This window comes from Stomoxys calcitrans, chromosome 2, assembly GCF_963082655.1.
Source record: "Stomoxys calcitrans chromosome 2, idStoCalc2.1, whole genome shotgun sequence".
NCBI lineage: Eukaryota > Metazoa > Arthropoda > Insecta > Diptera > Muscidae > Stomoxys > Stomoxys calcitrans.
The window spans coordinates 81,298,147-81,442,325 of record NC_081553.1 but is presented as its reverse complement, the minus strand read 5'-3'; the positions used below and the strand labels follow the sequence as shown (position 1 = coordinate 81,442,325).

General features: G+C 37.1%; 1 protein-coding gene across 2 annotated transcripts; it reads left to right on the top strand.

Annotated features, from left to right (window-relative positions):
• The first annotated feature begins 22,989 nt into the window (after window positions 1–22,989).
• On the top strand, window positions 22,990–115,859 carry LOC106089557 (protein obstructor-E). 2 transcript variants are annotated; one of them, XM_013255403.2, is made up of 6 exons: window positions 23,014–23,032; window positions 23,127–23,198; window positions 64,302–64,511; window positions 67,218–67,406; window positions 67,482–67,692; window positions 68,070–68,407. In XM_013255403.2, the coding sequence occupies exons 2-6, from the start codon at window positions 23,156–23,158 to the stop codon at window positions 68,185–68,187; spliced, it is 771 nt and encodes a 256-aa protein (XP_013110857.1). In that variant the 5' UTR covers window positions 23,014–23,032; window positions 23,127–23,155; the 3' UTR covers window positions 68,188–68,407. The 2 variants fall into 2 exon arrangements, with proteins under 2 accessions (XP_059218687.1, XP_013110857.1); XM_059362704.1 differs by lacking the exon at window positions 68,070–68,407 and adding an exon at window positions 114,959–115,859 and having other exon boundaries at window positions 22,990–23,198.
• Window positions 115,860–144,179: the final 28,320 nt, after the last annotated feature.

Here is a 144,179-nt window from a genome sequence, read left to right as displayed (position 1 = left end):
AAATTCGGCGAAACACAGTAAAATTCTATTGAATTCACATACGTTATCGTAAACGTTTTAATATCAAACAACAGAATCTAACCACTAATGGTTAAGATTTGAAGTTTGATTGAGTGATCATTAATAACACAACGAAGCTTAAGAAGTGAATGCGAAGAAATTTTATATTCAAAGGAAGAAGTATAACTAGCTGTGGCTTCCATATTCTGAATATCTTGTTTCAAAGAAACAAAAATGGTTTACTTTTTTTTAACAAAAATAATACAATAATAGTTTCGAATTTCGAAACCAAATTTTCAATTTTAAATAAAATTTTCTTTCTTTTTGCTGCCTAGTTCCGCATGTTTGTTGACGACTTGTGTCCACCTGTCACGCTTGTTGGTGTTACATATATATTGCAAGAATATAGCATTTCAGCGAAATCAAAAAAGACTTGCGCCGCAGTTTAATCGGTAAATCGGTTTATATAAAAACTTTATCAGGTTCTGGACCGATTTGGAAAAAAAACCTAGCGTGAATGTTAATGGTCATAAGAGAAGTCAGTGTGCAAACTTATTGCCAAATCAAATAATAATTGCGACCTGCAGCAACTCAAGAAATCAACTAGGAGATCGAGTTTATATGGAAGCTTTATCTAAACATTGACTTAATTTTCCTATTTTAAGCAATTTCCGGCTCTTGAATACCTATGAACATGAAACTAGACAAAGTTACCTTTCAATCGATAGTTCAGGCGAACAGAATTGGGTTCCGAGAAATACGAAGTATTTTTAATTTGGAAATATCTGCTTAATTTCAGTTGAAAATGTCCTCCAATTTTCCTGTGGACTTTTCTACTCTCAATTACCTATTATTTAAACCCCAATAAAAGTCCTGTTTAAGAGTGTGGTGGATTCCCAGAGACTTGGTCCCAAAAGTGGAAGCCAGTTTCGTGCTCTACTCCATTTTTCATTCACTTAGTCTCACAATCAGATTCGCTTTCTACTCTCAAATACCTTTAATTTGATACACATATTGTAGTGATTGGTCTATAAGTCCGTTTAGCGGGTTTGGGGGTGGACGGCCCTCCTAGGCACCCCACTTCAGGTTCTGATAGCAAATTTTTGCTTTTAGGTTAATGTAAGTGTGCCAACAAAATTTCGCTCAAATCGCCCTATAAATCTCCGAGATCTAGTGTTTTAGAAATATATTGTTAAGGCTCGTCTTAGAGTGGGAATGTTTAAAAAATAAAACAGCAAAAACCCGCAACGAAGTCATAACGAAGATAAATGCTGTATGATAAATTTTGACCTCTCTTTCTGATCATGTTGGCATCTCAAAATAAGCGCCATTTACTGGCTGTTTTCAATTGGATCAACTAAATCCATTTGAAAACAGCCAGTAGATGGCGCGAATTTAAATGTTAGTGCGTGGTACTACTTGTTTGGAGTGACTTAACGCCTATAACATTGATCATCATGTGGTAGTTGTCTATAATTTAAATACACATAATTAAATCACACAGTGTAATGTTTGCTCATTATGATTGACTGACTGTTTTGGGGTGAGGTGGTCCGCTAGATGTATGAGCAGAATAAAAATATTAGATTCGCAGTCCACAACCTTATACCTTTAATTTAACCCCATACTCCATCTGCCACTTGAGTATTTACAATATTTGAATGACGCACTCTACTCAAAAATTTCTATCTTATATAGCCTATACCTCCTTTCTGACCATATCGTTAATCTACTCCCGAATACCTTTCATTCGAGTCCCATATTGTCATTATCGTCCAATATGGCTATTTGAAGGGGTTTTGGGGTCGAGGCAGCCCCCTAGGTACTTGCACCCAAATTTTAATAACAAATTTGTATTCTATTCCCGTATACCTTTCATTTGAGTCTTATATTGCCCCGATCGGTGCACATTTATTTTTGGTTGATACTTTTGGGGTAAGGGGGAGAGTCCGCCCCCTAAATAGCCTTTTGCTCCTTCCGGACCACTCTGTCGAAATCACTATAGCGGTCGAACGCGTAAAGCTACCCACTTTAAATTTTGTACGGATACTTAATATTGAAGTATGTTGTTGGGGATTGCACATGGGCCATATCGGTTCAGATTTGGATGTAGCTCCCATAAACCGATCTCCCGATTTGACTTCTTAAGCACTTACAAGCCCTAATTTTTGTCCGATTTGGCTGAAATTGAGCATATACTGTTTTGCTACGACTTCCAACAACTGTGGCAAGTACGGATCAAATCGGTCTATAACCTGATGTGGCTGTTATATAAATCGATCTCCCGATTTGACTTCCTGAGCCCCTGGAAGCCACATTTTTTATTCGATTTGGCTAAAACTTTGCAGAGTGTGGTCTGTTATGACCTCCACCAAGTATGCATAGTACGGTTCAGATCGGTCAATAACCTTATATAGCTCCCATATTAATTTCCCGATTTGACTTCATGAACCTCTGAAAGCAGTAATTTTTGCCAACATAAATCTGTGCCAACATAATATAGCTCTCATATTAACCGATCTCCCGATTTGACTCTTTGAGCCCCCGGAAACCACAAATTTTGTCCGATCACCCGATTTGACTCTGGATGCCGTGATTTTTGTCCGATGTAGCTAAAGTCTTGCAGTTAGTGTTTTGTTATGAATTCCAATTGCTGTCCCTAGTACGGTCAAAATCGGTCTATAATCTGATATAGCTTCCATATAAACCGATCTACCGATTTGACTCTTTGGGCCCCCGGAAGCCAAAATTTTTGTCCGATTTAGCTTAAATTTTGCAGAGAGTGTTCTGTTATGAATTCCAACAACTTTGCGATGTATGGTCCAAATCGGTCTATAACCTGATATAGCTCCCATATAACCGATCTACCGATTTGACTTCTTGAGCACCTGCAAGCCGTAAATTTTGTCCGATTTAGCCATAATTTTGCAGTAAGTGTTTTGTTATGAATCTCAATTGATGTCCCTAGTATGGTTCAAATCGGTCTATAACCTGCTTTAGCTCCCACATAAACCAATCTCGCGATTTGACTTCTTGAGCCCCTGGAAGCCACAATTTTTGTCCGATTTGGGTAAAATTTTGCAGAGTATTCTGTTATGAATTCCAACAACTTTGCGACGTGCGGTCCAAATCCTCCTATAACCTGATATAGCTCCTATATAAACAGATCTGCCGATTTGACTTCTTAAGCACCTGGAAGCCGATATTTTTGTCCAATTTAGCTAAAATTTTGCAGTTAGTATTTTGTTATGAATTCCAATAACTGTGCCATGAACGGTCCAAATCGGTACCTAACCCCGGTTCCCTTTAACTAAATTTAGTTTGTATACATTTTTAGCAGAATCCATGGTGCTGGGTTCCCAAGATTTGGCCCGGCCGAACTTAGCACACTTTTTCTCGTCTTTCTTCATAAATCCAAAAATATCTCAATTGTTGTGTGAAGCTTGCCAAACAAAAAACCCTGATGTGTCGCTGGCCCTAAAAGGGTTAATGCGTGTTTTAATACAAAAGTTATATATTGACTATGTTATGCTACATAGTCGAAACATTTTATGTGCTAACTAGGTATAATTTGAATATTAGAATTTCCATAACAAAGTTTTTAGGCTTAATTCAATTTACATATGTATATATACCACAGTATATGACACGATTATTTGTTTAGAATGTGTGAATTTATGTTTAGACATCAATTAGGAATTTAATGCGGTTTTGTTTTTATTCGCAAAAATAAATTAACTTGTTTTCTTGCAAATGAATTCGATACGTAATAATATTTGAATGTAAAGAAATAATACAATATTTAGTATTATCTTATACCTTGCATCCTAGTTGTATATATAGAGAAATGTTTTGTCAAAAGAATTATTGCTTAACTGCTTCCTAATAAGCTGTCAGCGAGCCCCGTGCCAGGCTACCAAATCTGCAAAGCCAAGCAAAAACCGGCAAATAAGCAAAATATGCTTTTTTTCATTTTCAAGAACAGGTCTGTTTTAGAAGTTTTCTAATAAAAAAAAACCACATCGTGCAGAATGTGGTCATTTCTTGAATTCACACTTTTGTGCTCATGATTAACTCTCTGAGTTCATTAATTCCACTTTTTTTACCATTTCTCGAAATCTGGTCAAACGCATGCAGCGTTTTTAAATCTGGAAAGCAACAACAACAACAAAAAGTAGTAGACCTAGTCTAGGTACCCAGCACACATTCAATGTGAATATTGAAAGCGAAAGCCCCACCGACAAGGTAGGTGGGTTTTTTTTCCATCATTTGTGTGAGTGTGTGCGTTTTTGAATTGTTTATTTAAAAAACGACGAAAACATATGCGAAAAAAGAAGTGTCATATGTGTTATAATATAGCTATGATCGCGTTGAAAAGAGCGCGAAAAAATACACTTTAGCTAACAAAAGCTGGACATGGTCCAGACAAACTCCACACTCGAAATGGTTGCTCGAGAAACTGAAAGTCATTATGACAATATAAGCAAAACTGACTACAATACATGGTGAAAAATCACGTCGCCAAATGTATCTAACCTTCTATCGCAGAAAGTTTAGGGACCACCGAGAATAAATTTACGTTTTAGAAGCTCAATATCTAGATTGCTTTATTCATTCTTCTTCTTTATTCAATACTAAGCGATTTTGAGCGACGAACGGATATACGTGACTTAAAACGGCATGGGGATCAAGACGCCTAGGCATATTTTTCATCTAAAGGTAAGAGAACTATATTTCGAGGTGTTTCGAACCTATTAACTAGAATTTTTATACCCTCCACCATAGGATGGGGGTATACCAATTTTGTCATTCTGTTTGTAACTACTCGAAATATTCGTCAGAGACCCCATAAAATATAAGTCCGTCCGCCTGTCCGTCCGTCCGTCCGTCTGTCTGACGAAAGCGCGCTAACTTTCGAAGGAGTAAAGCTAGCCGCTTAAAATTTTGCTTAAATACTTCTTATTAGTGTAGGTCGGTTGAGATTGTAAATGGGCCATATTGGTCCATGTTTTGATATAGCTGCCACATAAACCGATCTTGGATCTTGACTTCTTGAGCCTCTAGAAGGCGCAATCCTTATCCGATTAGGATGAAATTTTGCACGACGTGTTTTGTTATGATATCCAACAACTATTGGTCGGTCCATAACCTGATATAGCTGCCATATAAACCGATCTTGGGTCTTGACTTCCTGAGCCTCTAGAGGGCGCAATTCTTATCCAATTGGAATGAAATTTTGCACGACGTGTTTTGCTGTGACTTCCAACAATTGTGCTAAATTAGGTTCAAATCGGCCAATAACCTGCTATAGCTGCCATATAAACCGATCTTGGGTGTTGACTTCTTTGGCCTCTAGAAGGCGCAATTCTTATCCTATTGGAATTCAATTTTGTACAACGTGTTTTGTTATGATATCCAACAACTGTGCCAAGTATGGTTCAAATCGGTCCATAACTTGATATATCTGCCATATAAACCGATCTTGGGCCTTGACTTCTTTAGCCTCTAGAAGGCGCAATTCTCATCCGATTGGAACGAAATTTTGCACGACAGGTTTTGCTGTGACTTCCAACAACCGTGTCAAGTATGGTTTAAATCGGTCCATAATCTGATATAGCTGCCATATAAACCGATCTATGGTCTTGACTTCTTGAGCCTCTAGAAGGCGCAATTCTTATCCGATTGGAATGAAATTTCGCACGACGTGTTTCGTTATTACTTCCAACAACTGCTTAGTATGGTTCAAATCGGTTTATAACCTGATATAGCTGCCATATAAACCGATCCTGGATCTTGACTCTTGAGCCTCTAGGGGTCGCAATTCTTATCCGATTGGAATGAAATTTTGCTCGACGTGTTTTGTTATGATACAACTGTACCGAGTATGGTTCAAATCGGTCCATAACCAGATATAGCCGTCATTTAAATCGATCTAGGGTCTTGACTTCTTGAGCGTCTAGAGGTCACAATTAGTATCTAATTTTCCTGAAATTTTGTACGACGGATCCTCTCATGACCATCAACATACGCGTTTATTATGATCTGAATCGGTCTATAGCCTGATACAGATCCCATATAAATCGATCTCCCTATTTTAATTCTTGAGCCACCAAAGGGCGCAATTCTTATTCAAATTAGCTGACATTTTACACAGGTCTCCAACATATAATTTAATTGTGGTCCCAACAGGACCATATCTTGATATCGCTCTAATAGCAGAGTAAATCTTTTCTTTTTATCCTTTTTTTTGGCTAAGAAGTGATGCCGGGAAAAGATCTCTACAAATGCGATCCATGGTGAAGGGTATATAAAACTCAGCTTGGTCGAACTTAGCACGCTTTTACTTGTTTTTGTTTTTTAATTTAAAAGAGAAAAGTGATTTTAAGTCACATAACTTGTATGAAAAACAAAATTTCCTCCGCGAAAAGTAATTTTAAGAAATTCTTATTTAAGTATACAAAATAGTTTTTCATTGTGTACTTACAAGCATATACTCACTTAGACATGGTCATACAGCCGCCACATTCTGGACATATGCATCAGTGCCACACAAAAAGGCCAAATAAACTGAAAAATTCCTTTCCCCCTTTTTGCGATCCCCTTCTGAAATAGGTTGACTTTTCAAACTGATTGGGGCTAAAGGGGTGGACAGAAATAAAATATGTATCCATGCAATATTATGTATGTTTTTACAAAACGAGAGCAAAAATGGGCGGGAGAAAAAACTTAATTTACCATCACCTTTTAAAAGACCACTGAGCTACTACTATGAAGTGCAAACAAGACCGCAAGATGGAAATGATAGTACGAACGAAGTATCTGGGGCTTACAGACGCCAATGTGTTATTTACTACCACCTACCTACGCTACCATTGCACTCTATGTTGTCAGGTATGACAATAAAACATACTTCTCGCCCAAACAACTGCCAAGCAATTGGACATTATGACACAGTGAAATGGAATTTATAAAAAAAAATAAAAGAAGATATAAAAAGTAATAACGTGTCGTGCTTCCCATCGTGACGGACCAACTTTCAGAATTTTTATTAAAGAATCTTCCAAGGAGAGATGATTTGGCCTAGAGGTATCCCCTTCCACAAAGCTGCAAAATTTCAGCCAAATCGGATAAGAATTTCGCCCTCTAGTGGCTCAAGTCAAGATTCAAGATTGATTTATATGGCACCTATATAAAAACATGGACCGATATGGCTCATTTACAATCTGAATCAGCCTGCACTAATAGGAAATATTTGTGCAAAATTTCAAGCGCCTAGCTTTATTTCTTCCAATGTTAGGTTAGGTTGAAACGAGGGTAGGGATTAATTAAACCGGCTTGTTGTGCCCTCTAAATACTAAAAAGTTACCTAGATAGAAAAAGAAAAATCTAAGTTAGGAATTCCGTTATTTTCCATGCCACGCCCCTAAGTATTGGTATTGTATCCCCACCTAAGTGCCCGTATCTGTTAGCCGTGAAAGCCCGGCAATGACTTAAGAAATGCTCCAACGTCTCATCATCTTCCTCGTATACCCTACACATGCTATCACTTGCCGCACCGATTTTATATAGGTGAGCTCGTAGTCCTATGCCGTGTTGCCACTCAAGAAAATTAATTTCTACCAAATTAAAGAAAAAACCTCCCAAATGTGAACAAAACCTACCAAAGACAAAAAATGGGTATGTGTTTTTACATCAACCAACGAAGAGTTGGCGGTTTTGCCATTCCATTTGCTACACATCAAATTATAAATTGTCTACCCTTTAAAATATACATCCTAGATCGTCGTATTCATAGACGATCTAGACAAATTTTGAGGTTTCCATCTAAATGAGACCAGTAATTGAATAACAATTAAATGATTAAATGATTAATGTTCACTACCTTGAACACTTTCCCATTCCATAACCAATTCTCAATTCATCCAAAGTACCATTATTTTTAATTTTTGTCGAAGTTTAAGATTTCCATAGGAAATTAGGAGCTAAATAACCAACAGTTCTCATTTTTTCGGTGACTACTGTCAAATATATAGAAATTGGTGAGAATCAACCTACTCACAGCTTCTGCAAAAGTCGTTGCTGGCAACTTTCAGTCTGTCAGCATGTGTTCCGATCAGACAGTGACCTGTCATGAGGGACACAATGACTGAGACGTCTATTCTAGCCAATGACAGCAAAGTGGTAGACCTCTTCAAGTCTAGATTAGGCTACATAGTTTTGGAATGCTCACAGCCCCCTCATTGTGAACATCTATCATTCGTTGTCCCTCTGGACTGGTCCTAAAAACTTAGCTTACATGTCGCTAGAGGCATACCCGCAGATTCGAGTATCACTGGAGTGTGCAAGTTTGTTCATAGTCTCGCAAGCTCGTCTGCTTTACAATTCCCTGGGATATCTCTGTGACCCGGCCCCCAGAACAGGTGAATTTTGAACTGTTTAACTATCTCGTTGGTAGATCTGCGACAGTCGAGGGCGGTTTTTGTATTCAGGAATGCGTTCTCCAGGGATTTAATGGCTGCTTGGATGTCTGAGAAGATATTACTGCAAATCGTCGTAATGACATTATATCATAGCCATTCCACCACTTCCTTAATTGCAAGGATCTCCGCGTGATACACACTGCAGTGATCGGATAACCTTTTCGATATGACCAGTCTTTAGAGTACACCGCAAAGCCCACCTGGTCGTGGGTCGTACGGAACCATCCGTATAGAAAGTCTATGTAACTTTTGTTACCAGGGATATCGAAGTTCCATTCGGTTCTATCAGGAATAGTGGTACAATACTTTTTATTGAAAAGACAGACAGACATAGCTTATTAAATTAAAAATATATTTTCTTTTTTCATCGCAGTTTTACATAATGCACATATAATTATTGTCGGGGGTGTCTTTATATAGCACCATTTATACCGATCTCCCGATAAGAAATCATGAGTTCAAAAAAGATTTATTTTTGCCCCAATTTCGACCGTTTGAATTTGGAAAAAGCGATCTTCCGATTTAGGGGTTTGAGCCCAAAACTACAATGAGTTGCATGGACTTCTTAACATTTAAGTTTATACAAGATCTGACCACATTTGTATGCAGATACCATAAGGTCATGTTTTTCTATTGAAGGCATTAAATGTACAAAAGCCGCATTTCTTCTCTTAAAATTTACAGCCGTTATCAAAACTTTTTCCTAAAATTTGAAGCAGTGAAACCCCTCAGACCATTATTTGGCCGCTCGACATCCAAGTGTTTATTCTGCACCCTTAACGGAAACACAGAAGTGAACTAATTTTGTGTTATCCCCGGTAATTTTTTCAGTAATATCTTGATATTCATGTGATGTAGAAACCTTCCAAATATTGAGGTCAGCCTACCAATCTACCAAAAACGGCAGCACTGGTCCTATATGTTCCGTTATGATACTGAAAGCTATACTGACCTCTTCTCACTAGCCTCATCTTCTCACGATCTGGATTTTCGTCATCCTACCGACCGTTTCGCTGTTCCACAGGGTTGCTTGCTTCGTCGCCCACGCCTTTAACTCGGTCTACGTCGACCCGAAATACTTTGGGTTAACCTAGTTTAATACCGGCAGTTATCTGGCCTTCACTTCCAAGTCGTCTGCTTTCTCATTCCCAGTTACTCCGCACGGTCCAGATGTCTCAATATGAGGATTTTTGCATACCATAGTCTTCCCAATCTTGAAAAAGACAGCCTTGCTCCCGTTGTGCTTCATGTATTTAGGCTTAGCAAAACTTGGTACGGAGAATTGATCAATGCCAACCACAAGGAGAGTTCCTTTCTCCTTCTCCTCCCTGTGGAAGACCTCCCATTTCACCGGACCAAACCTTGGTTTTGCTTTGCCAGGAATCCCAACATGCGTTCCGCTACAAATTTACTGCCCCATTTCTTGATGAAGACCTTCGCCTTTGTGAGCTGGGGGATGACCATCTTTCTCACCAGGTCGAACTTTGCGCCCTCCCAGGGAAAGTGGATACCTCTGACGAGCTGTTTGAAGATACATTCCGGCATACAATACATTCCGCAGACACAAAATGCAGCTTAAAAATGTCCCCTTTATACTCGCAGTTCATCATTTGTATGAGTGGACCCTCTACAGAGTTCCACAAATGTACGAAAATCCGCTCGTTAACCAGATCCTCCACTTGGGACCGATGACATGGTGCAATTCTACCGGATGTACTGCCGATATTGATCACTTACCCCTGCCGTCATTCCGCTGCCCACATCTCTCGATTGGGGTGCGATGACTCTTTCATTGACACTATCGCTGTCTGAATCCGAGTCGGAAACACCACCTTTACTTAAACGCTGGGGACGAAATGTGCATCCCATGGTTTATCCCTCTCTTTCTCATTTATTTGTCTGACGACTAGTTGTACATTTCTCTCGATTACAGGTGCCAAGGCACCCACACCTATAGGAGGAGAGGACAGTAGTAGTACTAAGGTCTGAGGCCACCACCGCAGCTGTGGAGTCCATTTTTAGCCTACACCCAAAAGGCTTAAAAATTGTTCGTAATAGTTACTACCTATTCCGAGATACGGATATTTTTCTTTGAGGAGCGTAATGAAAATACGTCCGCTCCACTCAACGGCTACTTATACTTCTTCCAATGTTAGAGTGCTTTCCACAGACAGACGGATGGATGGATAGATGGAGGCACATAGCTAGATCGATTTAAAATTTCGGGACGACCGAGAATATATATACTTTATGGTCTAAACCCAATATTTCGATGTGTCATAAACGGAATGAAGAAAGAAACCGGAAAGAAAATACTCGAATAAAACTCATGACTTTATATAAGCGGTGTTGCTATTTCGAGTTCAATAGAAATAAGGATAAGATATTTATCAATGACGGTGGGTATACAAAGTTTTGCTGGGTCATTTTTTTTCTAACATTAATTATGGATGCAATATATTGTCTTCAACTAAAACATGAAGTGCTACTGAACTTTTCCAAATTCTGCTAATGCAAATTTCTTTTCTTCCTTAACCAGGTGTGCCCATTGTGCAAAGTCTACGTCAACAAGATTGGGTAGAGTGTTTATACAATTTCTGTTGAGCTACTTTAAACACTATGAAATGGAATAAAAACAAAAATTAAGAGTAAGAAACAAAAAAAAACAGAACTGGCCAACATCAATTTCAGTTTGTAGACAAACAATCTGCTATGACTACTGCTATGGGCAGCCGCAGCAACAGCATAGTAGTTGATGCATTTATTATAACACATTAAGAGCATAAAGGCAACAAAAAACGTAAAACGTCAACAGCAGCATAGCATCAGCAGCAGCAAACTTCAATATCAGAGCAGGCTAAAATCACCAATAGTTCCCATTAAAATCAGACTAAATTAAATTGGAATTCAATACTCTTCCTGCATTCCGAAACCTTGAATCATTATTTTATGTCTTTTTTTTCTACTGTTGTAGTTGTTTTTGTCGTTTGGTCTTCGTTAACACAGGCTCTACGTAATTTGATCACTATGCATATGCAGCTCTTTTTGTCAACCTTTCGATTATTTTTCAATTTAAGCTTCATGTTGCAATAATTGTATACAAGAACTGCATGCATGCACACATGCGGTCTGAAGGACATTTGGGGTGACAGGACTAGGTGAAAGGTTGAAATGATTTTGTCTTTTTTTTTTGCCAGCCATGCAAAACAAGGACTTGTTTTAATGGATGCATAATCAGGAAATATTAATAAAATTTCAAGAGTATTATAAATTTTGTATACACACGTCACACAAATTGTTGGTGATTTATTTGTGGGGAGTGGAAGATTTATTTTCTCTTGTCTCTCAGTGACTACTACTATTTCTACTGGCTGACCTTTGCAATAAATCGAAAAAATTTCAATGAAATGTGATAGAGACAACAAAAGAGGCTTGGTAAGTTGTCAGAGGAGACTATTAGTATTAAAAGGAATTTTTAACTGGAAAACGTAGGAATGACGTCTGCAGCAAAAAATATATTTTATGCTGTAGTGAATGAGTATATATGAAATAGAAGCTGGAAGAAACTTAAGTATAACTTTTGTGAGTAGATTATTACCTTATTAATGAATCTGTTGTTCTAGTATGAGAGTTAGACCTGAAAAAAAAATATGTGTGAAAGGCATTAGAATTGAAGATTTCTTAAAAGAAAAAAAGAAAACGGTATTATAAAAAAATAAATTATAGAATAATTACTTACGTATAAAAATGCAAAAAAAAATCGACAACAGAGACAATAGAGAATAACAAACACTGCTTTTAAGGTACATTTTTTTTTTTAAGTTGAAATGTCAACAAAATTTTCGAAAAACTTGAAATTATGACAAAATCCCCTATAGAAATAAAATTTTGACCAAAATGTGCTAACGAAATTAAATTTTAACTAAATTCCCAATAAAAATAAAATTTGTAAGAAATTTTCTATGTAATGAAATTTTACAAATTTTCTAGAGAAATGCAAATTTTGACAAAAAAAAAATGAAATTTTGACCAAATTTTCTTAAATTTTGAGAAAATTTCTTATAGAAATGAAATTTTAAGAAAATCTTATATATAACAAGTAAGAGCGTGCTAAGTTCGGCCGGGTCGAATCTTATATACCCACCACCATGGATCGCATCTGTCGAGTTCTTTGCGCAGTTTCTCTTTTTAGGCAAACAAAGAATAATGAATATGGACGGAGGAGGAGGAGGAGGAGCTTTATCAAGATCGGTTTATATGGAGGCTGTGTCAAGCTATCGACCGATTTAGACCATATTGCACACGTATGTTGAAGGCCATGGGAGAAGCCGTCCGATTTTCTTGAAATTTTCACCGATGGTGCATAAATATCTCATGGTGGAAATATGATATTACACTTTTTGATATCTGAAGGGGGTTGGACCCTCCCCCTTTCCCTAATTGTAAGAAATGACAGATCTCGGAGATGTGTGGTGCGATTTAAGCGAAATTTTGTGTGCTCTCATATATTACCCTAAAAAAAAATTTGGTATTCAAATTTAGGATGGGGTACCTAGGGGGCCTCCCCACCCTTAAACCTACCAAACATATATTTAGACCAATCATGACAATATGGGACTCAAATGAAAGGTATTAAGGATAAGAAAACGTATCTTATATCCAATTGTCGGACCAAGTATTAGAGGGACCACCCCAACCCCCAAAACACCCCTAAATCGGACATATTTACCCACCACGGCAATATGGGACTCAAATGAAAGGTATTTACGAATAGAATTCGAACCTGCGGACAGGACTTATTTACTGACCACGGGAATATGGGGCTTAAATAAAAGGTAATTAAGTGTAGAATACGAATCTGATACCCAAATATAGGACAAAGTATTTGGGGGCCGCCTCTCCCCAAAAGCATCAAAAAAATAGGACAAATTTACGACCATAGCATGAAGGGTATTTGGGAGTAAACCACGAATCAGTTTTCAATATTCGGGAAAAGTGTCTATGGGGCCACCCCACTCCCATAACACCACCCAATAGGAAGTATTTGCTGACTATTGCAATATGAGGCTCGAATAAGAGGGTTTTTAGAGAAAAACACGAATCCGATATATTTTTTTTAAAGGCCAACTCACTGAGTGGCCGCCCTTCCCCCAAAACACCCCCCAAGCCGGTCATGTGTGCCGACTATAGAAATATGGGGCTCAAATTAAAGGTATTTAGAAGTAGACCACGTATCCGATATCATTATTAGAGACCAAATTTCTAGGGGACGTTCCACCACCATAACAACCCCCAAATAGGACGTATTTGCTCATTAAAACAATTTAGGTCTTAAAGAGAGTGGAACTAAATATTTATAGTTTTTAGGGCTAATACCTCAAACCGGATATATTTTCAATAAGGAGTTTAAATGGGATTAGAAAACGAATTTGATATCCAATGTTGAGGACAATAGCAATATGGGGTTCAAACAAATTATATAAAGATATATGAGAATAGAGCACGTTGATGATATATTTTCCGGGCTTAGTGTTTGGGAGACAGCCCCAGTCCCCAAAACACCCCTAAACCGGGCATATTTACCGACCCTGTCAATGTGGAGCTTAAATGAAAGGTAATGGGGGGTAGAGCAAGAATTAATACCCACTTTCGGGATCAAATTCCCGGGGGTCCACCCCTATCCAAAAATACCCCACAAACGGCTATTTTTTACTGACCATAGCAATATGGGGCCCAAATAAAGGTATTTGGGAGTAGAATACGAATTCGATATACAAACGAGGACCATGTATTAAGGGCATTAGCCCTTCCCCTAAACACCACCCAAGGGTAAAAATTTTTCGACCATGCCTAAATGTGGCTCAAATGAAAGGTATTTGAGATTAGAAAACGAATTTGATAACTAATTTTGGGGCCACGTGTTTGGGGGACGCCTCATCGTACAAACTCCCCTTAAACCAATGGCAATAGGGGGTTTAAATAAATGGTATTTGAGAGAAGAGCACGATGCAGATATTTTTCAGGACCGACTGTCTGGGGGACCACCTCAGCCCCGAAAACAACCCTAAATCAGACATCATGAGAATATCGGGCTGAAACAAATTATTTCAAGAATGAAGTATTTGCATTTTAATTTGCATATTATGGGCATGAAATGGCAGATCGGTCTATATGGCAAATGCAAATTTGCCCATGAACATTCCATTAACGAACAGTGGCAAACTTCTCACATATCAATGAGTGGAGTCCAATTCAAGTTAAAGCTTAATGATAAGTGGCTTCCTTTTTATAGCCGAGTTCGAACGGCGTGCCGCACTGCAACATCTCTTTGGGCATAGTACCTCAGAAATGTCGCCAGCATTAAGGAGGGGATAACCACCGCTGAAAATTATTTTGTAATGTTCTTGCCAGGACTCGAATCCAGGCGTTCAGCGTTGTAGGTGGACATGCTAGCCTCTCCGCTACGGTGGCCTCGCGGTCAATATAGCAGCCATATATAAATACAGTCTTATCTGAACCATAATCGACTTAAGACGCTAAATCGGCAGGTCGGTCTATGTGGCAGCTATACTCAAATATAGTTCGAAAAGGCCCAAATATAGTCTGAATTGGATATTTCGATGTGATGCAAACGGAATGACTATTCGTTCGATGTGAGAATCACAATTTTTGTACATTTAACCAGATTTATTTTTCTTTGATGATATGAGGATGTGGCTGTACCAGGCCCATCAGTTTGGAGTCAAATTCGTTGGTTTGAGCTTAATATAACAATTTTTTAAAATTTATATACAATATAACCACAACTTGTAACAGTGAGTATATCAATCACAACATTGATTGATGTAATAGCGTAATGTCTAAATGTTGTATTAGTCATAACCATGCATTCTGTCATTAGTTTTTGCTTTGTATTCCTACAGCATGATCACATCAGCCATATGCTTATTAAATATGGTTCAACATCCAAATAGCCAGTGCACATTATGAACGCTAATTTGTAACAAGGTAAATGTCAATATAGTCGGTCTATGGATTCGAAGATCAAAATTTCATAGACATGCAATCCTTTTTAAAAAGCCTCTAGAAAAAGAGTCTCTTTAAAATCCGCCACTGATATCAAGCATTCAATGCCATTGCTGATAGTTTGATTTAATACCAGCAAATCAGCACCAACTTCACCATCGCCATCCATTCAGCATATGCGCCAAAGTGGTAGCAGTGAATGTGGGGCCTGTTTTTAGGTCGATCAATACCAGTTGGGACGGTATTCCACTATTCGGCCGTTCGACTGACTGTTCCATTCAAGCACTGCGAGTGTGTGTGATTATGTGCAGCACCGCACGACATCAATGGGTGTTGGCGCTTGATCTTTCCCAAAGGTTACTACCACCAAACGAATTGATTGCAATACGTTTGAGGTCTTTCTTTCGTTCAATCGCTGATTCTGTGCATTAAAATGTAATGCGTCCGTCCATTTGTGGGGCCATTTAATATTTATGCAAAGCATTGGAGCGTCCAGCAGCAGCAGCAGCAGAGAAGACGCTGTCTGATGTTGTCGCCGTATGAACAGTCAACAGCCAGAGCCACTATGTCAAATCATTTATCTTGGCTTCAACTTTTATCGTGTTGACCATCACTTTGAATTGATGTTTTCGTCCATCGCGATGTGATGTGTTTTAGTTGAAGCTTTTCTTCACCTCTATCTGGTGTGAATTGAACAGTCTGCCCCAAAGCTTCCCTGTTTCCTCGTTTGAGTGGTAGTGGTGCGACAGCGACGACAGTAGTTGCCTCAGCTGGAGTTGCATTCAGCCGTTGAAGTGTCATTAATTTTAGTAAGCGACCAACCATTTGCCATTGCGATTTGCAATGTTTTTCTTTTTCAATGTCCGTCTGTCGTTGGTATGTTTGCCATTGTTGTGCAATTATGAAAGATTATGGCGTAGTGGTGATTGGCTTGACTGATTGTTATACATATATCGATTGTCGTCTATCGATGAGGATTATTTTGCAGACTATTTTTTTATAGTCTTTGTCTGCACTGCTCTGCATGGTGTATGCCGTCATGTCGCATTTCTATTTTGTTTGTTTTTTTTTTGTGATTTCACATTGATTTACTATAAATCTTGACCTCGGATTGAAATGTGTTGCTAAAAGGCGAATTAAATGTGATTACATGGTGTCGACATTGCTTGCTTGTTTTTGCAAATTGTTCATTCATATGACTATAGGGTCGTCGCTCTACATAGTGTATGGAGTCATAAATTGCACAGCAGAAGGTCAAAGAAGATAATTCTTACAAAACAAAATGAATGCAAACCGTGTTTTGTAGAATTAATTAAAAGAAAATCAACGATTGATAACGTATTCCATGAGATTCAAAATTAGATTACGATATATTGGGTTGCCCAAAAAGTAATTGCGGATTTTTTAAAAGAAAGTAAATGCATTTTTAATAAAACTTAGAATGAACTTTAATCAAATATACTTTTTTACACTTTTTTTCTAAAGCAAGCTAAAAGTAACAGCTGATTACTGACAGAAGAAAGAATGCAATTACAGAGTCACAAGCTGTGAAAAAATTTGTCAACGCCGACTATATGAAAAATCCGCAATTACTTTTTGGGCAACCCAATAATAAAAATATATAAGGAGAAAATAAAGTACAGTAAAAACACACTAACCTAGCGATGATGACACACGCAAACGAAAAAGGACCTCGATGTGCGTATCTGCACCTGGAATGTCCAGACTCTTTATAGAGAAGGTGCAGTATACGCACTGGCGGATGTAAAGGGTGATTTTTTTGTGGTTAGGATTTTCATGCATTAGTATTTGACAGATCACGTGGGATTTCAGACATGGTGTCAAAGAGAAAGATGCTCAGTATGCTTTGACATTTCATCATGAATAGACTTACTAACGAACGGCAGAAGCCGTTCAAGAACTGCCCATGCATCCCGAAAAATGCACTGTTTGGTGTGGTTTGTACGCTGGTGGAATCATTGGACCGTATTTTTTCAAAGATGCTGTTGGACGCAACGTTACGGTGAATGAACACATTTCGAACCGAACACTGATTTTGGTAATAAAATTCAATGATTTGCAAGCGTTGCTCGTTAGTAAGTCTATTCATGATGAAATGTCAAAGCATACTGAGCATCTTTCTCTTTGACACCATGTCTGAAATCCCACGTGATCTGTCAAATACTAATGCATGAAAATCCTAACCTCAAAAAAATCACCCTTTATTGGAGAAGCACAAGGCAGATATTAACGCCTTACACAAAGTGCGATGGACCGGTGGACAGAACAGTGATGAACTATATTATAGCTGCCATGACACAAGACATGCATTTGGCTGTGGATTTGTGGTTAGTCGGAGACTGAAACACCTTGTCTCAATCTTTACTCTGGTGGAAAGTGAAAATCGGGAGATATATATATATGAAAGCTATTTCTAAAACTAAACAAACTTCTATGCAATTCGTCAGTCATCAGAAGAGTTATAAGAGAAATCTTCGTGCCAAATTATGTAAAGATCTGTAAACAAATTTCTTAATTGTTGAGTATTATTCAAAATCTAACTAAAATATATATGGTAGCTATATCTAACTCTGAACCGATCACTATTAAATTCAATAACAATACCGGGAGTCATAAGGGAATTATTTGTTCCAATTTTTTTGTGAATCGGTTAACAAATGACCGAATTATCGTCCAAATCGGACGAACATATATATGGGAGCTAAATCTAACACTGAACCGATTTCTATGAAATTCACCAATAATGTCAAAACTTATAAGAGAACTCCTTGTACAAGATTTCGTGAGAATCGGTTTACAAATGACGCTACAGTCGCAATTTTGGTCCAAATCGGACAAACATATATATGGGAGCTATATCCAAATCTTCCAAATTCAATAGGCTTCGTCTCTGGGCGCAAGAAAATTCGTGTGCCAAATTTTAAGATGATCGGTTGAAAATTGCGATATGTACTTTGTACACAAATTAACATAGACAGACGGACAGACAGGCGGACAAACAAACGGACATATCTAAATCGAATCAGAAAGTGATTCTGAATCGATTTATCTCTCTTCCCTCTGGGTGTTACAAACAAATGCACTAAGTTATAATACCCTGTACCACAGTAGGGGTGTAGGGTATAAATATTTACAAACCCACATGGATGTCACCCGATCAAAACACGAGGAACCAAATTGATCATGGTGTGGTAGATGGAAGGCATTCATCCAGCGTGTAAGATATACGATCGATCCATAGAGCGAATATAGATTCCATAACATAGGACCATAAGTTAATTGAATGTTGAAGACCATAGTAGTAGTCGTTGGGCAATATTTCAGTCCATTCGGATAAGAATTGTGCTTTGTAGGGACTCAAGAAGCATAAACGGGAGATCGGTTTATATTGGAGCTGTATCAGGTTGTAGATCGATTAAGACCATATGGGATATGTATGTTAAAGGTCAGGGTAAAAGCCGTTGTAAAAAACTTCAGCAAAATCGGCCTCTGGAGGCTCAGGAAGGCAAGATCCCAGATCGATTTATATGGCAGCTATATCAGGTTATGTAACGATTTAAACCATACTAAACATAGCTATTGGAAGTAATAACAAACAACTTCATGCACAATTTCAACCAAATCGGATAAGAATTGCACCCTCTAGTGGCTCAAGAAGTCAAGATCCAAGATCGGTTTATATGGTAGATAAATCAGGTTATGGACAGATTTGACCCGTACTTGGCACTGTTGTTGGAAGTCATAACAAACAACTTCATGCAACATTTCAGCCAAATCGGATGAGAATTGGCACTGTTGTTGGAAGTCATAACAAACAACTTCATGCAACATTTCAGCCTCATTTCTTATTGGCTCAAGAAGTCAAGATCCAAGATCGGTATATATGGCATCATTATCAGGTTATCGCCCGATTTGAACCATACTAAACACAGTGGTTGGAAGTCATAACAAAAAACTTCGTGCAAAATTTCAGCCAAATTGGGCAAAAATTGCGGCTAGTAAGGTAAGGAAGTCAAAATGGGAGATCGATTTATATGGGAGCTATATCAGGGTATCGACCGATTTGGACCGTAATTGACACAGTCGTGGGAAGTCATAACAGAACACTACATGGAAAATTTCAGCAAAATCGGATGGAAACTATGGCTTCCAGGGGTTCAAGAAGTCAAATCGAAAGATCGATTTATAATGACTCATATCCAAATCTGAACCGATATGGTCCGTTTGCACTCCCCAATAACCTACATTAATATTAAGTATCTGCGCAAAATTTCGAGCTGCTAGCTTCACGCGTTCGACCGCTATCGTGATTTCGACAGACGGGCGGACATATCTAAATCGACTCAGGATGTCGAGAGGATCAAGAATATTTATACTTTATGGGGTCCTAGATCAATATCTCGAGGCGTTACACAGGGAATGACTAGATTAGTACATCCCCATCCCATGGTAGTGGCTATAAAAAATTCAAGAGACCAAAGAGATAAATAAAAGAAACAATTAATTTTTTCGTGTAACAAATCATCTTTAAAGGTAAACGAAAACTGTTTGGCTTAAAAAATATTTAAAGATTTTGCATATAAGAGCTGTTTTTTACCACATACGTGGTTCTTAACAGAAAATGACGTTTAATATAAAAAGTTGCAAATTCACGACTAACGTTCATCACTGGAGTGAAATGGTGCACACTTAAATAACTATAAAGAAACGCTTTATTTGTATACCCACCACCGAAGGATGGGGGTATATTCATTTTGTAATTCCGCTTGCACCACATCGAAATGTCCGTTTCTGACCCTATTCTTGATCGTCGTAAAAATCTAAGACGATCTAGCCATGTCCGTCCATCCGTCTTACTATCGAAATCACGCTACACTGTTCAAAAATTAAGATATTCGGCTGAAACTTTGCACAGGTTCTTTCTATGTCCATAGGCAGATTAAGTTCGAAGATGACCTATATCGGACTATATCTTTATAAAGCCCTCATATAGACCGATCTGCCGATTTAGGGTCTTAGGACCATAAAGGCCACATTTGTTATCCGATTTTGCTGAAAAATTTGAGACAGTGATTTGGGTTGGGCCCTTCGATATCCTTCTTCAACCAGTGGATGGTCAAGATTGGTTCAGATTGGGATATAGCTGCCATATGGACCGATCTATCGATTTAAGGTTTTGGACCCATAAAAGACGCATTTATTGTCCGATTTCACCAAAATTTAGGATAGTGAGGTGCGTTAGGTTCTTCACATTCTTCTTTAATTTGGCTCTGATCGGTTCAGATTTGGATATATCTGCCATATAGACCAATCCCTCGATTTAAGGATTTGGGCCCACAAAATCCGATTTCGCTGAAATTTGACAAATTGACTTATGTTAGGCTCTTCGACATCCGCGTCGTATTTGGTTTAGAACGGTCTATGTTTGGATACAGCTACCAAAAAGACCAATATTTTTTTCTAAGAAATTGAACAACGACTTGTACTTGCCGAATTTGGTCCAAATCGGCCCATATTTTAATATAGCTGCTACGGGGGCATAAATTATGCACTTTCTGCATATTGCAAAACTACTGCTGTAATAGCAGAACTACTGCTACAATAGCAGCAGAATTAACTACTAATGTTCAGCAGACAATGCTTGCTATTTTCAGCAAACTTTTTTCTCTGAGTGTATTATTTTTTTTTATTTTCTATGAAAAATCAATTTTTAACAAAATATTTTATGCTAACATAATTTGACTGAAATTTTCGTCGTAACTGAAATTTCAGTAAATTTGTGCATGCATTTTTAATTATTTCCTTTTTGTATAATATTTAAAAGTATTTATTACAATGTTATTAAAAATTTAAATGCATATGCAAGGGCCATAGAAAATCTACAACAAATATTCATTAAAAATTTTTTGTTTTGGCCATTTGTTTTAGCCGAACACAATGTAACACACAAACAAATTAATATTGATATGCATACACCTATAACTAAGAGCAATTATTTTGTAATACAATAAAAATGCACAAAATAACATTCATGAAAACTTTTTTTTTCTCAATTTAGAAACTTCCCAAAAAAAAATGAAAACCCAAACTGCATTTTTTGGCAATATTGCCCATGTAGCAAAATATTTACAAACTATTGGATTTGTTTTTGTTTTTTTGTTTTGGGCAATTTTGCTGCAGGCCCAATAAAATATAGATCAATCCATAAATCTATTGTCATCACAATGAAGGTAGTTGCCGAAATAAAATAAAAATCAAATGCCAAAAATTAATGAAAAAATCAATTTCGAAGGAACAACAACGACCAAATTTTTAAGACACTGACAGACGGTTATAGTTTTGGGGTTGTAAATACCGCTAATACCAGCCAAAGACACCAGTTTTAAAGTTTATAGAACAACAACAACGATAATAAGAGCTAAGCTTGGCACTCAATATTCCAAATGCTTAATAAATGGCAGTAAAAGCAATTCTCGGTGTGACGGCCTGTGAAGGAAGGTGGGTATGTGTGTTGTCGTTTGCTCTAAACACGCCGACACAAACGTCTTAAACGTCAGCTGGCTATGAAGTGAGTGTTGGCGACGACTGAGACAGCAGCGACGACGACGGCAACGTTGCAGCCGACGTCAACAGCGCATTTTATGACGCATGCGCTAGTTGCATACAAAACTGTCTGCTTGGTTAGACAAGAAATCACCAGAAGCTTTAATAGAAAATGAAGAAAACATGGCACTGCAAAGAAAAGCCAAAGAGCTGCTGACTGGCAAACTTCATGCACTCAGTCAGTGGCAACAAAATTAACTGTCTGTTTAAGACAAGTTAACATTATTAGCAGAAGAAAAAAAAACACGCTACCACCACTACTCTGACAATTGGTTTTTAATCACTTTTGCTGTGAGTGAGTAAATGAATGAGTCTTTTTTTCTGCATACCAAGTCTAGCCAATTTTTGAGTAGTTACTGGTTGAAATCGTTGAGTAAACCGGGTCCACTAGATGAGTTTTAGTTGAAATGTTTGAAAAATAGAGAGAAATTTGGTCAAACAAAAGGAGTTTGTTTTGTTTTGGTTATAAACCAAAGCGCTCAAAAACATTTCTCTTTTTCTTGAGTTTAATTTTTGTAATTGCTGGGAGATTTTCTTTTTACCATGGTGCTCTTTTAGGCCAGGGGATATTGTCATTGGTTTTTTTTCTTACAAATTTTTGGCCTTTGCATTTCCTTTTTTTTTCTTCTCATTTTTCTTTTGACTATTTTTTGCTGCCTCCGCTGCCTAGGCGCAGCGGCAATAATATATTTGTTGTTTTTGTTTTTTAAAAACACCAACAACTGTGCCATCATAGCCACGGTACTCGATTCACAACGAAAAATAATCACAATTCTGCGCAAGCGACATTTTTTCCCCCATCCCAGCTCATGTACGCGTGCGCACATTCGCAGCGGTATAAAAAGCGAATGTAAGACCGCCAACCACACACAGTCGGTTCAAGTATTTCGTCGTTGTCTCAGGTAATTCCAGACAATCAACAATCTCAGCGTCTGTTCACCTCACGAGGAGTTAAAACAAAAATTTTTTTTTGGATTTTATTTTCTATCGCAACAGAAGAACACAAAAATTTTTAAACACACAAAATGAAGAAGTTTATGATTGTATTTGTTGCACTCTTTGGAGCCGGTATGTATTTTGAAGAAACAAAAAAAAAGTTATGAATAAAAAAATGAAAAAACCTAAGAAAAATGCCAACAACATTGAAGAAGTGTCAAAACTAAACACCAGAAAAATATCAAGGATTATAAATGCCAATAAGTTACAAACAGCCAAAGTGTTGGAAACATTGAAAAAGACAAATTAGTGGGACTTGTAAAGAAAAAAATGCCCCAAAAAAGTTAAAAGCCTTAACTTAGTGCATATATTGTGAAAAACAAAACCAAGGTGCATTTGAAAAATTTAATGAAGCTTGTGATAAAAAAAATCTTTGCTCCAAAAAACTACTAAAAAACTTGTATAAATGTGGATTGTTTAGTGGACTTAGTTAAAAATGAAAGGGAAATCCAGCACAGTCTTGGATAATGCCTCCAATTATTTATCACAGCTTACAACGATATGTTGACTTTATAATTCCAAAAAATATTTTGAACTCCAGAAACAAGAATCCTTTAAAAATAAAAGCAAATATTTAACTACTGAATACCTTATCTACAATTGTATGGATTTATGTGCACAGTAAGAAAGCCTGTGGTCACTGGATATCCTTTGAAATGTTTTTTAAATAAGAACAAATTTTTGGATAATTTTTTTTTTTAAGATGTATATTCTTTCTTTGTTAGCTGATCTTTCAAATGCTATAAAATAAATTAGAGAAAATATATTTAAAAAAAAAAAATTTGTTATGTGTGTTTCAAAATCTCATTTTTGAAAAATATATTTTAAAAACGTCAATTAAAAATTTAAGAAAAAAGTTTTTTTTTAATGTTTCAAAAAAATTAGCTTTACTTGAAATATATATTTAAAAAAAAGATTTTTATAAAAAATTTATTTTTTGGAAAATGTTTTTTTTTTGTGAAATATTTTTTTTTACAAATGTGTTCTTAAGAAAGATATATTTTTATAAAAAAATTGTTTTTAGAAGAAAATATTTATATATTCTTAAAAATTTTTAAATAATTTTAATTAAATAATTTTTGCAAGAAATATATTAAAAAAAAAAATATTAACAGAAAAAATATGTTTATAGACAAAAAACAATATTTCAAAAAAATAAGTTTTAAGAAAAATTTTTTTTTCAAAAAGAAAATGTTTTTGGAAAAAAATTTTTTTGTTTTTTAAAAAATAACGACAAAAAAATGTTTTAAAAAAAAAAAATTAAAAAAAAATATTAGTAAAAATATATTTTTCTTCTTCATTCTCCGATGAGCGTACATAAGGTGTGTTTTATTCACCCACTAAGGGGATTTTCCCTCTTTGTTTGCAAGGAGAAAAATGCTATTCCCGATTTGCTAAGCGGCTTATCTTATTGTCGCTAACTTTCGCCGTATATTATCGGGTTATCATTCAATTTGAATGACAAAACTTCATTAAACATTCTGGAATGGCAAATTGCTTAGAATTTTAATAAAATTACATTTATTAACTCCGAAATATTAAAATGACTAAATTTGTTTGTTTAGTTGATATTTGATTATTTGAATGTGCATCAGTGCTGCCAACTTTAATGCACAAAGCATTTAGCGGGAAGGGCGATATCTTTATCCATAAGCTAGCGAATCGGCTAGACTGGTAAATAAAACAACCCAATTATTGCCCATGTATGGAAATCCTCAACCGTAAGAGCACCAACTCAATCTCACACATTAAAACTTCTTCTTATTCCTAAAAGAAGATCAGTTAGAAGAAGAAGTTCGGCGCTATGGTTCTTGCAACTCTGTTACATGGAAACTTTCGATTTCCGTTTATTTTGTTTAGACCTCAAATTGGGAATTACCAGTGATAGGCATATTACCCTGCAAAAAATTTTGAGTGCCAAACAATCTTTCGCGAATCTTCTAGATGAAAGTTACGTTCGCGGACGAGCTCGTCCGCGGACGATTCTAAGACTAAGAGACTAAGAGACGATTCTCCAGTCTAAGAGAAGATTCCCCAGTCGTGAAGAGTTCTGTTCTCAAGACAAATCTTCTGTAAGATAGTTTTGCGAATCTTCCTCAAGAGTTACTAAAGATTAGGTCAGAAGAGTCTTAGAGAATTTTAGAATCGCTCCAGAATCGTTTGGACGTTGTAAGAGAATCGTCGCGAAGAGTTACTAAAACTTCCGAACACACAATGGATTGTCCAATGATAACCCAGAAGAGTGCTTCACTACTCATACGGAGGATTATAACGCTATGAGTTGTAAGAGAATCGTGACGAAAAATTGTTAAAACTTCCGCACACGGAATTGATTGGCCAATGACATCGTAGAAGTGTGTTTCGCGACTCACCTGGAAGAACAATTGCGTAAAAATCTTCCAGAAGATTGTTTTTTTCATTGCGGGGACAAATGTTTGTAGGGTAAGAGCTTGTCAGATTGATAAAACAGCCTTGTATTCTTGGCAGCCATTTTCGCTACATGCCACTTTGTAGCCGTTATTTTGGTCGAGAACAGTATAAACCATGTGGGCAGAAGGTTAACAGCTCGATAGTTTATTCTTGTAACACAGAGATCTACCTTACTCCATAAGTATACATATTCCCTTGTAAAACTGGACACGTGGGATTTTATCCTTTTTGGTGCCAGTTTGCAGCTTACCGCTCTAGCTTAACTAACCAATCACAAATTGATTAAAAGCAACTGTTCCCGAAAACCACCTTTTCGTGTTCCTAGGACATTTCTCAGCTGAGTTAAGTTTTAGGCGAACATGAAACCTACGATTTCTTACGCATATAATATTTTAAATTTCTTACCTCTAAAACAGACTATAGAACACATTCTGTGTTCTATAGAAGTTAGAAGGAGTTCCACTTTAGGTTCTCATTTCTTTGAGAACGTGCCTGATTTAGCGAATATGAACAGTTTTTGGGATATTTAAAGCGATCTGGGTGGTTCAACTGTAGGAACTAGAAGGCATCTTCCTTCTTCTGTTCCTGTGGTATCACAATAGACAAAAACATCTAAGTGAGTCTGATGGCAAACTGCCACTTAAACCTAACCTAGCCTAAATAATAAGCTCTTTGAAATTAAATGTAGCTATTTTGTCTTTTTTTTTTGTTTTTTATGTTATTCTATAAAACAAAATTGACATACCAATTTTGTAGAGCATAACCTTTTGTTACTCTCTCTCTCTCTGTTCCTCTCTCTCACTTCTTTCTTTGCTACCTGACTACTTTGATTTTTTTATCCTGGAACTTGTTTGTTTCCTATTCATTTTTCATCTCTCCTCCCTATACTCAATTTTCTCTTTACTCTCATTCTTTCTTCTCTCACTTTTTCACTTCTCCTTGTTACACTCTACCTCTCCTTCATCACTATATCTGTTAACCAATACCCTCTATCTTTTCATCTCTGCCTCATTTCATTCAATCTATTGTATTTTTTTCATACAACACTCTTTTCTCTCTATCATTTATCATTAACTCGATTTCAATCCTTCAACATTCTCCTTTCTCTCTCTCTCTCTATTTCTATGCTCTAACTTCTTTTCTGTCTTTCTATATCTCTGTTCTATATATCTACCATTTTCGCTCTCAATTTCTTCCTATGTACCATTGCGCGCTCATTTATCGTTTCTCCTATTATATTCCTCTCTTTCCTGAACCTTTCTAATGTATCTGTCAAATGTTCATACATACACATACTTTTTATTTATTGCCTACCCCACTATCTCTTTCTCTCTCTATCTCTCTCCTTCTCTATAACTTCACCGATTAACTTCAGTTAAGACAAAATTTCTTACCATTAAGTTAAAAACTCCTTGTCCAAAGAATGTTTTTTCTTAAAATATAGGAATATTCGATATATTTAAATTTTGTACATAGATTTTTAAATTTCTGACAAAAATGTTTCTATGGCTTGAAGCTGCATAGTTTGGCGAATTTTTCTGTTTTTTTTTTAACTAGACCTAAATAATGCCTTCAAAATCTTTAAGGTTTGCTTTCTGCCATGCATTTCTTTTTCGAATATCTTTACCTACTTGATTTTAAATCAACACTTTTTTTTGCAGCATTTGACTTTAAATGTTTTTCCCACTTCAAAATTAAGGCAAATATCTATAACCAGCTTTATTAATTGGTTCAAACCTCCTCCATATAATGAAGAGGGACACCATTATTATTGTAATAATAATGGCATACCACATTTGGTTTCAAACAAAAACTGGATTTGTCATTTAACACAAAATTAGAGCTTAGGTGGAAGTTGTTGGTTATTAGTGGTTTGGTTATCGAATGATCGATTACAAAAGCCTAGTCTCTCCTCCTATATACTCCAACACATTAGTGTATGTAACCTAGTTTATTTCTTTTATATAAAACTAAAAATTAAATAAATCCATTGTGTGTGAGAGAGTTTATTGATGACTATGATAATAAATACCAAAGAAAATTAAAGTTAAAGAAAAACCACAAAAATTAACCGCTAATTAAATATATTGTAATGCCAGTACTGGGTATAAGAAGAGATAAAAATAGTATAGCTGCCAGGGGGAGATGATGTATAGCAACTGTATAGCAATGGTGGAATTTGTTTTTTGTCATAATTTCTTGAAGTCACTTAAAGAAGGAAGAAAATAAGGAAAGTGGGGTATTAAACTATCTCATTATGTAATATTGGGAAACTGAAGGCTGTAGGCTAAACAGGCAATGGGTGTAAGAAAATGAAATCAAAATAATGCTTGATAACAATCATTTACTTCATTAAAAACCCAAGCTGATTGGAGACTTGTTGAAAGAATGGATAATTAGCAATTGCAAATTTGTCCATGAACATGCCATTAAGGAACACCGAGGATACTTTTCTCATATCAATGAATGCTGTCCAATTTTAGATTTTGGTTGGTGATAAACCACTTAGTAAAGACGTTTTTTGTGGCTGCAGACTTCACAAACGGCGCAAAAACTATTGCACATTTTTTTATACCCTAAACCATAGGATGGGAGAATACTAATTTCATCATTCAGTTTGTAACACCCCGAAATATGCGTCTGAGACCACATAAAGAATATATATTCTTGATCGTCATGTCATTGTAAGTCGATCTAGCCATGTCCGTCCGTCTGTCCATCCGTCCGCCCGTCTGTCTGTCGAAAGCACGCTAACTTTCCAAGGAGTAAAGTAAGCCGCTTGAATTTTTGCACAAATACTTTCTATTAGTGTAGGTCGGTTGGGATTATAAATGGGCCAAATCGGTACATGTTTGATATAGCTGCCATATAAACCGATCTGTGATCTTGACTTCTTGAGCCTCTAGAGGGCGCAATTCTCGTCCGAAATTTTGCACGTGATGTTTTGGTATCACTTCCAACAACTGCGCTAAATATTGTTCAAATCGGTCCATATTTTAATATAGCTGTCATATAAACCCATCTTGGGTCTTGACTTTTTGAGCCTCTAGAGGCCGCAATTTTCGTCTGATTTTACTGAAATTTTGCCCGTAGTGTTTTGGTATCACTTCCAACAACTGTTTTAAGTATGATTCAAATCGGTTCATAATCTGGTACAGCTGTCATATAAACCGATCTTGGATCTCGACTTCTTGAGCCACTAAAGGGCGCAATTCTCGTCCGATTTCTCGAAATTTTGCATGAGGTGTTTTGTTATGACTTCCAATAACTGTGCTAAGTATGGCGTAAATCGGTATAGAACCTAATATAGCTGCCATATAAACTGATCTGGGATCTTGACTTCTTTATCCTCTAGAGGGCCCAATTCTCATCTGATTTGGCAGAAATTTTGTACAACGGCTTCTCTCATGACCTTCAACATACGTGTCTTATATGGTCTGAAACAATCATTGGCTTGATACAGCTCCCATATAAACCTATCTCCCGATTTTGCTTCTTGAGCCCCTACAAGACGCAATTCTTATCCGAGTGAACTGAAATATTACACAATGACTTCTACAATGTTCAGCATTCATTTATGGTCCGAATCGGACTATAACTTGATATAGCTCTAAAAGCATAACAGTTCTTATTCAATATTCTTTGTTTGCCTAAAAAGAGATACCGCGCATAGAACTCGACAAATGTGATCCATGGTGGAGGGTATATAAGATTCGGCCCGGCCGAGCATAGCACGCTCTTACTTGTTTGTGTTGTTGTCAGGATTTTAACAAAGGCTTTCGGCGTCGTAAGAGCACTTACTAACCTATGAGCCACAATGGCCTTTAAATATGGACATTGCCTTAATGAGTGACCAAACATGGCAGTTATTTGTCACAGAAGTGGTGTAGAATATAGAATAAAAAATTTTAAGATAAATTGGCATTAAATGATTTAAGCTCCTTTTTTGAAAAAAGAAACCTAAATTGGAGATGCTTCAAACATTACTACCATAAACTTTATAGCAAGTCTATAAAAATAAAGGCAATGTTAATGGCCCCTCAAACTTCAGGTAATCCTAAAGTTTTTCAAAAAACGTAAAAACCTCTCAAATGCAGCTCATTTACTGCCTTGCAATTTATTTTAGCTTCTTTTAAATAGAAGACTCAAAAAAAAGGTAAATAAACCACCAAAAGCTGACGTTTGAAGTTGATGAAGCTGCATGCACTGCCAACCAAAGTAGTTGTAACAGCAGCAGCACTAACTTGCAACATTGCAAAATATCAACATTTTCAGATAAACTTTTTAAGGCGTGTAATGTAGAAATTACGAATTCGTATAACATTAGTTACGCTTTAACTTTTTTCTTATTTTTTCTTTGGTTTTGCTGTGTTTTTTGGTTTAGTTGGTTTTTTTTTTGTTGGCCCCGTATCTACTTAACATGCAAAATGCACTGGTTTCAGCTTGATTTCAACTCAAGCAGCAACTGTTTCTCCTTAACTCTGCACAAGCGTCATTTTGGTTTTCCTGAAAACCAAACCAAAACAAAAAAAAAAAAAACAAAGTTGTTTGTTTGGGGATCGATGTCGATGCATACGAACTGAAATCCCTCCACCAAAAAAAAATAGAAATCAAATCCCAAACCCCTTTGATTGAAGTTTGTTTGATTTGCCTCTCTCTCCTCTCTCTCTGTTCTTCTCTTGCATTTTTTTTTTGCTCGAGTGTAAGAAAACCCCATAGGAGAAAAACAAAAATTGAAAAACATGATTGTATAGATTTCTTGCCATGAGACATGTTTTGCCTTCACTTTACTTGGATTACTGCAATGATGTTTGGTTTTGGCAATCGATTTGTTGTGTCGATTGTTGTTGTTACTGTTAATAATATAATACAATAAATTACACAAGTTGGGATTTTGTTGTTGTTACAATTATTGTTTTGTTTTGTCATGGTAAAAGGGCTTTTGGGGTTTCAAAATGATTTGTTTATATGGGAAATAGAAGGCAACATTTACTAGAAATTGTCTATGAAATTGAACTAAGAATGTAAAAAATTATTTAAATCTTAAAATAGGAAAGAGAAAAATGGAAAAAGCTACTTTTAATCTACAAAAATGTTATTCTTTCCTTAAAGAATTTTAAACTAACTTAAAAGAGGCTCAAATTTCAAATAAGGAAAATTTTCCTTTGGCGAAGGATTTTGAACTTAAAATAAAGACATTTTTTTGTGAAATTTTTTTCTTAGATGTTTAAATATTTAAACCTAAATGAAAATAGGAGAAAAATTTAAAAAAAATCCTAATTTTTTAGTCTTAAAAAATGTTGTCATTTTTTAAAAGAATTTTAAACTAAATTTAAAGATGCTCATATTTCAAATAAGGAATGTCTTTTTTGGCGAATGATTTTTAACTTAACATTAAGAAGATTTTTAGTGAAATATTTTTCGTAGAGATAAATAAGTGAAAACGTAATAAATTCGGCTGGACCGAATCTTGGGAGCCTATCGCCATGGATCTGTATAAAATTAACATAAATTAGTTTAGTTAAAGACCACATGAGTACTTTCTGTAAAAAATTTCCTTGTCGCCTTATTGGGGCCTTAGAAGACTAATCAGGAGATCGGTTTATATGGGATTTGGACCATACCTATCACTCAAGTTGGAAATCATAAAAGAACACAACGTGGAAAATTTTAGCACAATCGGATTACAGTTGCGGCTTCCTGAGGATCAAGATATCAAATCGGTAGATCGGTTTATATGGGAGCTGTATTAGGTTATACAACATACTTGACATGCTTAAATCGGGAGATAGCTGCCATACATACCGACCCCGGTTTTGATATCTTGGGCCTCTGGAGACAGCAATTTTTATTCGATTTGGCTGAAATTTTGTATGAGGTGTTTTGGTATGATTTCTACCAACTGTGTTGAGTACGGTTCGAATCGGTATATAACCTGACATATCTGTCATATAAACCCATCTCGGATCTTGACTTGTTCAGCCACTAGAGGGCGCAATTCTTTTCCGATTTGGCAGAAATTTTTTACAACCGATCTCTCAATTTAATGTCTTAGGGCCATAAACGTGCATTTATTGTCCGTTTCCTCAGGAATGTAAGTTGTGTTGGGCTCCTCAATAACTCTGTTCAATGCGGCCCGGACATCCCTGTTCAATACGTCGACATCCCTGTTCAATACGGCCCAAATCGGTAAAAATTTGGTTGTAACTGCCATATATACCGATCTCCCAAATTAAGGTTTTTGATCCATTAACCGATTTCGCTGAATTTTAGCACAATTTTTTCTGTTAGGAACTTCGACATTCGTACCAAGTATGGTCAAAATCGGGCTTTATTTGGATAAAGCTGCCATATAGACCGATCGATTATTACTCGATTTGGCTGAAATTTGACTCAGTGGGCTGTTTAAAGCTCTTCGACATTCGTGTTTAATATGATTCAGATCGGCCTATATTTGGATAAAGGCATAAACATATACCGATTTGAGTTCTTAGGTCCATAAAAGGTGAAATTTTTAACCGATGTATTTGGTACAATGGGTTGTGTTAGACCCTTACACAGCTTTCCTGAATATGGTGGAGATCGGACTATATTTAGATATAGTATATTCTATGGGTTTAAAAGTGATCTATTTTTCAACGTACTATGACGAAAGGTGGTTAATAAATGTATCCAAGGCTGTGGGTATACAAAGTTCGGCCTTTTTACTTGTTTCTAAATAAATAAAAAAGGCCCATATCTATATATAATGAAAACTTGAAACTTCATCAAAATCGTCAACAGAAAATCAAGAAAAAGCCGGCAAAGAGATTAACTCGTTTTTACTTGTTCACCTTTTGAAAAATCTTTGGAATGCAATCCAATGCAGTTAAACTTATGCACCTTATGTTTTATTACAACCATTTTTGGCCTCTCTCTCATCTCTCCCCCCTGCGGGCATCCATTGAAACAAAATCCACTTGATATCCTTGATATTGACATTTTAATCAAAGTGAATGACAAAATGGCATAATGGCAATACAAATGCCATTAACCATGATCTTATTATAGAAGGCAATAACATTTTGTTACCTCTGCAGTTTACTGCAGCACTCTCACATTCTACTCTCCTCCTCCTCCTCCCCACCCTCTCAACCAACTAAACGACAAATGTCATCCAGTGATTTTAAAATCCCATTTGAGATCAGTTTGCACTAAATAAAAACCAATTTGCATAACAACTTTTTAATTGCCATAGCAGTAGTAGCAGCCTCAGCAAATGTTGTTACACATGATTGTGGACGAGGCAATAGTTGTCGGTTGGTCGTTTGGTCGATATTGGACATGTTGTTTGCCAAAGGTTAAAACATAAAATACCGGTCAATGTAAATGTTTTTTCTATGCTTTGCTATGATGTGACATAAATCAAGAGAAAGGTAAATACTTTTTAAATGTGTAAACAAGTTGGGGTAATTACAAAAAAAATCTCAAAAAAATAAATGAAACATAAAGCAAACACATAGACAAGGGAAAGAGAAGGAAAAATTAAAAAAAAAATCTTAAAACATGTTGAACATTTATTAAAGTGAGGACAGGGGGTGACCTACAGACCCCCTGTCCTCACTTTTATAATTGTTTTAGGTTCAATATCTCTACTTTTATAGCCTATCTAGCGGAGCTATGAATCTATAAAACAAGGCCTCCATTTTCTTTTTGTTGTCGTTTTCCATTTACACCTTTCTGTCATCTTGTTTTCATCTAATTAGCACAGTTTTTTTTTTTTTGTTGCTTGTGAATGTTACCAAACAGGAAATCATGGGGCAATACTAACAACTGAATTGGCAAATGCCAACATACCAACTTCAGCAAAACTCAAACGCCATAACAATTGGAGGCGGCCATAGCAGTGGAGGCTCCCCACTTAAATCTTTGGTATATATTTACAATAGCTGCCGTAAAATAGCAAATGGGAAAAAAAATTTACGATTAGCACTCATTTGCCTCAATGTCAACGGGTTTTCACACATCTTTTGCCAGACAATAGAGCGGCCGGCATTTTTCTTCCGCTGCCCCCCTCGACTGTCGAACAGTAAACGTAGTCTCGCCATTGACTCTTTTTGAAACACTTACCATATGGCATTAAATAATTATTGACAATATCGGCTGCTGCTATTGCCTGATGCAAAAAGTCATAAAATTATTAAAACACACACTCTCTGCAATTCACTCAATAAATAAATTATTTTTTTATATCTATGGGACCACTTAAGCCCCCATTTAATACCAGTTCAACGGGTAAAGCTATGCGTCATGATGGCCAATTTAAAAATAGCTGTTGTTTCGCCTCGATTTTGTTTCTTCTTTGAAAATTGAGCTGCTTTAATGATAGTTGAAATAAATATGCCGATAATAAAACACATTTCAAGTCCAAAGTTAATTCTTAAAAATTAACAAAAAAAAAAAATAGCAACGATACCATTTTCAAGTGTGGCACTACCCAGTGCTGCGTGCAGCCAATTCATATGAATTATGGCATATATGCATATAAAAGCCATCAAGTTGCTTGGTTTTTTTTTTTGTATTGTTTTAACACACAATACAAATAAATAAATAAACAAATAATGAGGCTTTTATTGTTATGATGAAATTTATATATAATTTACATGTAATTAATTGAGTTAAAATTAATGTTCTCTCTCATTTGCCTTTTGGTTATGCACGGTTTAATATCATATTTGCGGATATGAATACAAGCTGTCTTTAAAAATTTCATATAATAGGGTGGTAGTGGAGAAATAATTAAGAAAAGCTATTTACAAATACATTTAAACAATCCCATGGCAGCCGGTTGTACGTACCGGATTGACCCAACACACTGCTACAACAACAACAACAACGCGTTTCGTTTTTGCTTACAAGAGTTTTCAACCATATAAGGTGCGATGGCTTCAAGGGCCGTGCGTTGTATTTGAATCGTATTAATTGCGAAAACGCCTCTATGATACAAACACCACATTAACTACGCTCGACAACCCTGTCTATTAGCTGTACTTTTCCCAATGCATGTGTTTTCGTGTTGTGACAGATTTTTATCTGCGACAATTACACCATTTCCATGGTGCATACGAATCTGTGCATCTGTTGGAAGTTGTTAAGATGCCAATCTTGCAATCTGGACTTCTTCATCTTCTAAAGAGCGCAATTTTATACGGGTTTGCTGGAATTTTGAAGTGTTTTGTTTTGACTTCTAACCACTGTGCTAAATACAGTCCAATCGGTTCATAGCCCGATATAGCTGCCATATAAACGGATCTTTGGGTTTGACTTCTTGAGCCTCTGATGCAATTACCGCCAGATTTGATGAAGAGTTTTACGTAAATTCTGCTTTAATTTCCATCAAATGTGCTATGGTCCAAAATGATCTACAACGTGATGTAGCTATCATATAAACCAATCTTTCAATACGATTATTGAACTTCTAGAAGGCGCTGATTTGGCTAAAACTTTTGCCGTGCCAAATATGGTCCAAATTGGTTGATAATCTGATATAGCACCCATGTTAACCAATCTCCCCATTTGACTGCTTGAGCCTAAGGAGGGACGCAATCATTAACTGATTTGGAGAAATTTCAAACGGCCCATAGGTATTGGCCTATGTTTTGAAACAGTCAGTCTCAGTCGGTCTTTATGACGAACTTTTACTAATTTTTTGCTTAATCATATGAATTTTTTTTGCCTTAATTTGTTTTAGTATCTTAAACTATAACTAATAGTTTTGAAGATATAAACATACATTCTGATTTGAACATTTGCTGACTTTTGAGTGTCTACACTGACACAATATTCTTCTAAAATATTATTTGAATGATTTTTTAATACTTTTTTATATTTATAATTTAATTTAACAATACACCCCACATAACATTGGCCTCAACAGCAACAAATAAAATTCATTTAAAATATACATACACACAACCACCCTTCCGTCCATATATTGGCTTTCATGTTTACCTTCAAGTATCCCATCATACTCGAGATACTAGTGTGTAAAACAAGTGCTTAACAGTAACCAAAAACACTATACTACACACTCACACAAAAATGTAACTATCAACAATAATAACAGTTCAAATACTGTATCTCTCTCCAAAGTATGTACATAAGTGCTGGTATCATTCTTCCTATAAATCCTACTTGAATGGTTTGTATGGCTGATGCTTTGGTAGGTTGTAGCACACACTACCGCAAGCATCTCTTTGACCATATAGTAGTCAGGCAGACAGACAGACAGACTACTCTATAAATGTTTGCATATGAATGCTCATTTATAAGTGCTCATTTGATTGAAAAATAATTTAATATGCCACACACACACACACATACACACTAAAGGGAAATAACACTTTTATAAAGAGCATGGAATTGTTTTATATTCATGTTTTTCTCTTGTTGTTTTGAGTTTTGCTTTTTTTATTCATTATAAATTCATAGAAAATTTATGCAGTTTAATTTTATTATTATTGATTTATCTGGTTGGGTTTTTATTTTTGTTTGTTCTTCACTTCTTCAGCATTTTATGAATCAGCAAAAGAATTATTGCAATTTTTTTAACATATATTTGATGTTCTTTTCTGTATGAGTTAATGAGAAAAATGTTGGAGAATTGATTTAACCAGACAAAGGAAATGATTACAAGGGATAAAGGGTAATAAATAAACCCTTCAGTGACCCTAGAAACCAAAACGGGAGTTTAGTTAAACTTTTCTTGGAGGTAGGAAGTAAAAACTTCTCCATAAAGAGGTGTCGCACTGCGTCAAGCGGACTACGCTATAAAAAGGAGACCCCTTATGATTAAGCTTAAACTTGAATCGGACAGCACTTATTGATATGGTAGAGGTTCCTTAATGAAATAACCATGGGCAAATTTGCATTTGGTTGTAGGAAGTCAATACTAAACTTAAGTTTATTATTGACTTAAACTAAACATGAAATGTGAGTTTGATCGGATAAGATTTGAGCTATCCTGGGATTCTTGAAATGAAATCAGAAAATATTGGGTTGCCCAAAAAGTCATTGCGGATTTTTCATATAGTCTGCGTTGACAAATTTTTTCACAGCTTGTGACTCTGTAATTGCATTCTTTCTTCTGTCAGTTATCAGCTGTTACTTTTAGCTTGCTTTAGAAAAAAAGTGTAAAAAAAAGTATATTTGATTAAAGTTCATTCTAAGTTTCATTAAAAATGCATTTACTTTCTTTTAAAAAATCCAATTATTCCACAATTACTTTTTGGGCAACCCAATAGTTTATATGGAAGCTTTACTGAGTTATAGATCGATTACGACTTTAGCTATAGATAGAGAAAGCTATGAGAAAATTCCACTCAAAAAATTTCCGTCAAGTCGAATAAGAATTATGAGCTTCAAAGCACCAAAAACTCAATCATAACATCTCAACCTATCTCAAGTTGTGTAAAGTTTCCAGTGATTGCACTTTCTCTTCCAAAAGATTGATGGACACAAAGGACGAACGGGCAGACAACGGTTAATCGATTACAAATCCCATAACGATCAAGGGGAATCGTACGGTTAAGAATCATACACCATATATTTTGCAATATTTCGGATCACGGAATAAGGCACACCGATTAAACCAGTTTTTGTATCCCTAAACAAATCCAGAAGATAGCTACATAGGTAAAAATATATTTGAAAAACAACAACTTTTGTCAAAAAACCAAAGACAAAATTTTTAATTTTTCTGAAACAATTTATTTTGTATCCCAACGACCCAAAGTAAAAATTTTGTTGTCGAAAGGCACTCGCATTGCAAGCCAATATATAACAAAAACAAAAACAATGTAATTCATAGCAAATCACAACAATTACGCTAACCACTCATTACGTGAGCTTTGCTGCACAGCTTCAGTGGTGGTTGATTTTATTTTTTTGTTGGTTGGTGCTGCTTCTTTTTGTTCGATTGTTTACTATATTGCTTGCTGTCACTCTCTCTACAACTCGAATTACATTAAAAACAATTTTATTAATTATGCCACCGCGTAAATTTGAACTCATAAAATGAGAAGTCTACGTTTTTCGATACCTGAAGAATCGGTTAAAGCGTTCGGAATGCATGTTTTGGAGATACCTTAATTAGAGTGTCAAAAGTGCTTCGAAAATTAGTTCAAACGCGTGCAAAAGTGTATAGATCTTAATGGGGAATATTTTGAACAACAATAAAGCGATTATCGATGATTAATATTTGTTTTTGTGTTCTCTAATCCCAAAATGTACCAGACGACCCTCATATTACACTAAAAACAATTTTATTAATTTTGCCACCACGGAAATTTGAACTCATGGTCTAATGTTTGAAACTCTTGCAAACATTCTCTAGCCTGACGACATCATTTTCTTGGTGATGAAATAACGAATCTGAGCACACGGAGCAACAGTGAGAGCCGTTGCCGTTGTCTATCATTCGTAGCTATCAATACAATTTCCAACAGATGCACTAAATCATGTGCTACCATGGAAGTAGTGTAATTGTTACAGACAAAAAATGTGTCATTACACGAAAACACATCCATTGGGGAAAGTACTGCTAATAGACAGGGTTGTCGAGCGTGGTTAATGGGGCATTTGTATCGTAGAGGCGTTTTCGCAAAAAATACGATACAAGTGCAACATATCACCGTACGGCCCTTAAAGCCATCACACCTAATATGTTTGAAAAGTCTTCTAAGACGAAACATGTCCCATAGTGGTTGGTGTGTGTTGCGATCTCTGGCTTTCCTTCTCCATTTGCAAAAAAAAAATCTCCGATCATTGAGCTCGTCTCGAAAGAGAAATAAACAAAAATTGTGAAAATTAATGATCTTGGCCCTAACATGCAAAAAACTTGAAATTGAAAGGAAGATTTCTTACCAATGAATTTAGACTTGAATCGAACATCATACATTGATATGTGAGAAGTCTGCCCCCTGTTCCTTAACAGAATGTTAGTGGGAAAATGTGTAAGAAAACACAAATCTGATACAGAAATTTAAGATTGTCCCATTGAGGGGAATGCCCTACCCTAGCATTAATTTCATTTTCCCAATTTGTTAAACATTCTGCTTCTTGCTAATTGATGTTCCGGAGAGCTTATAATATTTCTCTTACCTTCCGTAGGATTTCCTTCACCTATTTTTTTCAAAAATTTAAAAAAATATTTTTGCTTTAATTAAATTCAAGTTTTGTGTATGAAATACCACAGATTTTAATTAATGAATAAATGCTTTCATTGGATACCAAATCAAGTTTCCTTTATCACAAAATTATTCATTAGTGTTTCCTATGACACATATGGGAAATTTCATGACAAAATTAAAACTGAAATAAAGAAAGAATCGAGTTTATGAAGAATTCGTGATTTCTTGTACAGTTTGTTCTACATAAGCCAATAAAGGCCACTCAGGTGAGCATAGACTGAAATGTTCTACTAGAACACTGAATGCCAGGATTAGAAATCCGACGAGTATATTAGAATAAAAGTTGAGTGATTGATATATTCTGAAAAGAGCGCCACGGAAGGTAACCAGTGCTCGTATTAGCAAATCTATAATTATCAGTTAATATATCATAAATTATAATCAGACTTCTCTCTTGGATATGAGAAAAGTATCCCCTATTTCTTAATGGAATGCTCATGGGAAATTTAGTAGTTAGTAGAATTACCAGTGAGTGATCTAGTTTCCCCCTAGAGGCTATGGTCTGTCGCTTCTGTGGTATCCCAATGGCTCAAAATTGTCTTGATTACCAGTTATTTTAGCATTGAGTTTAAACTTTAATCGGACTTCTCTCTTGGATATTAGAGAAGTATCCCCTGTTCCGTAATGGAATGTTCATGGCAAATTTAATAGTTAATAGGATTACCAGTGCGTAGCCTAGTTTCCCCCAAGTGGCTTTGGTCTGCCGCTTCTGTGGTATCACAATGGCTCAAAATTGTATTGATGAGTTTGATATAAGACTTTCACTACAACATCTACCCTCAATAATGCTGCTTACATGTGTGATGTAGTTCAACACTGTAAAAGTGGTGAAGGCACGATTACATTGCGAAAAAGTTAGCTGTACGGAGTTCGCACTGGCCTTTTAGAAGGAAATTCTTTTTTAATGAGAAATTACTTGTATTGGAAGCTCTAATTGATATAAATGTTTCAAGGAAAATGTGCAACTGTTCATCATATTGTGATATTTCTCAAACAATAATACCGGTACATTGCAATTATACTCTATTTGAAAAAGAATATTTTAGATCGACTTTTTTCAAAAATTTTTTTTGTTTCAATTTTTCTCACTTCCTTCCTTGGAAAATTCCCTTCTACAGCAAAGAGTGTACTCTACTCTGCTTTAATTTTAGAATATTTTTCCTTCTTCTTATTTCTTCACTTTTTCAAATCATTCCTTTTCAATTATGTATTACTTCATATGTTAATTCATAATATGGTATTCCTTTGATGTTACCATGACATTCACTAAACTCATATTCTGTTGTTACAACAAACGCAAGCAACTTTTCCCTAGCAAACTTCTATAAAGTAAACACTCTGAAATCACTACTGCACCAATACATAGTGATGAAACAAAAATGTTTTATTAATTAAATCTTTATGCTAATTAACACCGATATTGTGTTTAATTGTCAATAAAATGTTGTTTGATGGCATGGCATGGAAAGGTTAAAACAAAAAATTGCAAAAATAAAAATCGATGACTGAGCCCAGTTTGTCACATGCACAAAAACATAACATGGCAGATAGACTACAAAGATTGGCAGACTACAAACAATTGTTTTAAATCTTTATCCCTCTCTTTCTCTCACTCTCTCCTCTAGCAGCATATTTTAAACAAAAAGTTTAATTAAATCATTATATGGAAGGAGAATGCCCATGGCTGCTTAAATGTAAAAAAAAATCCAATTTTCCACTTGATTTTATTAATTAAATAGTTTTTTATGTTTAAAAACAAAAAGCTTCTTATGATATAAAAAGAATTACCTTTTATTACAAAAAAAAAACACTTTTAGTGATATAAGGTTACATTTTTCACTGAAAACTTTTTTTAAGATATACTCGTACAATCTCTTCTCCTTTATAAAATTTGTATATACTCTATTTGTTAACACTTACTAATTTTTAAATGTCAATTTTCTTTTTAACTTTTTAAAAGCAAAACACATATTTGTCCATTCATCTATCTGTGTTCATTTTAAGAAAAATGCCTTTTTATCTTCATGACCATATACATGTTTGTTATATACAAAAAAAAACTTGTTATTGAGTTCTTTGGAAATGTCAGAGCAAAATTATTTTGCATATTTTCTTAATTTAATTTATTTCATTCTAATGGCCAAATGCTATCATAATAAAAGCAAAAGCTATCACATAACATATATGATGTACTTCTGTCAGGTCAGTACAGTGTAAAGTATATTACAGGGTGCATTGAGAAATGACAACTAAAATAACAAAAGAACAAAATCACAAAAAAATAACGTTAGCCATGCCTTCGAGTATCAGTTGAGTTAAAGTTTTTTTAGATGGTAGAGATACCAAACCATAAGCCATTAATAATATGGGACAGTCGGAAGTTGTATTTTAATCGCTACATTTTTGCAAAGTGTCAATTTGTGTTCTTGGATCTTATCAAGCATGTGGTATAGTGTGAATATCTGATCATTGGTGTATTGTCCAAAGTTTAAAGCCCTTCACATAACAATACATTCGATAATGAGGGTATATTGTACGCCATAGGAGGAAGAATTATATCTCTGTGCTTGGCTCATCTAGAGCACTGGGTGTATCATTTAGGGATTCCAATTATTTTTTATACCTTCTTATAGTAAGATTGTACCAAATAACTTAATATGCTTTTTAACATGCCGCCTTCGGTCATAAACAATTCAAATGGCAATCCATCGGTTCCCACTCATTATTTGCGCTATTTTGATCTCATCATGACTAAAAGTTACAAACACAACACCGTATTCAGAGATAGTTTCCAAGGCATCCATTTTACCTCTAACGCAATCAGCTTGTTGATTCTTGTCTTAAATAGTTATACCGGCAATTCATCGGCTCCTGCTGCCTTATTACTCATTAGACGAGTTATTTCCATTTTGACCTCAGTCTGTGTTATACATCCAATACAGTCACCAGGGATTGCTTCGGAGATATCCAAGCTAGCGCTTTCAAGGGGCCAATAAATTTGAAATTCCTTTTCTCTACCGATCCTTGGCACACTTTCTTTAACTGTTATAAGTTTATGAACTAAATACAAGGAAGCGTCGCGCGCTATGCATTGGGTATATACTGCAGTTGTCAGACCTATAATGCTATTTGGTGTTGTGGTCTGGTGGACGGCGCTTCAAAAGTCCACCAACTGTTCAATGCTTAACCGGATCCAAAGGATGGCTTGTTTGTGCATCACAGCTGCACTGAGGACGACACTTTCTGCCACACTGTATTTAATGCTACATTAGATGGTGCATTAGACATTTTTGCTAGACAAATTTCTGCGACCACTGCTGTGAGGCTAAGGGAGCTTCTCTTTGGTCATGTAGCGCTACGGACCTTGTCTTATCCTTCATACAATGTCCGATGTTCCAGGCAGTGTGAAATACACCCAACCTGAGCCGCTTTTTGATAAATTGTACTGTACCACTATTCGTGATAGAAACGATTGGAACTACGATAACCCTGGTAACAAAAGTTATATAGACTTCTATACGGATGGTTCCCAACTAGATGACCAGATGGGCTTTGGGGTGTACACTAAAGAACTAGAACTGGTCATTTCGAAAAATTTACCCGACTACTGCGGTGTGGATCAAGCGGAGGTTCTAAAAATTAAGGAAGTGGTGGAATGGCTAAGATACAATGTCATTACGACGTTTGGCATAAATATCTTCTCAGACAGCCAGGCAGACATTAAATCCCTGGAGAACGTATTTCTGAACACAAAAACCGCCCTCGTGTGTCTCAGATCTCTCAACGAGATGACTGACAGTTCAAAATTCAACTGTTCTGGGTACCGGGCCCCAGAGATATCCCAGGAAATTATTTCGTCATTGTGTTTGCAACACATCGAAATATTGATCTGAGAGCCAACAAGCACATATTTTTGATTATTCGTCGGTTTAGGCCTGTTCGTCCGACTGTCAAAAGCCCGTTAACTTTCGAAGAAATCAAGCTTGGTGGTTGAAGTTATGCACGAACACTTCCTATTAGTGTAGGTCCGTTGGGGTTGTAAATGGGCTAAAACAGTCCATGTTTTTATATAAGTGCCACATAAACCGATCCTGGATCTTGATTTCTTGATCTTGTAGGGGGCGCAATTTTTATTCGATTTGGCTGAAAATTTGTATGAAATCAGGCTATAACCCAATGTAGCTCCCATGTAAACCGATCTCTCGGTTTGACATATTGAGCCTCTGGAAACCAGAGTTGTTATCCGGTTTGGCAGAAATTTTGTACTTAGTGTTCTGTTACGACTTCTAACAGCCGTGCTAAGTACGATCCAGATCGGTTGATAATTGGATCAAGTTTCTAGGGCCCTAAGAAACTTAAATTTTTCGTCGTTTGTGCGTTACAACTAAGTTCGACTGTGTATATTTTCATGGTGGTATGTTCTTAAGATTCAGCCGGGAGGTTATTAAGATTGCTTGATTTTAGCTACTGCACGCGGAAGAGGGATTGACAGAAGGCATAACCGGCCATTTGTACGTACCGTGTGCCATATGGCAATTCACTTGTGAATATCCCATAATGCTTACTTTATAAACTGTCTTGGTAAGAAATACAACGAGACCATCAAGTAGTTGCTTATTTCATGTCCAGGATTGCATGGAGCCATGTTTTCCATCTTAGGAAAGCGTTTTTTTTTTTTTTGGTTCGGGGTCATCTTTCAAATGCATCTTTCAGAGGTTCCTTGACATTGTGATTCGATTTACCCTTGTTCGTCTATTTTATTGCCTTAATTTCTATTTCCCCCTGTATACCATGATATTTTCAAACTAATTGAATTATTAATTTTAAAATTCATATGTGATTTCCAAATTTAATCAATAAATTTAATGCAAATTTATTTATTTAAATTTTATTGAATCAGAGCATTTTTTCATTAGTTTACTTTACTCTACTCACATCCACTCAACCAGTTTAAGGTTAAAAAGTTTCTAAGAAAAATATCATTCTTCTCTGCACTAAAACCATGAAAATTAAAAGACTTTTGTTTTATTGTGTGGTGTTTATAGCATATCGAAATGGATTGCATTATTTATGCACAAGTTTTTGATTGCCTTATTTTCCGCCTCTGATAACTGGCTATGGTGACATTGAAATTATTTCGTTAGTTGCCTTTAGAAACTTTTATGGAACATATCTGCATGCATAAAAAATTTGAAATTAAATGCAGTTTTGCTTTAAATTTGGGAGCAAATATGGAAATGAGAGCAGTTGGATATAAAAAAAGCCGTAAAAATCTAATAAACTCTTTAAGGTGATAAAAGTGTTGAAGAAGAAACTTGAATTTATTAAACTGTTATGAGAAAAGAGGTATAGAGGAAGTGGTATTTCTTGTTTGAATTCCAATTTAATTCAATTTTAGCTCAAACTGCATTTCACGTTTTGCTCAATTTTTAGTTCGATGCTGTGATTCAACTTGTGATCGGTCTTCAGTTCAATTTTAGTATTGTAATTCAATTTTAGTTTCTAAGGCTTTCCAAATGGCAATAGCTTTGATACAGCCAGCATTAGAAAGGCGATTGCCCCTTTATATGAACTTGTCAAGATTTTCTCACCGACCTGTCTGATTTAGCGGATGTGAACATTCGCAAGTCGTTGGGCTTTTCAAAGCGATCTGGATGGAACAAGGGTAGGAACTCGAAGGCATCTTCCTTCTTCCGTTCCTGTGGTATCACAATATACGAAAAAGTCTATGTGAGTGAGTCTGATGGCAGACTGCCACTTAATCCTAACCTCACCGACACTTATACTGATATTTAAGCCAGGTTGGAACATGAACTCAGATGTTTCAATAGTTAGTTCATCTTGTAGTTCAATCTATATCCAAATTTGTAGTTATATTTTAATTTTTAATGCTTTAATTAACCCTTTTCGGACCATTACACTTTCTTATGGTGCAATTACTTTGAAAATGTTCATGCAAGATGCTTTCGGTTTCCTGATAAATAAAAGGTACACCCGGTGTTTCAATGTAGTATACTAAATACTACAACCAAATTTCCATGAACATTCTATTAAGGAACAGGGGATACTTCTCTCATATCAATGAGTGCAGTCCGATTAAAGTTTGAGTTCAATGATAAGGCGCTTGCTTTTTTATGCGGATTCCGAACGAGGTGCCGTATAGCAACACCACTTGGTAGATATGTTTTAAAATGGCAGGATACAAATGTAGCCAGCATTAGTAAGGGAATGACCACCGCTGAAAATTTTGTTGATGTTCATAGTTCCCGAGAAATCGGTGTTGAAAAAAGTGATCGGACGAACACTATATTTAATATCAAAAATACAATTGTAAATATATACATCTTTTTTTTAACTTTTCCTTTGATTTAGTGAACTTGGATATAAACTAAAATCCATATTATGACCTTATTCTCTTTTTCCATCACAATGTAAAGGTTTTAAAAAAGTGTAAATTTTTTCCAAAAAAAAAGAATTCTTGGTTTATTTTACAAAAAATTATAATAAAAATACCATAAGCAACCTTTAAAAAATATTATAATCTCCACCATATGATGAAGGGTATATCAATTTCGTCATTCCTTTTGTAACACATCGAAATATTGATCTGAAACCCTGCAGAGCATATATATTTGTAATAGTCTTGACATTCCTAGTCGTTTTAGATCTGTCCGTCCGTCCATCCGTCCGTTTGTCGACAGCATGCTAACCTTCGAAGGAATAAAACCAGACGCTTGAAATTTTGCATGAATACTTTCTTTTGGTATAGGTCAGTTAGGATTATAAATGGGCTATATCGGTCCATGCTTTGATATAGCTGCCAATATAAACCCATCATCGATTTGTCTGAAATTTTGCATGAATTGTTTTGCTATGACTTTCAACAACTGTGCCATGTATGGTCCTAATCGGCTAATAACCTGATATAGCTACCATATAAACCGACATCGGATGTTGACTTTTGAGCCGTTAGAGGTCGCAATTCTTTTTCGAATTGTTTGAAATTTTGCATGAGATGTTGTGTTACAACTTTCAATAACTGTGGCAAGAATGGTCCTAATCGGTTAATAACCTGATATAGCACCCATATAAACCGATTTCGGACCTTGACTTCTGGAACCGCTAGAGGGCGCAATAATTATAAAATTTGGCTGAAATTTCGCACGAAGTGTTTTAATTTGACTTTTACCAACTATGCCATGTTTGGTCCAAATCGGTTAATAACCTGATATAGCTCCCATGTAAACTGATCTTGGATCTTGATTCTTGAACCGCTAGAGGGTGCTATAGTTATACGATTTGGCTGAAATTTTGCACGAAGTGTTTTGTTTTAACTTTAACAACTGTGCCAAGTGTGGTTTAAATCGGTTAATAACCTGATATCTCTCGGATCTTGACTTGAGCCGCTAGAGGGCCCAATAATGATAAGATTTGGCTGAAATTTTGCACTAAGTGTTTTAATTAGACTTTTAACAACCATGCCATGTTTGGTCCAAATCGGTTAATAACCTGATATTGACTTGACTTGAGCCGCTAGAGGGCGCAATAATTATAGGATTTGGCTGAAATTTTGCACGAAGTGTTTTGATTTGACTTTTAACAACCATGCCATGTTTGGTCCAAATCGGTTAATAACCTGATATAGCTCGCATATAACTGATCTCGGATCTTGAGCCGCTAGATGGCGCAGTTATTACCCGATTTGGCTGAAATTTGTAACAACTTTGTCAAGTATGGTCCAAATCAGTTAGTAACTTGGTATAGCTCCCATATATATTGATCTCAGATATTGATTCCTGAGCCGCTAGATGGCGCAATTATTATCAAATAATTAATTATCTGGCTGAAATTTTGCATGAGTTGTTTTGTTATGACTCTTTCAATAACTGTGCCCAGTATGGTTCTAATCGCTTAATAAGCAGATGTAGGTCCCATACAAACCGATCTCCCGATTATACTTCTTGAGGCTCCAGAGGGCGCAGTTCATATCCGATTTAGCTAAAATTTTGTACAGCGACTTTTTCTATGACCTTCAACATACTTGCCAAATGTGGTATGCATCGGTTTGTAACTTGATATAGCTCCCATATAAACAGCTCTCCCGATTTAACTTCTTGAGCTCCTAAAGGACGCAATGCTTAGCCGATTTGGCTACGTTGGTCTCCAACAACCAAAACAAGTATGGCCGCCATATGTTCATTACTTTCCTACGGGAAATTATAAGTCAATTGACCCAAATATACCGGTCCTAAACTGGAGATTTAGTTACCTGTCACAGAATATATCCTACAGGTTATGAAAAGTTTCAATTGTCATAACTTATAATTCTTAACAAATTTTCAAAAAGTCGCTTTATTATTGTTAAAAATTGCTTTTCCGTTAAATATATTTGCTAACTAATGTAATCTCCCTTAAAAATAATTGCAAAGTATACTCACCCATTTCGAACTGTACCAGGATCTATCCTACGGTGTTAGAATGGTGGCAATTCGTCACCTCGAGCGGCAAGCCCTTGCAAAAGTGGGGACGAGTACTGGGATCAGTCCCTATCACCAGAGGATCTATCCGGGGACAGCTTCAGAAACTTTCCCATTTCCAGTCGGGTTGGAATAGCTCCAATAGCATAGCAATTCTTATCCATTACCTTTTGATTGCCTATAAAGAGATATTGGACAAAGAACTTGATAAACGCGATAATTGGTGGTAGGTGTATAAGATTCGCCAAGGCCGAACTTAGCACCCTTTGCCTTGTTTCTTCTATATTATTTTGCAGAGTCATAGCAATTCGAAAAAATAGTTTTTTCTTCAATATAAGTTAGTAAAGTACAGCCAGTCCATGTAGTAGATGTAAATGTTCGCTAAGTCACTGATGCAAAAACCCAACGCCTGTTAAGGCCATTTCTATGGCCATAACCTCCTAAGAACAAATTCTTGAGATTTTTCCAACGACATTACAACATATTTTTAAACCAGTTTCGAATATAAACTCAAGCGTTTCGCTATGTCCTCTTATTCCTAAAATATGCTAAATATGTCAACCATTCCATGTTATTGTGGTGAACAGCCCCAAAACACCAATGGAAACCCATCTCTTAACCCAAATTATTGATTATTGATGTCCATTTAAACATTATGAACTGTTCATCAATCAGTTGCAGCAGTTAAAAAAAAGCACTTGCAGCATTTTGTGTGATAAACGAAAACAAATGTTCAATTAAAAATCCTGGGAAAAAAACTGGCATCACATAAAACCACAATATGCCATGCAAAATTTTTTCGTAATGGTTTTTCATGTTATACACCGAGAAAAAAAGTGACTCTGGATAACGGGAATTTAAGCACTAAATCAAATCGATTTGTTTACCTTGCCAATGTGAAAAGTGTTAACATTTGTTTAACACACAACAAGTGAAAATAAAGCAAAATGCAAAAAAAAAACCGTCTAAAACTGCCATGACATAACAAATGAAATGCTATTACCACACATCAAAGTGTTTACGTATTTGGCCAACATGCATGAATGCATGCATGCATGCTGCATCCAAAAGTCAAATTGAGTTAAGCCCAAAAGAAAAACAAAAAAAAAAATAAAGGCATGTTATGAAAATCAATGGGGGAAAAATAAGCAAAGTTAAAAAAACAATAAAAACAACAATACGCAATATGCATGGCCTAAAAGCGGGGGGACCAGTTATTATTGAAAACCAGTCAATATCCAAAAACCATCCATCTAAGCAACTTAAAGGTTTATTTTAATGCTCATCATGTGTTTGAGCTCTTATTAGTTTTTGAGGCCTTAGGCTTTGTCATAATTTCTTGGCTGGCCACTGTGTTTGTGTGGTGTATGTTCACACACAACACCAGACAGATGCCACAGTGCGTATTTACACTTTTGCTTTTCGCCTCTGCTGCGCATGCGTAAAGGTGTCACCATGTTTTTGACCATTTTCTAGGTCAGTAAGCCATAAAGTGAATGAACTGGTTTTTTGTTTGTGGTGTTTGTGTTTGGATTTTCTTTGGATTTTATGGATTTATTTAACACTTTTACTTTTCATTAGGTGTTAACTAGTGAGCATTGATAGGTAGATTGGTTTTATGGTTTTCTTCTTCAAATGTCATCATAATACCCAACACTTATGTAATATGTCAACAACTTTTGATGGCATTATCTTCTGTAATGTTATTTCAACACTAGAGCAGGCACCACACCCAAAACAAAAAGGCTAAAAACAATTGCTCAAAAGAGTACTGGTGTAGTGTAATAAAAACATGTATTTTTCCAGAGGCTTTGAGTTACATCTCTGCCTCTTTCTCTGTATCTGTTACTTACCAAAATTTTATTTTCGTTTTACAGTGAAGACTTTATATGTGCGTCTGTCGGCCTTTCTGGCTGGCTGACTTAGCTTAGCTTAACTTGCCTAGTTCACTGACTGCATTTTAAACAGTTTGTTGCAATCAGCCATCTAGTCAGGCATCTCTGTGGCTAGACTGTGAAATTTTAAACAAGTAATGCAATTACGGCCTCTTGTAAATGATCGATTGTTCAACCGATCAATCATTTAATCGTTTACTGGCGTATTAATCTGTTGCTGTGGGTAATGGATTTTTGTTGAAAAATAAATTCAATTGGATATAAAGATTAAAATAATCAACGATGTTAAACTCCTTTAAGAAATTTGCGGGAGAATAAAAATGGAAATTTTCAAGAATCGGAGGCCACCATAGCGCAGAGGTTAGCATGTCCGCTTACGATGCTGAATGCCTGGGTTCGAACCCTAATGAGACCATCAGAAAAATTTTCAGTGGTGGGTTTCCCCTCCCAATGCTGGCAACATATGTGAGGTACTATGCCATGTAAAACTGCTCTCCAAAGAGGTGTCGGCCATAAAAAGGAGGCCCCTTATCATTGAGCTTAAACTTGAATCGGACTGCACTCATTGATATGTGAAAAGTTTGCCCCTGTTCCTTGGCGAAATGTTCATGGGCAAAATTTGCTTTCTAGCATAGCAAAGTGTTCTGGGAGATTTTAGGCCCTCTCATATGCCTCATGCATATAGTCGACTATGAAGGCCGTGCTAGCAAGTGACATCTCTTCGTAGAGAAAGCATGGATAAAAGCCTGGATAAAAAGCCTACCTCAGAATATTTTTCTTATCGATCTTGTAGGGATTCGACCCCATCGTTTACGCGTAAAAGGCGAACATGCCTAGCTATGCAGAACTTCTCGATCTGCCTCAAGCATACAGTGGACTACGAAGGGCGTGCTAGCTAGTGCATTCCTTCGTAGAGAAAGGGTGAATGAAAGCCTCACAATGGGTAACCACCTCGGAATATTTTCTATCGTTTTTTCCGGGATTCGAACACATCATTCATGGGTAATAGGCGGATATGAAAACCTATGCAGAACATTTATAGGATATTTTTGGAAAAATTGCCGTTTATATTTCTTTTTTGAACCTTTGAAAGTTTTCTACCTCTTTAACAGATGTTCCCCATTTTATATTTCTTTAATCTGCTACTCCTATTCCTCAACACTACAGATGCCTCACGATCAACGTGCAACAGCAATAGCCTTGTTACCAAGTACATTTACAGCTATACTATCGGCTGTCACGCGTGACAAGGAAGGTTTCCATTTCATATTACCACATTGCAAAACATACAAAACCATTACTAACCATCACCAGTACTGCTACCACCACCACCTATTACAACATTTATAAAAAAAAAGCCTCGTTAAATTTGTTCCCTTTTACAATTCCCATAACGACAGCAGCATCATTATCAGAAACCAAAAAAAAAAAATCAACCAAATTGTAACTAAACATGAAGCAAATGCTAAAGATTTATTTAGACGCTTCAAAAATCTGGTTCAAAAAGGAGAAGCAGCAAATAAACCGGCCTTAACGCGATTAATATGACCTAAATACAGAATCATACACACACACACCGCCACTTACCAAAGGAAATCTTATAAACAAACAAAAAAATTTATATATATTATGTAATAGCACCACACACATTGCACATTATTTCAAGATGAGTGCAAAAAACCGGTACATGTGCCAAAACCCAATCCAAAACCACAAACATACAAGGGGGAACGAGGGAAAAGCTTAAACGCAGACGACTCCTTTTTTGAGTGCAGCAAAGAAGAAAAACCAAAACTTAACTCAAATGAACATTAAAACCTGTAAGGCAACTCTCGTGCTCTGTATGACATACTTTAACATCTGCAAAATATTGCGTGTAATTACATGCCAGTGGCTATGAGTTTTTTTAGTCCCCTTTCGTTTTTTTTTTTTACAAAATTGCCCACAAGCGACATGTAACCTTGAGCGGAGACTCTGTGACGAAACTTTTTTTTTTTGGAAAGGATACGCAGTATGCATTTGTACCTCCTACCTACCTTTGTATGCATTTATACCTCCTCGCACAGAGAGTAGCATCTTTGGCTTGGAAAATGTTGTAAACATTTCAGGTTTTTTTAATGGTGTAATGATTTCCAACTAAAGTGTTATAAACAACAATAAAAATGTTTTTTTTTTTAAGTGCGACATCATTACAACTTACCATTCACTTTGAAAAGTACGTTTATTTCTTTGTTTCTTCTTAGTTACCAAAAGGAGTTAACCCTGAGAGGAAGTTGTGCAATGTTCAAAATGCAAATCTCAACAATAACAATGTGAGAATGGTGCTGCTATGAAATTAGGGCTTGAAAAATAATTTAAATTAGGGCTATGAAAGGGTTTCGGCACTAAAAACATTTTTTGTCCCATTTTTCAAGATTGGGTCACATGATGACTAACTTAAGTTAAAGATACACAATTTAAAAATTTTTTAAGAAAAAAATTCTTTAAGTGAAAGATTTTTTACTTGCTATTAAGGAATCCAAAATCTGCATGGTAGTTAAAAATCTTAAAAATTTTATTCAAATATATCCTCAATTTTGCATCTTATTATTGAAGGCAAAAATCCTTAAATGAAGTACAAAATATCATTGAAAGTAAGGAAATAGGCTTTGGAACAAGGCTAACGTTGTACTTTAGTTAATGACACAGAAATGCCTTGTAAAGAGGAAGGTCTTATGTGTTGAAGTTGTAAAATTTGCAAATTTTGCCCATTACCTTTCCATTAAGGAACCTCACACATATCAATTAACGCTGTCCAATTTAAGTATAAGCTCAATAAAAAGGAGTCTCCTTTTTATAGACGAGTCTGAACGGCGTGCCGCAGTGCGACACCGCTTTGGAGAGAAGCTTTACATGGCATAGTACCCCACAAATGTTGCCAGCATTAGGAGGGGATAACCACCGGTTAACATTTTTTCTGATGTTCTCGCAAGGATTCGAACCCAGGCGTGCAACGTCATTAGCTGACATGGTAACCTCTGCGCTACGGTGACCTTCGGTCTACAGAGATTGAAATTCGAATCGGAAGGGTGTATTTGTTAGTAAAGAATTACTTAAAATTAAAGAAAGCTCCTTTATTCTGATGATGCGCTTCTTTGGCTCGCAAGCATTACCAAAATCCTTAGATCGAGATCAAAATTTAAAAGATTGTGCCAATTTGTTTTGCTGTTTTTGAGATTAAGAAAAACTTCCATTCTGCACGGCTGAGTAAGGTTTTCTAAAGAGAAATCTAAAAACAGCCTGGCTTAATAACGTTTTCCATAGAAAACCTTTAATGTAACCCTGCTCTATAAGGTTTTTTTTAAGGAAACCCTAAATTCAGCCTGGCTCAATAAGGTTTTGTATCGAAAAACTAAACTCAGCCCGGTTTAATATGATTTTCTATGGGAAATTCTAAACTCAGGCAGACTGAATAATGATTACTATAAACAAAACTAAATTCTATTCAAAAAGCTACATTTAGTCTGGCTGAATAAGTTTTTCTATAGAAAACCTTAAATTTAGCCTGGTTGAAAAATTTAGCCTGGTTCAATAGAAAATCCTAAATTGAGCTTGGCTGAATACGATTTTATATACAAAATCCTCAATTCAGGCTGGTTGAATAAGGTTTTCTATAGAAAATCCGTAATTCAACCTGGCTGAATAAGGTTTTCTTGAGAAAATTCGTAAATAAGCCTGGCTGAATAAGATTTTCTAGAGAAAATCATTAATTCAGGCAGGGTGAATAAGGTTTTCTGGAGAAAATCCTAAACTCAGCCTGGATGAATACGGTTTTCTAGAGAAAATCCTAAATTCAGCCTGGCAGATTAAAGTTTTCTATAGAAAATCCTTAAGTCGGCCTGCTTGAATAAGGGTTTCTATGGAAAATCCTAAATTCATCCTGGGTGAATAAGGTTTTCCTTTTAAAATCTTAAATTCAGCATGACTGAATAAGATTTTCTTTATGAAAATCTAAATTGAGTCTGGCTGTGTAAAGTTTTCTGTAGAAAACTCTTACTTCAGCCTGACTGAATGACATTTTCTATAGTAAAAATTAATTTCAGCCTGGCTAAATAAGGTTTTCTATAGAAAACTCTTCGTTCAGCCTGCCCAAATAAGGCTTTCTGTACAAAAACCTAAATTGAGCCTAGAGACTTGTACACATAGACATTGCGCCTGTGCTCACAAATATTTTGAGTGGGTGTATGACCAAAACCATTTTTTCTCATTTTCCCTCCACTTCTCTCTCTCTCTCTCTCTCTCTCTTTCACTTTATTTCTTTTAATAAACCCATCATAAATTAAGAAGTAGTCATTTTCAACGAACAACACAGACTTTTCAGCAGAAGGTCTGCTGTTCTGAAATCGCAGACCTACAGAGCTACCGCTGTAATAGTAACAAAATTAACTGCTAACAGTCAGCAGACTGTGATTGCTATTTTCAGCAGACTTTTTTCATGAGTGTGCCCTCCACCAAAGGATGGGGGTATAAATTTCGAAATAATAAAGCTAGGCGCTTGAAATTTGGCAATTGATATAGCTGTCGTATAAAATGATCTTGGATCTTAACTTCTTGAGCCTCTACACAGCGCAATTCCTATCCGAGTAGACTGAAATATTGCATGAAGTGTTTTGTTTTGACTTTCAACAACTATGCATACAAACCGATCTCCCGAATTTACTTCTTGAGTCCCGAAAGGGCTCAAGTAGAAGGTCTCCAAAATCCAAACAAAGTATGGTTTGAATCGGTTCATAACCTGATGTGGCTCCAATAGCATAGCAAATCTTAGCCATTACCCTTTGTTTGCCTATAAAGAGATACCAGACAAAGAGCTTGACGAATGCCATCCATGGTGGAGGGTATATAAGATTCGGCCCGGCCAAACTTAGAACGCTTTTACTTGTGTTTTTGTTTTCAAACCAATTAGCATAGAGGCATTTATTAACACTTTATGCATGATACTTGAAAGTAGCAAAGGCATAACTGGAAGTGCCGAAGGGCATGCGCTGAAGTACCATAAGGCAGAGGTCATTTGTGAAGATCTTCACCCTTCTTCTATTGTTGTAAAGTAATTTTGGCGCTATTTATAAACTTTTTTTGTTGCAATTTTTCTAGGCAGCTAAAGAAAAGTGAAACAAATGTTAACATTTTTTCGCCAACAATCCTACCTCTTTTTTGCTACGGATAATATATAACATCCACAAAACGACCCCATTGCAAGATTTCCGGTAATTGTTAAAATCTAAATTTAAACAGAAGCAAAGTAAATTTTGTGTTGTCATGTTTGCGCTCTGAACGAGTTGTTTATGTAGCTAAGGCTTTGATTTCATTAAAAGAGGAAAAAATTACTTAACATCACCAAATTTGCCTAAGGGTTTTGTTTGCTGTCATCGAAAACAGATCAATGATTTTTTTTCGTTGACATTTATCACTCTCCAAAATCAAGCGAACAATTGAGGTTTCGTAAGAAACCTTTGAAAATGCCATACAACAAAAATAAACTACCTAAATAGTTATTCAGACATAACAAACCAATTGAAATCAGATTACTTTTTATTGTTGATATCATGCCTTAATTTTTGTTATGTTTTACTTTCACTTTTGTTGCATTCCCGCCGATGATAGTGGATTGTACGATGTTTTCGGGCTGTCATGCATACCGTTTACAAACCATAGGAAAAAATTACAATAATATTTTGATGTTGTGAAATAATTATTTGCATAATAATAGCATGAAACGTGTGTGGAAGAAAATTAGGCAGGAACACTTAATATATAGCGAGCTTTATCGAAAAGTGAATCGATGTGAACATAGGTGCATAAAGGACTAGCTCAATCTTCTTATAATGAAAGTAATGCAAAACTCTAGTAAAAGCGGTGACAGAAAATGGAAAGACGTGTTCCAACTCTAGCTTAAATCTAGAACAAGCTCTTACAACTTACAATTTCAAGCTAAACCAAAGTCTACAAGGAAAGACAAGTTCCAAGACATGGGTACAAAAGAAGATCCATAATGGATATCTCCTTAAAATTGAAAATCTCTTTTTTTAAACTTAAAATGCTTGTAACTCCTTAAATTAGCTTGAATTTTGCAATTTAACAATAAATAGGGCATTGCTTGTCAATTAGCTATTAAAGTTGAATCACAATATCATTTATGTTTTTTAACTTAACATGCTTGTAAATTCCTCAAAATTTGCAGTTGAATGACTTGAACTTCATTCAGGTCACCCGGGAGCATATCCAGCACATAAACTAATAAAAGACTTCTAATGATGAAATACCGATAGAACTTTTTCTTTTAACCTAGTTCGCTGATAAAGCTTCAAATTCATTCATTAAATGAACTTCTATGGACACTTAATTGTTTTCAGGAATGGTAAATAGAAACTCTGCTTCAAGGAATCTTTCAGAGTATATAGACTTCTCAGATATCTGATATATGGTATTTACCTTGGCTATCTAAGTTTTTTGCAAATATTTATCTTTCATGTTTTCAACAATTCAAATGTATTTTTCATTGCCTATTTCCTACACTCTCATTGACTAACATCCAATTCAAAACAAATACATTTCCAAAAACCCATTAAAGTCTCTATTATTGTGGCTTTAACAATTATAACAAATTATGTTTCAACATTTTCTTTAACCAATACAATTAAAGTGTGGCATGAAAATTGGAAGTATGCACTATGTTGCATATAACATTGGCCTCAAAAACCAAAACCCCTTTCCTCGCTCTCTCTCTCTCTCTCTCTATTATTTTATCAACTAGTCACTTCAATAGTTAGCCATGTTAAAAACGCATAACAAACGGTCACTGACTTTTGCACTTGCGGCAGATTTTGCTATGCGATTAAAGTGCAACAATATTTTTTGTATGTTTGGGGTAATACACTGACGCCATGGTGTTTACCACATATTTTGTTTGTCGGAACAACAAAGAGCATTGTATTATGTATAGCATAAAGAGAGTTGATTTTTGAGTGTTTGTTTTCCATATCCTACTCGCCATCTCAATGAGATAGTAAAAAAAAAATAACGAAAAGTAACAACAAGCACTTGTTTACACAAATACATGCTATTAGCAATTAGAGTTGCCCATTTATATGGAGTTTTACATTATTTTAGTGAATTGGCTATTTTGTTTTGTTTGGAATGCTGTTTAATTAGTGTAAGCACATGCAATAATAGTATGTAGTAAAATAATGGTTAGTTGTTTAGAGCTTTAGCCCAAATGTTTGCTGAAAACTTTTCAAAAGGTCATAAGTTTTAATTAAAAATGTTAAGGCATAACTTGAAAAACAAAATGAAGTGTATACTTGGAAAATCAGTTGCCTGGGCAATACATTTTTTCATTGGAGAAGGTTATACAGTTTTTCTTTTCATCTCAATAAGCTCAACCATATTCTCATATTGGAATTCAGACAGTGTTCTTAAGAACGTCAGCTTTTGTGGAACAAGTATCTATTTCTCTGGCAAAAAGATCCACAGTTCCGTTATGTACCAACATTTTAAAATTGAATCCGTTATTTCAAACTTAAAGTTTTTGAATGAAACTCTGAATTTTAGGTAATAAGAAAATTTATCATACTGGCTTAGGTGTATGTCCATAGTGTCATGGAGCGGATTAACCGATCTGTTTTTTAACCTAACCTAACTTAGCAGAGAAATTTGATGAGACCGAAATACCTACACTTTCGCCACCATTGAGAAAACGATCAAGTCTGAAAAATTTGTGTATGTTCTCGCCAGTATTTGAATAACTCGTTCAGAGACATAGTCTTTGTAATACAACCGTTACGGCGACCCCAAAAAAAAAATGGGATCAGACCTAAGAGGCCACAGTGGTGAACAGGTTAGCATGTGTCTGTGATGCAGAAAGCTTAGAATCAAATACAGGCGAGAACATCAGAAAAATTTTGTCGAACGTTCGCGAGCAATTTTTTTTAGGGACGTTGGGTTTAATGTGTGAACATTGAAAATATTTTCAGCGGCGGTTGTACCATGTACCAAATTGTACCAATCTTCTGTGCGTCGTTACAACTCAGCAATAGTAAGGTAGTTCCTGTATTATATAAAAATAAAACTGTTGCGCCTTGTTTGCTTGTTTGTTCCGAGTAGACTCAAACACGGTTGACTCGATTTTCATGAAATTTTCACAGATGGTAGAGTTTGGCTTCGCGAGGAGGGGCGGATCCTGCCCATAATGCCAATTTTCAAAACGCCAGATTTTAAAGATGGGTGCATCGATTTAAACAAAATTTTGTATGCCCTCTCAGCGTTACCCAAAAATACCTAATTGGTAAGAAACTTTGGGGCCAAATAACCGTGGGGGACGCCCTACCCTAAAACGCACCGAAACAGACATGTTTACCGATTGGGCCAATACGGGCGACAAATGAAAGGTATTTTACAATAGAGTACTAACTCAAACAAAAAGTACTTTAGAGTAGAATACGAAGCCTATACAAAAATTTCGGTGTATTCACGGAGGTCGCTCCACCCCGAAATAATGATTCAAACGGGACAGTGCGGGATTCTAATGAATGGTGTTTGGGCCTGCAAACGTTTAAAGGCGTAATGAAGCACACCGTGCCAGCTCATTAAGTTATATAACTTAAATGGTGAAAAAAAATTACTTATAAACTGAAAATGCTTCCTCCTCAAATTGGCTTCAATTTAGTAGCTTAGCCATAAATAGGCATTCAATATCACTAAGCTAAATGACTTCAATCTTTATTTCTTTTTTTTTTTGTTTTTCCAAGCTTAAAATGCTTCCAACTCTTAAAAAAGCTTTAATTTTAATATTGGCTTAATTTTTTTTAAACTTAAAATGCTTTTACCTCCTTATATGAGCTAATTTTTGTTAACTTAAAATGCTTGTAAATCTTAAAATCAGCTTCAATTATGCGATCGATTCGCTCTTTGATCAATAATATTATGCGTTCGATTGGCTCTTTGACCAATAATAGCGGGACGCAATTAATTCTTAGCTTTGTCAGAGTTTCCTCGTGACGAATGGTGATAAAGCTAAAAGAATATATACAAAATAAACATTTATTTCATTCAATTCTTAAAATGCCTTTTGTATCATCAGTGTCTCTAGAACCACTTTTTCAGTCAGCAAAAGAACATTCATTGAGGCTTTTTTTAAAGCATCTGTTGTGTTTTAATGGTATATTTCACTTATCAAGAAGCACTTTTGTGTGAAATAGATTCATTTGTTAATAAAAAAACTTGAAATCGATCAAATGAAAAGGGCATTTGATTTTCCATCAAAACTCGGCTCAAAACATGATATTGGTATTATCTAGTTTTATCTAAAAGTCAGCTTTAATTTTTTTGGTTTAATATATTTTTAGTGCCCATTAATGGTACCCTATCGTAAATTAAAAACTCCCCAATTCCTTTCTCTTCTGTTGAAAGCCAAACAAAAAAAAACAAAAATCTAAATAAAATTTAAATTAAAAATCCACATTTGTTTAGCATTTATTTTTCACTACAAACAAATCTTCTCCGCTATACATTTTAAGAGCCTTATTTTCCCACACAAACGCAATCAAAACAGCCAAACAAAACAGTAGCACAAGAGGAGGGAAACAACAAAGCAGCAAAACAAACAAACCATGAAATATTCAACAAAAACAAATGGTGTACTATGGAAAAAAAGAATTAGATTTGTTTGTAATTCAGTGTTCACCTCATTTTTGTGGTTGTACAATTAGATTATCACACAGTTTTGCTATTTTCAGTTTCATTTCCATTTCAATGTCTATGGCAATACAATGCGCTGTCCAACCATCGAAAATTAGAACTACGCATTAATATAATGCCTTTAGTTTTACATGATTAAAACTAAGCGATAAGAGATTTTCTTTGGTCATATCTCATATTAGAGGATTTTTGTTTAGTTTTCTTTTTTTTAAGAAAAAAAATTTAAGATTGGACATTCCTGTCGCTTTTGGTCCGTTTCAAAAGTAAACCAAAGTAAAGTGTTAAAAATTCATGGCATAATTTTAAGCTGTTTTCAAAATGTTTACATTTCAAATAACCATTGCCTGTTGTTGGGGGCGTTTTCTATGTGAAGTGATGTTATTTCTATGCTAACTATACAGCCAGTGAAAAAAATAAACACAGGGATGTTACGCTATGAATCTTTTGCAGTTACAGTAAACGCCTAGAAGATATGCTATGCTTTTTGTTCAGCTGGTTTTTGTTTTACAACTTATTTACATTTTCCTGTTTGATATCGACATTTAGAAATATTACTTTACTTTAAATTTCTGAACAATTATATTTTTCAAACTCTTAGTTACAAAATATGCTAAAAAAACTAAGAAAACCACTCAGTACACCAAAGCTTTAACGCTTAGAATATATACAACGATTTTTTGTCAATATGTACCTGTATCTGAAAATTTCGTTGGTACACTCATCATTCGAACATTTTTGAGAATTTAATATATTAAATTATTCTAATCGAAGCGTAAGAGAACTTTCTGATACTCACAAAATTAAAGCATATCTGAAAGGGGCAAACGGTGAGGTAAGGTGTATATACAACAAAGAAATATTTATTTTGTAAGAAACATTAATTCTTAATAAACTTCAATTATGTTATTTTCGTTCCTTTCTAAATTTCTAAAATTTGGTATAACTTTTTTAAATTCTATTATTGGCGCCTACTGTATATGCTACAGTTTTTCCATCTGATTCTCACAAGTGGGTGTTTCCGTAATGTTATTTCTCTTTTCGCACGCACACACACATGCACCCCTCATAACATGCGTATGATTATTTGCCAAGCATAAAAAGTGCCCAGAGACATGGTCATGTTTTTCAAAACTGGCATTAGTTGTAATTTAGTTAGTTGCAAAATTGTGGTTGTTGCTTTTGCACTATGACTTTGTTGGGGTTGTATTTGTTGCTATTGTAATTTGTTTCAAAACACTTTTTCTAGGGCATATGTGGCTTTTTCGTTAAACACATACACAAAATACTTCAGGCCAAAAGGCTTTAGAAGTGGTGGTGGGAAATGTTTTGAATTTGCCACTTTTCTGAAATGCCATGATTTTGTTACGTTTTTCGTAATTTAATTCAAAACAAATTTATTTATAGCAGAAATATAAATAGCCCAGGAAGTTTTTCTCTGGTTTTATATATATGTGATACGTTGCTGAAAAACTTTACATAAATCAATGTAAGCTTCATGCACATATTTGGTATGCGACCGTTATGTGTTGTTTTTTTTTCTTTCAAATTTTAACCACATAACGTCAAAAGGAAATGCAGCAGTTTCCACTGGTGATTATCGCCCGTTTTTTCTTTCGTTTTTGGCTTAAAACTATTAAACACATAATGCGGACAAGCCCTCTAGGAAGTGCTAATGCAAATAGGTTTTTTGTTAGCTGTTTAGTTTTGTTTACTTTGCAAACGGTTGCTCACTTTGGTTTAGTTAACTCATTAAATGGTACAAAATTAATTGATTAAAGTAAACCATAATGTGTATTTTATTTATATGTTTGCTTTTAATTTCCGGCTCATTGACCAATTTTGAATAATAAATAATTATCTTTAGCATGGGTTTAAATTTTTTCCGGTCGACTTTTACTGATGAGTTATATGAAAGTTTATTTTGAACAAAATATTTTGTTATTTAAACCAAATACAAATAAAAATATGGCTGCATTTTGGGAACCTGAAAACCTCAGAAGTTTCACAACGAAATTTTATGGAAAAGTACTGCATAGTTTAAGGCGTCAATATTAAATTAAGACGAATTTATATTTAGAACATATCGAAGGTATTATAAAAATATGTACCTATATCTATGATATTCTTTTTATACAATACTACCCGAACCGGGCCCGCTCCGCTGCGCCTTCTTTAACTCTCTAATATCTTTTTAGGGTGGGACACTTCGCCCTAAACGCGGATATCGACTTCAAGCCATTGTAGCCTATGACACTAAACGCGTTCCATTCCTGGCGAGAACACCGCACAAAGCGGTGTTTATCCCCTCTTAATGTTGGCGACATTTGCGAGGTACAATGCCATGTATGGTCATTGAGAAATTTTTCCCCAAAGAGGTGACGCACTGCGGGACACAGTTCGGACTCGGCTTTAAAAAAAGGTTCTTTATAATTAGGGCGAACACCAAGACAATTGGCTCCAAAACTGAATATCAAATTCGTTTTCTACTCTCAAATACCTTTTATTTGAGTTCCATATTGGGTCAAATAACCCATTTGACGTACCTTTAGGAGGAAAAGCGCCACCTAGACTTGAACTCAAATTACCTTTCACTTGAGTCCCATATAACCATGGTCGGCTAATATGCCCGTTTGGGGGTGGGCGACCTCCCATTACATGGACCTAATGTTTTATTCCATTTTTGTAATATACTGACTAATACTTCTGATTTGAGACGTGAATTTCGAATATCTGTTTAGAGGAAAGGAGGTTTATTCGTGTTCTGGTCTCCAATACCTTTCATTTGATACCATTATTGTGGCCATCGGACCACGTTCGGATATGGCTGGCCTCCACCCGATATCTTAAAATTATATAGCCCATGTTTCCTTTCAGACAAACGTACATAATCTATGAACATTTTAAGAAAATCAGTCATAATGGGTCTAATGGCGTTTTTGAGGGGTGGCATGATTCCCTATACTTCGATCAGATTTTGTATGCCAGATTCGAAGTCTTCTCCCGAATACCTTTCATTTGAGCCCCATATTGAAATTAACGTCCAATATGTCTGTTTGGGCAGTTTTGAGGTTGGGGCGGCCCGATGGGTACTTGGACTCAAGTTTTAATACTATATTCGTATTCTACTCTCCAATAACTTTCATTTGATACTTATATTGTCCCGATCGGTCCACTTTTGATTTTGGCTTGTGTTTTTGGCATAAGGGGGAAAGTACGCCCCCTTCCGATACCGAACAATTATATAGCCTATGTCTTGGACCCTACTTTTATTACGAAATTCGTATACTACTCTTGAATACCTTTCATTTGAATCCCATATTGTCCCGTTCGGTCCACTTTTATTTTTGGGTAGTAAGGGAGAGGGTCCTCCCCCTTCTGATATCAAAAAATTATATAGCCTATAATTCATTCCATACCAACCTACACTATCTGTGAACATTTCAAGGTAATCGGTTCAGCCGTTTTTGAGTCTATACGGAACAAACAAACAAACACAAATCGAATTTTATATACAAGATACAATTTGAGCACCGGTTTTGCTCATTCAAAGTTCCTAAAAGTAGGCTAACAAAATCCAAACTCGGTTTTTATATGCTACTTATTATTTTTTATTTTATAAAGTTTTAATTTTTATATAATTTTAATTTTTAATTTAGATTAAAAATAATGTTATAAAACTAGTTTTTTTATAAAAGTAATATTTTTAAAAACCATTTTTATTATAAGCTTAAAATTGTTATTTAATTTTATAATTTAAAAAAAAAAATATAAAAAAATATTAAACTTTTCAAGGAATTATTTGTATAAAATTTAATTTTTTTTAATTGAAAATTTGTTGAGTTTTATTTGATTTTGTTTAAAAATTGTAAAAATAAACACTCCAGAAATAAAAAAAAATAATTAGAAAAAAAGTTTTAACAAAAAATCATACAGGTACTAATTTTTCTGTTTTCTGTGTTTTCTTCACCTTCGTACATTGTTTTTATTGCTGTCCCATATTTCAATGCGCTTATGGCAATTGCTATACGCCTAGACCTAAGCTCCGTTTTTGGTTTGACAATTTAAATTGGTCTATAGTATTACAGATGTGTTTCAACCACTTATAACATCCAATTAATCACTTAAAATGGGAAATTATATGTCAAAATTATATGTGTGATGCTTTGCAATAATTAATTAAAAATACATTTGTATACGAAATCAAATGGAATACAACCACACACACACACACACACCAGCACTGGTACATTTTATTTAATGATTCAACTGTCCAACAGTTATTAGACTAATTGATCCTTTCCTACAAACAAGCATACAAAGCAAATGTCACACACAAATGCACATTGAGTATAGCCCTTCTATAAACATTAAAAGAGAGTCCTTTTATAATTGTAAGAGTTTTTGTTGGAATTCGCGGCATGATATTGACATGATAGGCTTATTTACCATTACACATTGTGGTACATTAATGTGTGTGTGCATGGGTATGTTGCAATTGTGTATGGGGGTGTGTATGTGTAAATTAGTGTCACTGTCAAACTGTAACAAACCGAAATGTATGCAATAATTTATAAGCTCTTAAAAACTGGGGTGTAATGAAACGAAAAATTTATTGTAGGGATTTTTTTTAAAGGAGAAAAAAAGAATATATAGTAGTAAAAGGGAAAGGGTATAATATACATGAATTTTATTTTTTAATTTTTATAATAGGGTGTAACGAAATCAATATGATATGGGATACATTTTTTAAATAAAAACAGAAAGTATTAGAAACATTTTTAAATAAAATAACCCTTTAAATATTCCTATACTATGTCCTTTTACTTCCTTCCTTTTCCTTCGACCCTTATATCCCCATAATTTGTATGCTTGTTTGTCTCTATATATACATCTATCCAATTATGATTGTAGGTTTTATTAATTCATAACCATAATGCAAAATGTTTGACTATTTGTTATTGTCATTTGATATTGGCTGTTTTTTTTTTTTGCTCTTACGCTTGCTTGACAACTCCTCTGCTGCCCTGCTTGCAGAGCATCCTATCAATTTGGTTTACAAAGGCCAACTTAAATGTCATTGACTTTGACTGTTGCTACTGTTGGCCATTGTCACTGCCATGGCTATGTTTGGCTGTTTGGTTATGTTGTTATCTATGAACTGTTAATTAATTGTATGATGATGTTCTCACAGTTTATAATGTAATTTTTAATTAGTTTTGACACTTCTGTTGGTTTTATCGCACACAAGCTTAATCACGCGTACACACACACACAACATTTGTTGTTGTGTGCGATTTTTTTTGTGTGTTTCTCATAAAATATTACCCTTATTGATTTAATTGCATTTTTCCATTTACATAAATAATAATGTTGAGCATTTTTTTCTTCTTATTGTTTTTGTTTTTATAGCTGTTGCCCAGGATTCATTTAAATGTCCCGATGATTTTGGATTTTATCCTCATGACATTTCCTGCGATAAATATTGGAAGTGCGACAATAATGTGGCTGAATTGAAGACCTGCGGTAACGGTTTGGCTTTCGATGCCTCCGATCCAAAATATTTGACTGAGAACTGTGATTACTTGCACAATGTTGACTGCGGAGATCGTACACAATTGGGTAAGTTTTGAAAATTGTGAATAAGTTAAATGTTACTAAGTTAGGCCGGTCTGAATCCTGCGAACCCACCACCATGGATTCTGTTTAAAATTTACACAAATTAACTAAGTTGAAGGTCATATGTGTACTTTGTGTCAAGTATGAAAATTTATCAAAAACAAGTAAAAAATTTAAGCTGTAAGGGGTCGTAGAAGAATAAGCAAGACGTCGATTTATATGAAAGTCATATCAGGCTCTAGACCGATTTTGATAATATTGTTATTGAAAGAACAAAGTATTCCCTGGTACATTTTAATTAAATAGGATAATAATAGTGACTTCGAGGGCTTAAGCTGTCAAATCAGGAAATCGGTTGGTGGCGTAAAATTTTCGTAAGTAAATTTTCTACCAAAATTCATAACATCTGCCTGTGGGCTATAAAATGATATGTAGAAGATTTCGTAATCGTCGGATGAAAAATGCGATCTTCACAAGTAACAAGGTCATAAGTTCGGTCGGGCCGAACTTTGGATACCAACCACCAAAACATTAAATCGAGAGATCGGTCTATATGGCAGCTATATCCAAACAAGGACCGATCTGAGCCAAATTGAAGAAGAACATTGAAGGGCCTAACATAATTCACTGTCCCAAATTTCGACGACATCAGATAATAAATGCGACTTTTGTGGTCCCAAAACCTTAAAATGAGAGTCCGGTCTGTATGGCAACTATATCCAAACCAGGACCGATCTGAGCCAAATTAAAGAAAAATATTAGGGAGCTAAACACAACACACTGTCCCAAATGTCGTCGACATCGGACAACAAATGCGCCTTTTATGGGCTCAAAACCTTAAATCGAGAGTCTATATGGCACCTATATCCAAATCTGGACCGATCTGGTCCAAATTGAAGAAGAATATCGAAGCGCCTTACACAACTCACTGTTCGAAATTTCGACGACATCGGACAATAAATGCGTCTTTTTTCGGCCCAAAACCTTAAATCGAGAGATCGGTCTATATGCCAGCTATATCCAAATCTGGACCGTTCGGGGCCAAATCGAAGAGGAATGTTGAAGGCCCTAACACAACTCACTGTCCAAAATTTAGGCAAAATCGGAGAATAAATGCGCCTTTTATGAGCCCAAGACCTTAAATCGAGAGATCGGTCTATGCTGCCATATATATCCAAATCTGGACCGATCGGGGCCAAATTGAAGAAGGATGTCGAGTAGCCTAACACAACTTACTGTCCAAAATTTAAGGAAAATCGAATAATAAATGTGGTTTTTATGGGCCTAAGACCCTAAATCGGCGGATCGGTCTATATGGGGGTTATATCAAGATATAGTCCGATATAGCCCATCTTCGAACTTAACCTGGACAGAAAAAGAATCTGTACAAGGTTTCAGCTTAATGTCTCTTAAATAAGCCGTCCCCCTAGAGGGCTTTCTATGCTTATGGCTCTCATATTTATCTTTCGGCCGATATGGTTTTTGAGGCTGTAAAAGTCCCCATTTTGGTCCGATCTTTACCAAATTTTGTATAAGGGGTTTTGTTTGACGTTTTAACACATGTGCAAAAATTCATCACAATCGGATCTAATTTACATATAGCATCCATATATATCTTTCATTTGATACGGTCCTTCAACCTTAATGCAGTAGCCACAATTGGTATGGAAATCTACCAGGGTTCTATTCCACATTTCAATAAGTGTGAAAAATCAAAGTCAAACTAGATTTCAATATAGGTTCCACGTATTAAAAGTTGTAGGTAGCTCGGTGGTGTAGGGTGTTATATAGTCCGCCCCCTCGACTTTTGCCTTTCCTTACTGGTTAATAATGGTGTTGTTTTTACATAACCACCGCTGAATTATTTTCTGATGTTCTTACCAGGAGTCGAACCCAAGTATTGAGCTTTCACATGGTAAAGTACCACACAAATGTTGCCAGCGTAAAGTGGGGATAACCATTGCTGAATTTTTTTCTGATATTCTTACCAGAATTCGAACTCAAGCATTCAGCGTCAAAGGCGTACATGCTAACCCCCCGATGGTAGTCTGCAGTGGTCTAAAGCTTGGCTTCAAGTTAAAATATCAGATTTATACATCGCTCTAAAATTTCCTCCATTTCTGTCCTCTTTATCCCTATTGGTAGTTTTTCCGGGGGCTTATTTTGTAGTTGGGGCTTGGCCGTAATGTGGGCTGGCAAACTATTTTCTATTTGGAAGTACCTTTCAGTTGAGCTCCATAGTGACCTGATCGGCCTACATGTCCCCTCGGCGGATACTTGTGAGGAAGTTCCCCCCAATAACCCTATGATATGTCATGTAATTCTATTTGCAAAAATCCTTTCATTCGAATCCAATACTGACCCTACTGGTCCGCGATATCGGCCTATAGGTAGACATAGCCACCATATAACCTCCTACTATGGCACTGTTAACGTAAGGTACTATTGTAACTTCCTTAACCCACAGCGAAAAAAAAACTCAAATGGGTTTTGGTATTTAATCCTTAAAACCCTTTGAATGAGGGCAATTTCACCCTGATTACGTGTTATTTGCATGTATATCCCTAGATGCAAAAGACTACTATCCGTAAGGTACACTTATGCCCTACAATACAGTAAATACAGCGTATATAGACCCTTAAGTAAATTTATGATAAGGTAGATATTTTGTTTCACTCAATGTTTCAATTTTTCCTTATCTATTTACAGAACCACCAATTTCAACTCCTCATTGTTCCCGCTTGTATGGTATCTTCCCCGATGAGAACAAATGCGATGTCTTCTGGAACTGCTGGAACGGTGAACCCTCTAGATATCAATGTTCTCCCGGTTTGGCTTATGATCGTGATGCTCGTGTTTGTATGTGGGCCGATCAAGTTCCAGAATGCAAAAATGAAGGTGAGTTCCCCTTTGAGACACTAATCCAACACAAAAAGGTTTTCTAAACTTATTGCTTTTTGTTACCATTAACAGAAGTTGCCAATGGTTTCGCCTGTCCCGCTGCCGGTGAATTGGCCAATGCTGGTTCCTTCTCCAGACATGCTCACCCCGAAGATTGCCGTAAATACTACATTTGCTTGGAGGGTGTGGCCCGTGAATATGGTTGCCCCATTGGTACAGTATTCAAGATTGGTGACAGTGATGGCAGTGGCAACTGCGAAGATCCCGAAGATGTTCCCGGATGGTAAGTGAAAACCATGTTTGCTAGTTAGCTATTGTAAATATTTTGTTGGGCCAAAGGTAGCGGTAGCTTTTAAGCTTTTTTCTTATGCCTTAGAACTTTTTTGAGTATTCATCATAAGTTGAGTTAGGCACTTTTTGTTTTCACTGCTCAGCTGCTTGCTATTGTATGCCTTTGATATGAACTTACTAAAGGCATTTTCTGCTCACACACACAAACTTCTGGTTCAGCTCTTGTTTTTCTTCTCTGACATTTTGTACAAACCATTTCATTTTTTCTCTCTCATACGTACTATATATAAATCATCCTATCCTTACCTAAGAAACAGTCCTTAACCACCGCTCACATTGACCTATAAAAAAAATCCCTCTACATTACAGCGAGGACTACTATGGCGATTTGGATTTGAAGAGCATCCGCAAAAGTGAACTTTTAGCTGGTCTGCAAAGTGAAGGTCGTAAAAAGGGTGCATCCAAGGGTGCTGCCACCTCTTCATAAGCCCTCATCACAATATCACCACAACATAAACAACAACAACAACATTCTTCCACATTAATCCCAGCACCCACCCACACCAACAACACACAAAAATTCAACGAAATCAACTTGAATCAGCCAGCCAATCAAACAACCTATCCACCCCAATACACACACACATACCCATACATACAGTAGACACCAACTTTTACTACCCACATGAAATAGGACATTTTCCTACTAATAAGTTTAAATTGCCGTCAACTATCCCTTATAAGAAGTACATCGTCCCAAAACATACAAAAAAGAAAGAAAAGTTGATAAGTTTTCCATGTTGTCGTGGGAAACCCGAAAATACTAAAAAATGTAAGCGTTTCGTTTTTTAGGAAAGAACATAAAAAAAAATAATTTTTTTGGCAGAAATTCGAGACAATCATTGCTCTGTTAAAAAGCTTCACTTCTTTTTTAATTTGGTTAATTTATATTTAATATGCTGCATTTTGTAGAAAACCACCATCATCTGTCTTTTTTGTTTATATTCCCCATGGAATTCTATTCTTCCATACTTTTTCTATTCATATTTTCTTATATTTTTTGTTTGTTTGTTGTCCTCTTTCAAGTGAATTTTCAAAGAAGCTTACAGAGAATTAATTTTTACAAAAAAGGTAATTAAATTGCATAGACCGACAGACAGACAGACAAACATCAACCAGTAGACGACATAGAAATGTTGAAACAAAATTTTAAGTAGTTGTCAAAAGAAAAATTGTATGTAGAATGTCATAAATGTTTTATTTAGGCATTTTTTAAATTTAAGTGATTTTCGATTATAAGTTTATAATTTTATTAAAAAAAAAAACAACAATAAAAAACAAAATACATAAAAAATATAAAAAATTAAAAAAAAAACACAAACTGACTTTTTCTTCCTTTCCCCCACTATACATGATAATGCCTTACTAATTTTCAGCAAAGAAAGATACGATTAACCCCCAAAGTCCTGAAATCATTTCTATTAACAAAGGATTGCATGCGTGAACCTTTCCTTAGCCTTCCAATGGAAATAGACACCAATTAAAAAAATCATATAAATTACCATCATTTACCATATAATTGAAGAGTTTGCATTACGAACAAATAACATTTGAATTTCATAACGAAAATTTTCTATGAAATTTGTTCCTCCTCAACAATTCAACCGAAAGTTGGTTTCTGTACAATTTTTCCTTGATAAGGCCACTTCTGCCTTATACTGCCAGCTCTGAGAAAGATATTGACTATCAACAGGGGTTTAAACTGCGTATTGTATATTACATGTATGGTGCAAATTTCACACTCCTAATACTATATGGTGTTGTGGACTGGTGGACGGTACTTCAAAAATCAATATTCAGTGGGATTAAAAATGTGGCTGGTCGGCATATCACATCCACAGTGGGGACAACGCTATCTGATGCATTGCATGTACAGACGACAACGTGTTTACAGCCTCCATGAGGTTGATCTTTCTCTTCGGTTAAGCATCGGCTAATCACGAGAACTAATCGGGAAATTCTCCAACGGACAACATTGCGCCAGAAGATGTTATCACTGGTAGGCATTCGTCAGAGATTATTGGGGAAATTGTGCCTGAGTCGAAAATTCTTTGGGCAATAAGAAGTTTCGACTCCTTTAAGTCGCCAGGCCCTGATGATGTATCACCGGTTGAATTACAAGCTGTGTCTGATAGACTGGTTCCTTGGTTTAGGGAGATATACTTTGCTTGTATTAGCATGTCTTATACACCTGTGGGATGGAGGAACACAAAGGTCATTTGCATTCCCAAAGCAGGAAATCTTTACCACACGAAGGAGAAAGATTTTTGTCCTATTAGACTGTCATGCTTTATGCTGAAGACTCTTGAGAGGTTGATAGAAAGATATCTTAGGGCAAAGGTCCCTGGCGATCGCATGTTTCGACAGCAGCATGCAAGTCCACTGAAACAGACCTTCACGACCTAGTCGGCAGTCAAGGAACATACAATAGCAGCATTTATTGACAGTAAAGGAGCTTTCAATAATGTAAAACCGACGTCAATTGGAGTGAAGGCATCAACTCTACCGTAAGAAAGTTTATTAATTGCTTACTTACTAAAAGATGCATTATGGCAGACTGAGATCTGTGGGTCGAAAAAAGTGGGGTCAGCAAAGGAACACTTCAAGGAGGTGTACTGTCTGGTCTACATTGGATTACAGCCATTAACAATATTTTATTGTCTCTGGAAGCAAAAGGTATAAAAGTGGTTACATATGCTGATGACGTGGCTATTGCGATAAAAGGAAGGTTTCCCAGCACTCTAAGAGTTATGCTTAAGGAAGCTCTACACGCAACAGCGAAGTGGGCTACCGAAAGTGGTCTAGGCGTAAATCCGTACAAGACAGAAGTAGTTCTCTTCAGCAGGAGATACAAGTTACCTACAGTGACACCTGTAATGTGGTGGCCTGGGTGCAAAGAATGTTCCATTTACAGAAAGCGCAAAATACCTGGGTGGTTTACTGGACAGGAAATTAAACTTCAAATCCAACATTTTGAAAAGGGTGAGAAAGGCAACTCTAGCCCTATACACCTGCAAGAGGGCCATTGGCAAAAGTTGGGGTTAAGACCGCGCGTCATGCACTGGGTATAAACTGCAGTTGTCAGACCTATTATGCTATATGGTGTTGTGGTCTGGTGGACGGCGCTGCAAAAGTCAACCTAATGTTCAGTAGTTAACCGGATCCAAAGGATGGCTTGTTTGCGCATCTCAGCCGCACTGAGGATGACATCATCTACGTGCTACACCTAATACCTCTGGTCATTGTGGCTAGAATTGCTTCGATCATTGCCGTGAGGCAAAGGGAGCTTTCTCTTTGGTTATATTTCTGCTACGGACGCGGTGTTATCCCTGATACAATGTCTGATGTTTCAGCAGTGTGGATTACACATTGCCTGAGCCGCTGTTTGATAAAAGTACTATACCTCCATTATTGATAGAACCCATTGCAACTACGATATCCCTGGTAATAAAAGTTATATAGACTTCTATACCGATAGTTTGAAATTAGACGACTATGGGGTGTTCTATAAAGATCACTGGTCATATCGAAAAGGTTACCCGACCACTGCAGTATGTATCAATCGGAGATCCTTGCAATTAAGGAAGTGGGGGAATGGCTAAGATATAATGTCGACGAGAATTTCAATACTTGGAGAACGTATTTCTCAACACAAGAACCGTTATGTTCGGGTTGCCGGGCCACAGAGATATCCCAGGGCATTGTAAAGCGGACAAACTTGCGAGACTAGGAACTAACCAACACATTCCAGGGGAACTGGCATCTGTGGGCATGCCTCTAGCGACATGTAAGCTAAGACCTTAGAATCTGGCCCGAAGAGCAACGAATGATAGATGGTCACAAAGTGGGGACTGTGAGCATTCCAAAACTATGTGGCTTAATCTAGAATTGAACAGGTCTAAACAGACGTCTCAGTCATTGTGTCCGTCATGACAGGTCACTGGCTTATCAGAAAATATGCTGACAGACTGAAGGTAACCAGTAACGACTTTTGCAAAAGCTGTGGGGACATCGAAGAAGAAGAGACTATAGAGCACCTTCTGTGTGTGTCCCGCGCTGACAGTCAGAAGCAGTTCCACGTAAGGTTCTCATTTCGTTGAGAACCTGTCTGATTCAGCGGATATGAACGATCGCAAGTTGTTGGGCTTTTTAAAGCGATGTGGATGTTCAACGGTAGGAACTAGGAGGCATATTTCTTCTTCTGTGATATCACAATGGACGATAACGTCTACGTGAGTCTGATGATAAACTGCTACTTAAACCACCGGTGGGGTTGTTTACTATCCTTAAATTCCAGAATGACAGGATGACTAAGTGACTGAAGGGATTCCAGGCATGGCAAAAGTCGTTCCCCAATTATTCTGTATCTTCCTCACAATTGAAGAGCAGTGTCACAAAGGTCTCCAATTTCAGCTCGGCATCTTGAAATACTCCAACTTTGTAATACTCTCCCCCTATCCAGCCTCGCGAAATAATCGGCCACAGGTCTTTCGCTTCGCAACCCACAGCAGCAGCCCTCCCCTCATTCGAACAGTTATCGAGTTATCGAAAGCACCGCTCTACCAAGATTCTCGCACATGGGAGCACTCACTGATTCCGTTGCATCCTCTAAGCTTATCAGCGATTCATTCCCTACCAGATCCTCGAAAGAATCGTTCCCCGCTTTCTTGTTGGCTGAAATCCATTAGGACCTGACATCCTTCCTAAGATTCAAAAAAGCTCATCGCATCTTCGAATCAGTCACGAACTCATATGGTCTGTCTAGAAGCCAGTATGATTGCAAGGAATTGAATGTATACTCCCCCGGGAAGGTCAGGGTTCCCCCTTCCTAGACGGAGTCCAGGCAAGGCAAAATATGTCCACCAATTATTCTGTGTCTTTCCCTCACAATTGCAAAGAAGTGGCACAAAAGGTTCCCAACCTCAACTTGGCGTCGCACATCTCTCTGTCCTGTCTGGTGAACAGCTCAGCCACAGGTCGTTCGCTACGCCACAATCCACAGCACCACCCCTCCAATCCACAGCACCACCCCTCCAATCTAGACGGAGTCCAGGCACGGCAAAAGGTGTTTACAGATTATTCCGTGTCTTCTCCTCACAATTGCAAAGCAGTGGCACAGAAGATCAGTAACTTCAGCTTGGCGTCGCACACCCAGTAATACTCTGCCTCCCCCTTTCCTGCCTCGTGAAATTCTCGGCCATAGGTGGGTCGCTACGCTACAATCCACAGCACCACCCCACATCTCATTCGCACAGTTATCGTAGAAAGCGCCAACTCTATCACGTAGCTCGCACAGGATGAAGAATGATCTAAGCTTATCAGCGATCCCTTCGCGGACACATCGTCGGCAGCTTCATGATGCCCTGGGACCTATCAGAGCGCGACATCCTTACCCATGATTCGAAAAGGCTTATTGCATCTTTTCGACTTCAAGTAGTTCTTCAACGCCAGCTGAATGTGCACGTATATCATGATTGTGTGATCGGGCCACAGCTCCTGCATCCACATAGTATTTAGTGTCTATACGATTCCCTGATTGCAAGCAATTCAATGAAAAATCCGCCGAAATGGGCGGGGTACCAGAGATACCTTTTCGTAAAAAATTACGTCGAACGCGGTTAATAATCCTTCGTACTGGTAAATAATCCTCCTGAACTGGGCCAAACTTCTCACATATCAATGAATGCTGTCCAATTAAATTTTAGGCTCAATGATAAGGGACCTCATTTTTATAGTCGAGTCCGAACGGCGTGCCGCACAGCGACACCTCTTTGGGGGAAGTTTTTATATGGCAAAGTTCCTCACAAATGTTGCCAGCATTAGGAGGGGATAACCACCGCTGAAAAATTTTCTGAAGTTCCTGCCAGGATTCGAACCCAGGCGTCATAGGCGAACATGCTAACTTTAGCGTTACGCTGGCCTCTTCCAGACTCCCTGAATCTAAATGAAAAATTCGTTATCACACGATACACACAGGTGCAAAAGACTAAGATCGGGTATGGTATTCTGGCCAATTCTCGAGGCACTTCTTCATTCTCCTGAGCTCAGCATCGCTGCTATAGCCTATGCTATTTCTATACCTAAACCACCAACAACGGTCCCTGGCTTAAGCCCCCAACACCTTCCTGTGCAAAAGTAAAGCGCATTCAGTACCCTTTTAACCCTTTTCCCCCAGTTCCATCTCTAGCTTAGCCTCTGATTAAGAATTACGCTCAGGTACTTGGCTTTCGAAGTCTAACCCATCCAGGACAGGTCCAAAGAAATCCCTAGTATTTGCATACTCGGTAAAAACACCAGCTCAGTTTTTGTGGGGTTTATGTCATGCCAGTTTGCATTCGCCCATCCATACAGCGTCCTTAAAGCACACTTGACGATGCACAGTGGAAGCACACTTGACGATTCAAGGAAGCATCCAATCTTGATGAAAATTACCAAAAATGTATTTTATGGTCTAGTAATGAAAAATATTAAAATTGAAAAAAAATCGGTCCAGATTTAGATATAGTTCCCATATATATCTTTCACCCGATATGTTTTATGGTTGTGGTAGCCACATTTTTAGTCCCAGCATTGCCATATTTGGTAAAAAGAGTACTATTTGATGTTCTTATAGTCGTACGTCAAATTTCATCAAAATGGAGCAGATGTAGATATATCTCCTATATATATCTTTCATACGATATGCGCTTCTATGGCTGCAGTAGCTACAATTTTGGTCCGATCATTACCATACTCCGATATACTCTGCGTCTGCCAAATTTAATCCAAATCGGTTCAGATTTAGATATATCTCTCATACATATCTTTTATCCGAAATGTGTTTAGTTGGCTGTGGTAGCCAAAATTTTGCTCCGATCATTTTACGATTTTGAATGAGATGCTTAACTTAATGTCTAAGTCTGTGTGCAAATTTAAAAAATTCTTAAATGTTGCAATTGGTAGTCATTTTTATGAACACCGTGAGTAAGTTCAATGCTAGAACTACGTAAATTTTAAATATATCAGAACGGATTTTTTTAATTGTCCCACGTGTGTGCAAATTTGATCAATTTTGGACCAATTTTGAAAAAATCTAAAAAAATCATTCCGAGGCATAATTGTAGAGTAAAATAATTTTTTCAGGTTGCTGAATACTTGAAGTTGAAGGCTCCTTATTAAGGAAAATAAATACCTTGACTTAAACAATTTCTATGCAACTTTCCGTTTTGTTCAATATTTAAAGAACTTTTAGTTTAATTTTGGAGCAATCGCAGAGATCGAAGTCATCGATAAATATTGCTGTATTTTCGGATATTGTCATCGAATTTTGTCGTAGATCAAAAATCGATTACTATATCGGAAATTTAAAAAATCAATTTGTGGGCCCCCTCGTAATAGCAGAGAGGAATCCCCCAACTCCTTAATGACGACAAGAGGGTGTAAAAGATAATTCGCTAACACCCAAATTCCCTACGATGCACAGTGGGATAGAATAAAAAAAGTAAGAGCGTGCTAAGTTCAGGCTGGCCGAATCTTATATACCCTTCACCATGGATCGCATTTGTCGAGTTCTATGCGCGGTATGTCTTTTTAGGCTAACAAAGAATAATGAATAAGAACTCTTATGCTATTGGAGCAATATCAAGTTATAGTCCGATTCGGACCATAAATGCATTGAATGCTGAACATTGTAGAAGTCATTGTGTAATATTTCAGTTCATTCGGATAAGAATTTCGCCTTGTAGGGGCTCAAGATGCAAAATCGGGAGATCCGTTTATATGGGAGCTGTATCAAGCTATTGATCGATCCAGACCATATTAGGCACGTTTGTTGAAAGTCATGAGAGAAGCCGTTGTACAAAATATCTGCCAAATCGGATGAGAATTGCGCCCACTAGAGGCTCAAGAAGTCAAGACCCCAGATCGGTTTATATGGCAGCTATATCAGGTTATGTACCGATTTCCGCCATACTTAGAACAGTTATTAAAAGTCATAACAAAACACCTCGTTCAAAATTTCAGCCAAATCGGATGAGAACTGCGCGCTCTATTGGCTCAAGAATTCAAGATCCAAGATCGGTTTATATGGCAGCTATATCAAAACATGGACCGATTTCAACCATGCTAAGCGCAGTTGTTGGAAGTGATACCAAAATACCACGTGCAAAATTTCAGCCAAATTGGACGAGAATTACGCCCTCTAGAGGCTTAAAAAGTCAAGAACCAAGATCGGTTTATATGGCAGCTACATCAAAACATGGACCGATTTGGCCCATTTACAATCCCAACCGACCTACACTAATAAAAAGTATTTGGGCAAAATTTCAAGCGGCTAGCTTTACACCTTCGAAAGTTAGCGTACAGACAGACGGACGGACATGGCTTGATCGACTTCAAATGTCATGACGATCAAGAATATATATACTTGATGGGGTCTCAGATGCATATTGCGAGGGGTTACAAACAGAATGACGAAATTAGTATACCTTCATCCTGTGGTGGAGGGTATAAAAAACTAGTAAAAGTACAATATATGCAATTTGAGAACGGATAAAGATAACTGTTGAGGTGTTATCGAGATCATGTGTAAAATTTCAGGGTCCAGATGGTACGGGGCCTCTTGCCAAGCCCCTAAAGTTGATCACCTTGCCATTATGGTACTAAGTTTCGCGTCAACGCTCTTATCGCAGTGTTTCCTGTTAGTCTTATCAAGGTTCCTGTATGGTGGGTCCTTGCCCATAGGCATATAAGATGGAAGAAGGTATATGTAAGGTCCAAAAAGGAGTCATCGTAGGACACTCTGTATTCCTTTTAAAGTAGTTTCAAAGCTGTGGCTATCACCCCTGACCTACCACGTATCGCTCTGTTGTTGGTGGCCCTAAATGTGGATGAAGTTAGCTCTTCTTTACTCTATTCTATTCGAAAATAGCTTCTATTTGAGTTCCATATTGTCCATAATCGTTAAAATGTTCTTTGCGGAAGTTTTAGGAGTTGGTTGAAGCCCGATGACGAGTATTGTCATGAGCGGCCTATATACTACTTGTTTTGAGAAAGCTTTGGAGCATACAAGAATTTCTTGACTTTTATACCCACCACTATAGGATAGGGGTATACTAATATATTGTAGTCATTCCGTTTGTAACACCTCGAACCGTTTGTAGCAACTCGATCTGTGACCCTATAATGTATATATATTCTCGATCCTCTCGACATTCTGTTTCCATCTAGCCATGTCCATCCGTCCGTCTGTCGAAATCACAAAAGCGGTCGAACGCGTACAGATACACGCCTGAAATTCTGCAGATACTTAATATTGATGTAGGTCGTTGGGGATTGCAAAAAGACCTATCGGTTCAGATTTGGATATAGTTTCCATATAAACCGATCTCCCGATATGACTTCTTAAGCCCCTGGAAGCCAAAATTTGGAACTGATTTGGCTTACATTTTGCACATAATGTAATATTCCTTTACGACTTCTAACGACTGTTGTGCCAAGTACGTTCCAATTCGTTCTATAATCTGATATAGTTCCCATATAAACCAATCTCACGATTTGATTTCTTGAGCCCCTGGAAGCCAAAATTTTCATCCGATTTGGCTTAAATTTTGCACGTTGTGTTCTGTTATAACTTTCAACAACTGTGCCAAATATGGTCAAAGTCGTTCTATAACCTGATATAGCTCCCATACAAACCGATCTCCCAATTTGACTTCTTGAGCTCCTGGAAGTCAGAATTTTTGTTCGATTTGGCTGAAATTGAGCATATAGTGTTATGCTACGACTTCCAACAACTGTGCCAAGTACGGTCCAAATCGGTTTATAACCTGATGTAGCTCCCATGTAAACCGATCTCACGATTTTTTTTCACGTTACCAACACGCAGGGGATGTCCGCTATATATGCAGTGCATTGCGTTGGCAATAAGACAAGTTAGGGGTTGGAGGGGGGAGCCGGAAGTCAATTTCACATACGAATGGTTCGGTCGAAAAATTAATTTTCTCGGTAATGCATGGTTCGGTTGACTGGCCAATCAATTACAAATGGGTGTGAGTTCCTGGCAAGTCTTGTATTCCTGGTGAACATCCTAACGTCAGGGATAAGAAGACGAATAGCCCTGGAACACATGCCATGAAAATAACGATAGAGCAATACAACGCTACCCACATTCTGACGATGTTCAAGAGAAGCAATAGAGTTGGATACCCTGCTGTCCCCAATCAACACCATCGGTCTCGGTTGAACCCGGTCAAATATTGGGTTGCCCAAAAAGTAATTTTTCATATAGTCGGCGTTGACAAATTTTTTCACAACTTGTGACTCTGTTATTGCATTCTTTTAGCTTGCTTTAGAAAAAAAGTGTAAAAAAAGAATATTTGGTTAAAGTTCATTTTAAGTTTTATTAAAAATGCATTTACTTTCTTTTAAAAAATCCGCAATTACTTTTTGGGCAACCCAATAGCTCCAAGGATGATTTTGGAGCTCCTGCCCATATATGAGAGTTATATTCCATGCTCGACCTGATGTAGGTAGTATAGATATTGAGAAGTATAGAAGAGGTGAAATATTTCTTGCACCTCTTAAGAAAGCCCAAACACTTGAATGCTTATTTCCACACTTCGAATACGTGTTTTGAACAACGGAGTTCGCATTGTATCTTCATGCCCAGAACATTGAAGTGGGTCAGTGAATCGCCTGTGAGGCAAGAAACAACACATGCGTCTTCTGTGCGTTAAAGTCTAATCTGTTCATTCTACCACACTCGGAAATGGCCAACAAATCCTGGGAGAGCGTCTCATCCACAATGCCCCCCCTTTCCACAATTTCTTGAGGACTGGATATGAATGGCAAATGAGTAGACTGGATTCTAAGTCTGACCCAATAGATCGTCAATGAAACTAAGAAAAAGGGAAGGGGAAAGGACAGAGCCTTGTGGCACAAAGAATTTTGCAGAGAGTCTTCTATTATGAATCCCAACAACTTTGAAATAAAAGCTCCAAATCGGGCTATAACCTGATATAGCTCCCATATAAACCGATCTGCCGATTTTACTTCTTAAGTTGTTACAAACAGCAATTTTTTATGCGATTTGGCTGAAATTTTGCATGTGGTGTTCTGTTACGACTTCCAACAACTGTGCCAAGTACGGTGAAAATCGGTCTATAACCTCATATAAACCCGTCTCTCGATTATCCTTGTTCAATTTCTAGAAGCTTGAGTTCTACAGGTTTGACAGAAGTTTGTTATGTATTGTAGAATAAAATTAGGCCCTTAAACTAAATTTAGTTTGTATAAATTTGTAGAAGAATCCATGGTGGATCCCAAGAATTCCAAGATTCTGGCCGGCCGAATTTAGCACGCTTTTACTTGTCTATTTTCACCTAAACCAGAGGACGTTTTCACCGAAAAATATTTGGAAACTTATATTTCGTCGACATCATGTTACCACAGATATTTTATTCCATTATCTGCAATTTTTGCACAACATTTTTCCTTCTTCCAAGTCCCTTTATCCCAAGATTATATCGTTTTTTTAATGGTAAATCACATCGCTGGTCATTTAAAACTTAAACTCTGAACTTGTGACATAAACTTGTGAAACAAGTTGCAGTGCTACTTCAACATTCACTTGTTTGTTGTTGACTTAAGGTCAAGAGATTTAATTCTTTCGTCCCTTGTTTTTTCTTCATTTATATTTTCATTCACAAGGACCATGCGGGTCCTTGGTGGTTTAGAGCAAAGAGTTTACAAGTAAAGAGACTCTCTTTTGCGATGTGTTTGTGTTGCACAACTACTACCACTACTACTACCATTACAAACACTTCAAATGGCATTACAGTGATGACTTTGGTTTAAACATTCACATCCTGTTTGCTCGAATGACTGACTGTCTACGTCTCTTTGTAGATCTTTTGCATTTGGCTAGGAATATTTGTGGTACTTAGCTTCCCACTCGTCATTCTACAAACGGATTATTGTGGAGCATAGTCACAACAAGGCAAAAAAGAGTTTGTGCCATAAAACAACGGCACTAAAAAAATAATTATTAACAACATCCTCAATTGCTGGACAGAGTGGGATCGCAAACACTCTTCGTGCTCATATAATTGACACCTACAATCTCATTTTTAGGGGGCAGTAAAATGGGCAAGGATTAAGAGAAATTATGGGTCACGATACACTTGTCAAAAGATCAAATATTGCTGAAAAAGAGCTATAAAATGGAACAGAATATCTTCGTGCAAAATATCTTCGCTTTTGTCTTTTATTTTTCTTATAAATAAACGAGAAAGTGTTGCGCCTTGTTTTTTAATACCCTACACCACCATTCTGGTATAGGCTATTATAACGTTGTGCATTTGTTTGCAACGCTAAAAAGGAGAAGAGATAGACCCATTAATAAGTTTACCGATCGGCTTAAAATCACTTTCTGACTCAACTTAGCTATAGCCGTCTGTCCATGTATTCTTGATATCCAGGTAGTAGTTGCATTTATTACCCGACTAGCTGACCCGGGCCTGCTCCGCTGCGCCTTCTTTTACTTTATATGGAACAAAAGTTTTTTTGGAATATTTATTTTCGACAATTAAAGAGCTTTTAGTGAAATACCATGCTTCGAAAATAGTATATTGCTGGACTAACAGTTTAACAATATAAGTGCCTTTATCTGAATCCCACATGGTTGGTCTACGAATTTAAGTTTGGATGTAAGGTGTACTCCATTCTTAAAATACTTCATTTCAGCTCGATATTCTCATGAAGTCAGATACTTGGCCCTGAAAAAATATCAGCATAGTGCTCTTCGTTCAAATACCATTTATTTAAACCCCATATTGCCGTTGGCTTAAGAGGAGTTTACACGATGAGGCATCCCCCAAACACATGTCCCCAAAATAGGTTATCAATTTTTTTTTCTAATCTCAAATACCTTTCATTTTAGCCACATATTGGCATGGTCGAAAAATGTTTTTTTCCTTTGGGGGTGTTTTGGGAAAGGGGTTATGCCCTAAATACATGGTCCTACATTTGGATATCAAATTCGTATTCTACTCCCAAATACCTTTATTTGAGCCCCATATTGCGATGGTCACTAAAAATGGCTGTTTGTGGGTTATTTTGGAAAAGGCGTAGACCCCCAGAAAATTGGTCCCGAAAATGGGTATCAATTCTTGCTCTATCCGCCCAATACCTTTCCTTTAAGCTCCACATTGACATGGTCGGTAAATATGTCCGATTTAGGGGTGTTTTGGGGATTCGGGTAGTCCCCCAAACACTAAGTCCGGAAAATATATCAGCAACGTGCTCTATTCTCATATATCATTTATTTGAACCCCATATTACCATTGCCCTCAAAATTGGTTATCAAATTCGTTTTCTAATCTCATTTTTTGGGTTTGGGGTATTGGCCCTAAAAACTATAAGTATTGGGTTGCCCAAAAAGTAATTGCGGATTTTTCATATAGTCGGCGTTGACAAATTTTTTCACAGCTTGTGACTCTGTAATTGCATTCTTTCTTCTGTCAGTTATCAGCTGTTTCTTTTAGCTTGCTTTAGAAAAAAAGTGTAAAAAAAGTATATTTGATTAAAGTTTTTTCTAAGTTTTATTAAAAATGCATTTACTTTCTTTTAAAAAATCCGCAATTACTTTTTGGGCAATCCAATATATCAGCAACGTGTTCGATTCTCTCATATCTATATTTCATTTATTTGAACCCCATATTGCCATTGAGCTCAAAATTGGATATCAAATTCGTTTTCTAATCTTAAAATCCTTATTGCAAAAGTCAGCAAATATGTCCGGTTTGGGGTATGACCCTAAAAACTATGAATATTTAGTTCCATTCTCTTTAACACCGAAATTGCCTTGGTGCGCAAATACGTCCTATTTGAGGGTTGTTATGGTGGTGGGACGTCCGCTAGACAGTTGGCTCTTAATGTTGATATCAGATACGTGGTCTACTCCCACATACCTTTAATTTGAGCCCCATATTTCCATAGTCGGCAAACATGACAGGCTTGGGGGATGGGCGGCCACTCACTGAGTTGGCCTTGAAAATATATATCGGATTCGTGTTCTACTTTAAAAACCCTCTTATTTGAGCCTCATATTGCAATAGTCAGAAAATACTTCCTACTTGGGTGGTGTTGTGGGGTTGGGGTGGCCCCATAGACACTTTTCCCAAATATTGATATCAGATTCGTTCTTTACTCCCGAATACCTTTCATTTGAGCTCCATATGGCTATGGTCGTAAATTTGTCCCCATTGGGGGATGTTTTTGGGGAGAGGCGGCCCCCAAACACTTGGCCCCATATTTGGATATCAGATTCTAATTCTACACTCAAATACCTTTTATTTTAGCCCCATATTCCCATGGTCAGTAAATAAGTCCTGTTTGGGGGGTGTTTTGGAGAAGGGGTCTACCCCCAGAAACGTGGTCCCACATTTCGATGTCACATTCGTATTCTACTCGCAAATACCTTTCATTTGAGTCCCATGTTGTCATGATCCGCAAATATTTCGATTTAGGGGTGTTTTGGGGGTTGGGTGGTGTTGTGGGGGTGGGGTGGCCCCATAGACACTTTTCCCGAATATTGATATCAATTTCGTGCTTTATTCCCAAAGACCTTTCATTTGAGCCCCATATTGCTATGGTCGTAAATTTGTCTCCTTTGGGGGATGTTTTTGGTGAGAGGCGGCCCCCCCAAACACTTGGTCCCATATTTGGATATCAGATTCGTATTATAAAGGGTGATTTTTTTGAGGTTAGGATTTTCATGCATTAGTATTTGACAGATCACGTGGGATTTCAGACATGGTGTCAAAGAGAAAGATGCTCAGTATGCTTTGACATTTCATCATGAATAGACTTACTAACGAGCAACGCTTGCAAATCATTGAATTTTATTACCAAAATCAGTGTTCGGTTCGAAATGTGTTCATTCACCGTTCAGCGATGAGGCTCATTTCTGGTTGAATGGCTACGTAAATAAGCAAAATTGCCGCATTTGGAGTGAAGAGCAACCAGAAGCCGTTCAAGAACTGCCCATGCATCCCGAAAAATGCACTGTTTGGTGTGGTTTGTACGCTGGTGGAATCATTGGACCGTATTTTTTCAAAGATGCTGTTGGACGCAACGTTACGGTGAATGAACACATTTCGAACCGAACACTGATTTTGGTAATAAAATTCAATGATTTGCAAGCGTTGCTCGTTAGTAAGTCTATTCATGATGAAATGTCAAAGCATACTGAGCATCTTTCTCTTTGACACCATGTCTGAAATCCCACGTGATCTGTCAAATACTAATGCATGAAAATCCTAACCTCAAAAAAATCACCCTTTACATTCAAATACCTTTTGTTTAAGCCCCATATTCCCATGGTCAGTATATAAGTCCTGTTTGGGGGGTGTTTAGGGAAAGGGGTGGACCCCCAGAAACGTGGTCCCACATTTGGATATCAGTTTCGTATTTTACTCGCAAATACCTTTCATTTGAGTCCCATATTGCCATGGTCGGTAAGTATGTCCGATTTAGGGGTGTTTTGGGGCTTGGGGTGGTCCCCCTAGCACTTGGTCCGAAAATTGGATATCAGATACGTTTTCTTGTCCTAAATACCTTTCATTTGAGTCCCATATTGTCGTGATTGGTCTAAATATATGTTTGGTGGGTTTTAGGGTGGGGCAGCCTCCCTAGGTACCCCATTCATTTTTAGGGTATTATATGAGAGCACACAAAATTTCGCTTAAATCGCACCACCCATCTCCGAGATCTGGCGTTTCTGAAAATTAGGGTAAGGGGGAGGGTCGGCCCCCCCTTCAAACATCAAAAATTATAGTACCCTATTTTCACCACGGGGTCATTATGCACCATCTGTGAAAATTTCAAGAAAATCGGTTCAGCCGTTTCTGAGTCTATAAGGAACACACAAACATACAAACAAACAAACACAAATTGACTTTTATATATAAGATAAGGTCGGAAATGGATATTTCGATATGTTGCAAACAGAATGACAAAATGAATATACCCCCATCCTTCGGTGGTGGGTATAAAAAATTTCAGCGGTGGTTTCCCCTACTAATACTGGCGACATTTGACCATATAAATATAAAAAAAACCTTTTTTTTGGCAAATTTTCCACGAAAATCCAATTTTGGACAAATGTTCAATGAAAATGTGAGAAAATGAGTGAGACACTTATGTTTGCTAATTAAACTTAAGCTTTAAACTTTCATTTTACATAAAACTTTCTTGTAATTTTTATTTATGATAATATGAGATTGTTAATTTACTTACCTGAAATTGTGACAAACTGCATAACAAACTGATTATATGATGTTTCGTAGAAATCCTTCTGCAATTCGAAAAAAGAAATAAAAGCACAAAGTTAAGTCAGTTTATCCAATTAAAAGTTGTTTGCATTATATAAACACATATCTGGTGAGCACTGAGTGTGTATAAAGGCAAAAAGAAAAAAGAAAAGAATTCCATCTCCAAAGTGGAAATGAGAAACGAAAGAATATGCAATTTTTGCTGTTACTTAAGTTGAACGTTGTTTTATGTAACAAAACTGTTTAAGAAAAGGAAAACAAATTAAACATATTTCCAAGAAACTTGCTAAGATGCGAATTGAATTCATTAAATATGCATTTTGAGGAGCTCTTCATTACAGTGAAACGCATACCCTTCAACTTTTTTCCCTTTGATACCACTAAGCAAAATAGTAAATATTATGGCGATCGGTTGACGATAACTCGTGCCAATACAACATCGAAAGTTGGATGTAGAGCTTAGCTGACACTGTCAAACTAGACATAACAGTTACATGATATTTGTCTTATTGATAGATATTTATAATGCTTACAAGCCACCAAAAGGATTTGTTTCTCAGTTTACTTAAGAAGAAAGTTATTAGAGATGGATTTCGAACGTAAACGAGTGACTGCTTTATATTTGGTGGAAAATAACATCCCGGTATTATTGGCGAACTCAGAAACCTAAAGTGAACAACCGGTTATTGTTGGCGAACTCAAAAACCTAAAGTGAACAAAATGTTAGTGTATTGCACCACCACATCACTAAAATCATACTTTTTTCATGGACGTAATGATAGCGCACTATCAATAGTGGTCCCTACACAGGAACCACCACACCGGAACCACTTTCGCATTACTTCGGGATGATGTTCATAGGGTAATATTAACAGTTCTTATTCTAAACTACTTTCTCGTCCATTACACGTTAGTACAATGATTAGGAGTTCGATATTGTCTCTGGTAGTCTATTTTCTCCATCATCACATCTTGAATGAAGGCACTGTATTTGGGCCGGTTTTTCATTCCACTCCATGCTCATAGGTTTCCCAGAATTGTTATATTGGGTTGCCCAAAAAGTAATTGCGGATTTTTTAAAAGAATGAACTTTAATCAAATATACTTTTTTTACACTTTTTTTCTAAAGTAAACTAAAAGTCACAGCTGATAACTGACAGAAGAAAGAATGCAATTACAGAGTCACAAGCTGTGAAAAAATTTGTCAACGCCGACTATATGAAAAATCCGCAATTACTTTTTGGGCAACCCAATATTATGCGTGCCTACGTTGAATACTAGCATTTTGTTTTCCCAATGTCTAAAATTGAGAAGTATATATTGCGCAATGTCTTCATTGACAGAGTAATCCAGATTGTACCAATAATGTTGTTGAAATAGTACGTAATGCAGATGTGACTATCAATATTGGTTTTAACGCTGGAACCACCACCCTGAGACCTCTTTTGCATTATTTCGTCGTGAGGTTGATTGCCAGTTATCTACAGTTCTAATTCTCAACTACTTCCTCGTCCATTTAATGCTACTAAAGGGTGACTTTTTAAGAGCTATAAAAAAGTTAAAAAAAAGTAAAGAAGGACAAAAGTCAGGCGGAGCTGACTGTATAAAAACCTACACCTACCCTATGAGTACAATGTGGAAACTATATCCAATTCTGAACCAATTTTTATGAACCTCGGTGGATGTTTTAAAATGGCTTTTTAAACAATCCGTATTAAATTTCGAGCAAATATGTTCAAACTGTAATACTAAGGTTGACAACTGATTACCCGAAATCTGAAGAACATATATATAGGAGCTATATCTAAATCTGGGCCGATTTCTATGAAATTCACCAGTTATATCGAGAGTCGTAAGAAAATTCTTCCTGCTAAAAGCAGGAACCGGATCACCTAATCAAATCAGAAAGTCCGGTAGCGAACGTGAAATAAAATGTTCACCGAACTCGCCTCTCAATAAGTCCATTGTTATGCGTGCTGTGTGGCATGTGGCACCGTCTTGTTAAAACCACATATCATACAAGTCAAGCTCTTGCATTTTGGGCAAAAAGAAAGTTGGATATCATCCCACGATAGCGCTCACCATTCACAGTTACATTAGGATTCACATCACCTTCGAAGAAGTACGGTCCAATGATGCCTCCAGCCCAAAAACCGCACTAAACGGTGAATTTTTCTGGATGCACTGGTAGCTCTTGCAATGTTTCTGGCTGATGTTCACTCCAAAATCGACAATTCAGCTTATGTATGTACCCATTGAGCCAAAAGTGAGCTTCGTCGCTGAACGCATTTTTGAATTTGAAAAATTTTGAACAGAGCACACATTTTGATAATAAAATTCAATAATTTGCAAACGTTGTTCGTTTGTAAGACGATTCAAGGTTTAATTATAGACTAAACATAAAATTTTTGATAGGGACACAAATCACTAAACGAAATCACCCTTTATGTGAAGAATCGAGGAAAACCACGAGAATTTTGTCACTGTGCATATTAATGGTATTAAAATCTATAGTGGTTACTTTTCCCCAACATATATATAATGCAATTTTTATTTAACCTACATAGATTTGCGAAACAGTTTAAAAGGCGAAATTAGTACACCCCCATAGAAATCACTTTAAAAGAGTTAATGCGAAATTCATTAAAAATATCGCCGAATTTTCTTAAAATATTGGATTGCCCAAAAAGTAATTGCGGATTTTTCATATAGTCGGCGTTGACAAATTTTTTTACAGCTTGTGACTCTGTAATTGCATTCTTTCTTCTGTCAGTTATCAGCTGTTACTTTTAGCTTGCTTTAGAAAAAAAGTGTAAAAAAAGTATATTTGATTAAAGTTCATTCTAAGTTCTTTTAAAAATGCATTTACTTTCTTTTAAAAAATCCGCAATTACTTTTTGGGCAACCCAATAGTTTCAAGATAAAATAACAACAACAAAGCGTTAAGTTCGGCCGGGCCATTAATCAAAATCCGGTGTAAATTACATACCTTAATATGTTCCGATTTGGACCAAATACTAATCGGTACAAGTCATTGTTCATTTGTGTCTAACAAAATATTGGTCTTTTTAGAAGCTACAACTAAAAATAAACCGATCTGAACCATATACAAGATGTCGAAAAACCTAACACAACGCACTGCCGAAATCGGACAATAAATGCGCCTTTTATGGGTCCAAAACCTTAAATCGAGAGATCGGTCTATATCGCAGATATATTCAAATCTCCCCCGATCTGGACCAAATTGAAGAAGGATGTCTAATAGCATAACGCAACTCACTGTCTCAAATTTCGGCAAAATCGGAGAATAAATTTGGCTCTTATGGGCCTAAGACCCTAAATCGGAGGGTCGGTCTATATGGCAGCTATATCCAAATCTGGACCGATCTGGGTCAAACTAACGAAGGATGTCAAAGGGCCTAACACAACTCACTGTTCCAAATTTCAGCGAAAACGGACAACAAATGTGGCTTTTATGGGCCTAAGACCCTAAATCGGAGGATCGGTCTATATGGCAGCTAAATCCAAATCTGAACCGATCTGGGCCAAATTAACGAGGGATATCGAAGGGCCAATCTGAGCCAAATTGACGAAGAATGTCGAAGAGCCTAACATAACTGACTGTCCCGAATTTCAGCAAAATCAGATAATAAATGTAGATTTTATGGGCCTAAGACCCTAAATCGGCCGATCCGTCTATATGGGGGCTATATCAAGATATATATATCCAATATAGCCTATCTTCGAACTTAACCTGCTAATGGACAAAAAAATAATCTGTGCAAAATTTCAGCTCAATATCTCTATTTTTAAAGACTGTAGCGTGATTTCATGAGACAGACTGACGGACATGTCTAGATCGACTTAGATTTTCACGCTGCTTAAGACTATATATACTTTATAGGGTCGGAAATGGATATTTCGATGTGCTGTAAACGCCCCCCGGCCGGGGGACTCGAACCTGGGTTTTGTGAATCTTTCAGTGATATGTGAATTTTTGGTGGTGCAAATTCCTTCTCGCACGCAAGAAGCACAAAACCAACCCCTATCAGCAATACCTGTTACTAGTTCGGTAAATAGAACTTGAGAGTCAAATTCATATATTATTACATTTCTTAGAATTTGGTGTAAAATGGAACTGCAGGGACAAAATTGGCTTTAAAAATTAGCTACTGAACTAGATGATGGTGCCAACTGGTTACTGACTGGACAACGGGATGGCTGTAAAATTCGCCAGATGCCGATAAACCTTTCTATTAAGCTGTTTTTAGAAGCAAGGTAATGACTCAAAAATAAGCAGGAATGGATGCGCTGAAGAAAGCCCTTTTTACGGAAACGGTCCAAAATACCAGCAGATTTTATTCGTGCAGCTTACAACTTGTTTTTTGGCCGTCTCAGAGCAATAGTCAAGGCAAAAGATCGCATACCGAGCAAAATTGAATGGGTGGTGAAATTTACATTACTTCCATACATTTCTGTCGTTCGAGTCATTAAGAAAGTTTTTCAAACAACACACAATGGAAAATGCAATGAAAATATGGGATGATTACATAATACACATTAGTTCATGATCTTTAGTCACGTTTAGTTAAAAATTCGTAAGGGGTTGGATAATTAACTTTGTACAAATAAACTTTTCATGAGTATAGATGAAACAGCTAAAAACTCAGGTCGAGTTAGTAATTTGACTTCAACTAATTTCTTTGAAATAAGCAAGCACTTTGCCGAACATGAGTAGAAGCATATAATGGTCGACGATTCATCTTATGAAACTTATTACTGAATGAAATACTCAAAAAAGTTTGGTATTTTAGTTCAATATGTGTGTGGGCAAAATTTGTAGTTCAATATGTGTAACTAAAATGTTTACAATTTGTATTTCTTGAGTTCACAGTAACATACTCCGAAGTAAGCATAATTTAATAAATACCAGTATTGTTGTGCGGCTTGTTGTGCGGTCCAAAAACTATAAAGTAACCTCTAACAAATAAAAGCGTGCTAAGTTCGGCCGGGCCGAATCTTATATACCCTCCACCATGGATCGCATTTGTCGAGCTCTTACCACGGTATCTGTTTTAAGGCAAACAAAGGATAAAAGAAAATAATTGCTATGTTATTGGAACAATATCAAGTTATGGTTCATTTCGGACCATAATTGAACTGAATATTCGGACCATAGTAGCTAAAATTTTACACAATGACTTGTGTAAAATTTGAGCAAAATCTAGTAAGAATAGCGCACTTTAGGGGCTGAAGAAGCAAAATAGGGAGATCGGTTTATAAGGGAGCTATATTAGGCTAAAAACCGATTCATGCTTTTTTCGACACGTATGTTAAAGGTCATAAAAGAAGCCGTTGTACAAAATTTCAGCTAAATCGGATAATAATTGCGCCCTCTAGTGGCTTAAGAAGTCAAGACCCCAGATCGGTTTATACGGCAGCTATATCAGGTTATGGACCGATTTGAAATATTCTTAGCACAGTTGTTGCAAGTCATAACAAAACATCTCATTTAAAATTTCAGCCAAATCGGATAATAATTGCGTCCTCTAGAGGCTCAAGAAGTCAAGACCCCAGATCGGTTTATATGACAGCTATATCAGGTTATGGACAGATTTGAACTTTTCTTAGCACATTTGTTGGATGTCATAACAAACTACGCCATGCAATATTTCAGCCAAATCGGATAGGAATTGCTCCATGTAGAGGCTCAAGAAGTCAAAACCCCAGATCGGTTTATGTGGCAGCTATATCAGATTATGGATCGATTTGAACCATACTCAGCACAGTTGTGGGAAGTCATAATAAAACACCTCATGCAAAATTTCACCCAAATCGGATAAGAATTGTGCCCTCTAGCGGCTCAATAAGTCAAGACCCCAGATCGTTTTATATGGCAGCTATATCAAAACGTGGACCGATATAGCCCATTTACAATCCCAACCGACCTACACTAATATGAAGTATTTGTGCAAAATTTCAAGTGGCTAGCTTTACTCCTTCGAAAGTTAGTGTGCTTTCGACGGACGGACGGACGGAAAGACGGACGGACATGGCTAGTTCCACTTAAAATGTCATGACGATCAAGAATGTATATACATTATGGGCTCATCGATGAATATTTCGACGAGTTATAAACAGAATGACGAAATTAGTATACCCCCATCCTGTGGGTGAGGGTATAAAAAGAAAATTTTAAGTTAGAAATTCCGTTCAACTTACAAAATCCTTAATTGTTTTCAATAGCACTCCCCTAAGTTGGTTCATGTCTGGTATTGTGTTTTCACCTAAGTGCCGATATCTGTTAGACGCGTAGACGCCGGGCAATGACAAAGGAAATCCTCCAACGTCTCATCATCTTCCCCGCATGCCCTACACACGCTATCACTTGCCGCACCAATTTTACATAAGTGAGCTCGTAGTATGTGTCCCGTTATGATACCAATAGCTATTCTGACCTCCTTCTTGCTTCCTTTCAGTAATAGCCTCCCGTTATGATACCAATAGCTGTACTGACCTCCTTCTTGCTTCCTTTCAGCAATAGCCTCGTATTCTCACGATCTGGATCCCCACATAGGATTTACGCCGTCTTACCGACCGTTTCACTGTTGCACAATGTTGCATGCGCATTCATCGCCCATTCCCTTAACTCGGACTGCATCGACCCGAAAGGCTTCGGGTTAACCAAGTTTATTGACGGCAGTCCTCTTCACCTTCACCCCCAAATCGTCTGCCCTTTCATTTCCCCTCAACGTTAAACCCCAAACCCACTTTGTCCTCTAGCTTTGATCCATCAGTGAACATGATCTTCCAGACGGCAATACTAGGTTTCTGATAGTCCAAGACTGTACCGCTGAAAGCAGTGCCTTGCACTCGACTTCAAGGTTCATCTCAGGTATCCAATCGGAAACGTCTTCCCTTCCTTCCAGGTTTCCTATCGTCGCCTCGATTATACCGCAATGGTATGAGCTGCCCCCATCCTCAATCCATTCTCCCATCGCCTTAAGTCTCATAGTATTGGTTGCCCAAAAAGTAATTGCGGATTTTTTAAAAGAAAGTAAATGCATTTTTAATAAAACTTAGAATGAACTTTAATCAAATATACGTTTCTTACATTTTTTTTCTAAAGCAAGCTAAAAGTAACAGCTGATAACTGACAGAAGAAAGAATGCAATTACAGAGTCACAAGCTGTGAAAAAATTTGTCAACGCCGACTATATGAAAAATCCGCAATTACTTTTTGGGCAACCCAATATTATGGTCAGGCAGTCTAAAACAGATCTCAGTCCCTGGGTTCTCAACGTAAACCCCCAGGCCCACTCTGTCCTCTAGCTTTGGTCCATCCGTGTAACATGATTTTCCAGATGGCAATACTAGGGTTCTGTTAGTCCATGACTTTGGCTCTGGCCGAAGTGTCTTGCACTCGTCCGCAAGTGTCGTCTCAGGTATCTGATCACAAACCTCTTCCCTTCCTACCAGATTTCCTATCGTCGCCACGATTATACCGAGATGGTATGAGCTGTTGCCATCCTCAATCCAATCTCCTATCGCCTTAAGTCTCATAGCCGCAGTGGCTGCCTCACACTTAATCTGTATGTCAATGGGTCGGATATCTAGAATAGTCTCCAGTGCCTTAGTGGGCGTGGTCCTCATCGCTCCGCCTATGCCAAGACAACATATTCTCTGAACCTGTTGTATGGTCCTTATGTTGCATATTGAACTTGTAGCATGCATATAATTCTTTAGCACCATAGGAAGTTCAATATTTCTCCAATTTAGTAAATTTTAACTAGTGTTGAGGTTCAAAATGTTTTTAATTTTAAAAAACAGTGTTCGTTTGAATTGGTACCACTTCGTGTCAGCTATCCTATATAAACCAAAACTGTTTCCAGGATACAAAAACCTGTTTCCATCTAATATTTTATCATCTTGATAGACTAATGCGCTTTAAACATTTTCTATTTTGACAATTCTGACATAATCATTGCACAATTACTTATGCTAAAATCCCAAATGGATCTAACCTGTCGAGCAGCATTCAATTAAAATCTAATTGCATAAGTGTAAGCAACAGCAAAAGTGATTAACACAAAATCAAATGGTCCATCACAAAAGCTACAAGACAATAGCAAGCACATTCATCAAAACGTGAAAAGATTCCCCATAAAACATGACAAACCTAAGCGCCTCTGAGTTGAGTGACGAACCAAAAGTCACCAGGCAACAGACGGACAGTTTTCAGATATATATGTAGCAGAAGAATTAATGCTGTGTGTCAAGAGAAGTAGCTAAATGTTGATTATTTGATTTGAGACTTAGTTCGCACCACCCGAAAACCCCCGAAGGCTCCCTCACATAAGCTCAGTTATGAGATAATATTGTTGACTTCAAAGTTTTGTTGGTGAAACCACAAAATTTAATCCTTTTTTGCCATTTTAGCTTTAATTAATTTTAATGACGATAAGCACCCAACAACCCAAAGAGAAAAAGAGAAGACTTACTAGAAAAGAACAATCTCCCAGCATACAAAGAAAACACACGACCATGTGAACCAACTTCAGACACACAGCCAGACACACAAACTTAGTTACTTACACATTGACATCGCTGACATATGTGGGGATTATGCGTTTGTTTTATTTTCTGTTTTTTTTTTTTTTTTTTTTCAATGAAAAGACTAAAGCTAACAAGAACAACGTAATCACAATTAAAGAATAAAACAATAAAAAAAGAAGAAGAGAACGTAAGAGTACCATGTTTCTACCATAATAAGATTACGTTGCTAGCATTATTTTTTTTTATTATAGAATAGTACAAGAGTCGGTAGCAACCGCAAACAAGGTGGGCAAACATACGCGAAAGAGTGGAATGTATCAAAACGTTAGAGTTCTTAGTTAGAAGGAAAATTCATTCAAAAGAGCATAAAATTATTTACTTATAAAGGAATTATGACGAATATTAATTCATATAACATAATAACTTAAGAGTGTGCAGTGCACGTTTGTAGACTCTTTTTAATTGCCACACTCAAATGTTTTTAGAAATACGTTTTTGTTTTAATTTAAAACCAGTAAAGAAGGGCAAAAGTCGGGCGGTGCCGACTGTATAATACCCTACACCTACCCTATAAGTATAATGTGGAAGCTATATCCAATTCTGAACCAATTTTGATGAACCTCGGCGAGCAAATATGTTCATAATGTAATAACTACGGTTGACGGTTGAACTTCTCGGATAATGTACTAGTCGTCGAGGAAGGCGTTGCGCAAAATTTTGGCAAGTTGGTCAAACAAAGCGCTTGCAACTTCTCAGATAATGTACTAGTCATCGAGGAAAGCGTTGTGCAAAATTTTCGCAAGATGGTCAAACAAAGCGCTTGCAGTGGTTCTTGAAGGGAACATATGACGATATACATATATGACATCTATATCTAAATCTGGGCCGAATTCTATGAATTTCACCAGCAATATCGAGAGCCATTAGAAAATCCATACTGCAAAATTTTGGCAGAATCGGTTAAAAAATGAGCACTTTCTTGCATTATTTCTCAAAATCGGACAAATCTATTCGGTTGCTCAAAAAGTAATTGCGAATTTTTCATATAGTCGGCGTTGACAAATTTTTTCACAGCTTGTGACTTTGTAATTGCATTCTTTCTTCTGTCAGTTATCAGATGTTACTTTTAGCTTGCTTTAGAAAAAAAGTGTAAAAAAAGTATATTTGATTAAAGTTCATTCTAAGTTTTATTAAAATAGCATTTACTTTCTTTTAAAAAATCCGCAATTACTTTTTGGGCAACCCAATATATATGAGAGCTATATCTAAATCTGAACTGATTTCGAGGAAACTCCTCAGATACTGCGTCGAGGAAAGCGTTTTGCAAAATTTTGGCTAGATGGATCAATAAATGCGCTTGCTGTGACTCTAGAAGTTTAAATCGGGCGATAAATATATGAGAGCTAGATCTAAATCTCAACCGATTTTCATGAAATTCACCAGTAACATTGATAGTCAAGAGAAAATCCCTCCTGCCAAATTTCGAGAGAATCGGTTAACAAATGACCATTTTATTGCATTATTACTGCAAATCGGACGAACATATATATGGGAGCTATACTTAAATCTGAACCGATTTTGACCAAACTCTATGAATATTGTGGTAGTCGTGGAGGAAAGCGTTGTACAATATTTTGGGAAGATTAGTCAATAAATGCGCTTTCAGTGGCTCTAGGAGTAAAAATCGGGCGATATATATATGAGAGCTATATCTAAATCTGAACCGGTATACATGAAATTCATCAGTCATGTCGAGAGTCCTAAAAAAATCCTTCTTGCCAAATTTCGAGAGAATCGGTTAACAAATGACCATTTTATTACATTATTACTGCAAATCGGACGAACATATATATTGGAGCTATATCCAGATTTGAACCGTTTTTTTTTTTTTCAATTTCAACAGGCTTCGCCTCTAGGCCGAAAAACATGCTTGAACCAAATTTGAAGACGATCGGATGAAAACTGCGACCTGTAGTTTGTACACAAATTAACATTGTCAGACGGACAGACCGACGGACGGACAGACAGACGGACATAGCTAAATGGAATCAGAAAGTGATTCTGAGTCGATCGGTATACTTATCAATGGGTCTGTCTCTCTTCATTTTGGGTGTTACAAACAAATCCACTAAGTTATTTCACAGTAGTCGTGTAGGGTAAAATTACATTACATTGGACCCTCCCCCTTACCACAATTTTCAGAAACATCATGTCTCGGAGATGGGTGGTGCGAATTAAGCGAAATGTTGTGTGCTCTCATATAGTACCCTTAGAATAAAAATTTTGTATCCAAATTTCGGATGGGCTACCAAAGGGGGCCGCTCCACCCTAAAACCTACCAAACATATATTCCGACCAATCACGACAATATGGGACTCAAATGAAAGGTATTTAGGATAAGAAAAGGTATCTGATATCCAAATGTCGGACCAAGTGTTAGGGGGACCACCCCAACCACGAAAACACCCCTAAATTGGACGTTGGCATTATGGGACTCAAATGAAAGGCATTTGCGAGTAGAAAACGAATCTAATATCCAAATGTGGGACCACGTTTCTGGGGGTCCACCCCTTCCCCAAAACACCCCCAAGCAGGACTTATTTACTGACCATGGGAATATGGGGCTCAAATAAAAGGTATTTGAGTGTAGAATTCGAATCTGATATCCACATATGGGACCAACTGTTTGGGGGGGACCTCCTCTTCCCAAAAACATCCCCAGAGGGGACAAATTTACGACCATAGCAATATGGGGCTCAAATGAAAGGTCTTTGGGAGTAAAGCACGAATCTGATATCAATATTCGGGAAAAGTGTCTATTGGGGCCACCCCAACCTCACAACTACACCCAAATAGGAAGAAGTTGCTGACTATTGGAATATGAGGCTCAAATAAGAGGGTTTTTAGAGTAGAACACGAATCTGAAATATATTTTCAAGGCCAACTCACTGAGTGGCCGACCATCCCCCAAAATACCCCCCAAGCCGGTCATGTTCGCCGACTATGGAAATATGGGGTGTAAATTAAAGGTATTAGGGTGTAGACCACGTATCTGATATCAAGATTAGGGACCAGCTGTCTAGGGGACGTCCCACTACCATAACAACCCCCAAATAGGACATATTTGCTCACCAAGACAATTTGGGTTCTAAAGAGCGTGGAACTATAGTTTTAAGGGCTAATACCCCAAACCGGACATATTTGCTGACTTTTGCAATAAGGAGTTTAAATGAGATTAGAAAACGAATTTGATATCCAATTTTGAGGCCAATGGCAAAATGGGATTCAACTAAATCATATATAGATATATGAGAATAGAGCGCGTTGCTGATAAATTTTCCGGGCTTGGTGTTTGGGGGACCACCCCAATCCCCAAAACTCCCCTAAATTGGGCATATTTACCGACCATGTCAATGTGGAGCTTAAATGAAAGGTATTGGGGGGTAGAGCAAGAATGTATACCCACTTTGGGAACCAATTTTCTGGGGATCTACCTCTTTCCCAAAATACCCCACAAACAGCTATTTTTTACTGGCCACCGCAATATGGGGCTCAAATAAAGGTATTTGGGAGTACAATACGAATTTGATATCCAAATGTAGGACCATGTATTTAGGGCATCACCCCTTCCCCAAAACACCCCGCAAAGGGTAAAATTGGGCGATCGCCGTGCGAAGAACAAAAGAGTTTTGTAAAAGATGTTTGTGTTTGTTGCTATTGGCATCATCGGATAAGTTGGATTTGAATAAGGGAAGTAAGATTTGATTTGTTTTCTATTGCGCTTGTGAATCAAGTCGTCTTAAAGAGCTCTGTTCAATTTCAGATGCGTGCATTAGTTGGGACACTACTCTAGTTGGGATGGTTGTAAAGCACCATGATCCATTTGACATTGCCCGCTGATGATATTTCTTGGTCGAAATTAAAAACGCGATACGTGATAACCAGTCAAATGCTACTAGCAACCACTATGGGAAGCGTTTCGTCATTTTGTAAGAATAACTCATCGGCCATATCAGGTGTGGAGCACAACACTAACACAAGTCTGCCACCTTTCATACTAGTCTGACACTTTCACTATTAATCTCAGATATTCGCATAGATAACCACACTTTGAAGGCTTTGAAAGATTAGGACTGGCCTATTAATAGTGTGTTGGCAATCTGTGCAAAATTCAGCACTGACTTTATGACCAAATGCTGCCGACGATGAGTCAGTTCTTGCACACAATAGCGACTACAATCTTCAAAACAAAAAAATTGAGGTATCTTTACCAATTTCACAGTAACAGAATAAATTTGGCAATTTTTGTTTTTGAAAAACTGTGGGGTTGGCCCCTTTCCCCAAAATAATATCCTAGCCACGTCCCTGATGGCAGCTATATCCAACTATAGACCGATCTGAACCATACAGGGAACGGATTTTAGAAATCCTAACATAGGTCCTTGTGCCAAATTTCAGCGAAATCGAGTAATAAATGCGCCTTTTATGGGCTCAAGAGCTTAGATCGGGAGATCAGTCTATGTGGCAGCTATGTCCAAATACAGCCCAGTATGAATGTCGAGATTCAGCTAATTATCTTCATTTTTATAACCTACACTACTACTGTGGTATCGTCTGTCTATCTGTCCGTCTGTACTTGTTAATTTGTGTACAAACTACAGGTCACAAATTTCATCCGCTCTTCTTCAAATTTGTTACAGGCATGTTTTTGGCCTAGAGACGAAGCCTATTGAAATTGGAAAAAATCAGTTCAGATTTGGATATATCGCCCATACATATGTTCGTCCGATTTTGGAAAATATTGCAATAAAGTGCTCATTTGCTAACCGATTCTCTCGAAATTGAGCAGGATACCCAGAAGGAAGAGAGATAGACCGATTGATAAGTATACCGATCGACTCAGAATTACTTTCGGATTCGATTTAGCTATGTCCGTCTCTCTGTCCGTCTGTTCATGTTAATTTGTGTACAAACTACAGGTCGCAATTTTCATTCGACTGTCTACAAATTTGTTACAGGCATGTTTTTCGGCCTAGAAACGAAACCTAGTGAAATTGGAAAATATCGGTTCAGATATGGATATATCTCTCATATATATGTTCGTCCGATTTGGAGTAATATTGCAATAACGTGGTCATTTGTTAACCGATTCCGTCGAAATTTGGCAGAAAAGGTTTTCTCATGACTCTCGACATTACTGGTGAATTTTGAAGAAATCGGTTCAGATTTAGATATAGCTCTCATATATATATCGCCCGATTTTAACTCCTAGAGCCACTGCAAGCGCATTTATTGACCAATCTTCCCAAAATGTCGTACAATGCTTTCCCCGAAGACTACCACAATATATGATAAGTATGCTCAAAATCGGTTCAGATTTAGATATAGCTCCCATATATATGTTCGTGCGATTTGCAGCAATATTGCAATAAAATGGTCTTTTGTTAACCGATTTTCTCGAAATTCGACAGGGAGGATTTTCTCTTGACTCCCAATATTACTGGTGAATTTCATGGATATCGGTTCAGATTTGAATATAACTCTCATATACATATCGCCCGATTTTAAATTCTAGAGTCACAGCAAGCGCATTTATTGATCCATCTTGCCAAAATTTTGCAAAACGCTTTCCTCGACGACTGCCACATTATCTGAGAAGTTTGCTCGAAATCGGTTCAGATTTAGATATAGCTCCCATATATATGTTCGTCCGATTTTGAGAAATATTGCAATAAAATGTTCATTTGTTAGCCGATTCTCTCGAAATGGAGCAGGGAGGATTTTCTTAAGACTCTCAACATTACTGATGGATTTTAATAGAAATCTGTTCAGATTTTGATATAGTTGCCATATATGAATATTGCCCAATTTTGACTCCAAAAGCCATTGCAAGGGCTTTTATTGACCAACCTTGCCAAAATGTTGCTCAACGCTCTCCTCGACAACTGCCACAATTTCTAAGAAGATTGGTCGAAATCGGTTTCGATTTAGATATAGCTTCCATATATATGTTCGTCAGATTTAGGGTAATTTGGAATAATGTTGCCATTTGTCAACCGTAGTTTTTACAGTTTAAACATATTTGCGCGAAATGTTATAGGGATTGTTTAATAACCCAACTGAAAACATTCGCCGAGGTCTACCAAAATTGGTTCAAAACTGGATATAGCTCCCACATTGTACTTATAGGGTAGGTGCAGGGTACTATACAGTCGACACCGCCCTACTTTTGCTCTTCCTTACCGATTAAAGCCTGTAACATGATTTCAACAAGCAGACATCTTAGATTTTTACGACGATCAAAACTTTATATACATTATAGGGTCGCAAATGGATATTTCAATGTGTTGCAAACGGAATGACAAAATGAATATACCCCCATCCTTCAGTAATGGGTATAAAAAGGAAAACCATCAACTAAGTAGACATAAAATTTGTGCCCAGACTTCTAGTACTATAAAATGACAGACTATCAAGTGACCTTGACCTCCTTCGACCCCTAGAAGAAGGCAGTCATACGACCATCCTTGCAGGGACTAATTACATTATCGTGTGGCCATATTCCACACAAAGAAAATAAATAAAATTTTATGTTGATATAGAGATTTGCTTCTATTGCTGAAAGAACAACTCTGTGCCTTTGGAAACAATACTAATATCTAAAACTACATATCCCGCAACACACAGTGTTGTTCTTCAAAATGAGTGATGAAAAAGATTTTCGAATTTTTTTTTAACGTTTTCTTAATTTTTATTATCAGAATATTTTCGAATTAAAATATCAAATTTCATCGTCCTACCGAATTTAATCCAATTTGAACTGAAAAGTAAAGCATACTTTAGGGATGACTTTTTTCTCTTCCCAAACAATATTTTATAACAGAATTGTTTTATAACACTTTTAAATGCATATATTTCAAAGAGCCTTATATCCTAAAAAGTTTTAAATTCCAAAAGTCCATGTTAAGAAAATCTTTCTTTTCTGAATCAATGTACTTATGATGAGTCTCATTTTATTCGATTAAACCCAAGTCACAATTCTCACATTTCGTGTATACAGATTTCTTTGAAACTAAAAAAAAAATCATGTTTTCCATTTTCCTGTAGTTTTGGACATGAAACAGTCTTCTCATACAACAACATCATCGTTGGGTAAGTGTTGATGTTCCAATACTGACAGTTACCAAGTCAGATTGTTGCATCTCATGTTGTGATGGTTTTATTGTCTTAAAAATGGCCATCCTGTGGCTTTAACTACAATGGAGATTTCTTTGTTTTTATGTTACGACATTGTTGTTGTTAGATTGAGTGTGCACACAACGGTTGCAACATCTTTTTTAATGAGTTTAGTTGTGTGTGTGTGTGTGTGTGAGTTTGCCTGTGTATTCTAAGATATACTTTTTCCTTGCACTGTTGGTGATTATTTTTCAATTTCTCTAGTTTGCAATTGTTGTTTTTTGCCTAAGTGTTCTGTTGTCGAGAATTCCTGTTTTTTTTTGTTTTCTCATACAATAGAAAGGGTTATTTAAAGAATTTGTAAAATAAAACTTTGAAAATTTGTTATTTGGATTTTAATTTACGACAAAATTGTATCAATATGTTGAAAAGAAATGTTCAAAATAAAATCAAATAGACGAGCCTTAAAAAGAAAAACAAAATTTCCTAAAATTTTCCATTAAATAAATTTTTGCACAATGGGATAGAAAAAAATCTGTAAAAGCGCATTAAGTTTGGCCTGGACGAATCTTGTATACCCTGCACCATACAACGTATTGGACATGTTCTTTGAATAATTTTTATACGCACCACCGTAAAATGGATGGAAGGAATATGATGGCATATTCATTTTGTCCTTCCATTTGCAACACATAGAAATATCAATTTTCGACCACATAAATTGTAAGTATACTTGATCGTGATTTATGTCCATGCCCCGACGGAAGACAAAGATGAGCAGACCAAGGATATTTTCTACGAGCGCCCAGAGAGAGAATATGGCGGCTACCCTGCCCATGATATTAAAATCGTTCTGGGAGATTTTAATGCGAAGATAAGGAAGGACAACATCTATGGTCCAACAGCCGGAAAGATTAGCCTCCACGAGATAACGTTCAGTAGTGGGTTGAGGCTGATAGAGTTCGCCGCGGCAAAAAACATGGTAGTTAGTAGCACCAGATTTCAACATAAAAATATTCACAAAGCCGAATGGCTGTTACCCGATCAAAACACGATAATCCAAATTGATCACGTTGTAATAAATGGAAGGGATTCATCCAGCGGGTTATATGTACGATCGATCCATGGAGCGAATATAGATTCGGATAATTACCTTGTTGCAGCAAAGGTTCGCACCCGTTTGAACATGGCGAGGAAAGAACGATCTGACACTGCACGGAAGCTCGAAATTGAAAAGCTGCAAACACAACAAATGGCAGTGGCATACTCCACTCGACTGACCCAACTGCTTGATGAGAGCACTCCTTGTTCCGACGATACAATGGAGCAGTAGCAATCCATTGCCCACTCCATGGAAAATACCGCGAAATCCGTACTTGGGTACCGGAAGCCTCCCCCAAGAAACCCATGGTACGACCATGAGTGTAGAGATGCTACTGAAGCCAAGAATGCTGCATATAGAGCAACCCTGCAATCAGTAGCAGATGAATGAGAGTTATCAGGAGAAAAGGAGAGAGGAGAGAGGAGAAACGTCTATTCCGCAGAAAGAAAAAGGAAATAGAAAGACGTGAGTGTGAGCGAATTGAGATGTACAGGAGTCAGAATGAAGTCCGGAAGTTTTACCAAAGAATTAAACATCAAACCGTTGGCTTTGGTGGAGGCACATCCTCCTGCAGAGACAAAGAAGGAAATCTGGTAACTGACACAGATAACACGCTGAGGATATGGAAAGAATATTTTACCCAACTGCTAGTGTCCGATGTTGGCGGCGAAGAGGATACAGTAGATTCAATCAATGATGATGGTATAGAATGTTTACCTCCTAGTCAGAATGAGGTCCAGGAAGCAGTGAGCCGACTGAAGAACAACAAGGCAGCAGGAGCCGACGGGTAAACCGCTGAACGATTTAAGACCGGAGGCGACACGCTGATATAGCGTATGCATCAGCTTATCTGCGCAATCTGGCTAGAAGAACGCATATCCGATGATGAGAACCACAGCATACTATATCTCGTACACCAGAAAGGAGGCAAAACGGAATGTGCCAACTACAGGGGAATAAGAGCGTACTGTGTGAAAGATTAAAACCTAAAACCAATGACATAATTAGGCCCTATCAATGCGGCTTTAGACCTGATAAATCCAACCTGGACCACCCTTGTAATCGTATACAAGATACTCTCGAACGTACTGTGTGAAAGATTAAAACCAATGACATACTTGGGCCCTATCAATGCGGCTTTAGACCTGATAAATCCAACTGGACCACCCTTGGAAAAGACCTGAGAAGGACAAATCAACACCTACCGTTTCTTTGTTGACTACAAAGCCGATACTCCTTTACGTTCAAAGGTATTTCAAGCCATGTCTGAGTTTGGTATCCCTGCAAAATTGATAAGACTTTGCAGGATGACACTTGCTGATACGCGTTCCTAAGTAAGAATAGGAAAGAATCTCTCCGAACCATTTGATAACTAACGAGGTTTTAGGAAGCGACACAGCATATCGTGTTATCTCTTTAATATCCTGCTGGGAGGATTACACGAGATGCAGATGTGAATAGATATGACATACTAATCACGAGAAATAAAATGATGTCGACGACATCGATATCATAGGTCGGTCACCGGAAGTGGTAACTGCAGCCTTTTAAAGAATCGAAAGAGACTCAGTGAAAATGGGTCTGGCAGTAAATTGAAATAAGACTAAATGGATGGTTTCAACTCCCACAACGCCTTGTTCAACCGAGCAGATAAAGAAAATGGAGACAGTCGGGAATCACAACATTGAGATAGTCAGTAACTTTATCTACCTCGGCACCGCCGTAACCGAAATGAATGACACCAGTTTTGAGGTAAAGCGAAGAATAATACTAGCAATCAGATGCTACTTTGGATTAAATAGGCAGTTTAGAAACAAGGTCACCTCTCGATAGACGAAGATTACACTCTTCAAGACACTGATACTACCCGTGTTGTTAAATAGTTCTGAGGCATGTGTACTTGTGAAAGCAGATCAGGCAGTGCTTGGAGTATTTGAGAGAAAGACTTTTCATAAAATATATGGACCTGTTTGCGTTAGTGGAGAATATAGGCGACGTATGAATCACGAGCTGTATGACGACGATAGCATAATTACACGCATCAAAGTACAACGGCTGCGTTGGCTAGGTCATGTTGTCAGAATGGATGAAGAAGCTCTAACAAAGAAGTCTATTGAAGGTAAACACGGTGGTACACGCATACCGGGAAGACCAAAATCCCGATGGAAAGATCAAGTGGTGGGAGACACCTCGAAACTTGGTGTCAGTTATATTAGAATGAGCGCAGAAGAACGAGCCGCTCGGAATGCTATTCTACGTTCGGCAAGTGGATCAAAAATGTAAAAGTTGTCGCTTAAGCAGATAACTTGGAAATTGCGGTTAGGAATAAGATTTTAAGCACTCTTAGAGATATAATTCATGAAGCTTTACGCAAGACAGTAAACTAGGCCAAAGAAAGTGATCTACGCCTAGATCCGTGTAAACAGAAGTAATTCTTTAAAGTAAAAAATTCAAGCTACATGACTTTTGTCCCGAAATGGGCAAGAAAGGCAACTCTTGGCCTATAAGTTTTAGATACAAACTTCTCTTGTGTAAGTTTCAAGTCTATCTGAATCTTTATTTCAAATTTTCCTTAACGCTAGCTTAATAAATAAATGTTTACAATTAGCTGATGAATTCTTCATAGTATATGTTTTCATTATGGCTCGCTATGGGTGGTCAAATGATATTTGCATTGATCTCTGTTTCTCTGTGGCTGGTTGGGGTAAATGGATTTTGTATATACAAAATCCATTTGCGACAATTTCGTTGATCATGGATTTTTGCTAATGCTGCAAAAATCCATAGTCATAATGAATTAAAATTCTGCGGACAGCGTGGGTGGCCCTGTAACTCCCCCAACGCTTGTTTCGGGCTCCGTCCTCGGAGTCGATGATAGATTTAACTTAAATCTTTTTACACTTTGATATGAAATAAGTATAATTATAATTGATATTAACAAATACAGACATGTATAATGGTAATTTGACACTTTTTGATGTTTTTCAATTTTGTTTCTATTTTGGACATTTTTTGTGTCCAATATTTCCATAGTAAGTTCTTCTTTGGTTGTATTTGTAAATGGTATAGCTTTAATAAACTCAGGGTTTAAATAATGGTGTTTAATAGTGTTTTCGACATTTGTAAAAGATTGATTTTTAAGGTATAAAGTACAATTTTTGTATTTAATCCATTTTGTTCCTTCTACAAAAATATTATGACCACAAGTAGTTTTCATTTTGGTTTTATGAAATTTCTGTATTACAATAGAGCCTGGCGTTATAATTTTTATTGTTTCTTCTGCTTTTTTCTTAATTCTAATGCAATTTTTTATTATGGATTTTGTAAAAATATCGATAATACATTCATCATTTAATTTTACAAGATTGCTTGCTTTTTCCGATTTCTCATTAAATTCGTAAACAATACCGTCTTTTAACAATATTTCTTTGTGCTTAAAACTAATTGTTTCATTTTTATCATCCAAAATTTCAAAAAGACGATATTTTTCATATTTTTCTTTTCCGTATTTAGGAATTAATAGAGTAAATATAATAATATTATGCTTATATAGTAATGACACTAAATCAATATTTTTAAATTCTTCGTCAGATTCTATCAGTTTTGTTTCTTGGTCTGTCAAAATATTTCTTGTGAGGATACCTAATCGGCTGGTCAAAATAACGTCCTCTATTGTGTCGATAAAATGAAGTAAAGAATTAATGTCATTGTGTATTTGAAAACATACTTTCAAATAGTAATAATGTTCCCTAATCTGAGTATTTAATACAAGACTTTTTATTTGGCTGGAAATATATCTTTCAATATTCAAAATATTTTTGTTTAGAATTTCTATCTGTTCCTGTAATTCCTTGTTTATTTTAATTTGTTTGTTATTTTCATTAATAAGTTCGGTATTTTCTGTATCTAAATTATGTAATGCATTATAGATTGCTTTTTCATCCTCACTGTCCATGGTTCCTGCAATAACTTTTAATGTTTTCCCTAATAAGTCAATTAATCCTCTTTTATTTCTTATTTTTGGTGTTAAAGCTTTAAGTTTTGTATCCAGTTCCCTAAAATTCCTAAGCAACGTCCTATGTATATAGTCATTTTTTGTGTCACTTGGTAGCGTTTCGTTTAACATCTTAATATTAACTTCTATTTGGTTTCTAGCAACTTCTAGTTCTGTTATATTAATTATGTGTAATACTTTCATATTATACTCAATAAGCCGCACTTCATCCACTTTGATTGGTAAATAACCATTGTTGTTGTCCAAATCGATTATTTCGATATTCTCCGCATGAATTCCATATATCAAAATTATTAGTACCAACAAAGTTGTCATTGTGATCTAATAGAATATAAGATCAAGGAAGACCAATTTAGACAATTATAATAATTATTTGTTATTTAGATATATATATATATATATATGTATAAAATTAATGCAGTAATCTTTAAAATTCGATTTTATGCTCCTGTATTGTTGCTACTAATTATTTCGTTTAACAGCATTACCCCTTCTAGTGGTTTGTTGCACTGGGAATCTTACGTTCTGTGCGTTTTGGAATTTCATGATCAAAATGATTTTCTATAATTGTTTTCAGGAAATCATCGTCAAATTCCTTTGCCTTTATTACTTTTCTTTTGTGGTTATGTATGACTGAGTTTCTAATTGATACAGCGCCTGATATTATTTTTTGAAATATAACTTGATTGTCATAAATATTTATTGGTTTTTGCAATTCCTTAATTGAATTTAGATTTTCATTATTGTTAAAATTTTGATTTGATGATATGGTATTATTAATTTCAATTCTACTAAGACAGTCTGCCACCTTATTTAGGTGTCCTTCTTTATAGTTTATTTCATAATCATACTCTCCTATTTGAAGTCTCCACCGCATTAATTTCGAATTTGGCTCTTTTAAGTTATTTAACCATATTAGTGGTTTGTGGTCAGTAAAAAGTTTAATTTTCCTGCCATAGACATATGGCCTAAATTGTTTTAAACACCCTACAATTCCAAGACATTCTTTCTCAATGGTGGAATAGTTTATTTCGTGTTCATTCAAAGTTCGAGATACGTATGCAATCGGTTTATCGTTCTGCGATAGAACTCCTCCAATAGCAACATTGCTCGCATCCGTAGTAATTTCAAAAGGTAAACTGAAGTCGGGATAAACTAATATTGGAGCATGAACCAACTTTTCCTTCAAAATGTTAAATGCATCGATGTAATTTATATCTTTTATATCTAAAATCGAGTCCTTTTTCAAGTATTTAGTCATGGGTTTAGTAATGTGTGCATAATTTTTTATGAATCTTCTATAATAGCCCGTCATTCCCAAGAATCTTTTTATTTCCTTTTCAGTTCTAGGAATTTGTAATTTTCTTATAACTTCAATTTTAGCTTGGTTCGGGGACACGCCTTCTTCATTTACTGTATGACCCAAAAATTCGACTTCTTTCCTGAAAAATTCACATTTATCTAATTGAATTTTGAGCCTTGCATTTCTTAATTTGTTAAGCACTGATTTCAAATTTTTTACATGTTCTTCTAGTCCATTGGAAAATACAATAATATCATCCATATAAACCATACACTCCCTTTTCGAAACATTTTCCCTTAAAATATTATCTACCAATCGTTGAAAAGTGCTCGGTGCATTTTTCAACCCGAATGGCATTCTATTAAATTCATAATGGCCGTTATCTACTGAAAATGCAGTTTTTTGTCTGTCCTTTTCATGGACTTCGATTTGGTGAAAACCGCTTTTGAGGTCAAGAATAGAAAAATAATTCGATTTTCCTAACTTGTCTAATATATCTGTTATATTTGGAATCGGATAATTATCCTCAATGGTTTTATCATTTAATTTTCGATAGTCAATGACTAATCTAAATTTCTTCATGCCCGATGCATCTGATTTCTTTGGTACAACCCAAACAGGACTGTTGTATGGACTACTGCTCGGTGCAATAATTCCATTACTTAACATTTCCAAAATTTGTTTTTGGATTTCATCTTTGTATATATAAGGGTACCGATAAATTTTACTTCTTATTGGTATTTCATCAGTGGTATCTATAGTATGCTTAATTTCGTGGGTAAAAGTCAATTTTCCATTATCAGAAAGTAAAACCTTAAAATCCCTAATTAGTTTCTCCAATTCTAATCTCTCCTTAGAATTAAGGTGTTCGGTTCTAATTTTCTTTAGAACTGAATCAACATCTATAATTTCGCTATTGATTTTTCCACTAATATCATTAATATTATGAATTTCCGAAATTTCTTCATACGTCAAAATCACTCCTGTATCTAAAACAATAGGTTTATTTGATTTATTATTAATCTTTACACACACTTCTCCATTTTCACATTTATAAAGACCTTCATTGAGAATTATTCCATTACCCTGCATAATATTATTAATTAATACGTCTCCATTTTCTAAAGGAAGACATATTTTACAATCTTGCTCTCCCGGTGGAATAGTTATCTTTACTTTCGTCGTTATTTTCTCAGAAAGTAATGGCAGTTTTGAACCATTTAGAAGTAAATACATCCCTTCGTAATTTATAATCGCTTTATTTTTCAATAAAATGTCGTTGCCTATTAATCCTTCAAAATTATTATTAAAATTGTAAACATAAAATTCAAACATTTGATTTGGCAAATTAAATTCCCTGAAAGCCTTCACCACGGCTTTATGTGTAACTATATGTGAATTTTTTAAAGCTAACATTTCCTTTGGTCCTTTTAATTGTACTATTTTACTTTGATGAAAAACATTTGGATTCACTAAGGAGTTTGTGGCTCCTGTATCAATCAAAAATTTGCACTTGTTAATTACTATGTAGGTGAGTTCATTGGAGCTGTCTGACAAAAATTTCCAATATCCATTGGTGTTGGTCTATCACTATCATTTATTGGCTGATTAGTTGAATCACTGCTAACGGTGTTATTTTGAAACGGGTTGTTTCGATTATTACTATCATTCTGTCTCGGAATATAATTTTGATATTGATCCTGATATCTGGTATAATTTTGATTCTGATGTTGATTTTGTCTGTGTCTTTGATTTTGATATTTATAGTTTTGATTTTTATTAAAGTTCGTATTTTGATTCACGCTTTTATTTCTATTGTCATGAGTAGAATTTGTTTCGTTTTTATTTGGAATTGGATTAGGATTATAGAAAGCATAATTCGTATCGTAAAGTATTTTCATCGCATTCTCGATATTATTTGGATTTCTACAAATTATAATGGAACGCATTGGTTCAATTAATTTGTTTTTAAATACGTCCAATGCTACCCTTTTATTAGCTGCAATGAGAGCATTGTAGCCCGCTTCGTTTTGATGTAATGATCGAGTTTTCATGTTAAGTCTTCTGAGATAAGTTATTATCTCGTCATAAAAATTCTTTGCATTAGTTTTAAATTTAACTGATCTTAATTTATCATATAACTGTTCATCTGTTAATCTATCGCCAAAGTTGTTAATAAGGGTTTCTTTTAGCTCTGTCCATCTTGTAAGGTGATTGTTTATTTCGGAAATGTCCTTAGCCGGTCCACTTAGTTTTGACTTAATTATGTCTAAAAATATTCCCTTCGACAAGTCATCATAGGTTTCTAAAATTTGCGTAATTCTGTCAACTAAGTCAATAAAGGTGTAGAGTTCGCTAAAACTACCGTTATAAACCGGTAATTTTGATAAATACTTTATAGGGTCAACCGTGACTGCGTTAAGTGCCATTTTACTATTATTTAAATTTTTTTTGTCTAAATTAAAACTTTTTTCTTTGCTGATTTTTTTTTTATCAGAAACAATTTTTTTTTAGCGTAAAATTTTCACAATTTTTTTTTCACAATTTCTTAATATTCACTATTATTTTCTTATTAGTTACCATAAATTAGAGTTATCAGAAACAATTTTTTTTTAGCGTAAATTTTTCACAATTTTTTTTTTCACAATTTCTTAATATTCAATATTATTTTCTTATTAGTTACCATAAATTAGAGCTGGTATGTTTCTCCCTCTTTCTTCCTTTATCCGTCGTATGGTTTTTCCTGCTGCCCGGACAAAACCTTTTCCTGGATTCCGAAAGTAAATCCTTTTCGAGGATTTATGTTTTCATCCTTTTTCTTCCTTTATCCGTCGTATGGTTTTTCCTGTTGCCCGGACAAAACCTTTTCCTGGATTCCGAAAGTAAATCCTTTTCGAGGATTTATGTTTTCATCCTTTTCCTGGATGGTGTTGAGTCGTGGATACCTTGTAGGATCCTACCGACTGCGCCAGTTTTAGATACAAACTTCTCTTGTGTAAGTTTCAAGTCTATCTGAATCTTTATTTCAAATTTTCCTTAACGCTAGCTTAATAAATAAATGTTTACAATTAGCTGATGAATTCTTCATAGTATATGTTTTCATTATGGCTCGCTATGGGTGGTCAAATGATATTTGCATTGATCTCTGTTTCTCTGTGGCTGGTTGGGGTAAATGGATTTTGTATATACAAAATCCATTTGCGACAATTTCGTTGATCATGGATTTTTGCTAATGCTGCAAAAATCCATAGTCATAATGAATTAAAATTCTGCGGACAGCGTGGGTGGCCCTGTAACTCCTATACCCATGCAAGAGAGCCATGGATAAAAGTTGGGGTTTAGACCGCTCATCATGCACTGGGTATATGCTGCAGATGTCAGACCTATAATGCTATATGGTATTGTGGTTTGGTGAACGGCGTTTCAAAAGTCCACCATTCAACTGATCAATACTCAGCCTAATTCAAAGGATGACATGTATGTGCATTACAAACGCACTAAAGATGACACCATCTGATACACCATCTAATGTATCTGGACGTTGTGGCTAGACAATTTCCTGCGACCACTGTTGTAAGGCTAACTGAGCTTTCCGTTTGGCCACGTGGCGGCTATGGACACGGTGTTATCCTTGATACAATGCTCGATGTTCCGAAAACTTTGGATTATATTGCATGAGCCGCTTTTCGATAAAAATTATTGAAACACTATACCTGATAGAGCTGATTGCAACTACGATATCCCTGGTAAAAGAAGTTCCTTAGATGACCTTTTGGGGTGTACTCTAAAGAACAAGGAGTGGTCACGTCGAAAAGACTACCCCGCCACTGTAGTGTGTATCAAGCGGAGATCCTTGCAATTTAAAAAGTGGTGTAATGGCTAAGATATAATGTGATAACGACGATTGGCACAAATTTCTTCCCAGACAGCCACTAAATCTCAAGAGAACATACTTCTGAAATCAAAAACCGCCCTAGACTGTCACAGATCTCTCAGCTATATGGCTGAACAGTTCAAAACTCACTTGTTCGGGTGCTGGTCCACCGAGATGCAAATGCAAATTTGACCATGAACATTCCGTTATGAAATAGGGGCAAACTTCTCACATATCAATGAGTGTAGTCCGATTCAAGTTTTAGGAGGTGTTAAGGGACCTCCTTTTTATAGCTGAGTCCGAATGGCGTACCGCAGAGCCGACATCTCTTTGGGGAGAAGTTTTTACATGGCCCAGTACCTCACAACTGTCGCCAGCATTAGGAGAGGATAACCACCGCTGAACATTTGGTTTCTGATGTTCTCGCCAGGATTCGAACCAGGGCGTTCAGCGTCATAGGTAGACATGCTAAAATGCTACGGTGGCATCCACACAGAGATATCCCAGGGAATTGTAGAGCAGACGAGATTGCGAGACTAGGAACTACCTTACACATGGCAGGAGAACTCGAATGTGTGTGTATGCCTCTTGAATCTGTGTGTATGCCTCTTGAATCTGTGTGTATGCCTCTGACAAGTCGGGTGGCAACGAATGATAGATGGTCACAAGAGGGGGTTGTAAACACTCCAAACTTATGTGGTCTAATTTAAACTTGAAGAGGTCTACCGCTTTACTATGGATGGCTAGAACGGACGTCTCAGTCATTGTGTCCGTCATGATAGGTCACTGTCTGATCCGACGACTTGCTGACAAACTGAAAGTTGCAAATAACAACTTCTACAGAAGATGTGAGGAAGGACTATAGAACATTAGCAGTGTGTGTCCCGCAGTGGCAGTCCGAATGAATCTCACTTTATGTTCTTATATCTTTGAGAACTTTTCTGACTTAGTGGATGTGAACATTTGCAATTTGTTATGCTTATTAAAGTGATCTGGATGGTTCAATGGCAGGATCTAGAAGGTATCTTCCTTCTCCTACTCCTGTGGCAACACAAAAGAACGAAAACGTATAAGTGAGCCTGATGGCAGACTGTCACATAAATCTAATCTAACCTAACCTATGATCCAGCTCGGACTGTGCATAGCTCCAATATAGACCGACATTTCTATTTTTGGTCCTGGACCCCAAAATTACGCATTTATTACTCGATTTCGATGCATTGTTGCATTGTTGCATAGTAAGTTGTATTGGAGCCCTTGATACCTCGGCCGTATATGGTAAAAATCGGATCATATTAGAATATTGCTTCCATCACATTGACCAACCTGCCGGTTTAAGGTCTTGAGGCCATAATGCTCGATTTGAGAAACAGGTTTCGTGATTTATCTTCTAGGGCCCAAAAAAAGCTTAGTTATCTATAGATTTCGACAAAATGTAGATAAAGTATGTATCTGGGGTGGTGGGAACACGAAGTTGAGAGTAAATGCGTTTTCACATGGTGATTTTCAATTATTTTATCTTAATTGTAGAAAAAACTAGCATGAAGTACTTTGGGCATGACCAGACCTTTGGGGTTCATTAGTGTGATTTTGTCTCAGTACCCATTTAGGTGTTTAAACCGAAATTGTATTTGTTCAAATGATAAATGGATGCACTAATAGCAGAATAATTTGTGCGCTATAGCAGATGTGGTTTGTCGGTTGCAGTGCTATATTGTCGATATTTTAGCAGCTTGCGTAGTTATAACAGCAGATATTGTTAGTTAAAATAGCAGATGGCAAAATGTTTGCCAACATGTCATGCCTGCAATTTGTGCATATGAATATTCCACTAAGGAACAAGAGCAAACTTTTCACATATCATTGAGTGCTCGGCCTTATTAAAGCCGAGTCCGAAAGGCGTGCCGCAGAGTGACACCTCTTTGGAGAGAAGTTTTTACACGACATAATACAAATGTTGCCAGCATTAGGAGAGGAAAACCACCGCTGAAAATTTGTTCAGATGGTCTCGTCAGGATTCGAAACCCTGCGTTCAGCGTCATAGGCAGACATGCGAGCCTCTGCGCTACGCAGCCATGTCTGCTTTTCAATTTTTCTGTTTTAGCAAACTTTTTTTTGGAGTGTTGGCCGCCTTAGTCCTCTTATAATTTGTGATGACTTTTAATTGCTTCGATATAACTTCTCTTATTACCCTAACGGATATTTTATTTCCACTTGACAAGCATTTATTTTGAAGACAGTTTCTTTTAATATGTGATTTGTTGCATTCGTTTATTTGTGTATGGGTGTGGAAGGATGCGGTTGAGTGTTTCAGTGCGGCGATGTGTCTTCGTCGGTTCTTTCACAGAAATAATGAAAACCAACAAAAGTGGTTTCTTCTGTGACTGACTACTGTGTCTAGTTTCTTAGATTACAACAGAGAGAAGAGAGAATAGAAAACGAAGAATAGAATTCATCAGTCGTTTTGTTGTGGTGCGAATGGACTTATTAAGTTTGGTATCATTCAATTAGTATTTCAGAAGGACTACAAGGATATTGCACAATGCCACACTCGTTCGGTTGTAACCCAAGATGGATAAAAGAAAACTGCATGCAATTATTTTAGCTTTTTGTTTTGTTTCTCAGTGACGAAAGTTGTTATTGAATTAAATTGCGGGTGTTTGTTTTGCATTGGGAATTCATTTGAATAAAATAATGATCAACTAGGGAACCAGCTAAGGAAATATGTTTAATATTAATTTCATATACAGAAAGGATTTAAGGGTTTTGTAAGATTTTTACATGTTTTTGTGTTAAAGCCAAACATTCCGAAAAGTTCATAGAAACATCAACTCCTCGGGGGACAAAAAAAATGTTTGTTTTAATACTTTTTGACTCGAGGTTCTCACATATCAGTGAGTGCAGTCCGATTCAAGATTCAGCTCAATGAAAAGGGGCCTCCTTTTTATAGCCGAGTCCGAACGGCGTGCCGCAGTGCAACACCTCTTTGGAGAGAAGTTTTACATGGCATAGTACCTCACAAATGTTGCCAGCATTAGGAGGGGAAACCACCGCTTAAATTTATTTCTGATGGCCTCGCCAAGATTCGAATCCAGGCGTTCAGCGTCATAGGCGGACATGCTAGCCTCTGCGCTGCGGTGGCCTCCGTAGGTCGGTAGGGATCTCCTATATAAACCGATCTCCTGATTCTTGAGCCTCTAGAGGGCGCAATTTACTATGGTCTCCAATATTCAAACCAAGTATGGTCCGAATCAGTCCATAACCATATATAGCACTAATAGCATAGTAATTCACATCCATTGTCCTTTGTTTGCCTATAGAGAGATACCAGGCAACGTACTTGACAAATGCGATCCATGGTGGAAAATATATAAGATTCGGCCCGGCCGAACTTAGCACGCTTTTTATTGTTTTTTCTGCTGACTTCAATAAAAAAAAGCTTGTCAAAAAAATTCGCTATAGAGAGATTAGTTTGTATAAGAATTTCAAGTTGCGCTTTAAAAACAATTCGTTACAGAAAAGTATTCATTAGATAGAAGTATTCGTTATAGAGACATATTCGTTTTAGAGAATTATTCGTTATAGAGAAGTATTCGTTATAGAAAAGTATTCGTTGTAGAGAAGTATTCGTTATAGAGAAGTATTCGTTATAGAGAAGTATTCGTTAGAGAGAAGTATTCGTTATGGAGAAGTATTCGTTATAGAGAATTATTCGTTATAGAGAAGTATTCGTTATAGAGAAGTATTCGTTATAGAAAGTATTCGTTATGGAGAAGTATTCGTTATAGATAAGTATTCGTTGTAGAGAAGTATTCGTTACAGAGAAATGGCAGAAAAAAAGTTGTGTTTTTAATTGTTCGGTAATAGAGGGCGTGCTGAGTTCGGCCGGGCCGAATCTTATATACCCTCCACCATTTCCAAGTACATATAGCACCCATTTAACCGTTTAAGTTGACATATCTTATCCAAAGTTGTCTTAAAACGCTAGTGTATATATGCTTCACAATCAAAAAATAAAAACTTAACCGATTTAAGCAAGTTTTCTATAAAGATGAATCAATGAAAGTACTTTTTTACCAAAAAATGCAAAAAATACACTTTTTCACATTTTTTGACTTCCAAACTGTATAACTTTTAACTGGATAATCAGATGTGGACCTTTGTTGTGATAGAGCTATTGTAAATTTTGTCACTAATCCAAATCATGCATAAAAATTAAAATCGAACCACAAATGCCTTCGTAAATTGCAAAATACAAAGCATATATCGGTCAAAATTGCAACAAAAGAAAATAATAGTTAAATATCTCCAAAACCAGTGGAGATATTGCATATATCTCAAGCGGACTTTTTTGTAGGGATTTTTGAGCACTATCCAGCAAAATTCCATGAAAATCGGACCAAAAATAAAGATTTGGCAGCCCCGAAAATGTTTCGGAGTACCGAGGTGGCTAACTTTAGGAACCTGCCAAAGATGTATCTCTACCTATTCTCCCATAGTATAGTAGTAGTCCTATATGTCCCGACCAAACTAATTGCTTTTTTTTGTGTTCAATCTCATAATCCGTATTACATTCCAATTCATATTGAATGTCATTTCACCTATATGCATGTCATCTTTGGCAATTAATATTCCATTACTACAAGTGATGTCAATGCAAATAAATACCAATAAATAAATTCTAATTAATCTCTAGCTTGTTTGCATGCAAACTTATTTATGAATAAAATTAATTTTTTTATACTTTTCGTTCGTTCACTTTATTAATTTATTATTTTGTTTTTCTCTCTCTCTCTCTCTTCCCCTTTCTCTACCACATCTTTATTTTGCCATCTCTTGCGATTCATGCAAATTTATAGCGAAGATTACTATGGTGATGTTGATTTGAAAGCTTTGAAAAAGTTGGGCTATTAAATTCTTTGCAGCGCAAGGATAACAAACAACAACAACAACAACAGCACACAAACAATGGTATGCAAAATCTGGACAACATCAAAACAACAAATTCCTCTTTGAGGATATAAGAATTTAGCTATGGCAGTAGATAGATATGTCAACGAGTGAATGAATTAATGTGAGAGAGTATGTGTGTGTGTGTGAGCAAGAGTTCGAAAAGGACTCTTGACCATTGGTTAGAGTCCCCTTTTTCAATGAATGACTAAATGTTGAGTAAAGGAATTTTTTTAAACCAATTGCTGGAAAACTAGCGCACAAGAGAATATATAAGAAACGAATGAAAGAAAAAAAATTGATGCTATGCAAACAATTTTCACAAAATTTATAAAAAATTTGAAGTACAAAAATAAACACATGTAACCAAAATTACAACATAACATGAAACAGTAAAAATAAAAAATTTAAAAAAATATAAATAAAAATATAACTTCACACCAGTGGTGGGTAAAACATCAAAAAATAAAATTTCATAAAATACATATGAAAATAAAATATCATAAACAAATAGATTTTAATTTTCAATATTTAAAATTGTAATTTAGAAGTAAAAAAAAATTTAAAAAAAATATTTCTGATTTCACACATGCCGCTCTCAACACCGTTATGCTATACCAAGTTTATATCTGTACAGTAAATAACACACACACACATGCAAGTAATGGCATACATGTTATACGAGTCCTTATAAATTAGATTTACACACACACACATCTAACCACACCCACATGTTAACTAAAATATAAGTTATATTTTACATATATATATGTATTGTAGTTTAGAATATACTCTTATCTATTCACTAGTTGATGTAAGACAAACCTAAGAAGTAAGTTTAAATTAATTTTAATTGTTTTCAATAATAAAATATTAGAATAATGTACTTATAGTGAGTATGTGTAAATGTTTGTCTTCTTTGTCTCATATGTTTTGCAAATTGTAGTAAACTTGAATTACATTTTTCAAAATATAATACCCATAAATGCATATCCATGCATCCATGCATGGCGCACATACGCATAAGCACACAAATGTTTGCCTCAAATGAATAACCATTGAACTGTTGTTGAGAAAAATGTTTGTTTTGTGTATTTCTGGCAAATATTTGCCTTCAATATTTGTTTATGGTCTTTTTGGGAAAATTGATTAAATTTACTTTCATTTCACCTCAGAGAGGCAGTAAAAATTTACATTTGGTCTTATGTAACTCTCCTTGAACTCTGCATAAAGTTAAATGAAAAGGACACTCAGTGTCATTTTGGTATATACAGAGGAGGAAAATCAATAACAGATGTATAAAATAAAGAAATTAAAACATATAAAAACTTATAAAATTCGCAGGTCTGAACTTTGAATACCATGGTGGATACATTTATTATGCTATTGAATTAAAAATATATCTTCTTTATCCACAATCAAAAAAATTCTAATGGCTCCCTAGTTGGAATATATTTGAAATCGGACACTGGAGTCGGACACATATGGACACATAAGTCGGAATTTGAGCACAATCCAGCAAAAAAATAATTTCTTAAATCGGACTAAAAATGAAGATTTAGCAGCCCGAACAACTTTTCGAAATGCCGATGGAACCAACTTTAGGTACGCTTAGACAACCAAGGGCATTCCTTTTCTTTCCTTTCCTTTCCTTTCCTTTTCTTTTCTTTTCTTTTCTTTTCTTTTCTTTTCTTTTCTTTTCTTTTCTTTTCTTTTCTTTTCTTTTCTTTTCATTTCTTTTCTTTTCTTTTCTTTCCTTTCCTTTCCTTTCCTTTCCTTTCCTTTTCTTTTCTTTTCTTTTCTTTCCTTTCCTTTTCTTTTCTTTTCTTTTCTTTTCTTTTCTTTTCTTTCCTTTCCTTTCCTTTCCTTTCCTTTCCTTTCCTTTCCTTTCCTTTCCTTTCCTTTCCTTTCCTTTCCTTTCCTTTCCTTTCCTTTCCTTTCCTTTCCTTTCCTTTCCTTTCCAAGCGGGCAACCGGGCCGGTAACCCGCCCCCGAAAAACTATGAGAACCACTATGAGAAATAAAGGTATAGTAAAAACGGACCCCGTCAATGTTGACGACCCATGGAATGTTCGCATTCTCTATAGGCACTTCCGCCCTACAGGAAGTGTGTTGGATCAGGAATGGCGTCACAACAACAATAGCTGTCATAACACAAGGCATGAATTTGGCTGTGGATTTGTGGTTAGTCGGAGAGTCAAAACCTTGTTTCAAGCTTTACTCCGGTGGTTGAGAGGCTAGCTACAATTCGCTTAGAGAGAGAATATGAGATTGAAAATTGCTAAACAAAAGAGATGGCAGCGGTGATATAATGGCGCAATGGCAAACCATTACTTGGGTAGCGGAAGCCTCCCCCAAGAAAGCCGTGGTACTAACAAGAGCGTCGAGATGCTACTGAAACCATGAATGCGGCATATAGAGCAACCCTGCAATCAGTAGCAGATGAGAAAGAAGAAGGAAATGGAAAGACGTGAGTGTGAGCGAATTGAGATGTACAGCAGTCGGAATGAAGACCGACGGCTTTGAAGCAATGACACAGATAGCATGACACAACTGCTAGTGTCCCACGATGGCGGCGAAAAGGATATCGCAGAACCAATCCCTGATGATGGTATAGAATGTTTACATCAGAATGAGGTCCAGGAAGCAGTGAGCCGACTGAAGAACAACAAGGCAGCAGGAGCCGACGGGTTACCCGCTGAACTTTTTTAGACCGGAGACGATACGCTAATAAGGCGTATGCATCTGCTTATCTGCGAAATCTGGCTAGAAGAACCATACCCGATGATTGGAACCTCAGCATACTATATCCTGAACTCAAGAAAGGAGACAAGACGGAATGTGCCAACTACATGGGAATAAGTCTCCTCCCCATCGCATACGAGATACTCTCGAGCGTACTGTGTGAAAAATTAAAATCTAAAGTCAATGAGATAATTGGGCCCTCACTAAATGTTTGAAGTTTGCAGTATTAAACCTGCTTTCCGCCAATGAATACTTCGAGTAATTCTCCGCAGTGTTCGATCTCTTAAAACTTCTGAACAATATTGCGTAAAGGAGGACCCTGATCAGCAACCTGATTCACGATAGGTAAGCCAAAGCAGAATTCAGTTGTTTGTAAAGTCCCTAGATACAGGTATATATTGTATGTAAACTCAAAGGTACCATGTTGAACAGGACAAAAAATAACGTAATAGAGTCAATTTAGTCTTTATCATACGTTTCCACGCCACTCACACCCGCCCCTGCCGACCGAGGGGACACCTCCCATTACGTAGGGATGCGTAGTAGAGGGTTGGTGTAATACTGGCTACAGGAATGAATGAACATTCTTCTCTGGCAACTTCTACACCAAACTACAGACGAAGGATAGAATTCTTTATTATATGAATAGGATCGGTGAAAGATATACTACTATAAAATTTGTTATATACATCACACAAAGACCGAATCGGATTGTTAAATCGTAATTAGATCTCACTAAAGGTTGTCTAAGAGGTATGTTATGCTGAATATTTTGGAAAGGAATATTAAAATTTAATTCGCCAGTTAAGAATTGGGAATCAATCTGACCACGCAATAATTTCACAATAAATACGGCTCTAAGCCTCAAGCGCCTCTTTTCGAGCGTTGGTAAGTCAATAAGTTTCAAGCGGTTCTCGTAAGGGGGAAGATATTCTTCCAAATTCCAGGGTAAGCCCCTAAGCGCAAAAAAAAAAAAACACAGAAATTGTACCTGGACTGTTTCAAACCTATATAAGTAGCACTTGTAGATTGGGTCTCAAACCACAAAACCGTATTCCAATGTAGGCCGAACTAATCTTCTAAACAAACGCTTAATCACATAAGGATCACCAAACTCCTTCGACCACCGTTTTATAAAACGCAACAACGACTTTCCCTTGTTGATGCACGTGTCAATGTGCAATATAAAACGTAACATATCATCGAAAACAACACCAAGATCAGTAAAGGAATCTACGATAGGCAATTTATAAGAACCTATATAATAGTCACCAAGAACGTGTCTAACCCTGAAAAGAGATGACTTCTTGCACTTCTTAAGATTAAACGCCATCCATTAACACCGCACCAGTCCACCTGAAAGTGCATATCGCTCTGCAAACACTGTGACCGATCTGGAGAATCCAAATTTCTAAACAGCTTCACATCATCTGCGAACATTAAAATCTTTGAAGACTGAATAACTGATGGATAATCATTCAAGTAAAGATCGAACAGCAATGGACCTAAATGGCTGCCCTTTGAAACACCAGAAAAAGCAGCTAAATCCTTGGAAAGTATATTATTAAAGTAAATTTTCTCTGTACGGTCTTGTAAATAAGAATCTATCCAATTCAACAGATGGGAAACCCATCATGTCAAGTTTCAACAGTAATAAATCATGCATCACAATATCGAAAGCCGTACAGGCTTCGCATAGTTACGTTTACAAATCGAAGACCTAGCGGAAGATATATCAGTATTGTAGGTTGATAGATGTTCTCAGTGTCCATAAACGGAGGGCATCTACAAAGTGAAATATCCAAAGAAGATGAGAAGACTGATACGAACATAGTTCATAAATTTCATTCCAAAAGGCATCGAAGACGACTGGATAAGTCGAAGTGATATAGTCCAACCCATTGTCGCTGGAGATCCATGAAGAACCAGAAAGGTTAAAGTCACCCTATGCAAATTAATGAAGAACTGTCCGTAAGTAAGTGAGATACTTTAGCAATAATATCAGCATGGCATAAGAATAGGTTAGACAAATAGTGTTACCAAGGAACACCAATTTCACACAGACAAATTCAATATCCAAGTCAGCAGAAGCATCAATTATCTCTGAAGGAATAGAATTACGAACCGTTATTTAAACTCCACCCCTTTTTAATGCAGTCGATCGTTTCTAAAAACCTGGTAATAATCAGAAATCATCTCAGTATCCGAAATACCAGGTTCGACCAAGTTTCAGTAAAGACAATTGTTTTGTAATCACAGTAAAAGCTCTTAAGGAACACATTCCTCAATTTAGAATTCATACTCCTAACGTTTTGATAAAGAATGGGGAAGATGTTACTTACTTTTTTGGAGCTGGCAAGATTCTCACTTTCCTATAAGTGGAAAGTTCTCTAAAAACAAACTACTTTACCGGGAAACCATTGGGCCAAAATTATCTATGAACTATAGTGTCCAACAAACTGCTCGGAACTATAATCTTAAATGAAGAAATACCACGAGGTTGTGAGGAATTCAATTTATCTTGGACCCTATTCAAATGATTCAAAGTGTATTCATTTTGTTTGCCTGCTACAAAAAGGTATTTATAGTATCAATGTCTTAAAAATGCAAAAATAGTTTTTTTTCTTTATATCATTTTTAGTTTATGTTGTTGCAACCATACAAAAGTCAAAATAATTTATTATTTTCTTGTAAACTTAATATACAAAACATACAACACCACAAGTCTACGCAGTATGTATTTCTTTCTATATCTATGAACAATACTCTGTAGTTGTTATTGAACAATCTTACAATATTTGCATAGATTAAGTTAAGGTATTAAATTTTAATCTAATCGAAATAAAAACATAAATAAATTATCAATTGTACGTTTGTTGTTACCTTAAGACTGGGTTTTATTTGAAAACCGTCAGTGTTTAACTACAATTTGTTAAGGCCATGAGCAGAAAAGTTGAAAGAATTTTAATTGAGGTATGTTTGAGTATTAATAAGGATTAGATAATTTAAATAATGACGAGCGCAACAGCACCAATGTCTTTTGCAAATAGTCGTAAAGAGACTAGAGAAGAGACTACAATGATCCTGACCTAAAACTAACCACAGAGACATTTATTACAGATGCCCTTGTAAAGGTTTATTTTTCATTCCGAATATTTGATTGTGGTCTACTTTTGAAAATAACACAAATCATATGTTGCAAAACCACAAGGAGCAAACAAAAAACCTCTTAAATCAATTAGCATATAGTTTTAGGCTGCAATATCAATGAAAATAAGCTCCAAATACTTTTATTATGAAGTTGGGTAAGAAGATGTTGCCTGTGAAATGTGGGGAAATCTGAAAAACCTGACAAAAACGTAGTGTTAAAGAAACATTTATGGGTACCATATGGTAGGTATGAAATAAAAATCCACTTGAAGTATAATATTCCACTGAAGTCACACCTAAGGTGGCAGTCTGCCATCAGATTGACTTAGATGATTTCTTCCATTGTTATATCACAGTAACCGACCGTTGAACCATCCAGATTGCTTTAAAATCCCAACAACCTGCGAATGTCCACATCCGATTAATCAGACAAGTTCTCAAAGAAATGAAAACCTAAAGTGAAACTCCTTCTGAGTGCCAGTGCGGGGCACACACACAGCAGATGTTCTATAGTCTCTTTTTCCTCGGCGTCCTCACAGCTTCTGCAAAAGTCATTACTGGCAACCTTCGGTCTGGCGGCATGCTTTCCGATCAGACATTGACCTGCGTAGATTACAACAGGTAAAAACTTGCAACATAATAACCCAATGAGATAAGAATTGCGGCCTCTAAAGGTTTAATATGTCAAATCGGAAGATCGGTTTATATGGGAGCTAGATTACTTTAAAAACCGATTTCGACCGTCCATGGCACGATTGTTCAAAGTCGTAACAGAACACTTCGTTGAAAATTCCATTCTAATCAGATAAGTGGACGGGACCTTAGAGACTGGATAAACCATATGCTAAGGAACAGGTGAATAAAGTGGCACAGGCACGCCACAAGGGGGCATTTTATCGCCACTTTGGGTGACCACCATAAATATCCTACTACGGATGCTGACTAAGGAGGGATTTGAACCTGACTGCTATACAGACGATGTTATAAGGATCTAGATCTAAACCAGCTGTGCAGAAGGGGTGAAAGGTTCTTACATATGGTATGTGACTGGACTAGACCCAGGGTTATCAGTATTAACCCAGAGAAGAGAGAAATATGCATGTTAACGAGTAAGACGAAGGTGGGACAATTTAATGCACCAGGTTTCCTCAATAAAACAATGTCGATATCTGACAAGATCAAATACTTAAGAGTGATATTGGGTATTAAACTTTATTGAATGTGTCACATTCAGGAGCATAATGAGAAGGCTCACAGATGTTGGGCACTAAGCAGACGCGCCGTAGGCTCGAAATGGGGCCTGAATCACTGGCTCTTCAGGAGCGTGATTAGACCAATACTTACTTACGCCTCAATAGTTTGGTGGACTTCTTGGAGAAAAAGTCCAACCATACAACAAATTCAAAGAACATGTTGTCTTGGAATAGGCGGATCGATGAGGACCACGCCCACTAGGGAACTGGAGACTATTCTAGATATCCTACACATGACATGCAGATTAAATGTGAGGCAGCCACTGCGACTATTAGACTTAATGCGATGGGAGAATGGATTGAGGAGGGGAGCAGCTCATACCATCGCGGTATAATGGAGGCGTCGATCGGAAACCGGGAAGGACGGGAAGAGATTTCCAATCGGATACCTGAGACGACACTTGAGATCGAGTGCGAAGCACTGCTGCCAGCGGCACAGTTTTTTACAGATGGAACCCTAGTATTGCCGTCTGGACGCTCTTACACGGATGGATTAAAGCTAGGAGACAGAGTGAGTCTGGGGATCAACTTTGAGAACCCAGGGACAAAGATCTGTTTTAGACTGTCTGACCATAATACGGTCCTGCAGGCAGAGTTCCGGGCGATCACGGAATGCATGAGGTGATATGGTACTAACGCGAGGACGTCGAGTGTGAACATCTTTACGGACAGTAAAATGGCCATAAGGGCAATAACAACCAGGAAAGTAAAGTTACGAACAGTCTGGGAGTGAAAGAAGCAGATTAACGCCTTCTCTGAGAATGACACAATCCGTACGTTGGGGTGTCGAGCCATAACAGAGTAAAAGGGAGTCAAAGGGCAGAAGATTTAGCAGTGAATTCCAGAGAACTGTCGTCAATAAACTTGGTTAGCCAAAGCCTTTTGGGTCGACGCAGTCTGATTTAAGGACGTGAGCGACAAACGCATGTAATATTACGGAACAGCGAAACAGTCGGTAGGAAGGCGAAAATCCTATGGGGATGATCTGGATCGTGAGAGGACGAGGCTATTACTGAAAGCAAGTAAAAAGGAGGTCATATAGCTTTTTGTGTCATTACGGGATACATAGGACTACGAGCTCACTTATGCAAAGTCGGTGCGGCAAGTGATGACATGTGTAGGGCATATGGGGAAGAAGATGGGGAAGATGAGACGTTGGGGCATTTCCTTTGTCATTGCCCGGTTTTCGCGGCTGAAAAGACACCGGTACTTAGGTGGGTACACAATGCCAGACTGGAACCAACTTTATGGAGTGGTATGTAAGACAATTAAGGGTTTTGTAATTAGCAAGGAATTTTTTAGTTTTTGGAGCACACAACATGCCGATTACTGGCCTAGGTGTAAGTCTATAGTGGCATGCAGCAGATTAATATCTGCGTCCTCTTTTCAACCTAACCTTGGTCAGGCCGACCCCTGGGTACCATGGGTTGTCATGGATTCTGCTAAAAATGCGCAATATTAAACTCAAGGTAAGGATAAGAAGGGTTATACTGACTAAATAATACCCTTCACCTACCTTATAAATATAAATCATTATATGGACACTATATCTTGTTCTTAACCAATTTGAATGGTCTTCGGCCGAGGTATTCAGATGGGCAAGAAAAAAGTCCTTGAAGGCCACCGCAGCGCAGAGGTTAGCATTTCCGCCTATGACGCTGAACGCCTAATCTCAGCCAAGTATGGTTCATATCGGTTCATAACCTTATATAGCTCCCATATAATCGAAACTATGATCTTTACTTCTTGAGATGATTTGATTGAAATTTAGCATGAAGTGTTTTGGTTTGACCATCAACAACTGCGCCAAGTGTGGTCTGAATTGGTTCATAACCTGAAATAGTTTCTATGTAAACCGATCTCCCGCTTATACTACTACAAATTTAATTTCTTGAGCCACCATAGGGAGCAATTCTTATCCGATTCGGCTGAAATTTTGCACAATGAATTCCACTTTGGTCTCCAGCAGCCAAACCATGTATGGCCTTGGCATATCTGAAATAGCATAGTAATTCTTATGCACTACCCTTTGTTAATATATAAAGAGATATTGGCCAAAGAATTTGACCATAGCAGAACAATTTTTCTGATGTTCTCGCCAGGATTCGAAATCATGCGTTCAGCGCGATAGACGGACATGCTAACCTCTGTGCTACGGTGTCCCCCGCAAAGATAAGACCTTAAGGCTATTTCCAAACCATTTTAATTATGGCTTGGGCAACAATTGCAAAATTTTGCGCTCTAAAGGTGACAAACTTTCACTGACAATGGACTATTCTTGGATATACACTCGAAACCGGATAAGTGAAATGCTAACAATACATCAATTTTATTTTATTTATACGTAATTTTCAGTTAAGCATAGTTCGGATAAGTGACATTAGTTTCCACTAAAGCGAAAGAAGTATAAATGCAAGCGATTTTTTCTCGTTTACGTACTAATTATGTATGAAATAACAAAAGTCAGAGAAAATAATTAGCGACATGCAATATGTGCAAAAATCCAATTAAAAGCCAAGTTTCGACATAGATTAAACAAAATTTTTGTGGGTTGTAACTACCGACCTAATAATACTACAATGTTCTTGATTACTTTTCGATGGATTACAATGATTTTATTGTAGCGGGTGCTTTCATTCATTAAAAGACATTAGGGCTTTAAAATCCCACTCATTTTTCGGATACCACTATTGCTCTTCTACATCTGTTTTTTGTAAACAATTCTAGTAATATTCTTCTGTACGATCAGATATCTGCTCCATGTTTTTCCAAACATGATCTTATCTTTCTGGCATACGATTTCATTGTACGGAAAGAGGTTGATCGTATTTCCTATCGTGACTTCAAGAACATCGACTGTTGCGATTTGTATAATAAGATTACTGAAAAGAATTGAGGTGAAATATATACAATCATCTCTGTGGATCAAAAAAAAAATAGTATCTTAAAAGATAATATTAATCGTTAATATTGGATGCTCAAAAAGTAATTGCGGATTTTTTAAAAGAAAGTAAATGCATTTTTAATAAATCTTAGAATGAACTTTAATCAAATATAAATAATTGCCATTTTGTTCGATAACCTTTTGCCATCTTCCTGGCAAATTTAATATTCCACGCTCATAGAACTTCTGGCCTTTACCTGCAAAAAACTGAACCAAGTGCGATTTTATAGCCTCATCATTGCCGAAAGTTTTACCATTTAAGGAGTTCTGCAAAGATCGAAATAAAAAGGCTGTTGAATCCACAGAAATCCTAATGGTTAGTCATCCATAAAAACAAACAAAAATTATTAGGGACTCCTGATGTCTTTTTAAATAATCAAAAGATTAACATCGATTCTGAAGCAAAAAAATCCTGCCCGTTATATTTAATAGTTTGATGACTTAGGTAAATCATGTGAATGTGGCTGTTGCCCAAACTTTTGCAAAAATGCGATCTTTATGCATTAATCATACATTCACATCACTTAAGACTCGTGTTCTGCTTGGCAAAATATTCCATGTCCCAGAACTGATATATGGATGCGAACTTTTCAGTAGAAATATGATTCAATACCACCGCAAAAATGAATCGCTCTTTCCATCAAGTTTCACTTAAGCGGGATTTTGCACTTAAGCGTATTGCAGTTATGCGGTTTCGACTGTACTAGGAACCCATAATACTGCAGACTTATTTAGAAATACTTCAGCATTTGTAAGATGTTTTTCCCGGTTCAAAACATACAGGATTATTTCCACAATTTTAATTCAATTCATATTTACTGAAAGATATTCCACCATTTCCTTACTTAAAATTTAACTTTTCAACAGAAAATTTTAAATCTCAAAGCAATTTTATTCAAATTTCCCAGAACATGTTCATTGACCATGTACGAAATTTAACACTTCAGAACACAACAGCAATGCAGCAACTTCCTCAGTTCACATCCCATTGGCATGCTAATTATGTGTTGTCTTATCAATTTTGCTTAGCAGCTTCCAGCCACGAATAGTTAGTTACTGGATGTTGTTTCAAGTTAAATGGCAAATTTGGGAATCACACCAAGTAGACCACTGACCACCATCTGACATCCACCAAGTCCATTTCAAAATCAATTGAAACGAAATGTGCTATTTTGGCACAACCAATACGATGGCCTGTTAACCCTTTAAGGGTGAAAAAAACAAATGGCAAGCCTAAAAGTATGCTATCGATGTCATGTGAAAATGTTGGTGGCACTTTTGGTAAGAGACTGAATAGTATTGCAATGGCAGTTGAGAGTTAATCAAAAGTGAACACACTAGCATACACATACACCTGCAAGTTTGGAAGCTTGAATAAAACTGCCACCACAGTTTGGCCTGACCAAAGTGTATTGGCAAACGATGTATTGACCATCATTTGGACCATCTTCGTCCTTTCGTTGTCTGTGTGTGTCCATCTGTCTGCCTGTTTGGCCCCCTTTGACTGGTTGGGGCTGGGAATGACCACTTATTGATTTCAATTAACGTACAAGTGAGCAGACTGTAGACTGTAATGCATAGGCTAATGCTACATTTGTGTTATGGTGGTCTACAGATGCACTGAGCGAGTGGCAGGGGGAAGGAAATAATTCTTCTACCCCGGTCGACAGTTCAGTGTGGATAGCCCAACCATTGGATAGTTGGTAAGGTGGCTTTGTAAATTGTGGCTTGCAATGTAAATTCTAAAGCATGTGTACCAAATGGCATGGGCATGTCCTAAATGTCTCCACACATATGCGAGTACACACACACACACACACACGAACAAATAGCCATATCGTCCCTGCATATTGACAAAGTAAAATGAATCTTCAGTATATTCTACACGATTACAATATCGGTTCTCATGTTTGTGTTGTTGTGTATCATTGTGAGTGTGACCATCGTCGTTCAGTTAGCTATCAACTCTCACTATCTGCTGTTGTGGAATATATTCATGATACTTGTTATTTGGGTTTTATGGCTGTCGCACCGACAAGTTCTTGTTTCCATTCAGCCCATTGTTGAATTGCATGCATGCGGGTATTAAAGAGGATCGTATCACATTTTGGGGAAAATAAAAAAAAAATAGAGTGTAGAAAAGCCGTGATTGAAAAGTTCGTTCTTGAAAAGTTAGTTCTTGCTAGATCTATAAACCCAAGAGCATACGGCTAGGGATCAGTCATCAAGATACAGCACTTGTCGGCCAACCTCTCCTAGAGGAAAGAAAGCAATATGGAATAAGTTTTGGAGTAAAGCACAAAGCTGGAAACAGGGGCAGGCGTCAGTGAGCCCATCGCACCATGGTAAAAAGTTGAATGCCCATTAGCATCTAGTTCAGCATAAGCACCTCGCCTTAATGTAAAAACGGTAGCGAACCAGTTCACAAGAACCATGTTGAATAGTTATGGATAAATATGCCTTCTGTCCTATCTGGGTAAGATATGGTGCAAATGGGACTTAGTCAGGCTACTAGGAAGATCTATAACAGAGCGAAAAAATCAAGATGGGTGCGGATTGGGAACTGTACAGGGAAATCCTAAATTTGTACAATAGCAAGTAGAAGTCGTCCTAGAAGGCCTCGAAAATATTGTTTATACCCACAATCATAGGATGGAGGTATACTAATCTAGTCATTCCGTTTGTAACAACTCGAAATATTGAAATATTGACCCCATAAAGTAGATATATTCTTGATCGTCTCGAAATTCTGATTCGAACTAGCCATGTCCGTCCGTCTGCCGAAATCACGATAGCGGCCGAACGCGTAGAGCTAGCCGCCTGAAATTTTGCACAGCTCCTAGCATTTGCTGTAGGTCGTTGGGGATTGCACATGGACCATATCGGTTCAGATTTGGATATAGCTTACATATAAACCGATCTCCCGATTTGACTTCTTGAGCCACAGGAAGTCGTAATTTCGTCCTATTTGGCTGAAATTTTGTACATAGTGTTCTGTTATGACTTCGATCCACTGTGCCAAGTATGGCCCAAATTGGTCAAAAACCTGATATAGTTTCCATATAAACCGATCTGCCGATTAGACTTCTTGAGCCCCTGGAAGCGTCAATTTCCATCCGGTTTGGCTGAAATTCACATAGTATTCTATTATGACTCCCAACAACGGAGCCAAGTATGGTCCAAATCGGTCTATAACCTGATATAGGTCCTAAATAAACCGATTTCCCATTTTGACTTCTTGAGCCCCTGGAAGCCGCAATTTTGGTCCAATTTGACTTAAATTTTGTACATAGTGTTCTGTTATGACTTCCAACAACTGTGCTTAGTATGGCTGAAATCGGTCAAGAACATGATATAGCTCCCATATAAACCGATCTCCCGATTTGAATTCTTGAGCCCTTACAAGCCGCGATTTTTATCCGATTTGTCTGAAATTTTGCATTTAGTGTTCTGTTGTGACTGTCAACTACTGCGCCAAGTACGGTCCAATTCGGTTTATAACTCGATACAGCTCCCATATTTTAGCAGAATCCATGGGGGTGAGTTCCCAAGATTCGGCCCGACCGAACTTAGCACACTTTTACTTGCTATTAAAATATAGAGAGTCATTCCGCATTACATTCTCAAAGGATCCGAAACCATTGGGGGTATTTTGAGGGGCAATGGAGCCTGAAAGGCGTCTTTCTCTGAGACGGTCAAACTACTGGTTGCGACGAACATTCCTCAAACGTAACCGGTGGGTCGATGTACCCGGATGTCATCGATGTCGTTTTGGTACAACACATTACCGAGTCACTGTTCATGGTTGATGACATGAAAACGGAAGGGACGGTTGTCTAGGCGGTGAATTCTTTTGAACCCTACAGGATTGGAAGTCATACTGCCTGCCATGCTGCAAAGAGCAGCATCGTGTGCCACAGGACTCCTTGAGGTGGTTTTTAGAAGCCACGTTTTACTAGAATATTTGCCAAGTGGGTATCGGGAGGTTTAAGTGGTTTTTAGTCTAAAGTCAGGGATAAGCATTAAAAACCAATTCGTCTTTCAGTCCCCGGCTAAAAGACCCTGGAGAGACTAATTGACATGTGTACTAGGGTATGCGGTTATTTGCATGGTTATACTAAGGGTCGTTCGGTTGACAATGGTCTTCTTCAGGTTGTTGCTATATCGAAGGGAAATTTGTGTGGCGTTAGTGTGGACAGGATAATCACCCCTCTTTGGTGAATTGAGTTGTACGATGCGGAAAGGCCGGATAATCTATGCATCAATGGTACACGGCTTGGTTAGGAAGATTGTTACCAAAGGAAGTTTGCAAGGATGGTTCTATTCATTCTTTGCTGTTGTATCCACATAAGAATGTGGAGGAAACGATTCTTGTCAAGCGCCATAGGTCAGCAAGCTTCTTCTGAACCATGCGATCAATCGCCGCGAGACCATTATGGTTGGTTATTTAAAGGCACCAATTTATCGCTTTGTCATATCGAGTGTCAGAGGCACTCAGTATTTAAGCAAGAGCCGATGCCGCCCTGCATCTCACTGATACTCTCCACTCAATACCGTTGATTGTCCGCAACTACAGTTGCAGTTACTACGTATACGAAGCATTCCACCAACCGCAACCGGTGGACATCCCTGTAGCTCTCTGCTAAGCTCAAATCGGAGCTCAGAGTTCCAAGCAGTATGGTGATCATAGTCATTCCGTGCCGGGTTATCCCCTCTTTTGTGGCTTTTGGTTGTCAATTATTAGGTCCGATGAGAAGAAAGGATGAAGGAGGGTGCGAATGACATCGTCATCAAAGTGGTTGGCCGAATTCTCTGCAATTTTAGAGCTCGTTCAGGAAACGTTGAGGAAGCTGTCTGATGGCCGATGGCCAAATAACTTAACATACACCACAGAAGGACCGAGTTGGTTGGTACAGCAGGAGGCGAAAGATACGTGTTTTTAGGCGTCGAGTACCTGTGGGTAATCCTTAACTATACACTAAGCTGAGAAGGAACGTCGAGAAAAGGTTTAAACTAGTGAATGCGGTTTACTCCTGTCGCAACTGAATATGAAGCCATAGGGCGGTGTTGATACTCTGGATATTTTCGTCGTTGGTTTGGCCGTTTCTAACCTATGAGCACGTGTTCGAATTCTCGGCGGCTGTGCCATTTGCAGAATAATCAGGAGAGTACAGGCCACCGTAGCGTAGAGGTTAGCATGTCCGCCTACGACGCTGAACGCCTGGGTTCGAATCCTGGCGAGACCATCAGAAAAAATTTTCAGCGGTGGTTTTACCTCCTAATGCTGGCAACATTTGTGAGGTACTATGCCATGTTAAACTTATCTCCAAAGAGGTGTCGCACTGCGGCACGCCGTTCGGACTCGGCTATAAAAAGGAGGCCGCTTATCGTTGAGCTTAAGCTTGAATCGGACAGCACTCATTGATATGTGAGAAGTTTGCCACCGTTCCTAAGTGGAATGTTCATGGGCAAAATTAGCATTTTTGCATTTGCATTTTTACAGGGTATCGCGGCAGAGAACTCATGCTATAAACTGCGCGAAGAATTATTTACAGGAGAGTATTTTCTTGTTGACGGATTAGTCGGGTTGGCACTGAGACTTCATTGCGTTCCATCGAATCCGGAATTCATATAGACTTCAGGACAGTCCGATCAGATTATCTCAATATACAAGGACAATCAGATGGCTCTGGCAACTGGCAATGTGAGATCGAGACTGTTAATCACAGGATGGCGGAGGGCGAAGAAGCCGACAAGCTGGGCAAGATTGGATCGCTGTTGACTGCGGATCGTGCTATGGAACCATTGAACCTTCCCCTGTGCGAGCTTCATGGTGATTAGAGCGTATTCGAACTAAATATGGTCCATATTTGCCATAATTACATATAACTGCCATGTAGACCGATCTGACGATTATTAGCCTGTTTTTGGATGTCGAACAATAATCCAGACGAACAAACAACAAACGCTCGAAATTGAATGCATTCGGGTTTGTGTATGTCGAATTCGATTTTTCGCCTGAACATACTTAAGTCATTGTTTTCATTTTGACATGCTTACCATTTTGGGATTGTCATAGGGGTGTTTTCTCGATTTTTTCTAATATACTACCAATTTTATGTACTGTGTTGTTATTTTCTCTATTTCAATCTTATCCACAAGTTCAAATTTCGAAAGAATCGGTTAACATATGACAACTTTCTTGCGTTATTACTGCAAATCGGACGAACATATATATGGGATCTATATCCAAATCTGAACCGATTTTTCTAATTTTAATAGGCTTCGTCTCTAGGCCATGTACAAAATTTTTAAACCATCGGATGAAAACTCCAAGCTGTACCTTGTACAAAAATTAACATGGATAGACGAATAGAAAGACAGACGGACAGACAGACAGACTCAGGGACATAGCTAAATCGAATCAGACAGTGATTCTGAGTCGACAGGTACACATTTCCATGAGTCTATCTCTCTTCCTTCTGAGTGCTACAAACAAATGCACTAGGTTAGAGTGCATTTATTATGCCCATGCCATTATGGACATACATCTAAATTAGTAATCGGCTTGTTGTGCGAATTCCGTGCTACTTACAAAATCCCTAATTGTTTTCATTACCACTCCCCTAAGTTGGTTCATGTCTGATATTGTGTCTCCACCTAAGTGCCTGTACGACTCGAAAGCCGGGCAATGACAAAGGAAATGCTCCAACGTCTCATCATCTTCCCCGCGTGCCCTACACATGCTATCACTTCATGCACCGACTTTATATTGGGTTGCCCAAAAAGTAATTGCGGATTTTTCATATAGTCGGCGTTGACAAATTTTTTCACAGCTTGTGACTCTGTAATTGCATTCTTTCTTCTGTCAGTTATCAGCTGTTACTTTTAGCTTGCTTTAGAAATAAGTGTAAAAAAGTATATTTGATTAAAGTTCATTCTAAGTTTTATTAAAAATGCATTTACTTCCTTTTAAAAAATCCGCAATTACTTTTTGGGCAACCCAATATAAGTGAGCTCGTAGTCCTATGCGTTCCGTCATGATACCAATAGCTATACTGACCTCCTTCTTACTTCCTTTCAGTAATAGCCTCGTCTTCTCACGTTCAGGATTCCCCATAGGATTTTTGGCGTCCTACCGACCGTTTCGCTGTTCCATAGGACTGAATGCGCATTCATCGCCCACGCCCTTAACTCGGACTGCGTCGACACGAAAGGCATAGGGTTAACCAAGTTTATTGACGGCAGTCTTCTTCCTCCAAATCATCTTCCCTTTCATTCCCCCTTACTCCCTTATGGCTCGGCACCCAAACGATGCGGATTTTGCAGTCCTCTGGCCTTCACTGCCAAATCATCTGCCCTTTCATTCCCCATTACTCCGTTATGACCTGGCACCCAAAAGATGCGGATTTTGCCATCCTCAGAGAAGGCGTTAATCTCCTTCTTACACTGCAAGACTGTTCGTGACCTTAACGTCCTGGTTGTTATTGCCCTTGTGGCAATTGTACTGTCCGTAAATATGTTCACACTCGACGTCCTCCATTTGCACCAAACCACTTCAAAAAAAAAAATGCACTGAGTTATAATACCCTGTATCACAGTAGTGGTGTAGGGTATAAAAATTGTGAAATATTTCAAAAAACAAATGGAATCATCCATAGGCGTTTACTTTTTTGGCGGGTGAGGAGGAGCCCAACATTTTTCAACTACCTCGAAGCACCCCCGGCACGGGATAACTATACGCAATACACAGGTTGGAACTTTGAGCTCCAAACTGTGTAGTCGTTGTCACGAGAAGCTTAGGTGCGAGCTATCGGGCGCATCCACAGGATGCGGATACGTAGTAGCTGCAACTACAGTAGCGGAGAATCAGCGCTATCAAGTGAAGAGTCTCAGTGAGTAGCCGGACGGCACCGGCTCTTACATAAATACTGAGTGACAATGATGCTTGACATGACAAAGCGAGTTATTGGCTCCTTTAAATAACCAATGGCCATCTTGTTCCCGCGGCGATCCGGGAATGAGCTTGCTCATCTATGGAGCTTGACGAGGATAACCACCTCCATGTACAGACTTGCGGCTACAACAATATACATGAACCAATTTTTGTATGCAAATGCTTACGTTCTTGTTCGGCTTGTCGTTCGACAAATTCTTCGTTTAAAATGAGATAAACAAACCGAAATCAGTTTTCTTTTTCGTTTGCAGGCCGAGCGAACACCTGCGTTTGACATCAAAAGGTAGGTTTTAAGTGTGTTAAGCCCATAACATAGCCATTTATAACTCGATTTCGCTGAAATTTAGAACAGCGAGTTGTATTAGGTCCTTTGACATACAAGTTAATTTTAATCCAGACCGGATCGTATTTAAATAAAGCTGGCATATAGATTGGTCTTCCGTTTTAGTGTCTTAAGCAAGGCTGCGGAGTCTAGCGCTCGACTCCAACCGCAGGAGTTTAAGTCGGAGTCGGAATATTAAGCCGGTTTCGGAGAGCGGTTCAGAGTCGGGGCTCAACTCAACTCCAACGTTCTCAACTCCGAACCAAACTCCGACTCCGGCTTAATAGTCTGACTCCGACTTAAACTCCTGCGGTTGGAGTCGAGGGCTAGACTCCGCAGCCTTGCTTAAGACACTAAAACGGAAGACCAATCTATATGCCAGCTTTATTTAAATACGATCCGGTCTGGAACGAACACCTGCGTTTGACATCAAAAGATAGGCTTTAAGTGTGTTAAGCCCATAACATAGCCATTTATAACTCGATTTCGCTGAAATTTAGAACAGCGAGTTGTATTAGGTCCTTTGACATACAAGTTAATTTTAATCCAGACCGGATCGTATTTAAATAAAGCTGGCATATAGATTGGTCTTCCGTTCTAGTGTCTTAAGCAAGGCTGCGGAGTCTAGCCCTCGACTCCAATCCGAGGAGTTTAAGACGGAGTCGGAATATTGAGCCGGTGTCGGAGAGCGGTTCAGCGTCGGAGCTCAACTCAACTCCAACGTGCTCAACTCCGAACCAAACTTCGACTCCGGCCTAATAGTCTGACACCGACTTTGACTCCGGCCTCAAAAGCTCGAATCTGGTCGACTCCGCAGCTCTGGTCTTAGCCTACAAAAAGCAAATTCGCGGAAAGTTTACACTTTGACTTGTATAAGGCTTGTCGGTTGATTCAGATCGTCCCCTATTTGCATATAATGTTTCTACTTAAAATTTCAACTTTTTATGTGCAAATTTGGCCTTTGAATGGACGAACCAACCAATCATTCTCATGCGACCCCGTTGACTATCTCTTGTGTGTGTGTATGTGTGTGACGGAGAGAGAAATATTTCTGAATGTTACTTTTTAGACATTTCTTTAAATGTATTCTGCTGTTACAGTTGATGTTGTTGTTGCTTTTACTGATATTGTTCGCTTTTTTTTCAGTTTTGGTTTTTACTGTTGTTCCAGCTTGGCTTGCCTTCACTGAGGAGGCTTTTGAGACCCTGCCATATATATGCAGTCTGGTCTAGAAGCATTGCCAATAATTATCATTGTGTTATCTTTGTTTATGCGTCTGTGCCAATTTTTCTATGTAAATGTACAACAAATAATGTATGCATTGTAATGCCTATCCATTGCCCCCTCCCTTTGCCATATGAGTGAGCCTCTAAAGCACACACACACACACTCAGCCAGGCAAACAAGGAAGCCAACATATGCAGGAGAAACATGCATTTGCTTTTTGTTGTTCCTATTTGATTTGTATTGAATGAATCTAAATGCAGCCGTAATGTGTGATAGCAGCATTGGCAGCCAACATGATTGAACGAACAGTGAGTTGTAGTGGAACCAAAAAACGGTGCTTTATTGGAGGAAAATGTTTAAAAGATTTAGTTAGAGGATTATTAAAAGGATTTTTTTTGGATAAGGCATGCATAAGTTGGAAAAAACATTTTATACATGAAACTTTAAATGAACCATTATACTTACCATCCATATCCAGTAGCACTCAGAGCCTTCCATTTAGCTTAAAAGGTTTTGAAGGGCTACTTCAATGGACTTGTTCTTGATATAGGCGTGATATTGTCGAGACAGACAGATTTTTAGCAACCTTCCTTCTGCAATATTTGCCAAAAACCTAGGTAGTCACTCAGTTTATAATATTATGAAGCTTTGTAATAATTGCGTATAAAATTTCAAAAAATTGTCCCCTTCTCTAAAGAAAGTTCCAAATAGCCAAATACCAAGAATAACAATACATTTTAGAGCGATTTAGCTTAATTCGTATAGAAAGTACCAATTTGTATGTTTTAGTACCTTAATATACGACTTTAAAAACGAATATTTTCTGGACGCCCAAAATTTATAGTCAAAGTCTAGCTGTATCCCAATCACTTCGTAAAAAAGGACCATTTTGCATGTTTTAGTGCCCTAATGCACGAATTAAAAACAAGTGAAAAGGCGTTAAGTTCAGCCGAGCCGAACTTTTGATACCCACAACATCGGTTGTACATATAAACCACCTTTCGTCAGACTCCGGTGAAAAATGCATTATTTGTGCCCCCATAGTAGCTTTATCGAAATATGGTCCGATTTGGACTAAATTCGACATGGCTAAAAGGAGAGGTCTAATAAGTACAAGTCATTGTTCAATGTTGCAGAACAAAATATTGGTCTTTTTGGTAGCCATATCCAAATATAGACCGATCTGAACCATATACGAGGATGTCGAAAAGCTTTACATAAGTCACTGTATCAAGTTTCAGAGAAATCGTATTATAAATGTGCCTTTTAAGAGGCCAAGACTTTAAATTAAAAGATCGGTCTATATAGAAGAAATACCAAAATCTGAACCGATCTGAGCCAAATTGCAGAAAAATGTCGAAGAGCCTAACATAACTCACTGTCCCAAATTTCGGCGAAATCGGGCAATAAATGTGCCTTTTATAGGCCCAAAACCTTAAATCGAGGTCCCAAATTTCGGCGAAATCGGACAATAAATGTGCCTTTTATGGGCCTAAAACCTTAAATCGAGAGATCGGTCTATATATAATCTGGACCGATCTGGGCCAAATAGAAAAAGGATGTCGAAGGGCCTTACACAAGTCACTGTCCCAAATTTTGGCAAAATCGGACAATAAAAGCGACTTTTATGGGCCCAAACCCTTATATCGAGAGATCGGTCTACATGGCAGCTATATACAAATCTGGACTGATCCGTGCCATATTGCAGAAAGATATCGAGGGGCCTTACCTAACTCACTGTCCCAAATTTCGATGACATCGAACAATAAATGCGTCTTTTATGGACCCGAATCCTTAAATCGAGAGATCGGTCTATATGACAGCTATATCCAAATCTGGACTGATCCGTGCCATATTGCAGAAAGATGTCGAGGGACCTTACCTAACTCATTGTCCCAAATTTCGATGACATCGGACAATAAATGCGTCTTTTATAGGCCCGAAACCTTAAATCGTGAGATCGGTCTTTATGGCAGCTATATCCAAATCTGGACCGATCTGGGTCAAATTGAAGAACGATGTCGAAGGGCCTTACACACCTCAATGTCCCAAATTTTGGCAAACTCGGACAATAAATGCGCCTTTTATGGTCTATATGACAGCTATATCCAAATCTGGTCCGATCTGAGCCAAATTGAAGAAGGATGTCGAAGGGCCTAACACAACTCACTGTCCCAAATTTCAGCTAAATCGGATAATAAATGAGGTTTTAAGGGCCTAAGAACCTAAATTGGCGAATCGGTCTATATGGGGGCTAAATCAAGATATAGTCCGATATAGCCCATCTTCGAACTTAACCTGCTTATGGACAAAAAAGAATCTGTGCTCAAAGTTTCAGCTCAATATCTTTATTTTTAAAGACTTTAGCGTGATTTCAACATACAGACGGGCAGATGGACGGACGGACATGTTAAGATCGTCTTAGATTTTTAAGCTGATCAAGAATATATATATTTTGTAGGATTGGAAACGGATAGTTCAATGTGTTGCAAACGGAATGACGAAATGAATATACCCTCATCCTTCGGTGGTGGTTATAATAAATTTTCTAACATCCCAATATTTACTACTAAGGTGTAACAGTTTCCTAATTTTGAGTGCATTAGCTTTATTCATAAAGAATGTACCATTTTGTACGTTCTTGTACCCAAATGTACAATTTTGAATAATCTTTTGATTACTCAAAATTTATAGTATTTAGTAGGGTGTAATTGTATCCCAATTTTGACTGCTTCATCTCACTTCGTTAAGAAAGAACCATTTTGTACGTCTTAGTACCTAAATATACGAAAAAAATATCTTCTAGTTGCCCTATATATTCTTTCAAGGTACTAATTAGACCACAATTACTACGTTTTCTTCCATATGTCGTATTTTTGTCAAGACTGTGATAATGTTTGTCAAATTATATGAGTTTTTAATAGGTCATTTAGTCACCAATCATATATTTCTTAGTTGTACCTGCATGCCAAATTTCAGACCTTTAGCTTCATCTGAAAAGAAAGTAACAAATGGTAAAAAATTTTTGTACCAAAATGTACGAATTTTTAATAGATCACTTAGTCTCATATGTTTCCAGTTGTACCTACATGCCAAAACCGCTAGCTCCATCTATGAAGAAAGTTCCAAATGGTACTAATTTTGGTACCAAAATGTGCGAATGGTGAAAATATAAATTAGCCACCCATCATATATTTCTTAGTTGTACCTACATGCCAAATTGCAGACCTCAAGTTCCATGCGATCAGAAAGTACAAAATGGTACCATTTTTGGTACTAAAATGTATGAATTTTAAATAGAACATTTAGGCACCCATCATACCAAAATGAACGAAATTTGAATAGATAATTTACTCATCCATCATTTCGGACCTCTAGCTTCAACTATAAAGATAGTACCTAATAGTACCAATTTTGGTACTAAAATGTTCGAATTGTGAAAAAAAAACATTTAGTCGCCCATCATATATTTCAAAGTTTTACCTACATGCTAAATTTTAGCTCCATCTGCACAGAAAGTACCAAATGGTACCAATATTGGTACCAAAATGTACGCATTGTAAAAAGATCACAGTCACCCATCATATTTTTCCTAGTTGTACCTGCATGCCAAATTTATATATATATTCTTGATCGTCGTGAAATTTTATCTCGATCTAGCCATGTCCGTCCGTCTGTCCGTCCGTCCGTCCGTCTGTCCGTCCGTCCGTCCGTCTGTCCGTCCGTCCGTCCATCCGTCCGTCCGTCTGTCTGTCGAAAGCACGCTAACTTCCGAAGGAGTAAAGCTAGCCGCTTGAAATTTTGCACAAATACTTCTTATTAGTGTAGGTCGGTTGGTATTGTAAATGGGCCATATCGGTCCATGTTTTGATATAGCTGCCATATAAACCGATCTTGGGTCTTGACTTCTTCAGCCTCTAGAGTGCGCAATTCTTATCCGATTGGGATGAAATTTTGCACGACGTGTTTTGTTATGACATCCAACAACTGTGATAAGTATGGTTAAAATCGGTCCATAACCTGATAAAGCTGCCATATAAACCGATCTTGGTCTTGACTTCTTGAGCCTCTAGAGTCCGCAATTCTTATCCGATTGGAATGAAATTTTGCACGACGTGTTTTGTTATTATATCCAACAACTGTGCCAAGTATGGTTCAAATCGGTTCATAACCTGATATAGCTGCTATATACACCGATCTGGGGTCTTGACTTCTTGAGCCTCTAGAGTCCGCAATTCTTATCCGATTGGGATGAAATTTTGCACGACGTGTTTTGTTATGACATCCAACAACTGTGCCAAATATGGTTCAAATCGGTTCATAACCTGATATAGCTACCATATAAACCGATCTGGGATCTTGACTTCTTGAGCCTCTAGAGGTCGCAATTATTATCCGATTTGCCTGAAATTTTGTACAACGGATTCTTTCATGACCATTAACATACGTGTTTATTATGGTCTGAATCGGTTTATAGCCTGATATAGCTCCCATATAAATCGATCTCTCTATTTTACTTCTTGAGCCCACAAAGGGCGCAATCCTTATTCGAATTGGCTGACATTTTACACAGGTCTCCAACATATAATTTAATTGTGGTCCAAACCGGACCATATCTTGATATCGCTCTAATAGCAGAGCAAATCTTTTCTTATATCCTTTTTTTGCCTAAGAAGAGATGCCGGGAAAAGAACTCGACATATGCGATCCATGGTGGAGGGTATATAAGATTCGGCCCGGCCGAACTTAGCACGCTTTTACTTGTTGGTATTTCTTTAGTACCTAAATATCCAAAAACTCTTATAGTCAACCAAAGTGCCAAAATTCAGAGCTCTAGTTCAATTTACAAAGAAAGTACCAAATAGTACCAATTGCGGTACTAAACGAATTATTTCTCCCAATTCCGGTACAATTTTCCACAATTTATTTTATCAAACCTTATTTTTTCAGGGATCTCCTTAATTTGAGCCCAAGCTTAATTCTAGCCCTTTCCATTCGCTCTGGGCAAGTATGTACCATTTCGTACTTTTTGGTACTTCTTAGTACCTAAACGTACAAATATCACCAAATCCAGCCTAACCTTGTGCCTGCGAACCTAGACCAACATTCATGCAAAATTTCATGATTCCAGCTTTACCCGTAGGCTGGGCGATGATTAGTCAATCAGCCAGCCAGTCAGTCACGCTACTCTTTAATATAAATAGATGAACATATACTTTTCGTTACACTGTGCGTTATGATTATATTTTCACACACACATCCTAACAAAACAAATACACACAACTATCTATCCAATGAATGCAATCAAGAGTCCATATATTCCAGATTTGCTTTCCTTTGTCCCTTTGTGAAAGCTGTCGATGATGATACAAAGATTTCAATATTCGAGACATTATATCCCCTCAATAAGCCGGCATATAAAGTCTATTAAAAAATGTACAACATGCGACATTTGTACCTTGTCGAAGGAGGAGTAGTTTTGTTATCGATCGCTTACCAACCATGAAGGACTAGTTGTATGTTTTCAATGCTTAAAGCCAGAGTAAAAACTCGTTATTAAAATCTGAGCATAGATAATTGCACAAATTAAATTAAATATTGGTTACATCGTGCCAAGGAGCATAATATTGCTTTAAGCTACATGTATGCTGAAGAATAATTAAAAAATATCAACAAAAATTGTCTGCAAATATGAAAATGTATTGATTTTTAATTGTTTGTTAAAAAATATTCTTCTGAACAATGACTACTGCTGGAAACCAAACCAGGCAAAAATTGGGGGTGTAGAAAGCTTATCGAGAGAAATTTTGAAATTCAATTCGAAAGATTGATTTATATGAGTGATATATCTCAGACTGATCAACGATTTGGAACATACTTGTCACGATTGTTGGATCTCGTAACAGAACACTACGAGCAAAATTAAGCCTAATCGGATGCAATTTTCAGCTCAAGATGACAATTTGAGTGATCGGTTTATATGGGTGCTATATCAGGTAGTTTCCTGATTCGGCCCATACTTGCCACGATTGTCGGAAACCATAATATAACACTGCGAGCAAAATTTGAGCTCCATCGGAAAATAATTCTAGACTTCTAGTGTCTGAAGATGTCAAATCGGAAGATGGGTTTATATGGCAGCTTTATCTATTGTACATATTGGGTTGCCCAAAAAGTAATAGCGGATTTTTTAAAAGAAAGTAAATGCATTTTTATTGGTTTGCCCAAAAAGTAATTGCGGATTTTTTAAAAGAAAGTAAATGCATTTTTAATAAAACTTAGAATGAACTTTAATCAAATATACTTTTTTACACTTTTTTTCTAAAGCAAGCTAAAAGTAACAGCTGATAACGGACAGAAGAAAGAATGCAGTTACAGAGTCACAAGCTGTGAAAAAATTTGTCAACGCCGACTATATGAAAAATCCGCAATTACTTTTTGGGCAACCCATAGTTACTCTTCATCCAGCGCTACTTACATATACCAGCTATTTACGATTTTTTCTACCAATTGCACATGCCTCATGCATATTTGTTGCCTTCCTACGATTTGTTCTGCCGTTACGTATCATTTGTTTATTCTTCGGCCACTTTATTCCGTCAAATTAATCGGCCTCGTATGTGCTTATGACTACTCCCCGACCGCCTAATACCGATCCTAAACATGACAACTCCGCCAATGAGTTGTGAAAACAATCAATGTGGAGACCATTGAGTGTTGACATGACATTCGGTGTTTATTTGATTCTTTGCATTTTTTCCAATGCTGGTGATAATTCCCAATCAATCTGTTCTCGCTAGTGCTCTTATGGTTGGCTCTTTTCTGCCATCATCGTGAACAATCTTGTTCTTGAGATAGACAGACTTAAGTAGATAAGTGGCAGTGTCCGCAATCGAAACAACTAATCCTGACATAGCTCCAGGTTTTTGCCCTGCACTCAGCTTGCATCCGCTCCGCAAGTCTAGACGAGATTGCCGGTCGTATTGTAGATAGTTGTTGTAGACTTTGTAGTAGCGATACATGAAATCCCGAATGTAAATTATATCTTAATATAAATTATATCTATAGAACGCACCTGACTTTCCCTTCCACCGAAAAATAAGACCTCGTCATCTTATCCGCCGATGTCAACCAAGCTAGCGCCCAATTTACTCACAACGGGAGTCCGATCCGAAACCCACACCGACAACCCACCGAATGTTCCCGACCAACTATAAATCGACTGCCGTCGGTAACTGCAACGACCAAAACCACCAAGGGGGTCTTGAATTGAAGGCCTCACCGTCGAGATTACACCAACCGATCATCTATAAATAGACTGCCGTCAGCAACTGCACCGTCCAAAAGCAAAAATAAGCGGGCCTTGAACCAGCAAGGGCCTCTTCGTCGAGTTAAATCCACCCATCCACCAAAAGACGCTTCTACAGCCGAGCACTCATAAGCAAGAGTCGAATACGACAACCTATTCACGCTTCGCCACATTGTCATCTATTATATAACAATGGAATTGTTGCACTTTGTTTCTTTGTCTGTTCCGTAAAGACCCGAATGGGCGGAACGGTAAGATCCAATGTTAATTGATCGAATATTTAAAATTGAGTGTAATTACCAAGGGGGATGCCCCAAAACCTCCCAAAGGACATATTAGGCCATTATGATAATATGGGTCTCAAATAAATTGTTTTCGGGGGTAGATTACGAATATGGTATTAAAAATTAGTTTCAAGTGATAAGAGGTTGCCTAACCTTAAAAACACCACCCAAAATGTGAATTTTTGTCTATCATGGTTATATCGGGTTCAAAAATGGAATTTGGTAATAGATAAAAAAAATTGTACTGGGGAGATACATAGTAGGTGTAGGTAGTAATTAAGAAAGAAATTTGGAAACTTTTTTTTTGCGTGGTGCTAATGAAGGTGCAGTAGAGCGGGCCGGGTACAGCTAGCAGACATATATGACACAAGTAGATTGAAACATAGAATTAAACCAATAAATCACATTATTGTCCACCCTAGATTCTAATGAACTTGTGTTATCACTTAAAGTTTGTGGGTTTTTGGGTTGAACCTGGAGACGGCTAAGCTTACCTCAGCCTTTGACAAAACAGCGTTACAAATTTTCATTGGAAAGTTTGACATTTTCTAGCTTAATCGAACTAAGAACGTTTTGACGTACGACCATCAGTTTCGTTATTTACAGTGACTTAAACAAATTAAATTGACAAAAAATTAAATTGACTCGTGAACATTTTCCTACGCCTATTTTTCACAACTTTCGATGTGCATTGAAGAACTTAAATCTTTATATGGCGATGGAGCACAATCCTATAACACTGTTGAAAACTGGGTCAATGAATTCAGTCGTGGCCGACACACGTTCAAAGTCGAATTCTGTGAAGGCCGTACAAAAACGTCGGTTATACCAAAGAACGCCTTTTTGAACTCCCGAAACGTCGAATTGATGGGTCAGCCTCCGTATGTCCCTGACTTGCCTTCTTTTTATTCCCGCACATTAGGATAAAAATGTATGGTTAATAATTTTTGACGCCTGAAAATGTCATTGAAATGTGCGATTGCTATGTTTTGGATGTGTCTCAATCGGAGTGGAAAAAGTGCTTCAACAATTGGTTTGAGCCCATGAAAAAGTGCATAAATCATACCGGAAGTAGTAACTGCAGCCTTTGAAAGAATCGAAAGAAAATCAGTGAAAATGGGTCTGGCAGTAAAAGGAGATAAAACAAAATGGGTGGTATCAACTCCCAAATCACCTATACAATCGAGCAGATGAAGAAAATGGAGAAAGTTGGGAACCACAACTTTAAGATAGTCAGCAAATTTATCTACCTAAGCACCGCCTTAACTGAAACGAATGACACCAGCTTTGAAATAAAGAGAAGAAGAATACTAGCAAAGAGATGCTGCTGTGGATTGAGTAAGCAGTTTAGAAACAAAGCCACCTATTGGCTGACGAAGATCACACAAGTCACTGATACTACCCGTGTTTTTACATGGTTCCGAGGCATGGATACTTGTGAAAGCGAATGAGGCAGTGCTTGGAGTATTTGAGAGAAAGATTCTTCGTAAAATATATGGACCAGTTTGCGATAATGGAGAATATAGGCGTCGTATGAACCACGAACTGTGTGGACTGTATGACGACGTTACAATTGTTAAATGTATCAAAATACAGCGTTGGCTAGGCCATGTTGTCAGAATGGAAAAAGGAGCTCCAGCGAAGAAGTTTGTTGAAAACAATCACGGTGACACACGCAAACCGGGAAGGCCAAAAGCCCGATGGAAAGGTCAAGAGGAAGGAGCGCAGAAGATCGAGGCGCTTGGAACGCTATTCTACGTTCGGCTAATGGGAGCCAATTGAAGATCCTTACTATCTTCAATTGGCTCCCATTAGCCGGTTGAAATTAGACTGCCGATGATCGGACGGACCCACAATTCCAGCGCTGGTAATCCGAGCTTACAACCAACTCAGCTATCGGAAAGCTCGATGCAGCCGGATAGGATTTTTGAAAATGTTC

What these genes read in the sequence shown, in the direction of transcription:
- LOC106089557 (XM_013255403.2), top strand. Translation starts at nt 23,156, where the DNA reads ATGAAGAAGTTTATGATTGTATTTGTTGCACTCTTTGGAGCCG. An exon ending in CGGAGATCGTACACAATTGG is followed by an intron (nt 64,512 to 67,217) that starts GTAAGTTTTGAA and finishes ATCTATTTACAG; the next exon opens with AACCACCAATTTCAACTCCT. An exon ending in CCCGAAGATGTTCCCGGATG is followed by an intron (nt 67,693 to 68,069) that starts GTAAGTGAAAAC and finishes TCTACATTACAG; the next exon opens with CGAGGACTACTATGGCGATT.